At 35.2% G+C, this 125,516-nt stretch overlaps 5 protein-coding genes across 5 annotated transcripts; 2 read left to right on the top strand and 3 right to left on the bottom strand.

Moving 5' to 3' along the window:
* The first annotated feature begins 7,564 nt into the window (after window positions 1-7,564).
* LOC128546400 (uncharacterized) lies at window positions 7,565-9,223 on the top strand. Its single transcript, XM_053516883.1, has one exon. It carries the CDS (start codon window positions 7,565-7,567, stop codon window positions 9,221-9,223), a length of 1,659 nt encoding a protein of 552 aa, XP_053372858.1.
* Window positions 9,224-44,040: 34,817 nt separating this feature from the next.
* On the top strand, window positions 44,041-45,696 carry LOC128546401 (uncharacterized). The gene is made up of 2 exons (XM_053516884.1): window positions 44,041-45,078; window positions 45,184-45,696. Exons 1-2 carry the CDS (start codon window positions 44,041-44,043, stop codon window positions 45,694-45,696), a joined length of 1,551 nt encoding a protein of 516 aa, XP_053372859.1.
* Window positions 45,697-48,484: 2,788 nt separating this feature from the next.
* On the bottom strand, window positions 48,485-81,272 carry LOC123561866 (uncharacterized). The gene is made up of 10 exons (XM_045354533.2): window positions 81,140-81,272; window positions 75,860-75,991; window positions 68,683-69,552; window positions 65,251-65,397; window positions 62,482-63,205; window positions 62,030-62,166; window positions 56,810-56,927; window positions 55,772-55,838; window positions 54,029-54,152; window positions 48,485-51,204 (listed from the first exon to the last, which is right to left on the bottom strand). The coding sequence occupies exons 2-10, from the start codon at window positions 75,926-75,928 to the stop codon at window positions 51,055-51,057; spliced, it is 2,406 nt and encodes an 801-aa protein (XP_045210468.2). The 5' UTR covers window positions 75,929-75,991; window positions 81,140-81,272; the 3' UTR covers window positions 48,485-51,054.
* Window positions 81,273-97,397: 16,125 nt separating this feature from the next.
* Window positions 97,398-100,764, bottom strand: LOC128546402 (uncharacterized). Its single transcript, XM_053516885.1, has 3 exons — window positions 100,614-100,764; window positions 99,234-99,321; window positions 97,398-98,644 (listed from the first exon to the last, which is right to left on the bottom strand). Exons 1-3 carry the CDS (start codon window positions 100,762-100,764, stop codon window positions 97,978-97,980), a joined length of 906 nt encoding a protein of 301 aa, XP_053372860.1. The 3' UTR covers window positions 97,398-97,977.
* Window positions 100,765-100,925: 161 nt separating this feature from the next.
* LOC123561864 (uncharacterized) lies at window positions 100,926-115,555 on the bottom strand. Its single transcript, XM_053516734.1, has 8 exons — window positions 115,436-115,555; window positions 114,385-114,582; window positions 106,633-106,748; window positions 105,869-106,001; window positions 105,184-105,321; window positions 104,683-104,871; window positions 103,599-103,709; window positions 100,926-101,089 (listed from the first exon to the last, which is right to left on the bottom strand). Exons 1-8 carry the CDS (start codon window positions 115,485-115,487, stop codon window positions 100,986-100,988), a joined length of 1,041 nt encoding a protein of 346 aa, XP_053372709.1. The 5' UTR covers window positions 115,488-115,555; the 3' UTR covers window positions 100,926-100,985.
* Window positions 115,556-125,516: the final 9,961 nt, after the last annotated feature.

Here is a 125,516-nt window from a genome sequence, read left to right on the forward strand (position 1 = left end):
CCATTTTTTTACTTTTTTATTTCTTAATTTCAGACATATACTTTATACACATTAAAACTGGCATATTCCAAAGTAGCACTAGTGTTGCATAACTATGTCTTCAAATACATAAATTGATTTGAGGTTACAAACTTTTTCTCAGCATTTCATTTACACAATTTCATCTTGATCATGATCATGTTAATGATTTAACATATCAAATGAAAACATGCTTTGATTCAACCATTCTCATTTAAGATACAAAAGACATTATCAACTTCTTAAGTATGGAGACTCACTTTGTTATAAAACAATATATGACAAATGATCAATTTCATTATTATTATTATTATTATTATTATTATTATACCAGATTTATTTAGCGCCCTTTTCATGATCAATTTCACGTTCAAAGGCGCTTTACATAGTTAAAATGCAGCCACACAGGGCGCATAATTCATCCTCTACTAGTACAGACACAGAGCGATCTGACCAGAGGGACAGAGTGGGACAAAGCCCCCACGACAGAAAGATCAGAAATCAGATACAGGCTTGTCCGGCTAACTTAGCCTAGCTCGTTGCGAATAAACAGCCTGGTTCTTTAACGTGCCCAGTGTATAACACTGATACACGCAAGGATTGCCTGGGTTCCTGACCAGTACACCTCTAGTTGGGTGGGAAACACTGAAAAGCGTTTCTGAAAATTCCCGAGTAGCTGCTGGGGATCGAACCCCCGACCTCAGGATTGGAAGGCCAGTGTGCAAACCACTGAGCTATCCGTCCACATCAATAAAGAATTGTTCCCTAGTTACCTACCATAGCTGGACTTGCACAAAATAATGGTGAATGATTTTTGCCATTTCCGTCTGGCATGTTGGCGCATTTGCAGGGCACCGACAAGATAATAAGGTCACAATAAGGTAAATAGTTTTCCCTATATATTCTATATAAAACTGACCTTTTTTTAAAGAGCTACCAAACATAGCTAGACCCATTTCAGAGAACAAATCTTTACCTCATTTTAAAGAGTTATGATAAAACTGATATAAAATGAAGAGAAAAGTAGGGGCCATGTATCTTCTAAGAGAGATTTCTCTGGTCACATTTGCTTACTGTAAACTGACATCAAAATCACACTGCTGTGACCTGGAAGTACTACTCATATTAAATTGAGCTTGACTTCACCAAATACAACCTGCTCTCCCATTTTTCCTACCAAAATGTCAAAAATACATCCACAATGAAATTTAAACAGAAACTAGCTTCAATTAAGACCTCTGTTGCCATGCCAAGTGAAAAATTAGTGTTCAAATACCTTGTAGCCATTATGCGACTAGACCAGATGGCTCCCACGCTGGTTCCTTTAGTTTAGTTAGGCCATACGCGCACTGACAAAACAAGTAATTTTGTTTGTTTGTTTTGGGTTCAATCCCGTTTTTTTTCCAACAGTATTTCAGTTATGTATCGGCGGGCAGTTAATCTAACCAGTGCTCCTTGATTCTATACCAGTACAAATGTGTTCTCCGCAAGTAACTTTCCCAAATGCATCAGAGGTGGAGGAAGATTGATTTCAGACAAAAATTCAGTGTATTTTTTTTTAAATTTCGTCACAGAGAACAAAGGTATTGCCAGTGAATCGTACCCAAGACCCTGCGATTTGTAGATTTGCACTCCCCCTACTGAGCTAAAAAGGCAGGCTGATATCATAAGTGATATTTGCTGAAATAATCGTTATGCACTAAATCTTTCTCATACACACCCCAGTTACCTGTCATAGCTGTAGTCTTGCGGCTATGGCGACTGATTTCCGTCTTCTCTTTGTTTTATACTTATTGATGAAAAACAAACCAAGACATAAGCAACAAAAAAAATTACATTATTCACAGTGTGGAAAATATGTATTATATTTCACACATAAAACGTAGTATTTCATCAACTGGCATAAGATAAAATATAATAACGCTTGTTACTTTCAATTATGTCTATACTCAGTTAACAAGCAAAAGTCAAAACGTTTAGGTAGAGAGGGTGTTTAAAGAATTATAAAAAAAAAATAATTTTTGATTGCACTTAATAAATTTCTTTATTTCCCCTTACTGCAGGTTTGAATATTTTCGCATGTAAGATATGTGTAAGGGTCTGGCAGCTAAAACATACAAGTACTGAGTCTTGTTAACAACAAAACCGTAAACAATCCCTCAAGCACTTTCACATTATGTGAAGTATGTTAAAACATTTCTGTCCCCTAAACCTCTCCCTGCTTAAGATCAGATAAGGTAGAGTCCTTTGTTTCCCCAGCAGGCTCCACGGCCTCTCTAATTTTGGCCTCGAGGTAAAGGAGGTGATCAACCTTCTTTTCCAGCTGTCCCCAGGCTAAATATGGAACCTAAAAATAGACAGTTTTAGTTTTCGCTTTGTTTTTGTTAGGCCTAATACTGTGACATCATTTATCAAATTTCATGTTGATGAAAGTCTGTGGTTTGGAGCAATACGATCATTTCCTTAGGATATAAATTCGTGGATCTCAACTTTTGAACATAAAACTGAATAGGAATTTTACTTGTTTGTTCGAATTGTTTCCCATAGTTTGACTTATTTACAAAATTTAGTGCTCTGCAAAAATTACCAATTTTATAATATCCTTCACAGTAAAATGGAGGGATGAGAACGAAAGAAGTCTAAAGAAGTTCATATAGCTCAAAAAGCAGACAGTTTTTTTTTGTTTGTTTTTTTTTTTTTTTGTTGTTGTTTTTTTTTTTCATGTTTTTTCACATAAGCTAGTTCAAAGACGCAAACCATGACATGTCAAAGTCCTTTAAACACTCCAAAGAAAAGCTCAGTTATTTGATAATTTCTAAGTCAAACAAGGGCCACAACTTACAGTCTAGCAATCAAGCATTATTTTATCAAGTTATCTTACAAATAAAACTTTATTATGTCAATGAATAACTGCATACAAAATTTCAAACAAATTTTCTTTGTCAAATCCGGGCAATAATTTGTATTTATTTAAAGCTTTTATCTTACTTGGTAATGTAAGAAGGTGAGCGCTGAAAAACAATGGCGGTACTGTACACTAATAAATGTATTAGCAAATACAGACTAGATATGTAATGCAGTTGAAACAAACAATGGCTGTAACTAGATATCATAAAACTTACACATAAACTTTATACATTTTGTCAAATTAAACGTGATAGTAAGGGATGATTTTCTACATTTAAATCAATATTTAATGATAAAATATTTTAACGAAAGATATTCATATTACAGCTCTATTTGCTATTTTTTATAAACTGAATCAGATGATATTTGACGGAAACAGCATTATGAACCTTAGACCTTTTCAAATACATTACGAGACACAGACAAACAATTATGATATAAAGCATAGAGCAATATTTAATGGAAATGTTAAAACTGCATCATCTCAGAGAAGAAATTATGTCACTTATGATATAAATGTGTAAGTACATGTTCTTGTCTTTAGGCTACAAATGAATTGCCTAAGTGCATTTTCCAAGTGTCATGAAGATATCTGTGAAGGTTTAAGAGGCATTATTAAAGTTACGTTTTTTTTTCAGTTGAAAAGCTAAACTCAGGCCAAAAGCGTACGATTTGGACACTGCAGTCCATAACATTTGCCTACCATCTATGAGGATTATCAAGAAGATTTTGTCTTTGGATCAGTTGCTCGCGATGATAAATATGGTTGTGTATCACTCTTTTTTTTCTAGACACAATTTGTTGCCAAATAAATTTACTCCACGGTCAAATATACATCAACGGATTTGGAGCAGGCAAAAGCAATAATAGAACAAGTGTTTCGAGGTCACAAACTAGAATGACACAGACACACTTTCAGAAGTTGCAGACATGGGGAGGGGTAATTCACCTTTCCAATACTTATTTTTTTATCTATATATTATATATGAACGTCATCGGAATGATTTCATGGCAATAACATGACGCTACTTTTAGAAATGTGGTTTAAACATTCGACAAAACCGTAATATGGAAGGGTTTGAACTAAGATATAAAATTCCTTTCCGTTGATGTTTAAGTTTCGTATTGTGAATACAGAAATTGTTTTTCACGACAGTTTGGATACTTGAAGAAAGATATACGCTGAGTTAATTGTCATTTGGTTATACATCTTGATGTACACAACAATATCAACTAAGAATGTTTCTGAAGAGCACATATGCCCCCAACAAATGCAAGTCTTAGACAGGGAATAGTTTTAACAATGTGGTCAAATTAAACTGTGTGCCATTCTTTTGTATGGATTTTGTAAAACGCGATGTGATGCTTTAAAAGTAATGTTAACATCTCCTGTAACTTTAACATGACACATTAAGAAGGCATTCAGCCTGTGTTAACTAACTCACATTCATTCTGGAATGAATGACACACACATTACTGTGATGTTGAGGCGCCTTGACTGAACACAGAATGGACTCTTTAAACATTTCATACCCGAGTACGATATTGTCTTTTGAACTGAGGATAGGTTGATATTGAAAATTTAGTAATCTTATGATAATTATTTATGCTTTGCGTCATTTCTTAACCGCTTGATAGATGAATTACACTGAGAAATAATTTATGATTGGTCACCTCATGATTAACGATATATTTCAAAAGATTTGTAAGATATCAAAAGAAACTGGATGAACTTTGTAACATAAAAATGAAAATTACTTTTCTGGAGAGTTGACTTCATATCACGGGATGAAAATCTACCACCCCTTAAAACATCACAAATATAGTTACAGTTCCATAAGCGAATCTGATTATGCAATTATGGCATTCATATCCAACATATGTGTGTGCATCCCAGCAAAGTGAAAAAATAGAAATCCCCACTCGAACTGGTTCAAATTTTACGTCAAAAGTACTCAGGTGTGAGTATGTGCCGAAAGGACAGACGCTTCCAGTATCCTTAACAGAATCTTTTGTGAGTTAAATTTGCTAATGCATTATAAACACATTGAATATTTCAATTGCTTTAATAATTTTGATTACAAAGTAAATAAGTATTTGGCTAATTAACAGGGTACTTTCAGAAGAAAGCTATTGACCTGGAAAATGAAGACATATCATATGCAAATGAGATGGCAGCACTGATTGAAATTTTAGTGCTCATCATAATGTATTGTTTTCCCCGCTTCCGATCTCATTTTCCGCGCTTCTGGTGTCATTTTCCCTGCTTCTGGTCCCATTGTACCCATACATATTTAGCAATTATAACAGTTGAAAAAGGTTTAAAAACTATTGGAAAATGACAGCACAGGGTTAAAACAGTCGTCTAGAAAGTAGAGTTACATTGCAAAGCAGAAAAACACGTATAGGCACTTTATTCAATTGTTTGATAGACAATATATTCTCTTAGAGCTTTTCTTAATAGTTTTATACTAGAATAGCGTTAGTGCATGTTGATTTCGTTTCATAACATCTGCAGAATCTCTCTGGGATACGTTATTGGACTCCAATGTATAAAACGATTAAAGAAATCAATTTAGTTTAGCCCTAATTTTCTTAACGCTTAAGAAATTGCTTTCTTTGTAAATTTAAGACAATAATGTGTAAAACATTGTTTGTATATGGCTTTTATGATATTATATGATTTGGTCGTCAAATAGATAACATATAAACATAATATTTTTACATTTTGTTTACATTGCAAAGTGATAGCTACAACATATTATTATTATTATTATACCAGATTTATATAGCGCCCTTTTCATGATCAATTTCACGTTCAAAGGCGCTTAACATAGTTCAAATGCAGCCACACAGGGCGCATAATTCATCCTCTACTAGTACAGACACAGAGCCATCTGACCAGAGGGACAGAGTGAGACAAAGCCCCCACGACAGAGAGATCAGAAATCAGATACAGGCTTGTCCGGCTAACTTAGCCTAGCTCGTTGCGAATAGACAGCCTGGTTCTTTAACGTGCCCAGTGTATAGCACTGATACACGCAAGGATTGCCTGGGTTCCTGACCAGTACACCTCTAGTTGGGCGGGAAACACTGAAAAGCGTTTCTGAAAATTCCCGAGTAGCTGCCGGGGATCGAACCCCCGACCTCAGGATTGGAAGGCCAGTGTGCAAACCACTGAGCTATCCGTCCACCACGAACATATGTAAAATGTCACGAATACATTATAGACAGTCAAGAAAGCCAGTGGGGGTTAAAAGTTTCATTTAGTGTATAATATCCGCATGCATATGACATCACAAATAATGATCTTCAAACTGCGATCAGCGCGTGCATACATAGCGTGCGTTCGTGTGTGCGTGGGCATGTCAAAGATAGCCCGTGTGTGCCACTCCTCTACAAGACTGTTAATAACTCTCCGTAAGAGTCCGTAAGATAATGAAGATGCTTCAATGCCAGAAGCATCCCTAGTTCTTTAGTGTCCCATGTGTTAAAAAAGCTCAGGTACTCGTATGGGACCCTTACCTGAATGTTAAGTTCTTTTGCGCTGGAGGAGTGGGGGGATTGAACTCAAGAAGACCGGGCCGCTATGTTCGCTCTAACATAAATACACAGAATACTAGTACATGTAATTGTTAAACAATTTGAATTTCTTATTTATCAAACGTGCTACAAGTTTTATTTATTTAACAAAGTCATCCTTTATAAATGGAAATACAAACACGGTCAAATTGGTATATAAATGTCGTTAAAGAAGAGTCAGAATGTGGTCTTTATTTGCCGGTAACCTTTATTTGCGAGTTAAATGAATTGACTTTGTACATTTGTTTAAAATTAAATTCAGAGATAAAGGGTCTCTGTAGTTATATAATATTAACGCCTCTGGGTCACTTTGTCGAAAATAACAGAAAAAGAAAAAAAACATATGCATAGATCTGTTTACAAATGTTCTTCTATTACAGATGTAATGACTAGTATTACATACTCGTTTCTATTCCCCGTTAAGTTACACTGGTACTGGAAACGTCAATATTTTTCCATACACTGACGCCTGAATTTCATATCGGGTGCATGACGTAATTCAGTGTTTGTTGTTGCACTAGTTTTTCTATTTAGCTCAATATATTGACAATCCTATTCAAGCTATTGAACAAATTTATGATATTTACATTATATTTATACGTGTAGATGTGTATGTAATAAAAAGGTTGTTATCTTTGCATCGGGAAATATGCACTCGTTCTTTAGCGGAAGAATATATTTCCGCTGAAGAACTCGTGCATATTTCCCGACACAAAGCTAATAACCTATAAGTATACGCTTGAGCTATTCAAATATTACCTCTACCTTTGTATTTTCATGATCAATATCGTCAAGGAAGTAATATGTACTTATACAGAGGTATAGATAAAGTAGAATGCAGAAAGATATTGACATTTTGATTAAAGCGATAAATACGAGTATGTTTGATATACATTTTCGTTCTTGTAAATCATGGACTGATAAAAAGAGACCGCTTTACACATTATAAAACTTACGTAAGGTAAAACTTGACTATTTTGTGGAGTTGACTGTATATGAACAAAATAGACTTAGTTATTTTATACTGCACGGAGAATATAAATATTACCTAATAAACATGGCAACATCACGAAATTACAGTAAATCCGTAACAGCCGCATCGGACGAAATTAAGGATATTTATTGTGAGCCCTGTGTTGGTGATGGAAAACAGACAGAAGCGGAAGGATTCTGTGTGGACTGTTCAGAGTATCTGTGTGGACAATGTTATAACAGTCACGGGAGATTTAAAGCGTTCAAACACCATGTGCTCCAGGATAGGAAAAATATGCCTGTTGATGTAGCAAGAACCGGTGTATTTGATGTGTGCGTAGATAAGTGTTCTAAACATCCAACAAAGGTTACTGAATACTTTTGTCGGTCATGTGACACACTTGGATGTAATGCGTGCATCACTACAAATCATCGCCAATGCCAAAATGTCGACCACGTACCGGACATTGTTATAGATCTAGAAAACAACGAGAAATTCAAAGAGTTTGCTGAATATTTCGATAAAAGAATTACATTGCTAAAAGAAAGAAAGGACATAATTAATTCAAGAAAAACTGAAGCAGAGGAAATGAAAAAGCAGGCAAAAGCAGAGCTTAAAAAGCAGCGTAATAAGATGAACAAGTTTTTCGACCATCTTGAGGCTGAAATGGACAAAAAGATAACGGGCATTGACAAAAATAACAAGGATACACTAAAAGCAGCGTCAGAAAGATGTAATATCATAAATGATGAACTCAACAAAATGAAAACTGCCATAGAGACAAACAGGAAAAATGGACAAAAATGTGAACTATTCATAAAGATGAAAAGATCAAAACTGGAAATGGAAAAGCTTGACAGTCAGTTCGAAATGCTTTATGAAGAGAGCAAGGTACAAAGATATAAAATGGTGCAATCCGCTCAGACAGAGGAAATAATGAAAAACACAACTGAAATATGCAGAATGGTAACTGCAAAACTTGTTTCAGAGATTGATGTAAGCTCTCGCAAAGACAAGAAAAAAACATACATAAGTGGGATGTCAGTGGTACAGAGAGATTACCTTGTTGTTGCAGACAGTAACAACAAAACAGTAAAAATAATAGATACAAGAAATGGCAGAGTAACGTCTGAAATAACTTTGGATTGTGATTATGTTCGGACAGTCACAAATGTCAAGGGCGGTCAAATTGTAGTTTTACTGACATCTTATGAGCCTGAATGCCAGAGTAATTTTCTCACACTGACTGTATCAGCGTCTGGTGTGCTAAGTAAAGGTAACGTGATAACAACAAAAAGACCGGCTTGCGATGTTGTTGGCATTGCACAACATCTCTATGTGTTACATTGCAATGAAATGATAGTGCTCGATATGCATGGAAAAGTTCTGCAAACAATAGGTTGTGACTGCAGTTCCTTTCCTTCCATAGCTGCAAGTCCTGACAAGAAAACCATGTACTTAACAGACTATGTCAATAACAGTGTAACGAGTATGACCGTGGAAGGCAAGATCACAGCAACCTACAAGGATAAGGATCTAGATAACCCCTTTGGTATAACAGTAGACGACGAGGGCTTTGTTTATGTAAGAAGTAAGGGAGGGATTCATCAGTTGACAAAGGACTGTACTAAGGTTCAAATTATCTTAGACGACGTGCTTGGTAGAGGCATAACCCATTCTGATGCAGATAATAGACTCTATGTGGCTGAACTTGAGAAAGTGAAAGTGTATGAACTGAAGTAGTACGTTATAATATAATCAAAGTTCAAAAATGTACATATTAGACCCTCTGCAGGATGCTTCAGATATGTATACTACTGACTTAATAAAGAAGATTTCTGAATTACAGGACATGTCAATATATAACACTTTTAAGTTAAACAAGAGCTCGTCGAACACAAAATGCCACCTCAAAATCAATCCTAGGCCCAAACATTCTCAAGTTATCGTCTGGAAACGGTTTAACTGTTTCGGGTCACTGTGACCTTTGACCTACTTACCTCAAAATCAATAGGGGTCATCTGCTAGTTATGAACAAGCTTCCTTTAAACTTTCATGATACTAGGCCCCAGGGTTCTCAAGTCATCGTCCGGAAACGGTTTAATTGTTTCAGGTCACTGTGACCTTTAAGTTTTACCTACTGACCTCAAAATCGATAGGGGTCATCTGCCGGTCATGAACAAGCTCCCTATCAACTTTCATGATCCTAGGGCCCAGGGTTCTCAAGTTATCATCCGAAAACGGTTTAATTGTTTCAGGTCACTGTGACCTTGACCTTTGACCTACTGACTTGAAAATCAATAGGGGTCATCTGCTAGTTATGACCAACCTCCTTATCAACTTTCATGATCCTACGCCCAAGCATTCTTGAGTTATCATCCGGAAACCGTTATACTGTTCCGGGTCACTGTGACCTTGACCTTAGATCTACTGATCTCAAAATCAAAAGGGGTCATCTGCTGGTTATGTCCAACCTCCATATCAACTTTCATGATCCTAGGCCGAAGCATTCTTGAGTTATCATCCGGAAACTGAATGGTCTACGGACCGACAGACCGAAATCTGCAAAACAATATACCCCACCTTTTTCGAAGTGGGGCATAAATACTATGAACGTCTTGAAATAGTAAATATTTGATAATTTCCCATATCTGTTAATCTTCTGTCGATAATGAAAATGAAACTTGCTGTTGGGATATTTTAAACAAGTAAAATTACCATAAGTTACCGTAATGTGAACCAAAAATTGACGTGTTTTGACTAAACTTGTATATTCTAAACTTATACTCAACTCGCTCTAGCGTTAATTTTGAAGTAATTTTGTTGTTGCTGTGATTTTCCTGCCTTATAACGAAATCCGTTTGCTTGTCATTATTGACTAATTGTGCACTGGCTTATTTAATTCTCTGAAGAATCATTCACGTGCTATGTCGCCGTATAATTATATACATTTAAACGTGACGTATCCCTTTTTCCCTGCGGAGTGCTCTTTGAATGTGGCTTTTCTCTCTTTACAACCATCACATGGCACTTAAAGACTTGTTTTTGTGATCGTCAATAGAATTTTTAAGATTAACCTTTGGAAGCATATAACACAACCAAACAAAATGATTGCGGACTTGTTTTGATTAGGTCTGTTTATCTATTATAGGTAATAAATGTGAAACTGCCCTCATTGTTCTGTTATAATAGTAAAACTGAATGGATTGATTAAAATCCGAATCTAAATTCATGATGAATTGTCTCAAAGATATGAACTCGACACAATTTGAGGCAGCAGCGTTACAAGAATCACATTCTGCATGTCTTGATTAAGATGTGGCTTCCGATATTTTCACTTTAATGTTACTTTCTATAGCATGTTTGCTCTCTTGTTGTTTAGCTGTTGTGAATAATGTGTTGCTTTATTACCTATTATTTATGAAATGGAAAGCAAGTGACAAAAGAAGATCACGGCTATCAAAGTCACTAATGACATTTGATTACACTTTGATTCTGAAGCAATTTGTATCATTTCATTATAAATGCTCTCAATTTTCTTGCTACAGTTTGGAATTTTGACAAAGAGAGGTGATGCATAGTTTCTCTTAAGTGTTTCTCTTAATGTTCCAGTATATCCAGGAATATTCCACCATATAGTAAAAATTAGTTTTCAAATATTAAAAAATATTTTGAATATTCTGTCATCCTTGTAAATATTTCAAAATAAATACAATAGTCTTCTTCATTTCATATCTATCTAGTTAACTATATGCCTTGTATCTTGGTTTGCTATCACTAAAAGATAACAGTTTTGACAATCTTGTTCTCACTTTAAATACCTGCATATTTTATTTTGTTTGTTAGTCTTGGTTTACCACCGCTTTGCAACAAAAATTCAGTCATGTAATGTTGTGCAGTTAACCCAACTAGTGTTCCTGGACTCTGTGGCAGAACTAATATGTTCTGTGCTAAGTCCTTCGTATTAAACAGGTGGCAGTCGAATGACTTCAGACACAATATCTTTATTGAATCGTCATTCATCCAGATATCTGACTCGAGACCCTATGATTCATAGATATGTGTTCTTCCTATTGAGCTAACTGGTTTGGTTTTGTGTATCTCCTCATAAACTATTATTTCTGAAAATCAAAGTTTTTTTTGTTTTTTTTTATAAAACTCGATTTTGATTTTTACTCACATGAATGACTGCTCATGATCATATGAATGCACAGATTGATAATATTGTGTGTTTTATTGAAATTCCATCTAAAATAGCAGTTAATGGATGGTGTAATATATTTTTAGGTAATTTAGGAGTTAACAGAAGAAAAATATCTTAAAATTTACCCATTGCAGTTTAAATAAATCAGTATTTGATAATTATGACTTCAATTTCTTCTTAAATATCTTTAAACAAGAGGACCATGATGGTCCTGAATCGCTCACCTGTCCCCACATGACCCAGTTTTGAACTGAGTATGACGTCGTTTTTTTCATTTATTTGACACAGTGACCTAGTTTTTGAGCTCATGTGACCCAGTTTTGAACCTGACTTAGATATCATCAAGATCAAAAATTCTGACCAATTTTCATGAAGATCCATTGAAAAATATGGCCTCTAGAGAGGTCACAAGGTTTTTTATTATTTGACCTACTGGCCTAGTTATTGACGACACGTGACCCAGTTTCAAACTTGACCTAGATATCATCCAGGTGAACATTCTAATTTTCATGAAGATCCATTCAAAAGTATGGTCTCTAGAGGGGTCACAAGGTTTTTCTATTTTTAGACCTACTGACCTAGTTTTTGACCACAGTTAACCCAGTTTCGAACTTGACCTAGATATCATCAAGTTGAACATTCAGACCAACTTTCATACAGATCCCAGAAAAATATGGCCTCTAGAGAGGTCACAAGGTTTTTGTATTATCTGACCTACTGACCTAGTTATTGATGGCATGTGACCCAGTTTTAAACTTGACCTAGATATCATCAAGGTGAACATTCTGACCAATTTTCATGAAGATCTATTCAATAGTATGGCTTCTAGAGAGGTCACAATGTTTTTCTATTTTTAGACCTACTGACCTAGTTTTTGACCACAGTTAACCCAGTTTCGAACCTGGCCTAGATATCATCAAGATAAACATTCAGACCAACTTTCATATAGATCCCATGAAAAATATGGTCTCTAGAGAGGTCACAAGGTTTTTTTATTATCTGACCTACTGACCTAGTTTTTGATGACACATAACCCAGTTTCAAACTTGACCTAGATATCATCAAGATGAAAATTCTAACTAACTTTCATGAAGATCTGTTGAAAAGTATGGCTTCTAGAGAGGTCACAAGGTTTTTCTATCTTTAGACCTACTGACCTAGTTTTGGACCGCACGTAACCCAGTTTCGAACTTGACCTAGATATCATCAAGATGTACATTCTGACCAACTTTCATAAAGATCCCATGGAAAATGTGATCTCTAGAATGGTAACAAGCAAAAGTTTACGCACAGACGGACGACAGATGCTGCGCGATCACAAAAGCTCACTTTGTCACAAAGTGACATGTGAGCTAAAAAAACAATGGCAGTGGTAATGTTTTTAAAGTGTGTTACGGAAAATAATCTGACTGTCTGACAAGTAAAGAAGAATATCCTTATAGAACAAAATAACTAATATTAATTATGTTTCTAGAATATTTTCTAAATAACTGATGCAATAAAACAGGGTTGTTGAAATGGTAACGTAACATGTGTAATGTAGCTCCGATACGGAAGCAAGTTTCTTTTCGGAAACTACGCTCTATTGACGTAAGTTCTTTCAAACAAGACATCTCAGCGTCCCTTGCACTAAATACGCTTCCAGAAGGCGCAGACGTGGATCAGCTAGTAAATGCATATTCAAAAGGATTATCCTTACTGATAGATAAACACGCTCCTTTACGCACAAAAACTATCGTTCTTCGACCTAGCTGTCCGTGGTTTACAGACGAACTTCATGAGGCTAAACACTTAAAACGCAAGCTTGAGCGGAAGTGGCGTAAATCCAAACTAACAATCGACCATCAACTTTATAGGGACCAATGTGCTACCATGAATAAACTCCTAATTCAGGCCCGAACCGACTACTTCTCTGATAAGGTGAAGTCGTGTGGCACTAACCACAAAAGTTTGGCCAAGATAACCAAAAATCTACTAGGAGACAGCCAAGATGCTTCCCGTCCCTCTAACACATCACCAAAGGAACTTGCGCAGAAGTTTAGTGACTTTTTCATCGAGAAAATTGAGAACATTAGGAATGATATTATTTCGCATAGCCAAACTGATCGTGATTCAGTAGACTTGCATTGTCCAGAACACCAAGAAGTAGCAAACTGTCTTATTGATTTGGCTCCTACAACGATAGAAGAGGTAGAACAAATTATACAAAAATCTCCAAACAAATCCTGCGAACTTGACCCTTTACCAACATGGCTTCTGAAGAAATGTCTCGATGAGCTCTTGCCGCTGATAACAAACATCATAAATACATCAATGGAATTAGGTTATGTACCAAAAGAGTTTAAAAGTGCTAGGATAAGACCCCTGCTTAAGAAACCAGGTCTTGAACCAAACATCTCAAAAACTACAGGCCTGTATCTAACCTCCCTTTCATTTCAAAAATCTTAGAAAAGGTAGTAGATGCGCGTCTTGAGCGGCACTTGAGTGAAAATGAGCTACATGAGGGACTGCAGTCTGCTTACAGAAAGTTTCATTCAACTGAGTCGGCTTTGATAAAGGTACAGAATGACATCCTCACATCTCTCGATCAAAATTCTGTAACAGTCCTCGTGCTACTCGATCTTTCTGCGGCTTTCGACACGATTGATCACCAAACACTGTTACAACCGGCTCGAACATCATTTTGGAGTCACACACAAAGCACTTGCATGGATGTCATCATATCTTAGTGACCGCTATCAAACTGTATGCGTTGATGGTGAGTTGTCGACGCCTACGTTGATGAAATACAGTGTGCCCCAGGGATCAGTGCTTGGTCCAAAGAACTATATCATGTACACTAAACCCGTGGGTGCCATATGCAGACGTCATGGACTTCTTCATCATTTCTACGCTGATGACTCTCAATTATACCTATCTTTTAAGCCGATAGAGGCTGTGGCCAGAAGTGAAGCTTTGCGCCGCATTGAGAGCTGTCTGACTGAAATTGTCTCGTGGATGAATTCCAACATGCTGAAGCTCAATGCTGACAAAACTGAGGTAATGCTATTGACATCAAAGCGTAACTCCAAGTACATTGATGACGTTTCTGTGAAGGTCGGTGATTCTGTGATAAAATCCACGAAATGTGTTAGGAATCTTGGAGCAGTATTTGACAGCGGTATGGATATGGAACAACAAGTCAACTCGGTGTGCCGGCTGGATATGCACAACTTCGCAGAATAGGTCACATCAGACGGTATCTTACCAGTGATGCCACAAAAACCCTTATAAACAGCCTGGTTACTTCACGGTTAGACTACTGTAATGCCTTGTTAAGTGGTATACCAAACAGCACACTTAACAAGTTGCAACATGTCCAGAACACTGCAGCTCGCGTAATCACTAAGACGCCCCGTCGCAATCATATAACACCGGTTCTGAAGGAGCTTCACTGGTTGCCAGTGAAATACAGGGTGCAGTACAAGGTTCTGACCCACACCTTTAAGGCGTTACACAATCAGTCCCCTGCCTATATTAGGGATATGCTAGAAGTGTATAAACCGGTCAGGACCCTAAGATCGCAAGACACGCTGTCACTGGTTATGCCAAAATCTAATACCATGATGTATGGCAATCGCAGCTTTTCGTGCACTGCTCCAAAGCTTTGGAACTCTCTTCCTGTCAAAATCAGGGAAGCTGACACGCTAGCTGCTTTCAAAAGCCTGCTCAAAACCCACTTTTTTGTACAATATTTTGTTAACTGACCGATACATTTATTTTTTTTTATCTTGTTTTTTTTTAAATTATACTTGTTTTCATTCATGATTTTTGTTAATGTGGAATGCATTATCTTTGTATACGTATTTGTTTGTATTTTTGCAATTTATTCTGTAAAGCACTTTTGAACGTGTACAAGTGCATGAAAAGAGTGCTATATAAATGTGGTATAATAATAATAATAATAATAATAATATGTTACATTATAATTCCTCCTCCAATGAAGCACTTACTCTATGTCTGCGAACAATATACATCAAATAAAATTGTTATTTCATTGATAACAATTAATTGTATCATTTAATTCAGTTTTAGTGGTCTCAGTTTTTAGCTCACATGTCACAAAGTGACAAGGTGAGCTTTTGTGATCGCGCAGCGTCCGTCGTCCGTCCGTCCGTGCGTCCGTCCGTCAGTCCGTGCGTAAACTTTTGCTTGTGAACACTCTAGAGGTCACATTTTTCACGGGATCTTTATGAAAGTTGATCAGAATGTTCATCTTGATGATATCTAGGTCAAGTTCGAAACTGGGTCACGTGTGGTCTTAAACTAGGTCAGTAGGTCTAAAAATAGAAAAACATTGTGACCTCTCTAGAGGCCATACTTCTCAATGGAACTTCATGAAAGTTGGTCAGAATGTTAACCTTGATGATATCTAGGTCAAGTTTGAAACTGGGTTACATGCCATCAAAAACTAGGTCAGTAGGTCAAATAATAAAAAAACCTTGTGACCTCTCTAGAGGCAATATTTTTCATGGGATCTGTATGAAGGTTGGTCTGAATGTTCATCTTAATGATATCTAGGGCAAGTTCGAAACTGGGTCAACTGCGGTCAAAAACTAGGTCAGTAGGTCTAAAAATAGAAAAACCTTGTGACCTCTCTAGAGGCCATACTTTTCAATGGATCTTCATGAAAATTGGTCAGAATGTTCAACTTGATGATGTCTAGGTTTAGTTCGAAACTGGGTCACGTGACATCAAAAACTAGGTCAATAGGTCAAATAATAAAAAAACTTCGTGACCTCTCTAGAGGCCATATTTTTCATGGGATCTGTATGAAAGTTGGTCTGAATGTTCATCTTGATGATATCTAGGTCAAGTTCGAAACTGGGTCAACTGTGATCACAAACTAGGTCAGTAGGTCTTAAAATAGAAAAACCTTGTGACCTCTTTTAGAGGCCATACTTTTCAATGGATCTTCATGAAAATTGGTCAGAATGTTCAACTTGATGATGTCAAGGTCAAGTTTAAAACTGGGTCATGTGACATCAAAAACTAGGTCAGTAGGTCAAATAATATAAAAACCTTGTGACCTCTCTAGAGGCCAAATTATTCATGGGATCTGTATGAAGGTTGGTCTGAATGTTCATCTTGATGATATCTAGGTCAAATTCGAAACTGGGTCAACTGCGGTCAAAAACTAGGTCCGTAGATCTAAAAATAGAAAAACCTTTTGACCTCTCTAGTGGCCATATTTTTCAATGGATCTTCATGAAAATTGGTCTGAATGTTCCACTTGATGATATCTAGGCAAAGTTCGAAACTGGGTCATGTGCGGTCAAAAAACTAGGTCATTAGGTCAGATAAGAGAAAAATCTTGTGACCTCTCTAGAGGCCATATTTTTCATGAGATCTTCATGAAAATTGATCAGAATATCTAGGTCAAATTCAAAAGTGGGTCACATGAGCTCAAAAACTAGGTCACTAAGTCAAATAATAGAAAAAACGACATCATACTCAGTTGAAAACTGGGTCACATGGGGACAGGTGAGCGATTCAGGACCATCATGGTCCTCTTGTTTTATTTGCTGTTTGTGTTTCAACCAGTAGGGGACTAATAACCAAAACTATAGAAGTTATGTAATACACAAGATAAAAACTTCAATATGTGTTATCATTTTATTCTCATGAACATTCTAAATTTATTCATCAATCACAAAAAAAATATACAACAATAGATTTTCTACATGCACAAACACTATTTCATTGTCAATATATCATCTTTTGAGCATTTCTATACAGCCAAATAAAATCAAATAGAAAAGTATTAAAGCTACTATCAACAAAATGTCACTTTCTCTTCCTTTTCTTAGAAAAGAGAGAAAAAATACTTTCAACATAAAACCTGTTGTGGATTGTTAAAGGTCCATTACTAAAACCCGAACGAGTATTATATGAAAACCAGAGTTTGTAGCTGAGACTTCCTATTTACTGAAAATATGGCCCACTGCATCGGTTCTGACCAAATAGTCATGAATATGTTCAAGAATAACTAACAAATAAACAAAAACTGTTGCCTATGTCAAACCGAAAGTATGCTTTCTGACTGCTTACGAACCCGTCGAGCATCTTCGGACTTTTTCGGAAGAATCCTCCGAAACGAGGCTATAGTTTATAAATAGATGCAAAATATATCATATGCCCAAACGATAACGTGATTTTTACAAACTTAGCACATGGAATTCAACAATTTTGTAACTCACAAAAACTTCATGAAAATCATTCTTATAATACAGGTAATATACAGCTATACTACAAGTTTTCATAAGGACAATTCAGGCCCTTCCCGAATAAAAGTGTTTTTACAACTTCGTCTGTAAACTTTTTCTAATAATCTCTTTTCAGTATAATTTTAAGAATATAAATGAGTAACTGTCTTACACTGCAGAAACAAAGTATGATTGCAATTTACCTAAATACATTTATTTATGTACACATGGCTACATTAATTTAATAAGATTTTAGACATTAAACACATTGTCTTGGCCTAATATATGTCACTGTTAATTTTAAATTTAAATTTTGTACATCTCATATTTTTCGTGCAAGTCGTGCATAATTACCATCATGGAAATACAGTTGTTTTGCTGCGCGTCTTAAATGGATATTCGTTTGAAACAATTTTAAAATCACGTGATCCCGAAGAATTTCCGACCGATTACGGAAAAGCGATAAACACGAAAGTAGGACAAAATGACCCCCCATGTCAGTCTAAGAAACTAAGAAAATACAGAAACAATCATTTGTTTCTCTGTACATGTGTTGATTTCAAGGGAATATTGCACGGCTATCGTAATGTCTAGTACTATATTTCAAAATGTGTAGTCTTTTTTTAAGATTTATGTCTATTCATTTGTCTTTATTTTGCACCTTTAATTACCTGCATATAATACATACAAGATGAGCCACACCATGAGAAAATCAACATAGTGGCTTTGCGACCAGCATGGATCCAGACCAACCTGCGCATCCGCGCAGCTGGTCAGGATCCATGCTGTTTGCTTTCAAAGCCTATTGCAATTAGAGAACCTGTTAGCGAACAGCATGGATCCTGACCAGACTGCGCGGATGCGCAAGCTGGTCTGGATCCATGCTGATCACAAACCCACTATGTTGGTTTTCTCATGGCACGGCTCAGATATTGATTTCAAAGTAAGACCGAAATAGTTTTCACCAAGTGAACAAACAGATGCAATATTTTCAAAATTGTACGTAGTGAATGATCTTGTGTTGGATATCTTGGTTTTACATGTAAAACCAATAGTTTTTATAATCATTTCATTTCTTATCATATTTTTAAGTTTTGACTATATTTTACCTATACTGTAGATCGATACCAACAAAAGGTATTCTCGATATTTTTCACTATGAAACTATCATATACATTTCAGCCTACTATTTCAAAATTACACTTCATTACTAACACCTGAAAGGCATTTCACGAGTTAAGTTGAAACCCCAGTTCTTTGCATTTTAAAGCAACTTGTTCAAAGTCTAGAGACACAGTTTAGAGAAGTAATGAAAACCTGGTAAGAAGATGTCTAGAGAAGATATGTAGTCCTGATAAGAAGAAGTAAAATTTAGTGTCCTTTATTTTAATCATATTACACTGTGCATTTTTCCTAATTACCCCAATACAATTTCAGACACAGTAAGTAATACATCTAAGGTTCTTTTTCATACAACAAACAATATAGGTTTTTACAAATAATTACCATTTTTTACTTTTTGATTTCTTAATTTCAGACATATATTTTTACACACATTAAAAAATGGCATAGTCCAAAGTAGCAATAGTGTTGCATAACTATATCTTCAATTCTAACATGGCTCGAATTGATTTCCAGTTAAACAAAGAAGAAAATCAAACGCAATATATCCTGCGATAAACAACGGTTGACGGTTGACCGGTAAGAGAGCATTATGACGTCAATTTTGACGTCATGTAGCTGCCTGACGTCCAATACATTACTCCTCGCTTAAATGAATTCCAGCGTTATATTTATTGAAATATATCAACGTGCATGTCTGAATGAAAACAATCAAGGCCTTCTTGTGATTTATCGTCTAATTTACCACGGTTCATCGTTCAGATGCTTCAGTATTTTACCACTTGGGCTAACACCCTCGTGGTTCAATTCCTACGCATCTGAACTCTGAACCGTGGTAAATTAGACGATAAACAACGCGAAGGCCTTGATTATTTGTTAAATACATAAATTAATTTGTGGTTACAAACTTTTTCTCAGCATTTCATTTAGTAATACACAACTTCATCTTGATCATGTTAATGATTTAACATATCAAATAAAAACATGCTTTGATTCAACCATTTTCTTTTAACATACAAACAACATTATCAACTTCTTAAGTATGGAAGCTCACTTTGTTATGAAACAATATCTGACAAACGATAAATTTCATTGCACATCAGAAGATATTTGCTGAAATAATCGCCATACACTGAATCTTTTCCCCTACACAACTCAGTTACATATCATAGCTGGACTTGCACAAAATTATGATGAATGATTTCTGCCATTTCGTTCTGGCATGTTGGTGTTTTGGGTTCAATGCTGGTTTTTTTTTCAACAGTATTTCAGTTATGTATCAGCGGGTAGTTAATCTAACTAGTGTTCCTTGATTCTATACCAGTAGAAATGTGTTCTCCGCAAGTAACTGACAACTTTCCAAATGCATCAGAGGTGGAGGAAGATTGATTTCAGATGCAATGTCTTTTACCAAATCGTCACAGAGAACAAAGGTACTGCCCAGAAATCGAACTCAAGACCCTGCGATATGTAAATCCGAGCTAAAAGGGCAGGCTGATATCAGAAGTGATATTTGCTGAAAAAATCGTCATGCACTGAAAACTCAGTAACCTATGGTGACTGATTTCCGTCTGACGTGTTGTGGTGTTGGAGCATTTGCAGGGCTGTAACAAGACAAATAAATGCACTGATAAAACAAATATATTACTTGTCATATTAGCATGCTTATTTGATGTTCTGGCATGTTGGAGCGTTTGAAGAGATTGAGATATTCCATATTTATAAACAAATAAACTATCTTCTCTTTGTTTTTTATGATGAAAAACAAGCAAAGAAATAGTGTGTGATATGTATTATATTTCATACATAAAATGCAGTATTTCATCACCTGGCATAAAATAAAATCTAATAATGCTTGTTACTTTCAATTATGTCTATACTTATTCCTAGTAGACAAAAGGTAAAAGTGTAAAGGTAGAGAGGGTGTTTTAAGAATTAAAAAAAAATAATTTCACTTTTAAAAATAAAATTTCTTGATCTCTTTACAGCAGGCTGGAATTTAAGAGCTATGGGAGGGACTGGCAGCAAAACATACCAGTACTGAATTTTGCAAATTTTCTTCCTTGAGGCAGTTCTTTCATCATGAGCATCAAACAACTACCAACTTCAAACACCCTCCATAATGTGACAATCTACGTGTCTTCTTGGGTATGCTACAAAGAATAACCAACTTCCACTGAACACTGCCACTGAACATATAAAGAAATTTCCATTCTTGTTAACAACAAACTGAAACAAAATCTCTAAAGCACATTCACATTCTTTCGAGTCAGTTTATGGAAACGATCATTAAAATATCACACTGTCTAGGTACGACACTCCTCTCCCAGCGGTAGATCAGACGAGGCTGAGTCCTTCGTTTCCGCAGCAGGCTCCACAGCCTCTCTGATTTTGGCCTCTAGGTAAAGGAGGTGATCTACCTTCTTTTCCAGCTGTCCCCAGTCTAAATATGGAACCTGGAAATAGACAATTTTAATTTTTTGGCTTTGTTTTCGTTAGGCCTAATACTGTGACATCATTTATCAAATATTTAGTGGTTTTGGTCAATAGATTATTTCCTGGGGATATGTATTCGTAGATTTCAACTTTCTAACATAACAAGAGCTGTCGGAGGACAGCAACGCTCGACAATTCAACAGCCTTGTCAATTGAATGAATACAAAAGTTGAAAAAGGGGCATAATTTTGTAAAATGCAAAGTAGAGGTATTGAACCTCTGTACTGCATGTCATATCATGACAGTGAACAAGTGTGTGAAGTTTCAATCCTTTCCAATTTGTGGATACTGAGATACCAGCTTACATACAAAAACTTAACCAAAAAGTCGAAAAAGGGGCATAATTTTGAAAAAAAGAGTAGAGTTGTGGGACTTGCTTAGTGCATGTCAGATCATGACAGTGAACAAGTATGTGAAGTTTCAAACCATTCCCATTAGTAAGTACTGAGATACCAGCTTACATACAAAACCTTAACCAAAAATTTCTAAGTTGAAAAAGGGATATAATTTTGTAAAAAAGCAAAATAGAGTTATGGAACTGTGCAATGTAAGTCAGTTTATCACAGTGAATAAGTGTGTGAAGTTTCAATCCATTCCCACAAGTGGTTACTGAGATACCAGCTTACATACAAAACCTTAACCAAAAATTTCTAAGTTGAAAAAGGGACATAATTTTGTAAAAAAGCAAAATAGAGTTATGGAACCTGTGCAGTGTAAGTCAGTTTATCAAAGTGAATAAGTGTGTGAAGTTTCAATCCATTCCTACAAGTGGTTACTGAGATACCAGCTTACATACAAAACCTTAACCTGATCGGGACGCGGACGCCGACGCATGGGCGAGTCCAATAGTTCTACTATTCTATGAATAGTCGAGCTAAAAATGAATAGGAATTTCACTCGTTTGTTGGGATTTTATTCCATGATCTGACTTAAGCACAAAAGTAAAGTACTCTACAAAAATCAATAATTTCCTTCACAGTGAAATGGTTGGGTGAGAACAAAAGAAGTCTGAAGTGCATATAAATAAAGAAGTAGACGGAATTCTTTTTCTTCCAATCTTCAAAGTGACCGAGTGGTTAAGGTACTGACTTTGAATCATGTGCCCTTCACAAATGTGGGTTCGAGCCTCACTCAGGACATTGAATTCTTCATTTGAGGAAGCCATCCAGCTGGCTTACTGAAGTTTGGTGGTGAGATAATGCACAAAGGGGTCTTCCATCACTATCAAAGCTGGAACGTTGCCATATGACCTAAATTGTGTCGGGGTGACTTTAATCTCAACAATTCAATCTTCAAAACACAAAACTGATGACATCAGAGAGATCAAAGATCCTAACCTTGACATAATGAAGTCCTCGAAACTCTTCAAACAAGAGCTCAACCAAGTGTTAATTTATCACATTTTATTACAAACAAAAATTGTATTATGGCAATGAAAAACTGCATGCACTTCAACCAAAATTTATAATCTGGGCCATAATTTGTATTGATTTCAAGCAAGAGTTACCTAACTTGATTAGTTCAGTAGGTTTGATAACTGGTGGTATAAAACAGCTGTTACAGAGAGACAGCTTGATTTGCAAAACTTCACCAAAGTTTCTATTGTAAAGTAAAATCACTGCCATAATCTGAAATACTTTAAACCAAGAGTTATCTTACTTAGTAATGTCAGAAGCAAGAATGCATTATGTAAGAATGACTTGAGTGAATTTTAACAGAAAGGACCACAATTCATACCAAATTCACCCAAAAGTTATATCACTTGGTTATTTCAACAGATCTGGTGACTAATAAGCCTTGTGTGAAGGCTACACCCAATACATGTAACAGTTACTAAGATATGACATTAAATGCAAAACTTCAAGCTTGTATGTAACTAAAGCCCAGGCAAGTATAATAACTCTCACTATTTTTCAAATGAACTTGTTTACTTGTAAGCATCTGTATCTGCAAGTATCTAACAACTTTTCCACATGAACAGAAAGGGTAATACAGCCTAGTGAGAGGTAACTTTAGGCTTATTTGTACAGGATATATTCTGACCTTTTATATTTTATTTCCACATTTCTACACTCTTTACAGTGCTAATATGTGTGAAAAGTTCAGAAAGTAATTACTATTATCAGTTGTTCTTGATTATTTTACGTTTTTATGTTCAAAATAAAGAATCTTACATAAACGATAGCAGCCTCCTGTTCTGACTTCAGATGCCTTAACATCATTGCTGTATCTCCGTAGTGCTCTGGCTCTTGACCACCCTGTATAAAATCACTGTAGTCTAACATTTTTATCCAAACTCTGAAATTATCAAATTAATCCCTTTTTATTACAATTTAACCAATTTCTATACTGGAATTCATTTGGAATGGAAAGGTACCCCAGGCAACAGCTTATTGGATATATATTTCTCTAATAATCCGGTTTGCCAGAGCGTGTAATGAAGTTGAGGATTTCAATGGTCGTAATGAATTTATTACAAATAAGCTTCATCGCCAAGGCTATCGTTACTACAAATTACATAATTGCTTTGCCAAATTTTACTATCGTAATTCAGTTCTGGTTTTAAAATTTAATAGTAATTTAAAGACACTTTTGCGAGAAGGTATATCAAAACTCATTTTTGTGTGGGTGTGTTGTACAAACTTCGTAGGATTTTGGGTCATGGCAATTTCCAAACTGTATTTAGTAAAATTAGAAAACGTTTTCTTAAAAGAGGTTATGATCAAACTGTTTGGAGACACACCGCATTTTCAGCGTTCAATCTTTCTATAGTCGGACGCTACGCTTTCCTCTTTGATTGTGTCTGACGGAACAGGAGGCGCTCTCTATGATAGGTTGTTCCTAAAATCCAACTTTTCTGGGGAGAACCAGTACTTGCCTCATAACTGGCTGGGAGACATTTTAAGTGCACCTCAGAAATGTCTAGTGCCTAAACTGGGATTCGAACCCGGGACCCTCTGGCTTGACAGTCAAGTTTGTTACCATTAGACCACTGGACCACCCAAAAAAGGAAGTTCATTGACATTTCTAATCTATTATACATCAAAGCATTAAGTAAATAGTTCCATCTCGAAATAAATCACGTTCATTGTTTTAATTAATTTTCACCGTTGTATATGACCATAAGCAAATGAAATCACATAAGAAGAGTTTGTAGTTTAAATGAGGACGTGCGCATTAGTAGATAAGTAAATCACTTTAACCCTTACCCTGCTAAATTTCTAAAATGGATTGGTCCATCATTCAATTTGGGCAGTACCACGTATTACTCAAAGGGGTGTTCACTGAAAATGTATTGACTGAATAGCGAACAGTGCAGACCATGATCAGCCTGTAATGTCTTGAGATCTTGGTCTGCACTGATCGCAAAGGCTGAATCACTTTATAATTTAAGACAAATTCAAGATATAATAGACTATACACATCTTTTAGAAATAGATGGTGCATTAGTTTTTCTGGATATTCGAAAAGCTTTCAATACTGTTGAGATAAAAAAAAATATTTGAAACATTACGTCATTTTGGTTTTAAGAATGATTTTATTACATGTATAAAAACTCTTTATAACAATTCTAAAACTTTTATTTTAAACAATGGCTAAATGTCAGAACCTTTCAATCCTGAACGTGGCTTACGTCAAGGCTGTCCTTTATCAGCTTTACTATTTATCCTAGTTGCTAAAATCATGGCACTTAACCTTCGTAACGCAAATAACATTAATGGTATTAAAGTGAAAACCGAACAAGGTTATAAAGATATACGAATCTCACAACTTGCAGATGATACTACTTTATTTCTTTCGTCCAGAAATGATATAATTGAAGCTATAAAATTAATTGAAAGTTTTGGACAATTTTCCGGCCTTAAGCTTAACAAAAAGAAAACGGAACCCATGTGGATTGGAAAACTGAAGAATTTTAGAGAAAAGGTTATGGAATTGCACTGGCCCTTTAAACCAATAAAAGCACTTGGACTATACTTTGGACACGATAAAAAAGAATGTGTAACTAAAATAGAAAAATGCAAAACAATTATTAATGACTGGTCAAAGAGAAAATTAACTTTTTATGGAAAAATTCAAGTAATAAAAGCACTTGTCATTCCAAAATTCACTTATGCAATACACTCACTTGTTGTGCCTAAAAATATTATACAAGAAATAAATAAACTTATATTTTCTTTCCTCTGGGATAGTAGAAATGAAAAAAATCAAACGAAGTACACTCATGGGTAATAAAATTGATGGTGGCATTGAAATGATAGATCTCGAATCCTACATTACATCAATGAAAGTAAAATGGGTTAAAACGTTAACAGATAACACTAAAGTAAACTGGTAAGAAATTCCAAATTACCTTTTCTCTTCGTTTGGTAAAATGTTTTTGATCTTTAATATGAACATTGATAGTATTAAATCTTTAAATGTATTGAACTTACCGGCGTTTTATAAAAATATTCTTGAATTATGGATTTCAGTTAAAAATACAAATAAAGGCACAGCTGTTCCTGAATCTTACATAGATATAAGAAAAGAAATTATTTAGGGGAATAAGTTGATAAAACACAATGGCAAAACTCTAATTTTCAAAAACTGGATAGAGTCAAACATCTTATTTGTAAACGATTTAATGAGCAGTGAAGGCTTCTTGAATACCGACATTATTTATAATAAATTGATCAATAAAACAAACTGGATTTCGGAACTGTCACTTGTTTTTGTAACTTGTCCTACAGTTACAGAATGCTGGGACTTTTTATCGAATTGTTTAAGCAAGATTGGTATATTAAAAAATCTTAGATCTTTACATACAATTGTTTTAGGATAAAAATAGTCTATCCAGATAACTTTTATCTTAACACAATATTGTCAATTTTTTGGATATTGTATTTATAAAACGTACTTTATAAGTGATAGCAGGTCATCATCAGTCAATATTATAAACTTGTTTAAGACAGAGGTATCAACACTTATTCAATACCTAGAATTCAAAGATAAATCAGTAGCTTTTATAAAAAAAATTGCTTCAACCTATAGTTGAAAACGAATTGTAATATAATTTTGAATTACTTTTTTTTTGTTGCTACATGAATGTATATTTGTACATATTTATACTTGCTTGTATGACATGTCATGTTGTTTTGTTATATAAATAAACGGGTATCCAAATGGTTACTCAAAAGCTATGTATCGTCTTAAACTTTTTAAACAGTTAGCTTCCTAATTATTTTTTCCGGCCCCAGGCCGGTATTGATTTCATATTTTCTTCATGTTTATATCTTGGTTGAAGATCATTGAACAGCAGATTCAAAAACTGTACATTTTGATTGGTGGATGAACAATTCCACAGGTTTCCGAATGGAATAAATAATGTTTTCTTAAGGGGTGTGCAGGTACTCTGAGCTGTATATAGTTAGACAGGATAATCCGTTACAAGGCTCCTGTTGAAATAGCTTGTAAAACGTCATAAACCTGAATCCCCTGCGGCAGAGTTCGACTCTGCCACTCTGATACGAAGTGACCCTCCGTAAACGATTTACAGTCAACTCGTCTCCTAGTCAACTCTTTACACCCCCCCCCCCCCACCCTCACCTCACCCCCACCACAGTCAACTCGTCCCAATTTTGGTCATTTCGTATCCCTTGACGATTTCAAAAATGGTCATTTCGCCCTTTCGCCTCACCCCCCTCCCTCCCACACACACACTTTTTGGCCCCTCCTTTTTAGTTTTTTGTCAAAGTTTCCTAGATAATGATATATATAATTATCATGTAAAATATGTGTACTACATAAAAACTACGTTAAAAACTACATTTTGTTTTGCTTTATAAATACCCGATCGTATGTAAAAGTGAAGAGTGCATGCACGTTTCGTAGCTTAAAGTGTGCATTGACTAATGCGACCGTGTATCTTTTTTAAAGATACTTCTTGTTTTTCTTTGTTTGTTTGTATGTATGTTTTTGTTGGGTTTAACGTCACGCCGTATTGGTCATATAGCTTTTGATGGTGGAGGAAGACCCCAAGTGTACCCCGGGTATTAATTCATCACGGGCGGGCACCTGGATAGAAGCGCACCGATCTGAATAGCTTCCTCACATGAATAATGCTACGCCCCAAGCGAAGCTCGAACCCACATTGGTGAGGGGCAAGTAATTCTAAGTCAGCGACCTTAATCACTCGGCCACGGAGGCCCCTAGTTTCCTGTTTGAAATTATTGTATATGTACATGTATATAAGCAAATTAGATATCTCATTAAAAGTATGTAATGCATCTTTAGTGAATCAATAATGCCTCTGAAACAAATGTGAAGTTTTCAGGTTTTATGTGATAAGATGACTTGATGCTTAATTTAGAAGTTTCAACGCCATTTGTATTGGAAATGGGATGCAGACAGGATACGGGAAAGATACAAAAACGAATAGTTCATAGAAATTTATTTAATCATTAATGCATTTGTTTCGGTGTTGGCCGTTTTAGCTGTAAATTATTACAATCATGATATATTTAAATAAATGAGATATTTTCCTAATCCTATTTTCTCGAAAAACACTTTTATTTATTAAAGACGCACCACAAAGTAATTGCATTCTTTTGTATTTCCGTGATGGTATACATGGTTTGCATGAAAAAAACTGAGAAATGACAAGTATCTACTTACAATCTGACAGTGTCGTATATAAGGCCAAGGCAATGTGTTTATTTTCTCAATATATTGTTAAATTAATGTAATAGTATGCACAGTACTAGATGTATTAATGTGAGTTTAGATCACATCTTGTATCTACTGATTAAAGTTTTCACAGATTGTTCATGAAGAAAGATATTTGCATTAAATTTTAAGAATTTTGTTAGATTTTTCAGACTGAAGAAATTGTTAGGGAATTTCTAAAAAAATAACGATCGTTTTGAGGTCAAAAATTGTAAATGTAAGCCACGTCCATTCCTTAACATAACTGCCAAGTTGAATTGCAAGGATTGGCTTTGTATAAATGGAAGTAAATGATAAACTCTCATTTACAGCAGGGCTATTTTGTCCAGCGGGTTTTTTTTTTTTTGTCCAGCGGGTGTTAGGTTTGATAATGCAGACGTTCTTTAGTATAAATAAAATGGTTGTGTTAGTTAAAAAGGAATGACAATCACCTTTCTTTAGCTTATCCACCAAAACAACGAAGCCGATGTCTCTGTCAAAAGTTCCCGTATTTACTGCACGGTTCTATGTTGAAATATTGCTAGTGTTAGATAAGCGATATGCACTTCGGTTTTGCACTTGATTTGTTGTTGTTGTCGTTGAATACGTAGCCTTAGGTACCATCTCTATTTATACCCTATATTTCATTATAATATATTATTATTTCATTTTCCACTCTCAGTTTAAATAAGTATCCAGTTCCTCTTTCAATGACATTTGTTAACGATACTATGTTGACACACGTCGCCTTAATATGCATCTAGAAATAGCGCTTTCACATTTGTTCAAATATTTTACTTAATAGTATGTTTTAAACGAAATGTCACATAGCACAACTGTCTTGATTAATTTACACACACACTGAGTTTGTTATCCACTTTGCAGAATAATTCGTCATCGTTTGCGCCATAATGGAACTTTTCCGCAGAATGTATTACCACGGCGTGACTACCTACCATTTGGCGCCGTACATGCGCGAATGAATAGTTCTATCATATTTGATCTAAACTTTACAATAAAAGACATATTAGAATCGACATAATTTATAGCAAAACCGTGTATGAACATTATTTATACAATTAGGCGGTTATACGTCATACGAAATAATCTCACTCGCGCTTCGCCCTCGTGCAATAATACCCAGTGTTGATATTTCACAAAACAAGGTGGAATGCAGTTTTCAGCAATTGTTTATTTTGATTTCTTTACTAATGGCATTCATTTTTAAAGAGAAACAACTTTTTCAGAAAAGTTCAAATATCCATCGTACGGGACAGTACGGCAGAGCATGTAATGGTCAGATAGATTATTGGTAAAGATGTTGATCGTTATTCAAATATATCGGTGTTTTGATGATATACTCTTAAATCTTAATAAAACTATGATATACACCGACAATCGTTATCATATATTACTTTCTATAATACAGATGAATTTGATAACCTGGTTTGATGCCGTGTTGGCATATACAAGTCAAGTCAAAAAAGTCAAGTCAAAAACCTTTTATTTCACTCATTTCATGAATACATGAATAAATGAAGTACGATTTTTTAACAATATATTGGAGGCTCATAAGAAAATAATAGTACAATTCAATTCTAACAAAATATGATGAGTTTTCATAATAACGCCTTTCATAGCTAGAAATCATATGTCAGTATTACAATATAATAAATAAATAAATGATGCCCCCATTCGGGCATCGGAGAGTCATAACATGTACGGAGATGAAAATACAAAATATCATTTATCTTAGCTGTGACAATATAATTTTAACAAATTTGCATAATTTTAAAATCTGTTTTTTATTTCCAGTATTTATAAGTTGTTCCAATTTAAATTAAATACATTCGGATTTCTGAAGAAATATGGTTTTATAATATTTTTTCGTTCATTTGAAAACAGGTTACACTCGAAAAGATAATGAAACTCGACTCCTAACTTATTTTCACAGTTGTTGCATGTTCTTTGGTTGTCTAATTTCCTGTTTCTACAGGTAACCTATAGTTTCTCGTGCGAATTTTATGAAAGAATGCAATAGAGACTTTGGGGTATTGGACAGATATTTTTTTTGACCAAATGAAGTTTTGAATAATCTATAGAATGTGCTATTGCTAGAATTTTTAACTAACGAGTACCATGTGTTTATAAATAAATCCTTTAGTTTGAATTTAACTGCCATTTTAAGCCATTTGCTATTTGTGAATGTTTGTTGATCCCATATCTTATTAAAACCGCACTTAATTAAAATAGATTGAACGGCATACAGTCCCGGACATTTTTCTTAAAAGATTCATGGTTATAATTTCTGCTAATAGCATACATATTTTCATAGATAATGGAGGAGAGTTTGCTTTGAAAATTATCATTTTCATATTTTCATTGTTGACTTTTCTTGTCCAGAAAGATATATTTTTTTTCTTCTATATCGATATTTATAGGCATGCAACCTGTCTCGCCATATACCATGTAACCCGGTGTTGACCTTTTAAGTTTTAGAACGTACTTTAGAAATTAATAATCAAATCTTAAGGCCTCATTAACAAAGAAAATAAGAAGTGTGCTAAAGTACAGACCTACGTTTTCCCATTTTAGGCATTATAAAATATCGCGAGTAAACTTGCATTTTATTCGCTATTTAAATATAGCTATGACTTTTCTGACTACATTGTAATTTCATCGTTCCACTTGTATATATACAAAGACTTGTCCATGAAAATAGCTGCTGCATTATCTCCAAATGTATAAGCGTCTAATATGTGCGAAATCGTAACTCGAAAATTTCCACCACCTACTTAATCCCGAAATTAAAGCGAAAAGGATACACTTACATTCATAAACAGTACTATATTTTATGATAGCCTCAACGTTAACGATCGTAATTTTACCGTTAATGATAGTTTCCCGGCTTATAGGTCACAGGGCGGCTGATCACGTGACTTTTGTTTATGATCACATTGTGTCCACCTTAATGGCTGCCCCCATGTACTAGAAGGTTTTTTGTATTTTTCTGCAATTTCTCATTACATTTGAATATATTTTACCGACCATGTTCCAGCCAACAACTTTCCGGTTCCAACGATGTATCATGTTGCTATGTGAGTGTTGCCGTTTTTCTATTTACCTTGCAGAGATTTTCGAAGCGGTGATTTTTCTCTTGAAAAAGTGTGGTCACATTGAGACCCAAATTCCAAAATATACATTTGATGCTTTTTAACGGGTTTGTTGTTGGTAGGAATCGACTGAAAATGCATCGCAATCATGTAGTTTGCTTCACATGCGACTTGTAAATGTTTATGCGTGTTTTCTACAATGTTCTAGGGATTCATGTCTGAATGGTCTCATTGTGTCATGGTCACATTGTGTCCAATAAATTTTGTAAATGGTATATATAGCAAGTAATTCCAATCGTCTACATAATAGTGAGTCTTTTCAAGTGTTTTAGTGTTGCAATTCATTAAAGGAATAAACGTACTAAATAGGTAATTCAGAAGCACTTTCGAGCTTGTCACATGATGGCTAAAAGAAATAGTCATTTTTTCCCAAGATAAAGTGTCATTTTCAATTTTCTATAGCTAATTTCTGTTTTTACATCATTCTGGACCTATACTTGACACATTGTAGCATTTTCAGGGAGTCTTTTTATAGACATGTAAACTTATTCCACAAAAGAGTGTAAAATGTTCTTATTTTGTGTTGCTCAACAATCTTGACTAAACTTGTACATTGTTACTTGTACATTGTGTATGAATCTTTTGGTATTATTTTTTAAACTGTCTTAATGCATGACTTACCAAAATTAATAATAAAGAATGCAGTGCATTACATAATTATCAATCTAATAAGCATAATTGTGCTGAAAATAGTGAAATCACTGTGCCATCAATTGTAAAGTTTTACAAGTAATTCTTATTTTTCAGTCACTGCAATACTTAATTGTGATATTTTTAACTAACTTAACTTTTTAAGACTTGAGTGATGGTTAAAATACACCTCATTTATTGATATATACTGTTTTATTCTATACCTATTTTATCTATCCAATCGCGAACGTTCATTTGCAGCACGTGACCGTACAATATATTACGGTATTTGGATGCACGTGCGTACAAAAATCCTGTATTTTCTGTATTTGGACGCACGCGCGTACAAAAAATCCTTTATTTTCTGTATTTGGACGGTTCAACAGTCCCATGTTAAACATACGATAAAGCCCGAAACGCGTGAAAATGTTCCGAATGTAAATCGGATGAAGTAGGCGCTCTGTGTACAGAGTTTGATTATGCGTCTTGAAATCTGGATTTAATTTGAGGTTTTTTTTGTTTACAACACACAAAAACGATTCAAGGGATAACAATGCTATCTGATTTAGATATTAAAACGTTCGTTAATAATCAAAAACTTAAAAATACAGTTAAAAGGATCATCAGATGTTGGAATATTTGAAAAGTCGCTAAAAGAAGCCGTTCCTGACGAAACCTAGAAATTGGTATCAGCCCTGACTATCTGAATAGCTACCTCAGCATTTTTTGTTTAACGGTTAAGAAACAAAATGGAGAAGATTATGAATGGCAGCGGTCGGGCGGTCAGCATCCAAAACATGTCTGCTCTATAATTCAGTTTTCATCGGCTCTTCAGCAAACTTGCTGAGAATGTTTGTGGGCATTACATCTCGGCCAATTTCGATAACCAGCCAAATTGTACCAGGCACTCTTTGATTATAGTCCTTGAATTACTCGAAAAACTGGGAATTTAGCCTTGTCCGCTCTTTTAAGTCGAACAGTTTTCATCCGATCTTCACCAAACTTGCTGACAATGTTTGTGGGCATAATATCTCAGCCAAGTATTATTACCACCCAAATCGCCAAATGACTGTTGTAGGGAGGTTGCACCATATACTTTTAATGATGATACGCAGAAAAAAAAAAACATTCAATGAATTACATATATTACGTATGAAGTGAAATAAATGTAGAATAAAAAGGTTATTTAAGGTCTAACATTGTTCTGTATAATATATATTTGCACTCATACCAAGCTGGGAAAAACTAGAAAAGGCAGGAATACAATATTCAGTGAAACATTTTTAATTTAAACTATTATTATAGTAAGATAAAATAGATATAGAATAAAAAGGTTATTTAACATTATACTGTACAATACGAGATATATTTGGACGAGTACCCAGCTGAGAAAACCATATTGAACTCGCCTAGCGGCTCGTCCAATATGGTTTTCTCAGCTGGGTACTCGTCCAAATATATCACCGTATTGTACAGAACAATGTTAAATAACCTAATATTGTTGTCCGTGCATTCAAATATGTATTGTCGCCAAAGCATTAATCATATACGTTACCTTCATTTGTTAAATTACTAGGTAGTGAAACAAACGTAAAATCTTATCTTTATAAGACATTGTAAAGATATTTAAGTCTATTGAAGTTTGAAAATAAAGTATTACTTTGGCCAATAACAAACAGCATTTATGATAAGATTTTAAATTTTGATAAACCGTATCTTGATAACAAATCCATACACACTACTGAATGATGCCTGAATGGTTTCACAGTCAGCAATCGATTTTTTTATTTTCCCTTACAGAAACTGGAGAAATGCCCATACGCATTTCACTAACATGAAATTCTTAAGTAAACGAAATGGCAAAGGAAGAAGACTTTAGACATTGAAACCAGATACGTTACCGATATTTTAAATTCGGAATGTGTTCTGTGCTTGCGAAAGTGATGGAATTACTATCAGATATTCACTGAATAGATGCAATAAATGCCAGAAATGTGAAGTTTACACGAAAACGACATTTCTTAGTTGTACAGGCAATTTGATAAATATAAATGCATCATTGGTCAAAATCTTACAACAACTATCACTTTTATAATCTTTCAATTTGGTGAAAAAAAAATTTCTAGTTCAATACAACTTGTAGTATTGAAAGTACAAAAACTGTATGAGGTTAAAGCCTACACAGGCACACTATGCTAGTTGAAAATACATTTTACAGCGTATTCATTTAATGGTATTGAAAATTCCAAAGCTACATACGTTATTATCAAGCTCTTTTTATAATAGGGCATTGATTTGAGTTTCATCTATAAATGAAATAAAACATTTTATTTGCTATATTTAGATTCCTTAAACTAAACTATGGATGCATGCTTTACCTTTTCATTTCTAGCTAAGCTTATGTTTACAAAGTTCTTGTGTTACAGGAAGAAATAAAACTGGAGCCTACATCAAGTTAGATAAGTTTGACAGCCTGGCATTTAGTATAGTAACGTAAATTCTGGATCCTAAACACAAGTAGTAGCTTAAACATCATTATATAGTATTATCAATATCACAGTTCAAATTCAGTCATACATGATGTGAATATGTGCACTACGAACGCACGCATCAATACCTGAGGTATTTTGAAACGTATCTGACACTATTTTAAACAGATTTACTTACTGCATTAAAGTGTTAATAATTAAAAACAAACGCTTCAAGACCGCTAAAGATAAAAATCAATTGCCACAACGATTGATTTATACAAAGCTTTGGTTACAGATTTCGATATAAAATCCAATGTAAACGTATCTGTTTATTTTAAGAACATTATAAATGGTGTCAATTTGTGCATTTACAGCCATACACGATGTCTAAGATCTCTCAGTTGGTATATAGGCTGATCAGCATCTGTGATTACACTATGTTTTACGGAGGTCTCAGTACTCAGATTGTAACAATTTGTTTGAGTTGTACTCCTCGTTTCTGAAACATTTATTACATACCTTTTGTGATTATATGATATTAATTCTATCACTTATGCATTTCCAAAACGCAGAATCATGTGACATTCTGAATTTAAAATCTTTGTAACGTATCTATTCATCACGTATCTGGTTTCACCCATCTAAATTCTTCTTCCTTTTCAATTCCAAGTACGTAAAGATACAGCATTTCATGTAAATGATCAGTGTTCTTCTGCTCACGTAAGGGAAAATAGGGGAAAAAATTGATTGATTGCTGAATGCGAAATCATGCATCAATCATTCAATAATGTATGTGGCTTTTGATATAGTAACATACTGTTTATCAAACTTCAAAATCATATCATAAATGTTGTCTGTAATGGATGGACATTACAAATAAAGATAAGATTTTCACATTTGTTTCATTTCATAGTGATTTAACAAATGAAGGTAACGTATCTAATTTATGCTTTGGCGACAATATATATTTGAATGCACAGACAATGAAAATTATATGCCAGTGATCATGAATTTTGGTAAGTCATGAATGAAAACAGTTTGATTCCAAAAGATTCTAAATACAACGTACAATAGGTTTAGGACACAAAATTAGGCAATTTTAAAACTCTTACGCGGAATCAGTGTAGTAAGGCTCATTTATTTTTCTATAAATGCAAAAAGTCTCCTTGAAAATGGTATGAAATGTTAAGTATAGGTCAAGAATGACGTAAAAGCAGGAACTAGCTATAGAAAATTGAAAATGACACTTTATCTTGGGGAAAAAAGACTTTATTTCGTTTAGCCATCATGCGACAAGCTCGAAAGTGCTTCTGGATTACCTATATTAAGGTGGAGTGCGACCTTTAATTTTTTTTTAAATACATCTATGAAAAATTAACGGAGGAAAATTGAGGATATTTCTGATTTATTCCCGTTTTCCGTTTGGCTCTTATTTAAGCCACATTTGTTTGATGCGCTGTCAAACTTGGCCACTAACGGCACTTTTTGGACGTCATTTCTTGGCGTCATTTTCATTGTTTCTGTAAGGTTTTTAGCATATCCCTATTTCAGTTGAAAGCGGACACGAATGAAATTTATATATTTTTAAAAGATTTAAAATTCCCTTTCCAGTGATATAACTTTCGTGAATGATCTATGACGTACCTTAAGATTATGTCGCATTAAAGCGTCAGACTTACACAAAATGTAACGTAGAGTTTAGCTGGAAAATTGTCCGTTTTTCGAGTATAACATTTTTTTTGGTCGAGGAATTTTGTGTAAATTTCAATCATAAATGTGCAAGTATATTTACTTGCGTTTGATTAACGAAAAATTGTATGTCACCGAATTCGTTTTTCAGTACGACCGATTTTGTTTCCCCACCCCCGAGCTAAAATGCGACGTTATATGGTGGTATTTTTAAAGTTACTCTAAAGTTTCGGACGATTTCGGAAAATTTGTACTATGGAACAAGTTGTCGGCATTTTATCGTAAAAATATACGTTCAATGAAAGCATATACTGAAATATAAAAAAATATCACATATACAGTAAATCGAATTATAATAGAAAAATGAAGTAAACGCGATGTTACTTGGTGGTCTTTTTAAAGTTACGCCGATAGTTTCGGACGATTTCGGAAATTTTGTACTATGGAGCTTATTGTCGACAAGATTTCGTTAATTTATACGTTTAATGTTAGCATAATATACTGAAATATAAGAAAAAAACACATAGGCCTATAATTCGAATTATAATAGAAAAATTAAGTCCCGGCTAGTCTTGAGCTGTGAATTTTCGGATTTTTTTTCAATTATGATTAACTTAGTTAGCATTCGAGTTTAATGTGTGATTATGATCGAATTCTTACGCATAAGAACGAAAAACTCGGGTTATTCTACGATAATGTCGCTGACTTCAAATCACTTGCCAAATGGAAGTTTTATAACAGAATGGCATAATGTTCAAGGCTAATTTCTGTAGAACAAGCATCATTAACTTTGTATTACATAAGGCATTAACTTTAAAATACATTAATTATCAATGAACAGAATGGTCATGTTCCAAAAATTATTTCAAAATTGGATGCCAAAACTTTGAAAAAAAAAAACATTTAATTATAGCTTTAACTAATTTGTCTGGTGTCAAAGATCACAGAACACGACAGTATGAATTTTCACTTGAGTTAAAATATTTCAAACCAAAACCAGGAACTATTTTTATCAGAAGGCGAATTATCGTTGAACGTGGGCGGGCCTTTTTGACTGTTCTGTTATAGGATGACGGAAGGATATCTTGACATTTGTTTTGATTTTCTGATACTTCTAGAAAGCAAATCAGTTATTTTTGTAGCAAGGTATCGTAAAATGTAAATATAAGAATTGAATGCTATATTTTTTTTGTGCGTTCATATGGTTATGAACCACACTGGAAGGCCAAGTATCGCTTGTGTGATTCATGAATTTGCAGGAAGTCCCAATGTACTTTATACCCGTATAAACGCACAGAAATTATTATTCAATTCTTAAATAAAGTATACATGTGTTCATACCTGTTACAACAGAATATATGCAAAGAACATTGAAGTAAACAGTCTAGAATGCCTATGAACTGATCAGACTGCTGAGGGCAAACTTTGACTTATGCACAATTTAAAAACAGACAAAGTGATGAAGCTATTTCAACAGGATCTCAACTTTTGAGCATAAAACTGAATAGGAATTTTACTTGTTTGTTCGGATTTTTTCCATAGTTTGACTTAATTACAAAATTAAGCCCTCTGCAAAAATTACGAATTTCATTGTATCCTTCACAGTAAAATGTAGGGATGAGAACGAAAGAAATCTAAAATTCATATAGCCCAAGAAGCAGACAGTTTCTTTGCCTTTAATCGTCAAAATGCAAAAATTATCACATAAGCGAGTTCAAAGACGCAAACCATGACATGTCAAAGTCCTTAAACCACTCCAAAGAAGAGCGCAGTTATTTAATAATTTCTAAGTCAAACAAGGGCCACAACTTACAGTCTAGCAACCAAGCGTTATTTTATCAAATTTTCTTACAAACAAAAATTTATTATGTTAATGAATAAATTTCAAACAAAAGTTTTATGTCAAATCTGGGCAATAATTTCTATTGATTTAAAGCTATTATCTAACTTGGTATTGTAAGATGGTGAGCACTGAAAAAAACAATGACTGTCACTACTGCACACTAATACATTAATTTGTAAATACAGACTAGATATGTAATGCCGTTGAAACAAACAATGGCTGTCACTAGATATCACAAAACTTACACATAGACTTTAAACATTTTGTCAAATTAAACGTGTTAGTAAGGGATGATTTTCTACATTTAAATCAATATTTAATGATAAAATATTTTAACGAAATATATTCATATTACAGCTCTAATTGCTATATTGTTTTTAAATTTGCATTATACAGAAAGTTACCGATTAAATTGATAATATTTGACGGAAACAGCAATATGAACCTTAAACCTTTTCAAATACATTAAGAGACACAGACACAAAACTATGATAAAAAGCATAGAGCAATATTTAATGGAAATGTTTAAACTACTTCATCTCAGAAAAGAAATTATGTCACTTTTTATATAAATTTGTAACTACATGTTCTTGTCTTTAGGCTACAAATACATTGCCTAACTGTATTTTTTCTAAATGTCATGAAGATATCTCTATGAAGGTTTAAGAGGCATTATTAAAGTTACGTTTTTTCGATTTGGACACTGCAGTCCATAACATTTTGCTTACCATCTATGAGGATTATCATTGATTCCCTTCGAGATAAGGAAGCAGGTGCAGCTTGATAAAAAGGCTCACCATCTTACTCTAGTTGTTTTTATCACACACTATTTCAAACAAATGATAATTAGTCTAGTAGAAGATTTTGTCTTTGGATCAGTTACTGGCGATGATAAAAATAAACAATATGCCAGGAAAATTACCAGTTTTGTGACTGTGTATCACTCTTTTTTCTAGACACAGTTTGTTGCCAAATAAATTTACTCCACGGTCAAATATACATCGACGGATTTGGAGCAGGCAACAGCAATTAGGAACAAGTGTTTCGGGGGCACAAACTAGAATGACACTTTTGGAAATGTGGTTTAAACATTCGAGAAAACCGTAATATAAAAGGGTTTGAACTAAGACATAAACGCCCTTCTCGATGATGTTGAAGTTTCGTATTGAGAATACAGAAATTGTTTTTCATGACAGTTTGGATACTTGAAGAAAGATATACGTTGAATTAATTGTCATTTGGATATACTTGATGTGCACAACAATATCAACTAAGAATGTTTCTGAAGAGCACACATGTCCCAACAAATGCATGTCTTACACAGGGAATACAAATGTAGTTTCAACAATGTGGTCAAATTAAACGTGGTGCCATTCTTTTGTATGGATTTTGTAAAACACGACGTATTGCTTTAAAAGTAATGTTAACATCTCCTGTAACTTTAACATGACACCTTAAGAAGGCATTCAGCCTGTGTTAAGTAACTCACATTCAGTCTGGAATGAATGACACACACATTACTGTGATGTTGAGGCGCCTTGACTGAACACAGAATGGACTCTTTAAACATTTCGTATCCGAGTACGATATTGACTTTTGAACTGAGGATAGGTGATGATGAAAATTTAGTAATCTTATGATAATTATTTATGCTTTGCGTCATTTCTTAACCGCTTGATAAATGAATTACACTGAGAAAAAATTTATGATTGGTCACCTCATGATTAACGATATATTTCAAAAGATTTGTAAGATATCAAAAGAAACTTGATGGCCTTTGTAACATAAAAATGAAAATTACTTCTCCTGGAGAGTTGACTTCATATCACGGGATGAAAATCTACCACCCCTTAAAACATCACAAATATAGTTACAGTTCCATAAGCGGATCTTATTATGCAATTATGGCATTCATATCCAACATGTGTGTGCATCCCAGCAAAGTGAAGAAAGTATAAATCCCCACTCGAACTGGTTCAAATTTTACATCAAAAGTACTCAGGTGTGAGTATGTGCCGAAAGGACAGACGCTTCCAGTGTCCTTAACAGAATCTTTTGCGAGTTAAATTTGCTAATACATTACTAACACATTGAATATATCAACTGCTTTAATAGTTTTGATTACAAAGTAAATAAGTATTTGATGGCTAATTAACAGAGTACTTTCAGAAGAAAGCTATTGTCCTGGAAAATGAAGACATATCATATGCAGAATGAGATGGCAGCACTGATTGAAATTTTAGTGCACATCATAATGTATTGTTTTCCCCGCTTCCGATCTCATTATCCGCGCTTCTGGTGTCATTTTCCCTGCTTCTGGTCCCATTGTACCCATACATATTTAGCAATTATAACAGTTGAAAAAGGTTTAAAAACTATTGGAAAATGACAGCACAGGGTTAAAACAGTCGTCTAGAAAGTAGAGTTACATTGCACAGCAGAAAAACACATATAGACACTTTATTCAATTGATTTTTTCTTGCAAAGTATTCACTTGCGAGAACAGAAATTTTCATGATATTTAACAAAAGGCGAAAAATGAATCTAGGAGAAAATGTATTCACATTTTTACGTTCAATAAACATTTTCTTCTGTAACAGTAAATGCAAACTGAAACAGTCGACGGAGAGATTTGATGATTTTGACTTTATCTATGTATAACAAATTTTGTCTCTAGTTTTTAAATATCAAAATGCATTATTAACTGCTTCAGTGACGCAGAAGAGAAATGATGTAAAATAAAAGAAAAACAGATAGCTGAGCTTAATAGTTATTAATAAAATATCATTATCGATTACTGAGTATTTTATGTTTTATAGACTTGTCTCAATGTTATAAAATTTTGTGCCTCCGTGGCTGGCATATAGAACTCTTATAGCCCGTCCTTGGGCCATCCGATATAACTACACGAAACAAAAGATACAATCAGCCAGTACAACTCTGCAGATATTTATTTTATATCATGCATTCTTCATACTTTTCTAACATTAGTGTGTTTTCTTTTCTTTAGTTTATACTTATTTGTTTATACTTATTTGTTTTAGCTCGATTGTGATGAAAGTTTCAAGCTTATTGGAACCACTCTCGAGTCCGCTTCCTGGAAAAACCAGTACTGGTTTCATATGAGAAGTCATGGTCGTGACCCCAGTGGGACTTGAGCCCACGACCCCTGGATTGAGCGGCCGACATCTTATCCACTAGACCACCGCTCCCCTTCTTTCTTTTCTTTAATTTAAGACTTCAAAATTATCACTTGCAGGCTTCAATTCAGTGAAAACATTAATTTATGTTTCGAAAATAAATGCATTGAAAGTAAGTACTTTTGTAAAATGTGGAATTATTATTTCTCAGTATTTCACCAGATCTTTCCGCGGAGTGAAGACATAAGCCGTTTAAGTATATAAAATAGATTTCCCACTAATTTTTACTTTCAAATTATTGTTTTAAATATATAAGAAAAAAAACTAATGGCAGTTTCTAAAGACAAGGGCATAATGAAGTTAGAAAGCCGAGCACAAAAACATTTTAAAAATATTGATTCGCAACCTTGTCATCGTTACTGTACAGACGTGCATTAAAACACAGCAAAATAGTTAAAATTAATATAATGAGAGACAACCAAACTTTATCCTTTCATAAACCTCAATTCCAAGTTTGTAATAGTAATTTGTATCTGAAAAACTAGTTGTTATCTATAGCGCATTTCTTGCTATACCGAATATAATACCATATGAAACAAAATGTGATTAAGGTTCTCCTCACCAAAGCAAAAGTATTAACAGTGATACTAGTAAACGTGTGTCAACATAGAGATGATTCAAGCGCTCATGCGCTGTTACCTCACATTTTTACATTTTACTCACCCTTTATGTGTGTTCCATGACAGAGCGTAAACGTATAATAACGTATGATAGTTCCAATGGAAATGACGACAACGTCATAAAACAGCACATTGAAAAGAACACTTAATAATGACATTGATAGGCAATATATTCTTTTTAGAGCTTTTAATACTTTTATACTAGAATAGCGTTAGCGCGCATGTTGATTTCGTTTCATAACATCTAAAACATGCGTTATCCCTACAATAAAACTGGACATAACGTCGCCGGCGATAAGATGACAGTTGGAGCAAGAATAACAATTGCCATCGGATTGAGGAAATGAATGTCGGAAGTGCTATTTTCTTCGGAAAGTTGTCAAAAAAATGTTCTCGTATTTGTTCGTGCAATAACTGTTTTGTCCCGATACCTACGACAACGAAATAAAAACCAGAAGAAAGTTAAAATATCTAGAAAGAGGTCATCGAATAAGTTATACGAATAAAAACTCACTGACTGCGTAATGTAGGCCCCTATATCCTATTTTCGATTTCGAAAATTAAATGCCCTCCATTTTTTTAAGTTATAATGCAATTCCTCACCACTTAGGTAAGCACACATGTAAGCAGATGTACGCCCTGGTATTAAAAATAAACTGATGTGAAAATTTATATTGCCAAAGTATATATTTATGGAATCTCCTCCATATGTCCTATACGTATATGACAATACCAGTGTAAAATGTAAAACCTGTAATCAGTTCATCTTGTTTGTTCTATAATATTCAATTTTGAAATTCCCATTCGAATAAAATATGATCTAAGACCCTTTGGTAGTACAGAATGCAATTGTACAGATAAAAGCATACTTGACTCCAATGTATAAAACGATTAAAGAAGTCAATTTAGTTTAGCCCTAATTTTCTTAACGCTTAAGAAATTGCTTTCTTTGTAAATTTAAGACAATAATGTGTAAAACATTGTTTGTATATGACTTTTAATATCAAATAGATAACATAGTATTTTTACATTTTGCTTACATTTCAACGTTATAGCTACAACATATGTTTTTAAATGTGTGAAAAATGTCACGAATACACTATAGACAGTCAAGAAAGCCAGTGGGCGTTAAAAGTTTCATTAAGTGTATAATATCCGCATGTATATGACATCACAAATAATGATCTTCAAACTGCGATCAGCGCGTGCATACATAGCGTGCGTTCGTGTGTGCGTGGGTGCGTACATGTCAACGATAGCCCGTGTTAGCGACTCCTCTACAAGACTGTTAATAACTCTTCGTAAAGAGTCCGTAAGATAATGAAGATGCTCCAATGCCAGAAGCATCCCTAGTTCTTTAGTGTCCCATGTGTTAAAAAAGCTCATGTACGGGACCCTTACCTGAATGTTAAGTTCTTTTGCGCTGGAGGAGTGGGGGGATTGAACTCAAGAAGACCGGGCCGCTATGTTCGCTCTAACATAAATACACAAAATACTAGTATATGTAATTGTTAAACATCTTGAATTTCTTATTTATCAAACGTGCTACAAGTTTTATTTATTTAACAAAGTCATCCTTTATAAATGGAATTACAAACACGGCCAAATTGGTATATAAATGTCGTTTAAGAAGAGTCAGAATGTGGTCTTTATTTGCCGGTAACCTTTATTTGCGAGTTAAATTAATTGACTTTGTACATTTGTTTAAAATTGAATTCAGAGATAAATGGTCTCCCTAAATGGTTATATAATATTTGCATTTTAATGCCTTTGGGTCACTTTGTCGAAAATAACAGAAAAAGAAAGAAACCATATGCATAGATCTGTTTTCAAATGTTCTCCTCTTACAGATGTAATGACTAGTATTACGCTTGAAATATTACGTCTACCTTTGTTCATGAAATCAATATCGTCAAGGAAGTAAAATATAGTTATACAGATGTGTGGATAAAGTGGAATGCAAAAAGATATTGATATTTTTGATTAAAGCGATAAATACGAGTACATTTGATATACATTTTCGTTCTTGTAAACCATGAACTGATAAAAAGAGATCGCTTTACACATTATAAAATTTACGTAAGGTAAAACTTGACTATTTCGCGGAGTTGATTGTATATAAACAAAATAGACTTAGTTATTTTATACTGCACGCAAAATATAAATATTACTTTATAAACATGGCATCATCACGAAATTACAGTAAATCCGTAACAGCCGCATCGGACGAGATTAAGGATATATATTGTGAACCCTGTGTTGATGATGGAAAACAAATAGAAGCAGAAGGATTCTGTGTGGACTGTTCAGAATATCTGTGTGGACAATGTTATAACAGTCACGGAAGATTTAAAGCGTTCAAACACCATGTCCTCCAGGATAAGAAAAATATGCCTGTTGATGTTAGAAGAACAAGTGTACTTGATGTGTGCGTAGAAAAGTGTTCTAAACATCCAACAAAGGTTACTGAATACTTTTGTCGGTCATGTGACACACTTGGATGTAGTGCGTGTATCACGACAAACCATCGCCAATGCCAAAATGTCGACCACGTACCGGACATTGTTATAGATCTAGAAAACAACGAGGAATTCAAAAAATTTGCTGAATATTTCGATGAAAAACTTACGTTGCTGAAAGAAAAAAAGAACAAAATTAATTCTAGAAAAACTGAAGTAGAGGAAATGAAAAAGCAAGCAAAGGTAGCACTTAAAGAGCAGCGTGATGAGATAAACAAGTTTTTCGACCATCTTGAGAATGAAATGGACAAGAAGATAACGGACATTGACAAAAATAACAAGGATACATTGAAAGCAGCGTCAGACAGATGTAATATCATAAATGATGAATTAAACAAAATGAAAACTGATGTCGAGACAAACAGAAAAAACGGCCAAAAATGTGAACTGTTCATAAAAATGAAAAGATTGAAAGGTGAAATCGAAAAGCTTGATAGTCAGTTTGATATGTTATATGAAGAGAGCAAGGTACAGAGATATAAACTGGTACAATCCACACAGATAGAGGAAATAATGAAAAACACAACTGAAATATGCAGAATATTAACTGCAAAACTTGTTTCAGAGATTGATATAAGCTCTTGCAAAGACAAGGAAAAACCATGTATAAGTGGAATGTCAGTGGTGCAGAGGCACTACATAGCTGTTGCGGACGAGCGCAATAAAGTAGTGAAGATAATTGATACTAGAAATGGCAGAGTAACATCTGAAATAAGTTTGGACTGTTATTCCATATGAAGTATCACAAATGTCAAGGGCGATCAAATTATAGTTTCACTGACATCATTTAAACCTACATTCCAGAATAATCTTATCTCTCTGACTGTATCAGCGTCTGGTGTGCTAAGTAAAGACGTGATACCAACTATAAGACCAGCTTCCGATGTTGTTGCCATTGCACAACTCCTCTATGTGTTACATTCCAATGAAATCAAAGTACTTGATACCCATGGAAATGTTCTGGACACAATAGGATGTGACTGCCCTTCCCTTCCTTCTATAGCTGCAAGTCCTGACAAGAAAACCATTTACTTAACAAACTATATCAATAACAGTGTAGTGAGTATGACCGTGGAAGGCAAGATCACAGCAACCTACAAGGATAAGGATCTAGAAAAACCCTGGGGTATAACAGTAGACAACGAGGGCTTTGTTTATGTAAGAAGTAACGGGGGCATTCATCAGTTGACAAATGACTGTACTAAGGTTCAAATTATCTCAGACGACTTGTTTGGTAGAAGCATAACCCATTCTGATGCAGATAATAGACTCTACGTGGGAGAAGTTAAGAAAGTGAAAGTGTATGAACTGAAGTAGTACGTTATAATCAAAGTTCGAAAATGTAAATATTAGACACTCTGCAGGATGCTTCAGACATGTAAACTATCGACTTAATAAAGAAGATCTCTGAATTACAGGACATGTCAATCTATAACACTTTCAAGTTAAAATACTATGAAATTCTTAAAATAGTGAAAGCACTATCTTATTATTGAAACTAAATATTTGATAATTCCCCATATCTGTTAATCGTCTGTCGATAAGGAAAATGAAATTCGCTGTTTGAATATTTTAAACAAGTAAAATTACCATAAGTTACCGTAAGGTGAACCAAAAATTGACGTGTTTTGACAAAACTTGTACTGTATATTCTAAATTTAAACTCAACTCTTTCTAGCGTTAATTTTGAAGTCATTTTGTTGTTGCCGCGATTTTCATGAATTATAACGAAATCCGTTCGCTTGTTATTATGGACTAATTGTGCATTGTTGTTTAAAATTAGTCTTATTTAATTATCTGAGGACTCCAAAATATAGAGGTTCAACTAAAAATCATTCACGTGCTACGTCGCCGTGTACTTTTATACATTTTAACGGGACGTATCCCTATTTCCCTGTGGGAAGCTCTTTCAATGTGACTTTTCTCTCTTTATAACCATCACATGGCACTTAAAGACTTGTTTTTGTGATAGTCAATAGAATTTTTAAGATTAACCTTTGGAAGCACAGAACACAACCAAACAAAATGATAGCGGACTTGTTTTGATTGCCTGTTTATTTATTATAGGTAATAAATGTGAAACTGTCCTCATATCCCTTCCACTGGCTTAAACAGTGTTCTATTATAGTAAAACTGAATTGGTTGGTTAAAATCCGAATCTTAATTCATGACGAACTGTCTCAAAAATATGAACTTGACACATTTTGAGGCAGCAGTGTTACAAGAATCACACTTTGCATGTCTTGATTACAGTGTGGCTTCTAATATTTTCAATTTAATTTTACAGTCTGATCTCTTGTTGGTTAGCTGTTGTGAATAATGTGTTGCTTTATTACCTATTATTTTAAAATGGAAAGCAAATGACAAAAGATCATCGGCTATCCAAAAGACACTTTATTTTTTATGAATGACATTTGAATACACTGATTCTGAAACAGTTTGTATCATTTCATTATAAATGCTCTCAAATTTCTTGCTACAGTTTGGAATTTTGACAAAGAAAGGCCCTGCCTTAAAAATAGCCTTTGATACGTAATTTAATTGATATTCAAACTTTATTTGTTATGTCTGATGCATAGTTTCTCTTAGTATTTTTCTTAATGTTCCAGTATATCCAGGAATATTCCACCATAAAGTAAAATTCAGTTTTTGTCTGTACAAATTCAAATATTAAAAAATATTTTGTACATTCCGTCATCCTTGTAAATATTTCAAAATGAATACAATAGTCTTCTTCATTTCATATCTATCTAGGTAAATATATTTCCTGTATCTTGGTTTGTTATCAGTAAAAGATAAGTTTTGACAACCTTGTAAAAGGTTTAAATCTAAAGTTCTTACTTTAAATACCTGCATATTTTCTTGGTTTGGGACCGCTTTGCATTAAAAATTCAGTCATGTAACGTAGTGCGGTTAAGCTAACTAGTGTTCCTGGATTCTGTGGCAGAACTAATCTGTTCTGTGCTAAGTTCTCTGTATTAAACCGGTGGAAGTCGAATGACTTCAGATACAACATCTTTATCGAATCGTCATAGAGAACAAAGGCCTCATCCAGATAGCCGACTCAAGACCCTATGATTCATAGATATGTGTTCTTCCCATTGAGCTAACTGGTTTGGTTTTGTCTATTTCCTCATACCGGTAACCTATTACTTCTGAAATTCAAAAAGTACTCTTTATAAAACTTGATTTTTACTCACAGGAATGACTGCTCATATCCGCTTTATGATCATATGAATGCCCAATTGATAATATTGTGTTTTATTGAAATTCCATCTAAAATAGTAGTAACATGGATGGATGGATGGTGTAATATGTATTTTAGGTGATTTAGAAGTTAACAGAAGAAAAATATCTTAAAATTTACCCTTTACAGTTTAAATAAATCAGTATTTGATAATTACGACTTAAAATATCTTTAAAAAAACAAAAACAATGGCAGTTGTGATATTTTTTAAAGTTTGTTACGGAAAAAATCTCACTGACAAGACGATTTGTTTGTTTTGGGTTTAATGCCTTTTTTCAACAGTATTTCAGTCATGTAACGGCGGGCAGTTAACCTAACCAGTGTTCCTGGATTCTGTACCAGTACAAACCTGTTCTCAGCAAGTAACTGCCAACTTCCCCACATGAATTATCAGAGGTGGAGGACGAATGATTTCAGACACTGTCTTTTATCAAATCGTCACGGAGAACATACGCCCCGCCCGGGGATCGAACTCGCGACCCTACGATCCGTAGACCAACGCTCTCCCTACTGAGTTAAGCGGGCGGACAGTCTAGTGTATTCTTATAGTAATAAATAACTAATAAATTATGTTTCTAGAATATTTTCTAAATAACTGATGCAATAAATCAGAGTTGTTGAAACGGTAACGTAACCTGTAATGTATGTTACATTATAATTCCTCATCCAATTAAGTGTTAACTCTATGTCTGCGAACAATATAGATCAAATAAAATTATTTCATTGATAACAATTAATTATATCATTTAATTCAGTTTTAGTGGTCTCAGTTTTTTATTTGCTGTTTGTGTTTCAACCAGTAGGGTACTAATAACCAAAACTATAGATGTTATGTAATATAAAAGATAAAAACTGCAATATGTGTTATCGTTTAATTCTCATAAACATTCTAAATTTATTCATCAATCACAAAAAAAATATACAACAATAGATTTTCTACATGCACAAACACTATTTCATTGTCAATATATCAACTTTTGAGCATTTCTGTACAGCCAAATAAAATCAAATAGAAAAGTATTAAAGCTACTATCAGCAAAATGTTACGTTTTCTTCCTTTTTTTAGAAAAGAGAGAAAAAATACTTTCAACAAAAGACCTGTTGTTGATTGTTAATTACCTGCATAGAATACAAACAAGATGAGCCACGCCATGAGAAAATCAACATAGTGGGTTTGCTTTCAAAGCCTATTGCAATTAGAGAACCTGTTAGCGAACAGCATGGATCCTGACCAGACTGCGGGGATGCGCAGGCTGGTCTGGATCCATGCTGGTCGCAAACCCACTACGTTGGTTTTCTCATGGCACGGCTCAGATATTGATTTCAAAGTAAGATCGAAATATTTTTCACCAAGTGAACAAACAGATGCAATACTTCCAAAATTGTAAGTAGTGAATGATCCTGTGTTGGATATCTTGGTTTTACATGTAAAACCAATAGTTTTTATATTCATTTCATTTCTTATCAATAGTTTTAAGTTTTGACTATATTTTACCTATACTGTAGATCGATACCAACAAAAGGTATTCTCGATATTTTTCACTATGAAACTATCATATACATTTCAGCCTACTATTTCAAAATTACACTTGATTACGAACACCTGAAAGGCATTTCACGAGTTAAGTTGAAACCCCAGTTCTTGCATTTTAAAGCAACTTGTTCAAAGTCTAGAGACATAGTTTAGAGAAGTAATGAAAACCTGGTAAGAAGATGTCTAGAGAAGATATGTAGTCCTGATAAGAAGAAGTAAAATTTAGTGCCCTTTATTTTAATCATATTACACTGTGCATTTTTACCTAATTACCCCAATACAATTTCAGACGCAGTAAGTAATACATCTAAGGTTCTTTTTCACACAACAAACAAAATAGGTTTTTACAAATAATTACCATTTTTTACTTTTTGATTTCTTAATTTCAGACATATATTTTATACATATTAAAAATGGCATATTCCAAAGTAGCACTAGTGTTGCATAACTATATCTTCAAATACATAAATTAATCTGAGGTTACAAACTTTTTCTCAGCATTTCATTTACACAATTTCATCTTGATCATGTTAATGATTTAACATATCAAATAAAAACATGCTTTGATTCAACCATTCTCTTTTAACATACAAACAACATTATCAACTTCTTAAGTACTGAAGCTCACTTTGTTATGAAACAATATGCGACAAACGATCAATTTCATTGCACATCAAAAAAGATATTTGCTGAAATAACCACAATGCACTGAATCATTCCCCTACACGACTCGGTTACATATCATAGCTGGACTTGCACAAAATTATGATGATTTCTGCCATTTCGTTCTGGCGTGTTGGGTGTTTTGGGTTCAATGCTGTTTTTTTTTCAACAGTATTTCAGTTATGTATCAGCGGGTAGTTAATCTAACCAGTGTTCCTTGATTCTATACCAGTACAAATGTGTTCTCCGCAAGTAACCGACAACTTCCCAAATGCATCAGAGGTGGAGGAAGATTGATTTCAGATACAATGTCTTTTACCAGATCGTCACAGAGAACAAAGGTACTGCCCAGAAATCGAACTCGAGACCCTGCGATATGTAGATCTGAGCTAAAAGGGCGGGCTGATATCAAAAGTGATATTTGCTAAAAAAAATCGTCATGCACTGAAAACTCAGTTACCTATCACAGCTGTAGTCTGGCACAAAACTATGGCGACTGATTTCTGTCTGACGTGTTGTGGTGTTGGAGCATTTGCAGGGCTCTAACAAGACAAATAAATGCACTGATAAAACAAATATATTACTTGTCATATTAGCATGCTTATTTGATGTTCTGGCACATTGGAACGTTTAAAGAGATTGAGACATTCCATATTTATAAAACAAACAATCTTCTCTTTGTTTTTTTATGATGAAAAACAAGCAAAGAAATAGTGTGTGATATGTATTATATTTCATACATAAAATGCAGTATTTCATCACCTGGCATAAAATAAAATCTTATAATGCTTGTTATTTTCAATTATGTCTATACTTATTCCTAGTAGACAAAAGGGAAAAATTAAAGGTAGAGAGGGTGTTTTAAGAATTGAAAAAAAAAAATTCACTTTTATAAATAAAATTTCTTGATCTCTTTACAGCAGGTTGGAATTTAAGAGACATAGGAGGGACTGGCAGCAAAAATTACCAGTACTGAAATTTTTTTCCTTAAGGCAGTTATTTCATCATGGACATCGAACAACTACCAACTTCAATATATAATTCTGTAATGTGACAATCTACTTGTCTTCTTGTGTATGCTACAAAGATCAACCAACGTTACTGAACACTGCCACTGAACATATAAAGAAATTTCCATTCTTGTTAACAACAAACTGAAACAAAATCTCTAAAATACATTCACATCCTTTCAAGTCTGTTTATGAAAACGATCATTAAAATATCACACTGTCTAGGTATGTAATTCCTCTCCCTGCTGTAGATCAGATGAGGCCGAGTCCTTCGTTTCCACAGCAGGCTCCACAGCCTCTTTGATTTTGGCCTCAAGGTAAAGGAGGTGATCTACCTTCTTTTCCAGCTGTCCCCAGTCTAAATAAGGAACCTGGAAATAGACAACTTAAATTTTTTGCTTTGTTTTCGTTAGGCCTAATACTATGACATCATTTATTAAATTTCATGGTTATGAAATTTAGCCGTTTTGGTCAATATTATTATTTCCTGGGGATATGAATTCGTAGATTTTAACTTTTGAACATGAAAATGAATAGGAATTTTACTTGTTTATTGGAAATTTACTCCATGGTTTGACTTAATCACAAAAGCACTCTAGACTACAGAAACAAGAGCTCGTCGAACACGAAATGCCCCCCTTGATTCATTTAGTAATTGCACAAGGAACAGAAATTATATGCACACTGTAAATAAGTATATGTAAACCATGTGACCCACAGGGCGGAGCCATATTTGACCCTAGGGGAATAATTTGAATAATCTTAGTAGAGGATCACTAGATGATGTCATATACAAAATATTAAAGCCCTAGGCCCTGTGGTTTTGGACAAGAGGTTTTTCAAAGTTTTTTCCTATGTAAGTCTATATAAACCATGTGACCCTAGGGGTGGGGCCATATTTGACCCCAGGGAAATAATCTGAACAATCTTGGTAGAGGACCACTAGATTTTGCTACATACCAAATATCAAAGCCCTAGGCCCTATGGTTTTGGACAAGAAGATCAGAAACCATTTAACTGTTCCTGGCCAATGTCCTAATGACCTCAAAATCAATAGGGGTCACCTGCTGGTAATGACCAACCTCCCTATCAACTTTCGTGACCCTAGGCCTAAGCGTTCTTGAGTTATCATCCGGAAACTTTTACTGTTCAGGGTCACTGTGACCTTGACCTTTAACATACTGACCTCAAAATCAATAGGGGTCATCTGCTGGTCATGGCCAACCTAACTATCAATTTTCCTGACACTAGGCCCAAGCGTTCTTGAGTTATTGCCTGGAAACCATTTTACTGTTCCTGGTCACTGTGACCTTGACCTTTGACATACTGACCTCAAAATCAATAGGGGTCACCTGCTGGTCATGACCAACCTCCCTATCAACTTTCGTGATCCTAGGCCTAAGCGTTCTTGAGTTATCATCCGGAAACTGTTTTACTGTTCAGGGTCACTGTGACCTTGACCTTTAACATACTGACCTCAAAATCAATAGGGATCATCTGCTGGTCATTACCAACCTCCCTATCAACTTTCATGATCCTAGGCCCAAGTGTTCTTGAGTTATCATCCAGAAACCATTTTACTATTCAGGGTCACTGTGACCTTGACCTTTGACATACAGACCTCAAAATCAATAGGGGTCATCTACTGGTGATGACCAACCTCCCTATCAACTTTCATGATCCTAGGCCCAAGCGTTCTTGAGTTATCATCCGGAAACGGATAGGTCTATATTCCGACCGACCGACCGACCGACATCTGCAAAACAATATACCCCTCCTTTTTCAAAGGGGGGCATAATTAATAATTTCCTTCACAGTGAAATGGAGAGGTGAGAACGAAAGAAGTCTGAGGTGCATATAAATAAAGAAGTAGACAGACTTCTTTTGCTTTCAATCTTCAAAGTGGCCGAGTGGTTAAGGTACTGACTTCGAATCATGTGCCCTTCACAAATGTGGGTTTCTAGCCTCACTTAGAGCATTGAATTCTTCATTTGAGGAAGCTATCCAGCTGGCTTACTGTAGGTCGGCTGTGAAATAATGCACCCTCTAGAGGGGCACCTTGGGTCTTCCATCACCATCAAAGCTGACAAAGTCACCATACGACCTAAATTGTGTTGGTGCAATGCTAATCCCAACAAATTCAATCTTCAAAACACAAAACTGATGACATCAGAGAGATCAAGGATCCTAACCGTGACATGACGAAGTGTTTGAAACTCTCCAAACAAGAGCTCAACCAAGTGTTTATTTATCACATTTTATTACAAACGAAAATTGTATTATGGCAATGAAAAACTGCATGCACTTCAACCAAATTTATAATCTGGGCCATAATTTGTATCGATTTCAAGCAAGAGTTATCTTACTTGGTAATGTAAGGTTTGTTGACCTCAATATCTTGTGCAAAGTTTTAATCCAGTAAATAGGTAGTTGTTACTGAGATTGAAACTTAACAGATAGTTGCACACAAAAATTTAACTATCTTTTTTTTCAAAAAAGGGCCATTAATTCAGACTAAATTCAATGAAGAGTTATCTATCTTGGTTATTTCAGTAGGTTTGATAACTGGGGGTATAAAACAGCTGTTACTGAGATACAGGTTCTTGCTTGTTTCATTTGGTTTTGATGCTTGTTCTTATCAGTATTTCAGTTACATTTCCTGCAGCTGGTTCCTAGATTTCAATTTCATTCAAGTACTAACTTAGTGTCTGTACCTGCAAGTATCACAACAGGAAGGGGAATACAGTTTAGTGCCAGGTAACTTTAGGCTTATTTGTATAGGATATATTCTGACCTTTTATATTTTATCTGTACATTTCTACCCTTTACAGTGCTAATCTGTGTGCCAATTTACAGTAGCCTACTAATCTGTGCAACGAGTTAAGAAAGTTTTTATACAGGAATTTCTATTATCAGTTGTTCCAAGCTTCTTTCTTTTTTTCTATGTTAAAAAAAAACAAGAGCTGTCACTAATGGTGACAAATGCCCCCGCAGCGCCTTCACCTTTGACCTGGTGACCCCAAAGTCAGTAGGGGTCGTGTACTCAATAAGTACTATCAGCATGTGAAGTTTGAAGGTCCTGGGTGCAGTGGTTCGCGAGTAAAGTGCCTTCATGCAAAAAGTTAACGTTGTGACGAACGGACTGACAGTTGAAAACTAATATGCCTCCCTTTGGGGGCATAAAAAGAATCTTACATAAACAATAGCAGCCTCTTGTTCTGACTTCAGATGCCTTAACATCATTGCTGTATCTCCGGAGTACTCTGGCTCTTGACCACCCTGTATAAAACCACTGTAGTCTAACATCTTTATCCAAACTCTGAAATTATCAAAATTTCCTCTTTTTTATTACAATTTAACCCTTACCCTGCTGAATTTCTATAATGAACTTGTCCATCTTTCAATTTGGACAGTACCATTAGCTATTAAAAGGGGTGTTTACCAAAAAGATAGACTGAATGGCGAACAGTGCAGATCATAATCAGACTGCACGGATGTGCAAGCAGATCGTGATCTACATTTTGTACACTGGTCGCAAAGGCTGAATCCATTGTGACTGATGAAAGGTCTAGGAATAAACCATGCAACCTTGAGGTCTTTGATACAAACATAAATAGAATTATGCTTTAATTTCTTCATAATCACAAGGTCCCAGGATTTAGTCAAGAGAAAGTTTTGAAAAAATACGTTTTCAAAATGTCTTCATAATAAAGCTAACACAAAAGAAGTTCTTTTGCCCAATGTCTTTAATCTCAAAGAAATATCTGCTTAGTACTCTTCAAAAGTATTGCATAATCCCCATTTTTGTCATATTTTTGGACTACTTGCTGCTACAGCAACAAAAAAATATACAGTCGAACTTCGATGGCTCGAATTCGAGGGTCCCGTGGAAATAAGTTCGAGTTTTCCGTTGTTCGAGCCATCCAAATGGCGGCCATTTTGAATTAAGGAATTCGAGGGCATGGTGTGTTACAAACCTTACATCGTAATATATTGTCATATTGTACCTAAATATGTGTATGATACGATGATAAATAAAAAACGAACGCTGAAATATGATTTAATTATTTATCTTCAAACATGACATAGATACGAAAAAAACACACAGATAAAACACTGATATGATTATAAGAATTTGGTGAAGACAACATCAAATGAATAGTAAACCTTTATGAATCATAGTCCAGTACAAATATTATCAAACATATTGCTGTCCAGTAGCCGACTTAGATATTCACCCGTTTCCGGGTCCTTTACTAAGTTGTTCAGCCATCCTAAAGCAGTATGAAAGTTGACATCGGATCTCCCGTTCTTATGCAGAAAAAATAAAGACAGTCATTGCTCAATTATTTTAAATATTTCTATTCGTATAAATCAAAGCCAATTGAAGCATTGCAGTGAACGAAAGTCACTTTATTTAATTTGTTTGTCGTATACCGACGCTAATTACATAAGCGTGTGAAAATTACGCACGCGCCGGTTAAAGGGGAAGCTTGGCAAATGTCAGGCAGAGGTGTGAACAACTTTGTAAACAAATTGTCTGTTCGACTGAATAGGTGTAATTACCACTGTAATTAAGCCGAGTGGACCACCAAATGAGTTCGAGGGTTCGAATTTTCGAAGTTCGACCGATCCGAGGTAGAACTATATAGAATAAAGAAGGAATAAATTCGGGACCGGGCGAAGAGTTCGAGCGATCCCGGGTGTTCGAAAGATCCGAGTTCGAGCCATCGAAGTTCGACTGTAATGTGAATACTCTCTAAATTGCCATCTTTGCATGTACCAAGTTTCATGTAAAAAATCCTATACTTGTTAAGTTTAGTTATTGCAGGATCACAATTTGTGTGACTAACTGAAAGACAAATGGCAGGCAAACAGTAAGATGGGTAAAGACACAGGTAAGCGGACTTAAATACAATAAGAAAATAGCACTCTTACTTCTGCATTCCTTCAGAACTGTCTAGCCTAACTGCCTTCAGTTTTTTATCCACAAATATTTCAAAGTCTGAAAGATAAAGAAAATGTATGAACATAAATATATAGCGGTTGATAAATTTCTTACTTGCATTCATAAGAGAATTCTCATCCATCAGAGGTTCACCATGGTACTGAAGATGAGCTGGGGAACCACATCAGACCTCTGGTTACAAGAATAAATTTATTATCAAATGAAAAAAAAAATTTTGATATGGAATTTTCCATTGTAAATTTTTGCTATTTTGAAAACCAAAAGGTTCAAAAATTCAATTTTGTCTTTATTTGTTGACAGGTTGTTCATCAAATACAGTCATGATATCTTAGATGACATCAAATCAACATTTCTATGTAAAAATTCTGTAATATTTCATTTTTTTCCCAAAAGGTTTCATGGGACAGAAATTTACATAGGGAAAAAAACACATTTTTGGCCATGAAGTTGACCTTATCAAAGACATCTGAAAACTTCAGATAGATCCTACTACCATCTCTGGATATCTTTAGAATGTCGAAAAAGGTAAACCTACATGTACATCTCACAAAAAAAGCCACAATTTGTTAACCCTTACCCTGCTAAATTTCTATAATGAACTAGTCCATCTTTCAATTTGGACAGTACCATTAACTGTTAAAAGGGGTGCTTACCAAAAACATACTTAACTGAATGGCGAACAGTGCAGACCATGATCAGGATGTGCAGGTTGATCTTGGTCTGCACTGGCTGCATAGAGTAGACAGAAGCACTTGCCGCCAGCAGGCTAAAGGTTAAAAACCCTGTTCAAATTTAGTGGCTCCTGGGTGCCTAGATATATTTTGACCAGAGTGAGTTTATACAGTTTGTTATTAGGAAATTCACACTGAATGAAGGCGTGGTCAACCTGTGTTGCACATGTTTTACAAAAATTACAAAATGACAACAGAAACAATGCTCAAGTTCTGAGAAAAAATAATAATAAACTCATTGACAATTTTGCAAAAATAAACACTGTTGAAACAAACCTATAGTATATCCATACTTGGTCACAACATTGGTGTTTGTGTATTTCTCAAGTGGTGCAATGTCAGTCAGGACTTCACTCACAACTTTAGCAAGACCGTATAATGGTACAGACTTGGTCTAAAAATAGAAGTTGGATTGAAAAATTCAAGAAAAGATTGTCATAGCAATATTTACATGTCACTTGTTTTGTAAGTCACCTTTCGCAGAGGTTTTCCTCCTTTTCATGTCACTCTGCTTAATATTCAGGAGTATAGATTTATTTATTCAGGATTATAATTTAAGCTCGCATACTTGCAAAATGCAAGTACATTTTGAACAAGAGGGCCATGATGACCCTATATCGCTCACCTGAGTTAAATTGCTTGCTTGAACAAATTTCTTCGCTAAAGCTTAAAAAACAAGAAAGAAGGTCAGTAGGTCATATTCATGGTCACTGAAAGTCAGTTTTAAGATTGGTGTGCAAAACTGTACATGTCGTCCAAATTTCAAGGCTGTATCTTAAAACACAAGAAAGTAGGTCAGTAGGTCAAGGTCAGAGTCGGGTGACACCTTATCACTTGGGGTCATCCTGTAAATATAATTAAACAGTCTAGGAAATATGATCTGATAATTTTTGAAGGATTTTTCCTATATAACTCATACATCAAGTGACGCCTGGGGCGGGCTCTTTTCACCCCAGGGGCATAATTCGAACAATCTTGTTAGAGATCAACTACGCAATGATAGATACAAAATATCAAAGGCATAGGCCTTGAACTTTCCAACAAGAAGATTTTTGAAGTTTTTCCTATATAAGTCTATGTAAAACTTGGGACCCCAGGGCAGGGCCTCTTCCACACCAGGGGCATAATTTGAACAATTTTGGTAGTAGACCACTAGTCAATGCAACATACCAAATATCAAATGCATAGGCCTTGCAGTTTCAGGCAAGAAGATTTTTAAAGTTTTTCATATGTAAGTCTATATAAACCATGTGACCCCCATGGGCGGGGCCATATTTCACCCTAGGGGGATCATTTGAACAATCTTGGTAGAGGCCCACTATATGATGCTACATACCAAATATCAAAGCCCTAGGCCCTTTTGTTTTTAACAAAAAGTTTTTCCCTATATATGTCTATAGAAACAATGTGACCCCCAGGGCGGGGCCATATTATATTCTAGTGGGATAATTTGAACAATATTGGTAGAGGCCCACTAGATGATGCTACATAATAAATATCAAAGCCCTTAACCTTATGGTTTTGGACAAGGAGATTTTCAAAGTTTTTCCCTATGTAAGTCTATATAAACCATGTGACCCCCAGGGTGGGGCCATATTTGATCCTAGGGGAATAATTTGAACAATCTTGGTAGAGGCCCACTAGATGATGCTACATAACAAATATCGAAGCCCTAGGCCTTGTGGTTTTAGAAGATTTTTGAAGTTTTTCCTTTCGGTTGCCATGGCAACCAGAGTTCTGTATGGAATTCAATTCTTTGAATAATTTTTAAAGAAGACCATCCAAGTATCATCCCTGTGAAGTTTCATCAAAATTGGCTTGGTGGTTTAGTAGATGTATTTTAAAGGAAAGTGTGGACGGACGGACGCCGGACGCTGAGCGATCACAATAGCTCACCCTGAGCCTTTGGCTCAGGTGAGCTAAAACTGCAAGTGACTTCTGCCCAAGCTCGCAAAACTTTGAAAGCGCAAAAATTTGAACTAGACATTATGACGGTTTTAATTCCTTTAACTTCTAGTTTTGACCTGCTGTAAATACATATTTAAAGATGATATTTCACACAGTAAACACCGACTGATGATGTTTTTACACAGTCCTTAGACTGTTTGCAGATTTTAATTACGTAATACGGTAACTATTGGTATGTGCGCGAACAATATTTGATGGAAAAACCGTGTTTTGTACTACACACGCTTACTGGTAGTGTTACTGGGGAAGGAGCTTTGGTGCCCCTCCCTGCATTATTTCGTCACGAGCGGGCACCTGGGTAGAAGCACTGACCTCAGGAGTATTTAATATTCATAAGTTTTTCGAATAACCAATTTGCAAGTCACTCTGCTTAATAATTAAGAAATAATTTATAGCAAAACAAGAGGCTCATTGACCCTAAAGCACTCACTTGTGTACAAGGCTTCAAGTGTGTATAAGTACAGAGTTAGGTTTCTTCTATGTTAGCCTATATTATATACATGTCACACACACTTTTGAACCTAGGGCAATAATTTGAACAATTATGGTAAACATTACAAATATGATATCACATGCCAAATATCAAGGCTCTAGCTATTATTGATTCAGAAAAGAAAAGTGACCTCGCCCCCAGGCAGCCATGTTTTTTGACGAATCAGAATAATTTGAACAATCTTAGTAGAGGGTCACACAAGGACTATTTGTGTAAAATCATTTTGAAACCAGGCCAGCAGTTTCACACAAAAAGGATTTCTAAAGTTTCCACTATATACATATAGGGAAAAGTGACCACGTCCTCTGGCGGCCATGTTTTTTGACGAATCAGAATAATGTGAACAATCTTGGTAGAGGGTCACACAAGGACCATTTGTGTAAAATTATTCTAAAATCGGGCAAGCACTTTCCCATAAGAAGATTTTTAAAGTTTCAACTATATACATATAGGGAAAAGTGACCACGCCCTCTGGCGGCCATGTTTTTTGTCAAATCAAAATAATTTGAACAATCTTGGTAGAGGGTCACACAAGGACCATTTCTGTAAAATTATTCTAAAATCGGACAAGCAGTTTCACACAAGAAGATTTTTAAAGTTTCCACTTTATACATATAGGGAAAAGTGACCACGCCCTCTGGTGGCCATGTTTTTTGACGAATCAATATAATTTGAACAATCTTGGTAGACGGTCACACAAAGACCATTTGTGTAAAATTATTCTAAAATCGGGCAAGCAGTTTCATACAAGAAGATTTTTAAATTTTCCACTATATACATATAGGAAAAGGTGACCATGCTCTCTAGCTGCCATGTTTTTTGACGAAACAGTACAATTTGAACAATCTTTATAGAGGGTGACATAAGGACCATTTGTGTGAAATTATTTCAAAATCGGACCATCGGTTTAGGAGATGTTGTTTGAAGTTTTTTCTATTTTTAGCTCTGGCAGGCCCTATGTGCAACCAAGTGGAACCATTTGAACAACATTGGTAGAGAACCACCCAAGGAACATCAAGACCAAGTTTCATCAAAATCCATTCAGTGGTTTTGGAGGAGATGTCGTTTAAACACAAATGTTGACAACGAACGACTGGACGCACGCACGGACGATGGACACAACGTGATCACAATACCTCACCATAAGAACTTTGTGCTCAGGTGAGCTAAAAAGTGTTTTAACACTTACTTATGCATGATGGGCGGTCATACGTTGGCGTAATAATTTCACGAGGGTGTAGCCCGAGTGAAATTATTTGTACGAAGTATTACCACCCGAGTGTATAAATAGTGTTTAAATATGGTTTTGGTATAAATTATTTTGATTCTAACATGCCCTTAATCTAAAACAATAGATAATAGTAGCGCTCTTTCTTGGTCGCAACAAAAACATTGTCGTCACCGCACGTTAACGTGATGTCATTCTAGCATATGAGTGTTTTAACAGAGAAAAGCATATTAGAATAATCAATTTGCAAGTCAGTCTGCTTAATATTCAAGAGTGATTAATATTCAATACTGTTTTGAATTTGCAAGTCACTCTTATTGCAAATACCTATAAAACAAGTGAATGAGTCCCCCTATAGAAAGGCAACTTATTTTATCAACAGATGCATAGCCTAATGATCTGATATCTATCAATACTGTGCTATGTATACAAGAAAAGTTTTTGAGAAACCTGCTTACATACAGAACTTTGCAAAATAAAACCTGGAAATATGTATTGTGCCATGTGAGGTCATCTCAGGATGCCAAATAAAACTGTAACATGGACGCCAACACGAACATTGACGTAAGGGTGACTTACAGTTGACATTTGACTGTAAGGGGTCAGAGAGTTAAGCATGACACATCTCTCCTCATAATGGAAATAACTTTTGAGCCAAGCCATACTATAATCACTTATTACATGAGTACCTATAAATAATATCAATTTTGTGCTGAAAATTCTCCAGTTATCGTATTGCTTCATGCATTATCATAATAAGCCCCATGGCCTTTTGTCAATAATGGCCCTGACAGAGCGGAAAGTTTAATTCCGTGAACAGAAATTACGTCATGAGGTTTCATAGAGGCACAACAGCGAATAGTTCAGTTTTAGATTTATTATCTGAAGCTTATCTTTTTTTTTTTTTTTTGGATTTAAAGTCACACCGACACATGATAGGTCATTTGGCGACTTTCCAGCTTTAATGGTGGAGGAAGACCCCAGGTGCCCCTCCGTGCATTATTTCATTACGAGCGGGCACCTGGGTAGAACCATTGACCTTCCGTAAGCCAGCTGGATGGCTTCCTCACAAGAAGAATTCAACGCCCCGAGTGAGGCTCGAACCCACATCGATGAGGGGCAAGTGATTTGAAGTCAGCGACCTTAACCACTCGGCCATGGAGGCCCCTTATCTGGAGCTTAAGTCATGTGTATAAAATACCTATTTTTAATTCAAAGCTGTACTATAACCAACAAAGTTCTGCTATAAATGCATTCAAATTTTAAGCAGTTGCATGTAAAAAAGTAAAACACTAATCTGCCAGTCTATATAAAGGCTGAAAACAATTTAATATGTCAGTAGATTTCAGTGTCCCTAGAAATGGCAAACTAAATTTTTAAAACTTTTCCTTTCTGTATTATTGGTAAACATGTAATAAACAGGTAAATACATGGAAGAGCGGTGCCTTTGAGTGATAATGGCCCTGTAAGAAGATAACTAGCCCTTGGACTAAAGCCGTCTGGATATTATCACCTTGACAGGGCCATGTATTAATCTATACTTAATGGCTGACATTTATGAGCAAGACACGAAACAATCCTGTTAATTCTATTTTTCATTTCTTGATTTGTTTAACGACAAGATGTTTTCATGTAAATTAAGACTTACTAGAAAATTTTACAAGTATAAATTGCTCCTCATGCAAGTTTCCACAATGATCACTTTTCGCATACTTTTCAAATCACCATATCCATTTTACCCCCTATCAGTTTTACTGGGTTTTTTTCACTGTTCTAACCTAAATAAGTTATTAAAATCAACAGTTACCTTTTCTTGTAACTGATCCCTCCACTCCTTTGCTTGACTGTCTATGTCTGGGACAGTTTTATGGTGGTCTTCTTTGAGGTATCCATACAAATTTAACAATTTTCTTTTAAAATTGTCCTGTAAAAAGGCAGGCTGATCTGAAAGAGCAAGCAAATTCAGTGAATTTGTATCCCCCACCAAATGAGATAAACATTTTTTCTATAAAAAAGCATTCTCTGCCAAAAAGCAATTAAATGCAATTGAGTTTCAGTCTGTTTGAAAGCTATTTATTCTAAATTATTGATTAAAAACCATTTTTCTACATTTAGTAACAATACTTTTGACCAACACTACCAAAAATAAAACAAAAAATTTTGTTTCTATGAAAGCTACCTTATTTACCAGGTTTGGTTTGCTTACCTCATTCCTAACTGAATACAGTACACAAAATATAATAAAAGCGATAATCTAACCTTTCAAGCTATCCAACAATGGCTGATAAAAGGCAGGCTGCAGTAATTCTAGAACACTTCCATTGTCTGCCTTCTGTATACATGCCAAGGAATGATGCATATTCAACAAGTTGCCTTGTCGGACTCCTTTACTGACTAAATGTTCTGAAATTTTAAGCCCTAAATCACTGTGTTCGATTAAATTTAAATGACCTATTGACGTGACTAAAGAGTAAAGCTTGTTATTAGGATGATTTAAACAGCTGTCTATGTCTTCACTCAATTTCTTCATTATTTTGTTGGTCAAACTTTTATAATTCCATCTGATTACTGAGCAGGACAGTAAAACTGACAAACTAATGTCGCTATCTATGAAGTGGCCCTCATTTTTCAAAAAATCGAGCATGTTGACTGACATTTCACGTAAGAGGTTTTGATCATTTATTCTCAGCACTCCACAAGCAAAGAATAAATTTTTTAACTTGATCATATCTAGATTAATCGGTCGCGAACCAAGCTGTTTCGAAGCCCTTCCAACTAGGGACTTGTTCTTGGAGAAATTTAACCCTAGCAAATATATCAGTTTGTACGTCTGCACAGAGTCCATTGACTGAAGCATAATGGATGCCTCTTCTTCTAATCGCACCTGTGCTTCCTTATTCCCCGTCAGAAGATACATGGCCATTAGCAGCTCCTGAGGACTCGAAACATTTCCAATAATTTCTAATAGTCTCTGTTTACCCATCTGCAATTTAAGATTAAATTAAATAATTTGAGCCGTGCCATGAGAAAACCAACATAGTGGGTTTGCGACCAGCATGGATCCAGACCAGCCTGCGCATCCGCACAGTCTGGTCAGGATCCATGCTGTTAGCTAACAGTTTCTCTAATTGCAATAGGATCTGAAAGCAAACAGCATGGATCCTGACCAGACTGCACGGATGCGCAGGCTGGTCTGGATCCATGCTGGTCGCAAACCCACTATGTTGGTTTTCTCATGGCGCGGCTCAATTCACAAGTTCAGTAATATGAACTATATGCTGTAATATATTTGTACAGATATTTTTAAGTTCGTTTAGAACTCAAATGATATATGCAAGAGGAGTGGTGGTCAAGTGGTTAAGGTGTTGGCTGCTTAGGCCGGATGTCACGATTCCACAAGTATAGCTTTTAGCACCTACTCAGCAGCAGGAATGACAGATTGTTTTCTTTACAGACATTGGCTGTACTATGTATGTGTATCAGCCATCAGAAAAAAATGGTTTACAATCACATTATAAGTAAGAATAATGTCTATGACATGAAATTAACTCTTTCAAGAGTTTTATATATACAAGTAATTCAAAGACATAGCTACAAACACTAGAATTATCAATAGAACGATATTCTAAATTTGGTTTGTCAAATTGACCTCAGGTCTCCTGAATTTCCAAATTAGAAAATAAACAAGAGCCCGTAGAACACGAAATGCCCCCCTTGCATCCAGTAACTGCACAAGGCACAGAAACTATTTGGTCATTGTACACAAAAGTTCTACTATTTCTGGGTCAATGTGACCTTGACCCTTGACCTACTGACCTCAAAATCAACAAGGCAGTCTGAAAGACAGCTAAATCCCCCGCCACTGGTATGGATAGTTAAAGGGTAAACCTTTGACCTTGAGATGTGACCTTGACCTTGAACCGACATGGCTGACCCATGAATTCTGCACATCATCTAGACGAGGTGATCATTTGACCCAAGTTTCATGAAAATCCTAAAAGGGGTTTAGGAGATGCAGAGCTCAAACCTTTGACCTTGAGTTGTGACAATGACCTTGAGTTGACATAGCTGACTCATGAGTTCTTGATGAGGTGATCATTTGACCCAAATTTAATGTAAATCCTTCAAGGTGTTTAGGAGATACAGAATGAACACAAAATGGAAGGCTCAAACCTTTGACTCTAAGTTGTGACCTTGACCTTGAGGCGACATGGCTGACTCATCAATTCTGCGCATCGTCTTGATGAGGTGATCATTTGACCCAAGTTTGATGAAAATCCTTCAAGGGGTTTAAGAGATACAGCGGACACAAAATGGAAGGCTCAAACCTTTGACCTTGAGTTGTGACCTTGAACTTTAGCCGAAATGGCTGACTCATGAGTTCTGCACATCGTCTTGATGAGGTGATCCTTCAAGAGGTTTAAGAGATACAGAGCAGACACGAAATGGTAGCCTCAAACCTTTGACCCTGAGTTGTGACCTTGACCTTGAACGGACATGGCTGACTCATGGGTTCTGCACATCATCTTGATGAGGTGATCATTTGATTCAAGTTTCATGATTATCCAATAAGGGTCATCTGCTGCTCATGACCAACCTCCCTATCAAAATACATGATCCTAGACTCAGGCGTTCTTGAGTTATCATCTGGAAACCAATTGGTCTACATACCAACAGACCGACCGACCGACATCTGCAAAACAATATACCGCTCCTTCTTCGAAGGGGGCATAAAAATAGTGTCCTACCACCCCATTTTTTCCAAAATATGTCTGCCACCTTTTTTTGCCATTGGCGAATAGCAGAAACCCTGGTTTTGTGCAGAGTACTTGATGTATTAAGTTGCGTTTAGACCACATTTTGTTTCTACAGTGTAAAATATTGATTATTCTATGTTTATAAAACTATACTGGAAAGAGAATGACTGAGAAGTTGTGAAACTGACAAACTGATGAACACAGGTGACTCTCAAAATTGGACTCATTTAACTCTTTTTGGGGAGTATAATCAAGAATACAGTTTAATTACCTCATAAACTTCCCTCCTCTTGTCAGTCGACTGTCTGGGTTTGACAGTCTCCAGAATCATCAATGTTGGCTTTAACGGGGTCTTTCTTAGCCTCCAACACAGCTCATGTAACAGCGCAAATGCTACATCATTATCTTCTGGACTTCCCTTTAAAATTTATGAAAAACTTAGGTAAGAGTTAAGACAAACTATTCATACTAAGGAAAGAAACCTGTTAAGAAGAATAAATGTAATTTTTTGAGTTCTAGAAATATCTGAAGTTAGCAACGCTCTATTATTCAAATGTTCATCACAATAAAAAGTTACATGAGTGAATACAGTGATATTACAAGAACAAAAGCGGCAACAACTGTGCTTTAATGAAAGCAAGAATCAGCAAACTTCCCCTCTTAATAATGTTAAATGAGATATCAGCTTACATACAAAACAATTAAGGGCTGTCAAATGACTTCCAAATAATACTAGCTAACATGTACAAAAACTTTACCAAATCTGAAACAAAAGCACCACAATGCTGAGCAATATACGCCCAAAGGTATGACCTTTGACCTTGAAGTGTGACCTTGACCTTGAAGCCAGCCATCTGAAACATGTGCTCTGCATGTCGTCTCGATGTGGTGAATATTTGTGCCAGGTTTCTTTAAAATCCTTCAAGCAGTTCAAGAGTTACACGAGCAGACATGAAACACAGTCATATGACCTTTGACCCCTAAGTGTGACCTTGACCTTAAAGCAAGCCATCCAAAACATGAGCTCAGCACATCGTCACAATGTGTTGAACATTTGTGTCAAGTTTCATCGAAATCCTTCAAGGGGTTCAAGAGTTACAGAACAGACACGAAATTGCTAACGGACGGACAGACGGATGGACGACACCGGCATCATAACATAATATGCCCCCTTCTGACATATAAAAAGGGGCATAATTTTGTAAAACTAAGTTGGAGTTAAGAGACCTGGCTAAGAGTAGTCACTTCATGATATCAAAAACATACAAAGACTCTGAAAGCATTTAGTAGAAAGTTTTTGAGAAACCTACTTTAATTAGAGACCGTACCATAGCTCTTCGCATACTTTGATTTTTCAAACTAAAGTGATTTTTACAAATGCACCGGTTATGATAAAAAAATGTAAACAAAAGACTCCGTCTATAATCTTTGAAATGTATGAATGACGCTCGATCTAAGTCATAATACTAATTGACAGTGAATGCTAATGACTCCATGTGTTGCAGAAAGGTATTTAGTTTGTAACTGTAATTTCCTTTCAATTGAAATCCTCTCAAACCTGGTAAAAAAAATTACTTATATTTGGACAAAGCTCACGGTCTTTTCCGTTCGACAGCTGCTAAAAGGGCAAATATAAAAGGTTCAGAGTAAGTTATATTTCACTGGTACTACCAGTTAGTAAGTTCATACTCTGAACAACACGTCAGAGAAATTCGGGCAGATTTGACGGATTATGACGTTGGCAGCATTAGATTATATTTTTTCTTTACACGAAAATTGCCGTTAAGTAACAAAGCGAATACGCCGATAATCCGGAGTCACCGATTATTGTTCCAGTTCACGCAATGAATCCAGGCAATTAAACTGCATGGCTATTAGCGGCTGCTGTTATAGGGAAGTGGTAGAGTGTCTGCCTTAGGTGTGAGAGGTCCTGGGTTCGAGTCTCAGTTAGAGCTTCACTATTTGCATTCTGCTAAAGCATAGTTTTGCTGTTAATAGACTGTTCCAGATGTTCTAATTTTTTAGCACACAGTATCATGGATCATTATTTAGCAATCCAGATAAAAGTTGAATGTTAAACCAAATGCGCCCAATTAGTAAATATTCACTATATTATGTCCCTTTGATGTTTATGCTCTCCATGTTTGAGAAGAGTTACATTTCCTTGATCACAAAATTTTCTTAAACATGAAAATATTAAATGCTCATAACTCCACACTTCTGGTTAAAATATTGTCTATATTTCTGTTTTGGAGAAATATATGGACATTTGTCTTCATTTCAAAGCTTTTTAACTTCAAACCTATGATTTGAAAAACTTAGGTTCTATCTCTACTTTAATACATGCAAACCTAAGTTAACCAGACGTGTATCCCCAGTATGGCAATGGAATGGTGTCCCCACGTTCAGTCCCTCTAGTCATATGTTACATTTTGTACTTGCTGACAATGCATGACTCAAGCAAACTTTCGTATTACCTTGGGGTGGGGGTAGGGGAGTATGGATACTACAAAACATCACCAAGAACCACAAGAAAAACATAAGAAAAGAAACTGAAAGTGTCTATAAGACACTGGTGCCCAAACTTCCTGTCACTGTCCAAACACCAAATAAAACGCCAGGTGCACAACTTCAAACACTGAACAACATTTCTACAGTTTCGTGACTCAAATACTCAAATACTTTTAACATAGGTTAACTAAACGCCCTTCCATACCTAATCCTCGATTAAGTCAATGGCCATGTGTTTGGTCTGGTTAAGTGAAATCCCAAACAAAACCCCAGCTGCACAACATTAGACAGTAAACAATTCTAGGAAGTTTGGATTCACTGTTGTATTTTCTGGCCCTTTGTGATCAAGGTGGCATTCGAAGTTTATGGATTATACAGTCTGACTTAAGCTCGTGCATGTGGGTGTAAGGGGTGTCGCTTCTGATATTATTTTTACTTGGTTGTGTTCTTTGCTTCCAAAGGATCTTCATTTACATTTTAAGTTATCAATCACTTTTTCAAGGTAAGTGTAACACAAACTTTTAGACCCTTATGCAAATTTTTCACTTTAGAAGTCAAGGACCGTAACCAAGATGTTTGATAACTCCAAGTCAAATACTTTTTGAGAAATACACAACAAAAAGAGATCTATGGACAAAGCAAATCTATCTGACTCCCCCCCCCACACAACATCCAAATCTTCAGTGAAACAACTAGAATTGTGATGCTCCAACATACTGTGCCATCCTCTGTATAACAAAAACTATCAAAGGGTCATAACTGCAGTAAAAATATTCACAGAAAAAAAAATTCCTTTATGGTCATCTGCACATCAAGCTTGTTCATCGGTAAATGTTTGAAGCAAATCAGGCTAACAGTGTGGCAAGGTGTTGGACATACAAAATTTCAAGACGTACCGATGGACGTACGGACAGCAGCAATACTATATGCCACCACAACATAAATGTGTGGAGGCACAAAAATTGGGACATAATAATGACAAAATATAAGCTTGTTTTGTGTTACTTGTCCTGTGATGTAATCTCCTGACACTGAAGATACATGTAAAGTTTGAAAGAGTTTGGCTTTAGACGTAGTTTCTAAGACACCTAGTTACATGCAAACTTCTGTAAAAATGATGCCAACACCAGTGAAAAGGACAACAAAAGCTCTACTAACCAAGATATTTCAAAAAAGCTATGTAAACCCTTACCTTCATGAAGAAATCCAAGATGTTCAAAAGGTGAGCTGTGATAAATTTTGTTATTTGTGATTTATAGTCCAGATGATTTTGCAAAGCCTTAACAGTTTCTTCACCAAGGTCAAACACATTTAGCCTTTCTAAATTCTTCAACACACAAACTATCAGTGCATTCTTACTGGATACACTTAAGTTTTTATGAAAATAAAAATCTAGCATATCTAAAAGTTTGCTATGATCGTGGATAGAATTAATCAGTGTTATTTCTTTTCTAACAAATATTTCTTCTTTCAGTGAATGTTTAGATCTACTGCCTAATTCTGGTTTCTCAACATCTTCAACCTCATCAAGTACTTCAACGGTTTTACTACTTTTGCCATCTTCGATTTTTGCATTGTCACACTGTTCTTGATCTAAAGTTAATATATTTGGTTTCTCTTCAATTTTAACTTCTTGTTGATCCTTAGCATCATCTAACTCCATTTCTTGTGCACCTTCCTGCAAGACCTCTTTATTCGCCTTCTGTTCTGAATCATCTTTAGTAATCTGCTTTTCAATACCTACTGTAACACTTCCTTTCTTTTCAGGTTTATCATCTAGAGTGGAAAGTTTTTTAACATCTTGTGCCTCTTTCTGCAAGACTTCTTTATTCGCCTTCGGTTCTGAATCACCTTTAGCAACCTGCTTTTCTTTATCTCCTGTTACACTTCCTTCCTCTTCAAGTATATCATCTAGAGAGAAAAGTTTCTTTGGAGAAGATTTTCTGGTGGAAGGATTCTCATCTTTGCCGTCATATTCTTCACGACGACTCAATACCTTTACAGAGTCTGACAGCTGTCTCCTTGAAAATTTCGGACATTTCAAAGCACTGCATCTAACAACCTTAAATATCGAACAGAAAAATTTCATTATCACTTGTTAAAAACTCCAGCATTTTTCTAAATAAGAACTCATTAATCTAGAGGGTCATTGACCCTCAAGCGCTAACCTGTGTACAAGGCTTCAAGTGTGTTTGTGTAACGTACAAGTACAAAGTTAGGTTTCTTCTATGTTAGCCTATATTATACATGTCACACACAATTATGATAGAGAGCCACACCCTGAAATAAATATCACATGCCAAATATCAAAACTCTAGAGAAAAAGATTTTTAAAGTATGATAGCTGAAAACCTATTTCTAACCAAAAAGACTGTATGTTCAATGAACCGGAACCATTTGAACAACTTTAAAAGACGGCTACACTGAGAACATTTGTGTAAAGTTTCATCAAAATCCATTCAGTGGTTTTGGAGATGTTGTTTAAAGAAACTGTTGATGAAAAGTGACCATGCCCTCTGGCTGCCATATTTTTTAATGAATAAAAAAATTTAACAATATTTGTGGGTCACACAAGGACAATATGTGTGAAATTATTTTAAAATTGGGCTAACAGTTATATACATATAGGGATAAGTGACCACGCCCCTTGGCAGCCATGTTTTTGATGAGCCACAATAATATTAACACTCTTGGTAAAGGGTCACACAAGGACCATTTGTGTAAAATTATTTTAAAATCGGACCAGTTCCACACAAAAAGATTTTTAATGTTTCCACTATATATACATATAGGGAAAAGTAACCATGCCCTCTGGCAGCCATGTTTTTTGACGAATCAAAATGATCTGAACATTGTTGGCAGAGGGTCATGCAAAGACCATTTGTGTAAAATTATTTTAAAATCAAGCAAGGAGTTTCACACAAAAAGATAATTTGAGCCGCGCCATGAGAAAACCAACACAGTGGCTTTGCGACCAGCATGGATCCAGACCAGCCTGCGCATCCATGCAGTCTGGTCAGGATCCATGCTGTTCGCTTTCAAAGCCTATTGGATGCTGGTCTGGATCTATGTTGGTCACAATGCCACTATGTTGGTTTTCTCATGGCGCGGCTCAGTTATTTAGAATTTCAGCTATATACATATAGGGAAAAGTGACCACGCCCCCTCGCAGCCATGTTTTTTGATGAATCAAAATAATTTGAACAATCTTGGTAAAGGGTCACACATGGACCATTTGTTTAAAATTATTTTAAAATAGGGCAAACAGTTTCACGCAAGGTTTTTCAATTTTCCCCTATATACATATAGGGAAAAGTGACCAAGCCCTCTGGCGGCAATGTTTTTTGGTGAATCAAAATAATTTGAATAATCATGGCAGAGGGTCACACAAGGACCTTTTGTGTAAAATTATTTTAAAATCGGGCCAGCAGTTCCACACAGAAAGATTTTCTAAAATTTCCACTATATACATATAAGGAAAAGTGACCACGCCCCCTGGCGACCATGTTTTATGACGAATCAGAATAAGTTGAACAATCTTGGTAGAGGGTCAAACAAAGACCATTTTTATTAAATTATTTTAAAATAGGGGCAGCTGTTTCATACTAGGAAGATTTTTAAAGTTTCCACTATATACATATAGGGAAGGAGATGTCATCTGAAGTTCTTCTATTTTTAGTTTCGGCAGCTCCTACGTGCAACCAAGCAGAACCATTTGAAGAACTTCAGTAGTGGACCACCCAAGAAATATCAAGGCCAAGTTTCATCAAATTGCATTCAGTGGTTTTGGAGGAGATGTCATTTAAACACAATTGTTGACGACGGACGGACGACTTGACGGACGGACAACAGACACAGCATGATCACAATAGCTCACCATGGGCACTTTGTGCTCAGGTGAGCAAAAAATAAAGCTGTTTTAAACACTGACAAAACTTAAATCTCTGTTTAAACAATTGAGCCGTGCCATGAGAAAACCAACATAATGGGTCTGCAACCAGCATGGATCCAGACCAGCCTGCGCATCCGCGCAATCTGATCAGGATCCATGCTGTTCGCTTTCAAAGCCTAATGGAATTAGAGAAACTAATAGCGAACAGCATGGATGCACAGGCTGGTCTGGATCCATGCTGGTCGCAAACCCACTATGTTGGTTTTCTCATGGCGCGGCTCAATTATACTTTCTTTTGATTTGACTTCTTTTAATATTTACTGTGTACTTGTTGATACTATAGATCTGGTCATTTTCATCGCACTTCTATTTTGAGAATTTCTAGACAACAGCAACATACTTATTGGCTTTAAAAAAGTAAGAATTCAAACATTCTTGAAATAATTCTCCTTTGGATATAGAGCACCTCTGAACCTGTTTTATCATGATGGTAAGGACTACATCAAATTGATATAACATATACATACATGCAATGAAAAATAAAACACTCCCCCTTGGGACCATTTTTTTTTTAATGAGTTATTTGGAACTTTTTTGTTTGAGCATTACAAAAGAAACATTTCTATGAAATTATTTCAAAATTGGACCAGCAGTTTACAGGTTTAGGAGATATTGCCTTGAAGCTTTTTCTATTTTTTGCTGCAGCTGCCGTATGAGCAACCAAACAGAACAATCTGAACTGGACCTTTGGAAGATGACCAATCAAGGAACATCTAGACAAACTTTAAACCAATTTCCAACTAAACATTCCTGAAGAGATATCATTTAAAACAAGAGCTGTCTGATGATAGCGCACTTGACTATTCAAAAGGCTTGTCAAAAAAAATGGATTTTATAATAGTACTATTACAACTATGTCACAGTAAGTGTCAAAATTATAAAACCTGCTGTAATTCACAAGTACTTAAAATGGCAGAAATTTGTATGCAATATTTACACACTTAGTAAGTACAAAAGGGGCATAGTTCTGTAAAATACAAGTCAAGATATCCGGCCTTATACATTGATCCTTAACACAGCTCTGACCGTATGCATGCAATGACCCCAAGACATGTATGAAGTTTCAATACAATAGCCCCCCCACCACCCCCCCGCCCCTAAGTACTTACAGAGGCAGAAAAGTGTACTCTGTATGTACAAATGAATTTTCTGAGTATAAAAAGGCACACAATTTTGTTAAAATACAAGTTAGACTTCTAGGACCTGGACCTGTTACTATATTTACTGACCCTAATAAGTAAAGACATGTGTGAAGTTTGAATCCAGTGCATCAATGCATTGCAGAGATAGTTATCATTATCAAATTTCTAAGATAAAAGGGGCATAACTCTAAAAATATTGCTGACAGAGTAATGTCCCTTGTCATAAACGTGCTAAATTTTGTAATTACTCCCCTTTAATATGAAAGTATATAAAAAGCTGGGTATTTCTTTTTATTTCGATACAATGTCTAGTTTTACATTTGCATTTGATAGACATATCAACTGTTGAACAATCTGAACCAAAATGCAAGTTTAAAAGCTGTGTGTAGCTTCTGAATTCATTTATTTCCAATCTATCTTGGTTGCGCAACCAAGATAGGCAAAGGGAGGTAATAATAATTTTTCAAACTTGCGTTTCTAATGAATTCCATCTAAATACATAATTTTTAATGCAAATATTTTACAAATATATTACAATATGTCTAATATTTATACATTTCCTTAGGCAAAGTATGTTTATCAAATTTATACTTATGATAAAATAACTCTATCTTGGTTGGGCAACCAGGATAGGAAAATGAAATTTTAAAAATACCTCCAGTGAAAATCTAACTTGTATTAAGTGTTAAGTGAACATAAATGAGTGTAAATGATCAGATGCTAAAGTTTCGAACAAATCCGTTACATGGCCAAAATCTGATTATCCACCTTTAAGTTAAACTAGAATGTGTCTGTAGGACACAGGGTGTGCCCCCCACAGGTACATTAGTCACAAATAAGGGGCAATAATTCAAATGTTTGCAGTCTTAATGGGGTATAGCCTCAACAAACATTTTATGAAAAGGGTTCATTATTCTAGGCCCTATACTTTTTGAGCTATGAGCATCACAAACAAAAAATCCACTATTCTGGCTATTTCAAGGGCCATAACTCTGTAATAAGAGTAAGATTCTCAAGAAGAATGCCAAGAGTGCAAGGCCACATCATGATAAAGACTCCTGCAAGGTTTCCTGAATTTACATCTAATACTTTTTGAGCTAGGCACATAATTAGGTGAAAAAGTGCATTTTTTTACTATTTCAGGGGCCATAACTTTAAAAATAGGGGTGGAACCTGCCAAAACATTACAGGTGTGCAAGTTTATATCATGATAAAGACTTATGCAAGTTTTCAACCATTTATATTAAATACTTTTTGAGCTAGGCCGCGTCACAAGGTGAAAATGTGCATTTTTGACTATTTCAGGGGCCATAACTCTAAAAATAGGGGGCATAGCCAGACGAAAAATAGGAGGTACGCAAGTTCATATCTTGATATAGACTCATGCAAGGTTTCATCAATTTATATGAAATACTTTTTTAGCTAGGGGTGTCACAAGGTGAAAATGTGCATTTTTGACTATTTCAGGGGCCATAACTCTAAAAATAGGGGCAGACCCAAAGAAAAACAGGAAGTGCGCAAGTTCTTATCATGATTTATACACATGCAAGGTTTCATGAATCTATATCAAATACTTTTTCAGCCAGGCGCATCACAAGGTGAAAATGTGCATTTTTGACTATTTCAGGGGCCATAACTCAAAAAATAGGGGGCGGAGCCAAAATAAAAATAGGAGGTGCGCAAGTTCATATCATGATAAAGAATCATGCAAGGTTTCATCAATTTATATGAAATACTTTTTGAGCTAGGCGTGTCACAAGGTGAAAATGTGCATTTTTGACTATTTCAGGGGCCATAACTCTGAAAATAGGAGGCGGACCCAAATGAAAAATAGGAGGTGCGCAAGTTCATATCATGATTAATAAACATGCAAGGTTTCATGAATCTATATCAAATAGTTTTTGAGCTAGGCGTGTCACAAGGTGAAAATATGCATTTTTGACTATTTCAGGGGCCATAACTCTAAAAATAGTGGGCGGAGCCAGATGAAAAATAGGAGGTGCGCAAGTTCATATCATGATAAAGACTCATGCAAGGTTTCATCAATTTATATGAAATACTTTTTGAGCTAGGAGTGTCACAAGGTGAAAATGTGCATTTTTGACTATTTCAGGGGCCATAACTCTGAAAATAGGGGGCAGACCCAAATGAAAAATAGGAGGTGCGCAAGTTCATATCATGATTAATACACATGCAAGGTTTCATGAATCTATATCAAATAGTTTTTGAGCTAGGCGTGTCACAAGGTGAAAATATGCATTTTTGACTATTTCAGGGGCCATAACTCTAACAATAGTGGGCGGAGCCAGATGAAAAATAGGAGGTGCGCAAGTTCATATCATGATAAAGACTCATGCAAGGTTTCATCAATTTATATGAAATACTTTTTGAGCTAGGAGTGTCACAAGGTGAAAATGTGCATTTTTTGACTATTTCAGGGGCCATAACTCTGAAAATAGGGGGCAGACCCAAATGAAAAATAGGAGGTGCGCAAGTTCATATCATGATTAATACACATGCAAGGTTTCATGAATCTATATCAAATAGTTTTTGAGCTAGGCGCGTCACAAGGTGATAACGTGCATTTTTGACTATTTCAGGGGCCATAACTCTAAAAATAGGGGGCGGAGCCAGACGAAAAATAGGAGGTGCGCAAGTTCATATCATGATAAAGACTCATGCAAGGTTTCATGAATTTATATCAAATACTTTTTGAGCTAGGTGTGTCACGAACTTCGGACGGACGGACGGACGGACGGACGCACGGATGCACGGACAAGACCAAATCTATATGCCCCCACCACTCATGGGGGGGCACAAAAAGGGCATAACAGGCTGACATAGTAAATAAATAAATAATAAATTAAATGTCTCTTGTCATACATGTGCACACTGTCACTATATGCAAGTATTCCAAGTCTCAGTTTAATATCTTTGATAGACTATAGTGTTCAAGATATTTGACATTATAAAAAAAACTTTAATGCTGACACTGGGATGAGTAGTATAGCTCTCCATATTCTTTGAATAGTTGAGCTAAAAAATGCTGAAATTAATAAAGTACTAAATTCACTATGTTTGAATTTGGAAAATGAATACTACTGAAAATATCTGATGTAAACGGCCAAAATATGCTTTACAAGTTACCCAAGTATCTCAAATATTATACCTCATAACAACTATGAATACAGGGAACTTTAAGTTGAGCGAAAAAAATATATAATTTTACAGTACTGTTTACTTATTCCCACCACTGAAATAATTTACAGCATCACCTGTCTCTGTACTGTCAAAAGTTTCCTCCTTTCCCTGAAGAGTACTAGAAGATTCCGGCTCCGATACATTGTAGATGTTGCCACTAAATGTCAAAAGACATGCTGTTATTGCATCCACATCATTGCTTGTGCCTATAAGACAACAAGAAATAACATAAGTACATGGTATAAACAAAAACAAGTATCAAGAGGTGTTCATCTTGTGTTGATATATTAACCTTTAGCCTGCTGGCGGAAAGTGGTTTTGCTTTGCGACCAGCAGACCAAGATCAGCCAGCAAATTAGCCTTACTTGTTTGGATATTATAGCTGCCATCCCTCTAAGCCTTACCACTATCTGCCAGGGTCAGACAAAGTTTGAATCCCAGTAGGATAAGGTCCACATACCAAACACAGGTTGAACTGGGAAGATAGAATCATTCTGCCTCCCGGGATACTGTAAGGTCATATACATGTACCCATTCAGTCCATCAGGGTAAGGTCCACATACTGAACACAGGTTGAACTCGAGAGATAGAGTCATTCTGCCTTACGGGATCGGCTGGTGCGAGGTCATATATCTATTTGGCCTTGACCGGTGTGTCCTACCGGTCATAAAAGCACTTGCTTGACCCTTGGCGGTGCAACAGCAACAACTAGACAAGCTTACTGTCGCTGAGTGGCTGCTTTTTAATTTCTGACTTTTGCAGCCACCGCGACAAGCCAAAGTATGTCAAAAACCTGGGATCTGCTGCGAGTAATATTTGCTCACATCTCAAATACATGAATGGAAATTGTTAAACACTACGAAATATAAAACATGTCCACGAGGAAAGACCCTTTTTCTCGCGATCTGCACCAATGATATTCTTGAAATACACAGCATTACTTTATACCGGCCATGAATCCACAGCTATCCCGCAATACTGACCTTGTTTTCAGCCATGATATTTTGTGATGCATTGTTTTGATCATTATCGACCAATCAGAAAACGCGCACCTTACAGCATTTACATTTCAAGTATTGGAGAATCTGTGGAAACCTGTACGCTGAATTCTCGTATTTTACGCCATTATGAATTTAAAAGAAATGAACATGAAATATGATGTATACTGTGTTGTTTATTATTTAAAGCGTATGAACAACATACAGAAAAAAATATATATACATAAACACAGCCTAGAGAATATAAAAAGTCACTTTGTCTACGTGTGCAAACCTCACGGTGTGTATTTAAAGTTACTGTACATATTTTTTCCAGAATGGCCCTCTCAAACAATTTTCAGATCCCGTGATTGTTTTCATGTCACTGTCTGACAGTAAAATATTTTACTAAACTTCTTGCGTAGGCAAATATTAAGACCAGTTAAGTAGGGATGACATGTGCATATTTATTGAAACGCTCAAAACCGTAGGAGCTTACAGTTGTGTCGTCCTGGGAAGAAGTAACATGGTTTCAGACTTGAGAAGGGATCACACGTTTCACCGTATTACACCTTTATTTTTTTTAACTAAGTTAGTTTTGAATTTTTGAGAGAATTCAATAAAATACTTTCATAAATAATTTACTTACGAGATGAATATAAAAAAAACGTTCGCACAAAAATATTTTATACGAGATTGAAATTCGGCAAGCGCGCGGGAAATTTCATTAGATCTGCCGTATTTCCTTTGATAACTTGAAAGTGTTATCAATGTATGTCTCTAATCAACTTGATTTTATATTGTTGACTGTATAATGTATGATGGTGACACATGTTACTAATGTACTAACTAACAGACCTTAAAAAACGAGCTCCTTTCTGTTGTACATGGGCACAGTAATACTTATGCATATTTTAGTTTTTTTCTTCAGATAACAAAATCAAATAACTATGCGTGGTTATATTTCTTATAAATATAATGACTTACAAATTATAATTATATTTCGCGTAATATGCGTATCTTTTGTAAATCGGCATAGTGACTATATTTAAAGAAAACTTGCGACATTCAGTCTTTCGCCAACAATGCGTTGTTAGAAGTCGTTGTTTCATTATTAATTTAAAAAAATTATTATTTTGTTGTCCGAAGAATCGAAGGGCATTTACTGAAGTAAAACTTATTGCAAACGAGATGTCAATTCATTTGCAAACAAATTCAGCTTAAAAAGACTTACTATATCAATTTGCACCCCTGTTGCAATTATTGGTAATCTATTTGATTGTGACAGACGATTAATTACAATTACCTAATATTCAAAACGTAACAAAAATTATTTAGAATAAATAAAAAAATCTATGCTTCCAACTTTCCAAAGAATTTGCCGATTTGGAATCGGTCTTGTAACCGGTATCAATACATTATTTAACTAAAAAAGCATGTGACGGGTATTAAAAAATCTTTCAAAGTAAACCCGAGTAGTCAAGATGATAAACGGAAATAAACATTTATTTCTTGGAGATATCTACTCTTATGTCGCAAACACCATTTCCGTAAATCTCGTATACAGAAATAACTTTTAATAAACTTCTCTCAGTTATTTTTTTCTGATTGAACAGGGTTATAGATCTTCAAAAAAATAATTAAAACAGTTGTTTATAAAAGAGAAGTTTAGGTAATTTGAGTTCATATTTCCCTTAGGCTCGCCGATTTTCAATGTGTTATAAAAAACGTTTTGTGTGCATATATTTCATTTTTCTTTTGTATTTCAATTATTCATGTTATATACGAATGAATTTTGTCATAAAGCAAACAAAAATACCACTTACTTAAAAAAAAACTGGTGCATTATGGTTATGGAAAATTCCTGGCGCTCACTGAATTTCAATCTCGCATAAGACCATTTTGCGCGAACGTACTTTATTTTCGTTTCAAAAATAAATTATTTTTATTATACGTTTGTATGTGGTTAAATTCAGTCATAAACCCTGCAAATAAAACATTTATTAAAGAAAAACAAAACAAAACAAAACATAATGTCAAATTTAATGCATGGATCCTTTGACTTTTCTTTTACATTTTGTTGTTTGGAACGATAATACATTTGTGAATTTAGAAGAATTCTATTAATTTCACTGTAACAGACAAAACTAGAGCTATCACTAAAGGTGATGAATGTACCCCCCGCATGCACTGACACAGTACATTGCAATTTGACGCACACAAGATTGCATAATTATGTGGACTGTATGTATATAGACTGTATGTATACAGTATAGTAACAAAAAACAAAGTCCCATAACTATGCAGAATATTTATCTAAAAGAATGTAACATGCACCATGCACAACTAGGGTTGGTACTGATCACTTGTGTGAAGTTTCATTAAATTGTGTGTAAGGTTTGGTAGATTAGGCACGCACAAGTCGAAGATTGCATATGCAGACTGTATGTACATAGTATGTTAACAAGAAACAAAGTCCCATAACTCTGCAATTTTTGTCGCTGAAAGAACCTAACATGCCCCATGCATAACTACTGTTGTTACTGATCACTTGTGTGAAGTTTCATTAAATTGTGTCAAGGGGATGAGGAGAGATGGTGCGCACAAGATTGTGTCTATGTATATAGTATAGTAACAAAAAAACAAAGTCCCATAACTCTGCAAATTTTTTTCTAAAAGAACCTAACATGCCCCATGCACAACTACTGTTGGTACTGATCACTTGTGTGAAGTTTCATTAAATTGTGTCAAGGGGATGAGGAGAGATGGTGCGCACAAGATTGTGTCTATGTTTATAGTATAGTAACAAAAAAACAAAGTCCCATAACTCTGCAAATTTTTTTTCTAAAAGAACCTAACATGCCCCATGCACAACTACTGTTGGTACTGATCACTTGTGTGAAGTTTCATTAAATTCTGTCAAGGGGATAAGGAGAGATGGTGCACACAAGATTGCGTCTACGGACAGACGGACAGACAGACAGACAGACAACCTGAAACCAGTATACCCCCCCTTACAACTTTGTTGTCGGGGGGTACAAAAACATGGAGAACAAGAGCTGTCTCCATAGGATGACACATGCCCCCGATGGCACTTTGAATGAATATATAGTTATGGCCGATGTTAGAGTTTAGGACCTTTGACCTACGGAACTGGGTCTTGCGCGCGACACGTCGTCTTACTGTGTCACACATTCATGCGTAGATATTTTAAAATCCATGCATGAATGACAAAGATATGGACCGGACACGTCTATCAATGCACTATCATGAAAAATGACCTTTAACGTCTAAGTGTGACCTTGACCTTTGAGCTACGGACCTGGGTCTTGCGCGCGACATGTCGTCTTACTGTGGTACACATTCATGCCAAGTTATTTGAAAATCCATCCATCGATGACAAAGATATGGACCGGACACGCCCATCAATGCACTATCCTTTAACGTCTAAGTGTGACCTTGACCTTTGAGCTACGGACCTGGGTCTTGCGCGAGACACGTCGTCTTACTGTGGTACACATTCATGCCAAGTTATTTGAAAATCCATCCATCGATGACAAAGATATGGACCGGACACACCCATCAATGCACTATCCTTTTATGTCTAAGTGTGACCTTGACCTTTGAGCTACGGACCTGGGTCTTGCGCGCGACACGTCGTCTTACTGTGGTACACATTCATGCCAAGTTATTTGAAAATCCATCCATCGATGACAAAGATATGGACCGGACACGAAAATTGCGGACAGATTGACAGACAGACCGACAGACGGTTCAAAAACTATATGCCTCCCTTCGGGGGCATAAAAAATGATTTTACAATACTCACTAACGTTCAACAAATTCAAAACATGTAAGAGGCGCATTACAAAAAAAAAACGGGAGACGAAATTGACCGGTTCACCGGTAGGGCGATACATATTTCACCACAGTTGGGCGGTTGTTTACATAGGATTTCAGCTAACGTGTTTCGTTTTGAAACTAACATATTTTTTACCGATTTACTTATAGAAACAAGCAAGATTATCAGGTATTCGTCTGTATTTATTATGTATAACAAGTAGAGTGCAGAAAAATGTGAAAATTTGGTGTTAAATGCAAACTTCATAAAACTCAATTTCCACTCGGTTTTTGGCATATTTTGGTCCGACGTTACATTCTGACTGTCACAATATAAAACAAACTGTATACGTCGGATTAGTTCGACTACAGCAACAACCATACCCAAAACGGTTACAATACCAAGGGGACATGTGCCCCCAACATTTCTGATCCTCAGCAGAACCCTGGGAGTACCGGAACTGTATCGTAGACTTAATTGTCCGAATAGTAAGACATGTCCGAAGTGTAATACACAATTCAAACTATAATACACACGTTATATAACAGATGACAACTTGCAACTTCCAATGTTAAGCATCGTATTCTTCTGTTGGTTTAGAAATATTATTTTAATAATTAATACGCTATTTTTTATCAGAAACATAAAATACTTAGGCTTAAAGTATCGCCACACGTTTCCGCAAGGTCACAGGGCGAAATCTACCGTATCACCGTTTAATACTAGGTTAGAGAACACTAATTGTTTTCCAATAGACTTCCATGTTATAACATTATATTGTGTACGGCCTTCCATAAATCGAAACATGCATATCTAATCATTTGCCAGACATAATCAGTCCAGCTGTAAATAGGTATCAGCCAAACTACAGAATGTGGTTTTAGTTTTTCCTTTATTGGGAACGCCCAGAAGCTCTGCAGATCTATGTTCATTGTTTTACCTTTACTTTTGCCAACATGACAAAGATGGAAAAGAATATCGATAGGCCTGCTATAATTTATTTGAATTTTGTTACTATGTATGCATGCCTGCTTACTTCTTTGCATAAATTTAATTTTATGATTACTTTGTCGGCGCAGCCGTATTAATTAGCTCGCTATTTGTTACCTTGTTACCTGCGGCCTGAAGGCCACAGGTATATTGGAATGCAACAAGTAGTATAGCACATGGGGACTGGGTGATTTCACGTGACATTTTACCGATATGCGATTGGCTTATCGCATTTATGGAACGCCGTTTTTGCAATATAGCTAGCACTCTACATGATATATAGAGAAATGATTGTAACCTGAATTCCTCATTCATTATTTCATATAATTTATTCAAACTTTCAGCAATGATCAATATTGATACCTTGTTGTGCATAAGGGTTTTTATGTTAATTGCTCTTCAATTTCCTAGATTAGGCCAAAGAAATATAAAAAAATTTTATAGCTCTTTGATTAGGCCTAAAAAAATCTTTGTTTCCGGTAACATGCTAAAACAAATTAGGGTAGGTAGGTCGGAATTTTTTTTTTTTTTGAATTTCTTTGTATTAAGGGAGACTTTTCGGAAATTATTTTTGTGTCAAAAAATGACTACAAATAAGGGGGTTATGCCTTTAGAGCATCAGTAAGTTGATTTCTAACATCACTCACCATGTTTAAAGCATAAAAAGTGCAGTTTTGCAACTTTTTGTTAAAAAGTTGAAAAAAAAATTCTCCAAGGCCATAAAAACATTTAGGGTCGGGCCAAAAATTTAGGGTAGGTCGGGATACTGGAAACGAACAATTTTTTTTACGTCTTATGGTCCCGTGTTGTCAAGCAAGTCCAGGTGAAGGCATGAATCACATTTGTGAAAGCTCTAGTAAAGTATTTCAATAGTCAAGGAATGCGACCAGTTGAGCTAAAAGTTATGTTATACATGAAAGGGAAATACAGTTATTTTTGCTCAAAAAATAACTTTCAGAATTAAGAAATACATAGTTCATATATCTACTTGTAAATCATGTAGAATGGAGTAACATTTCTTACATTAAAGCGTAATGGCATAATAAAAAACAAAACAAGTACGTTATTCACCCATAAGTTACTATCAACAATTTCTGGTCTGTATAACTTCTGGCCGCAGGAAACCTTTCGACTTGTTACTTTTGTTACCTTCATCTGTTACGGAGCGCCTGAGCCAGATATGTCCCTTAAGCGCCTCCAATCTGGTTTTTCTGTAGGAGTCCGAATAAAAGTATCTATGGGGGCCCCGAATGAAAGTCTCTTTTACCCAGGAGTGGACAAACTGTCGGCAGCCAATAAAATGTTGTTGTTGTTTTTTAGACTGGGAAACTAACTTTGCATATTAAGTAGTTTTGTTACCCAAAAACTAAAACGATTTATACTAATTTTAAAGTCTTTAGTGATTTAACATTGCAAGGGAAATCGAAAGTAAATTTCTTCCCCCGTTGCGTACCTCGCTTACAGCTGGCAAGACATTTCGACCCCAAGACCCCTTGGACATTCTGACCCCATTCTATGATATGCATAGTAGGTTAAAAGAAATTAATTTATTTGAAAAGTTGTGTATTTATTTATCACTTTTAGAGATAATTATTAAAGATACCATGTATAACATGCAATAGAATGACGAACACGGGATTGTGTCGATCTTTTCTTTTTAAATGTGGTATAGGTTTGGAAAAATTTTAATATTAGGATAATTGAGTAAATCAAAGAGCTATAAATATGTATTTTATACTTCTTTGAGTAAATTAAAACTGCTTAGTTACCAAGTGTGCCTTTGCCTCTGCTTAATTACCAATTAAATGTGCCTTTTAGATAATATTAATGCCTAATATTGTATTTGTGTTGTAGGATTAGATCTCATGAATTCCACTGAGTATATAACCGATTATTATGACAGGAAATAATAAGGACCCAATAATAAGACGTTGTCAATTTCTATTTTATACACTGAATAGATAAAGTATTTGTCCGTCTGTCTGTCTATTTATCTGTATATACTCGGAAATTAGATAAAGGTTAATCAGAAAGAATTTACCAAAGAGAAATAATACATTGAAATGGTATAACATGATTAAGTACCGTCGAAATATTAAATCTTTTTCAGGTATGCACATTACTTCTATATATAGTAGTGCGTTACTTATAGAAATTATTTCAGAATCAGCACAAAAGGTCAAATCATCATTTTGACCTTCCATAACTTAAAGAATACATATTGCTCATTTAAATTTGCAGCTTAGTTGAAATATTTGCAAATGAATCATGTGTTCAAAGATGCATATCCAAATCTTTTCTGTCTTTACATCTTGTTTAATTATGATTTTTTTCATGCGTCACACATTACTACCTCTACGCCGTATGTCTTTTTTTATAGACATTTCATGATTACGTAAACAAGATATTAACTTCGTAACAATTGTTTCTGACTCAAAGCTGATATCGTCTGTGTGTTGAGGAAGTACGCCTTTCCTATCGATGAAAAACTGTTACTTTTTCTAGTAACACTGCACACCATCAATAAATTTAGTGTACATTCTGCACATGGCACTTCTGTATTGGTTGGAATATTATTTTCTTCATGTTCAAAATAAAATTTTTAAAAAAATAATAGAATAAACATATTGTTGAAAAGTAAAGTTTATTATGTATTGAAATATAATTCGGCAAATTAAAAACTTAAGTTTCTTTGGAACAATTTGTTGTGCCAGTGAAATAGTACAACGGCTGCTCTCTCTCTCTATATATATATATTACCTGGCAGTGTCGAATATGCATTTTTAATATAGGGTACTTGGTTGATTAGTTTGAGCTCCATATAAATTTCAGTGCACCTCGAAAAATTCAAATAGGGTTTGATATACATGGAGTTTTGAAAACGTGTTTAATGATAAACGTAACTGATATTCAAGTTTAGTTTTATAGGTAAGTAATTTAAGTTGTTCAAGTTGCACACAATTAATAATATGATTTTTACAATGGAAGTATACATTGTTAGTTGTAAACCCTCTCTGTGGCTATTTGTCATACGTATTAATGTCGTAACTTCCCCTCATTAGCTTATTTTCAGGTCATTTAGACTTTATGTCTTGTATATTTCTGTTAAGCTCCATGTGTTAAGTAAGTCATTACGGTCCATCCGCCCATTCCGACACAACGAATCACATAAATGTACGTCACGTTAAGTACAGGCCGATATTTCTGTTAAAGGTTTAATAAAGTTTATAAATATGCTAATGTATAAGTAATTTACAGGTGTTTTGTTTTACTTCTTGTTATTGTTATTTTTCTCGGTAAATAGTTTTTGCAGCTTACATTTATTGATTAAAAATCGACCGTAATAAAGATTCTTGTATCTTGTAGAGGGGCATGCAAGAGAAGCCACATGAACCTGTAGTAATAACTTATACAATGTTAGCTTTTTGTAAAAGCTAGCAGCGGCCCGTTTGTTATGTTAATGTTTAACATAACTGAGACTGAACGGTTTAACATCGGTATAACATCGACCAGTCACGCAAAAAAAGGAAGGAACTTTCATTTAGAAAGAATTTCTTTGTTCTTTGAGTTGATAGATTGCAATAGCTGGTCCAGCTTGTCAATACATTTCCAATTGCTCGCACAGAAAGTAAGGTAAAATAAGCCTCCATAACCATAGGATTCGAAAGCTTCTGACTCTTTCGTTGTTTTCAAACAAAAAGTCTATTGTAATACCGACCCGTCCGGACGGGTCGAAATAAATTGCTTTTCACAATTATTGTCAACCAGAAAAGGAAAAATGTGTACTTAATAAATAAATAAACTTTGCAGAGAGCTGTGTATGTAAAAACCGAAAGACACCAAAAAACAAAAACCACTATAAAACAAGTTCTAGCTTTGGCTGTAGGCGCCCCACCAGACATGATCACAAGGTTGAGGCATCGATTTTCTATAAGCCGACAGGGTGGCTTCTCTACATAGAAAAAAATTCTGCAACCTATGTGATGCTTCGAAGCCACAGTGGTGAAGGGTAAGTGATTAGAAGTCTGTGAAAAGCAAAATCGCCAAAAATTAAAACTGAATCGATCAAAATCTTGGAGCCAACTCCTCTACCCCATCCCATCGGAACATGATATGAATAAAATTGTTTCAACTAGACGAATTGTGTTTGATAGACTGCAATGACATGTATTACAAAAGAAATTACAAATGTTATTGTTTTATCAGTTCTCTTATGCATAAACATAACAATATACACGGATTTGCCTAATTTTCATTTTATTTAAAGTTGCCATTTTTGTCAGTAGTTAATGATTTTTAAAGGTCACAAGTTATTTGTTAAAGTAAGATCGACGGTTTATCAGAGATTTTTTAAATGATTTAAGGCCATTTAACCCTCTCATATTGTCGTGTTTTAACTTCTTTATCTACCCGCCCGCTTAGCTCAGTAGGTAAGAGAGTTGGTCTACGGATCGCGGGGTCGTGAGTCCTAACCTCGGGCGGGGCGTATGTTCTCCGTGACTATTTGATAAACGACATTGTGTCTGAAAGTCCTCCACCTCTGATTCGTGTGGGGAAGTTGGCAGTTACTTGCGGAGAACAGGTTTGTACTGGTACAGAATCCAGGAACACTAGTTAGGTTAACTGTCCGCCGTTACATGACTGAAATACTGTTGAAAAACGGCGTTAAACACAAAACAAACAAACAAACATCTTTATCTGGTTTTATGATTATTGAACGTTATGTTTTTACTTAAAAATGTTCTTTGTTGACAATAATTACTTACGGGCTGCTGCATTACATTTTATAGAAATACAATATAGCGATATAAAATGTATAGTAACGAAACTTGTAAATGCAAGATCAAAGACCACCAGCTAATTCATTCGTCGTGTCGTCACTGTAAGCAGGATAAGACAGCTCTGGCGTTCTATACAATCCGACGTTAAATATCATTATTATGTGACTTGTTTAGACCGATGGAAGGTACTATAAATACATATTTAATGATTATTGAAAGACAATATTAGACTTTTTTACTATGATAATAGATTTCGTAATTATTTCAGTCAAAACTGCAATACTGTGCAATTATGTATTTTTTTTATGCGCAAAGCGATAAATCTTACAGGGGGTAGATCTATGAACTTTGCTTGAAAGCGCTTATACTGTAGACCTGGTCACCAACTAACAAAAACACTATAGGTAAATAAATACGAAAAATGTATTCTCTGAAATAAATATTTGCGAGTTAAATTATAATTAGATCTAGTAAGGAGTTGCTTTTCAAGCATCATCCGTTGCAGGATATCAACAGCACAACCAGCTTGTTGAAACCGTTGGAAAATGTAGATCATAATGCATATAAGCATGTCAGCAGCAATCAGTTAAAATCATTAGAAAATATAGACTTTATTATGAAATCATTAGATATGTCAGCAACACAAGTAATCTGTTAAATCATTAGAATCTAATATGTCAGCAACACAAGTAATCAGTTAAAATCATTAGAAACTAGAGATGCTTTTGAGAAAAGCGCATGTCTCCCACAACTGCCCCTATGAAAAATGTCTAGTTACTCTAGATGGTTTAGACGAGTGGATCCGATGAGTGGATCCAATCAGTAATTCAAGGGCCATAATTTAAAAGTGCCTGAGCGGTTTTGGCTAGTTATCGAACTTGCCTGAGGTCTTAAGGTCAAACACATTTTGTTCAAGTTTGGTGAAGATCGGATGAGAAATGTTCGACTTAGAGAGCGGACTAGAGTAAAAGGGCTGATTTTTTCGGTAATTCAAGGACCGTAACTCCAAAATGCTTAAACCGATTTGGCTAGTTATCGAACTTGGTCAAGGTCTCATGGTCAAACACATTTGTTCAAGTTTGGTGAAGATCGGATGAGAAATGTTTGACTTAGAGTGCGGACAAGAGTAAAAAGGCCGATTTTTCGGTAATTAAAGGGCTTTAACTCCAAAATCCCTTGACCGATTTGGCTAGTTATCGAACTTGGCCAAGGTCTCATGGTCAAACACATTTTATTCAAGTTTGGTGAAGATCAGATGAGGAATGTTCAACTTAGAGTGCGGACAAGAGTAAAAAGGCCGATTTTTGGTAATTCAAGGGCCATAACTCCAACATGCCTGGACTGGTTTGGCTAGATATCGAACTTGGCCGAGGTCTCATGGTCAAACACATTTTGTTTAAGTTTGGTAAAAATCGGATGAGAAATGTTCGACTTAGAGTGCAGACAAGCTTTGTGACACACACACACGCACACACACACACACACACACACACGGACTGGAGTAAATCAATATGTCTCCCACACCACTGTGTTGTGGGAGACATAAATATAGACTCTACTATGAAATCATAATATGAAATAAGGCACTGCCTCAATCGGGAATCGATCCCACTTCAACTCATTGCATAACATTCGAAAACAACTGTCTAATAACAGCACGGAAGAACATATTTTTTAATTCGATAGTAAATATCTAATTCGGTATATCGCATGTCATCACACAGAGATCGATCCCGACTTCCGTCGTTACGCGTAGGATCGATTCCCTATCAATTTAAAGGTAGATTTTGGAATAAAAACAACACTGCCCATAGTATTACAGGTAATTTTCGCCTCTTGGATAGGTGCACCCTCCGGAGAGGTATATTTATTTATATGAACTGTGCTCACTAGGTGCTTTTATCGTGCCGGAAGTACACATTTTTTAATTCGATAGTATATATCTCATTCGGTATATCGCATGTTACCGTAGAGGGATCGATCCCCTATAATTTCATGGGCATAACTTTTTGTGGCTTCGTTAAAATTTGTTTTACTTATGTTCAACACTAAAAAAAAATAGAATTTTTGTATGTTCTTTGGCATTAGATTTTTAGATTTCTTGGAATAATGCAACAAAGAAATCCTCGAATCTCTCCCGTTGGACAATATTGACCATAACCTCCATAAAGATGCCAGAAGCAAAGCTTACTGGTTAAAAGCACTGGACAATATAGACCGTCACCAAATAAGGATGTTGGAAGTACAGCTAACTGGTTAAAATCACACTGGAAAATATAAACCACAAACAACATCTGATACCTGTCTAATATCTACTTCCCATACAAAGATACGAGAAGGCGAGATAACAACTTTTGGTTAATTTTTTTCATATATTTCATAATTTGTCTCCGAGCATGTTAGAACAAAATACATGTAGCCATAAGGTCTTCTTGAGGTTTTTCTGTTGGTATACCAACGTGCATCGATCAGATGACTTACTATTGTTCTGATGAGCATATCAAACATTATTTGAATAGATCAAACCGAGCCCCGGTACGTTATTATTTCGCTTGGATGAGTTTTAGGCTTCCAGAAGGGCATCATACATACACTTCGCGAATGTTTTGCCGGTCAGTCGTCAGAACTATTGCTTCAAGTTCGGAGGACAGAGGGTCAATAGTTTTGTCGACTGGCCGGTAATTACATGACATCAGAAAGTAACTTTCAAACTTTTATTTAATAGCGTTGAATATAAACCAGACACAGCACATTATGGACCGACTCTCTATATAAAGAGTCACGTAACAATGCATTTTATTTGCTAATCTTATAATATCCTTTCGACTACCGCTATCGTACACCGACGCACTACCCGAGACGCCAAATGCAGACTATATTTTTGGGGTTCTCCATTACCGCTACTGTTTTGCAGGCGGGCTACCGCAGACGACTAAAACGTACCAGAAAAATGGGGGTGCTCATTTCCATAGCGCATAATGCAGTATTTGGGTAAAAATTGTATTTTTTCGCAATTGAAAATAGAAGGAATTAACAAAAATATACTACATTTTTATGCTGCGGTAATTTTTATGTAAAACGGTTGCTACACTATGGTAGTTATGTCCATTGTGTGGTTATTGGTATAACTACACTGTGGCACAACTTATAGTTTCTTGTTTCCTGCAATAGTCTACTATGGTATTTATATGCAGATAAAACAAACAGTTAATGTTATTTATTAAAAGTCACATATTTAAACGGCCACTGCATCACTGTGGCAGTACATGCTATTTTGTGTGAATATGTATTAATACGCTGCGGCACTCTCTTTGGTTTCGCATGCCCTGCATTAAACTACTGTGGTAATCGGGGGAATAAATAATGCCTATAGGATAAGTTTTGATTACTAGTATAATCCTTTCGCAGGGTAACTTTCTCAGCACTGTGGAAGTGCACTTAATTTCATTTAATATGTATAACTACACTATGGCACTGCCTTAAAATTTAAGTTTCTCACAAAAGTCTACTATAGTTCTTAGTAACAGGACGAGTAAAACTACACTGCGGTACTATATTGAAATTCGTTCTTCCTGCAAACGTCTACTTGGTAATTATTTGCAGAGTGGTTTGGTTGCTGTACCACTTCCTCCCTATGTCAGCCCCTCCCCCTCCCCAATCCCGTCTAACAAGACATATGCATCCCCACTCCTATACCTAGATCCTCACTCCCTGTAATTACTATAAGTACTCCCTTTTCCAGGCACCATAGAATTCCCTTCCAGTACAACTTGTGCAAGCCCCAACCCTGAACCAGTTTAGGCAGGGTGTAACCAAACTTGCACACATGATAGACCTGTTTCTTTAAACTGCTTTTATCTGTAAATCCTTCTTGTTTTTAACACTATCAACTGTATTCGTGTTTGCAATACACATCGTGTATTACTTTTATTCTCCTGTCCATTCTACTTTTAAAATTCTTGTACAGGCGCGCAGCTGCACGTAATACTCGTAAAGAGGAGTGATGCAGTATAAAAAGATAAATAGATAAACATTTAGTTAACAGTATGTATCTTTAGAAGTTTAAAGTTTATATTAGAGGAAAACAAATAAGTAGAACTAACGATGAAGGTTGTTGAACATCTGGTTGAACCGTATAGTGTTTCTAGACACATCCCTCTGGCACAGGCGTTCCTTGCCAGCTCAACCCATCTTTGTGGGTCTTTTAATAAGGGCGAAAATTCTTGCCATATGATTTGAAACCACAGAAATTAGTCCGACAGAAGGATGTTTCGGCAGGAATAATGTAATACATGTAATACATTATAATTCCTGGTTTCGGTTAGTACAATGAACAAAGGACAGCATATGACACGTCAAATTAAAGATGGAAACATGGTAGCTAGAGTATGGAAGGTAACCGTTCAGGAATTAGGAAACCCAAACAAACGCAGGTAGTTGATACCATTGACCCAGAGTTTGCAGACTCACATAAAATTATCTCAATGTCAGGGCGGACAAATGCTTGTCAGTTTTGCAGTATGAAGAAACTAAAGACCGCCGGTGGTCTCCGAACACGAACGTCATCATTTGGTTGTAAGCAGTGTAAAGACAATTTACACAGGTATAACAATACTCTTCTTATTAAAAAGTTATATTGATCTAATGAGTAGTTTTAAAGATTTCATGGTATTATTGAGTCATTGCTATGTTACGTGAACTTACTTTCTTTTACTCCATGTATATAAATTGGGTCTGAGTCAACAAGTCGCTCAAATCCAAAAATGTACTCAAATTATCGCTCTGGGCCAAATTTCTCGAAATATTTAAGCATGTCAGAAGAGGAAAAGTCTGTTATTGCATTATATATTCGACTGCTCTTAACAGGTTAATCTTCTTAGTACAGGATAAAATGTTTCGAGAAATCCAGCCCTTAAGTACAAAAGCCAGTTCCAGAGAAGTTGTGCAATAATTGTAGTTGAAAATCAAAATGTCTTGCTTACATAAAAATATTTTATATATATATATTTTCAGGGTTAATCCCCGTGATCTTTTAAATAATACTTTCAGGGAATGCTTTCTTTCGTATCATGCGTCCAGAACTGGGATTGGCTAACTAAAGGACAAGTCCATACAGACCTCCAATCCGAAAACGTCCGTAAAACTTATGGCAAGAAGAGCAAAATTGGACACTCCAGAAAATCGATTTTAGTATATATAACCATTGCAAATCACTAAATGTTATAATTTGATACGTTTTAGTATTGCTCATTATTACTACATTTTAATAAGAAATCCCTTCCTTCAATTTAGCTACATAACGGTTGCAAAAACTCACCCAGGAAGGTACGGTACATATTAAAATAGAAACACCCCGTAAAATGCCAACAAAATTATCTTGGAAATCGACGAAGAAGAAATGACTGTCTGACTAGCGGACATTAAGCACAAACTGGAGAAAGAAACAGACAGTGTCTAAAATTAGTGACAACATTACATATATGTACACATTTTTACTATGTGTCGTGTATATGTACGTTATGTTTTTAGTACGAATGAGAAAGTTTGATTGATTCATCTTTTGATAATTAATTTTCACATGTAATATACTTTTCTAATATGAGCTGTCTCAAGGGAAAAGGTGATTAGAGTTTTGAAATTCAAGAAAAACATGTTTCATAAAGTTTGGCTTCTTGTGAATTTTGATACATTGTAATATGGTATAGAAATAATAATCATACAACCGGGCATATTAAATATAGACACATAACTAACTTATTAAACAGTTCTACCGATGACATGTTTATCACAGTGAATTTTGGACATTTTATCTTTCTATGCGTCATTAACAATGCTAATTACCTTACCCCCACCCCCTTGCCTTTAGACGGCTATTCAAAAAATACATGTATATATAGATTAACGGTTATTGTCGTAAGTTGTTGACAAAATTGTTTCATTCTTACTCAGTTTAAACGGACTACAGTACAAATTCAACAAAAAACAGGAAACATTTCATGACTCTTAGTGAACTTTGTGTAACATTACATATGCTCTATGTTACCCTTTGCGATGATTTGTAAGTAATGAATGATCCTCATCTGTTATAGCTTTTACAACTTGCTTTCGTTTAAATATTTTTTTTTTCTGTCAAATGTTTTTGTTTGCTTTTAATGTTTTACTTTTAGTCTCCTACCCGTTTATCCGGATCGGACTATAGGTAGACTGCCTATCATGAACTTTAGTCCAAAATACGTTGTTCAGGTTGTGTAGCATTTGATATATCATTCTTCTTACTCATACCCGTTCATAGGAGATTGCCTGTACTGTAGTGTTTTCATTCAGTTGTTAATTTTATTGTTTTATTTTATTATTTTCTGTTATAAAAATGTTTTTGTTGTATTTTACTTTTAGTCACCTACCAGTTATGTCAGCGGATCGGACCATGTAAACGCGTCAACTATACGTTATTTAGGTTCATTTAAATTTATTCATATTCATAATCTGTTTTGTGGTACGATGCAAGTGCCAAAACAAAACTCAAAAATGTCGAATGACACTTCGCGGTAAAACTTATAATAGTAGCTAAAAGTGTCTTTCTCTTAGTTTGTTATGCTATATTGACTTCCAAACAGATTTTAAAATAACTGAATTTATTAATTGCATTATATCTAAATTAGAGCGTATCCCAGTTGCGAGCTGTATTCCGTTGATACTTTTCTTTAAAGTCACAATTAGGGTATCAATTGTTTAATCATATAATGAAGAATTATAAGATCTCATTTCACTGAAAGCACATTCATGTACGGTTTTGGAAACAGATCATTTTAGAGTCTGTTTTTGTTTGAATTTACGGCCATTTTCAACATTATTCCAGTTATATCAGTCAGCCAGTTCAACTAACCATCGTTCCTGGGAAAGACAAGTACTAGACGCCAAAGTCCGTAAGCAACTGCCTACTTTCTCACATAAAAATCCTAGTCGGTAGCACAGCTCGAACCTGCGACCCTCCGTGAGTGAGAGGATACAGAGATTACAAGTGCACGAATGTATCTCCTACATTACGCACCCGGACTATAAATTAATATAATGAGTATACAAAGGCACATGTGAAATACTGAATACTGTACCATTTATATAGCATTCCAGAGTATCCATGCATTATAATGCACAATGCATGGAGCTCAAAGTCAAAATTACCAATGTACTTTTGGATAATTTAAATGCATTCTTACCTAAAGTTTGAGTTTTAAATTTGAAAAGTACAATACTTCAATAGTGGATAAATTTACACACGTCTAGTATGCAAATGGAAGAAGCGATACGTGCATATGTATTACCGTTGCGGCGTAAAAACGATGAAGCGTTCTGTAGAGAATTACCACCGTGTATATATGTATGTTCCATGTGCAATAACAATTTAAAATATTACTGCCGTAGTGTATAAATGTACACTATTTCTGATTACCACAGTGAAATTTTGTATTTCATGGAAAAAAGTTCAGAACTACCGTAGTGCCAGTGTGAAAGTAACTGGTGAAAAGTCTGCAAAACGCATCAGTGGCAGACCCATGGTTTTCAGACTTCTAGAATACCGGAGCCGCATAATGCAGACGTAGTAAAATAGCTTTAAATACCGTAGCGTAGAAATGAGTAATTAATTAAGTTTTAAAAACTGAGTTTAGTAATTACCGCGACGAGCAACCATCAAAACTAATGGGTATTTTTGGAGAGTAATGATCCCTTAATTGTCTAAAAAGGATTTTCTTATCAACAAATTGCGATAACAATGATTTTAGAACATTATTGCGCACGAGACGTTTGGTTTTGTTTTTAAATTTTATGGAGACCTGTAATTTGTTGCGTAATATTATTTAGTATGTCTTATGAATGATTTAACTTATTAGTTTAACTGATTTTATACCGTTTTGTTAATAACATAAATGAAAGTTTACACTTCAGATCAAATTCTGCAATAAATAAAAAGCATTCCAATTCCCCCAAGATACCAAAAAAAATTAAAAAATTCCGGTAGTCCTACGCTGTACGATGTCGGTAATCTGGACCCTCGTTTTGATGGTACGTTTTAGGCGTCTGCGGTAGTCAGTCGGTGTATGATAGCGGTAATAGCGACCCCCGTTTTTATGGTACGTATTTGTCTGCTATGGTAGCCGAAAGGATATATATCTTACTCTATAATGTATAAACAGTAAAAAAGTTGCACAGCTCAGGATCCTGTACTCCGTGCCAAGATATTGAAGCAGGCACGATAACCGTTTACTGGCCCTCGTGCACAGTAACATTGAGGTAGATTTAGCAACTCATTTAATTATTTAAATGACTGTATGTGGGCTCGACTGTGTCGCCCGGTATATCAATTTCGCCCTGTTTGTACTCGTTTCAGTCGGGCTTGTGGCGCGCGCATCAACATTGTACACATGCGGGGCATGCCGAATAGCCTGATCGAAACATCACGGCTCATTTCGGGGTACCAAATGCTCGATCATGTGATCGGGATAGCCCGGTGCTATAGGAATCGAGCCCACCTAATGTCGTGCGTTAAGTGGAAACCTATACTGACACGTCCTGTCACTGTAGTTTTAGTCGTGCTTAAGGGACGCCATCCATTGCTATACAATTAGAGCATAATAAACATTTTTCGTAACCAGTCAGTATGAACAATGTGTGATGATTAATGCAAACATAAACGGAATTTTCAAAAGGATTAATAAGTTTGCTATATGCTAATTTAAAACTATTGTTTGCATATACGAAGCGGTTATCGGCACGGCACATTCAGTCATAATACAAAACGCTTTTAGCATGACTAGCGCACACTCTTTCTAAGTATATGTACACTATACACGATCTATCATAAAACAGTATTCCCAAATAAACTCAGGCAAATTACATAATATGGGAAAAGCTCGTCGAGAAGAGGCTTATTTGGAAGATTTGGTGTGCGTATAATGTCACCTGAAAACATCATTACTTTGCAGTACGTAAACGAACGCTTTGAAACGCAGACGGTAGACGTGAATAATAAATGCACGAGTTTCCATGTTTGATAAATATATATTTTCAGAAAGTGTTTTACAACATTCAATAAAAGTTTACTTATCATTCGCGTTCAAAGATTAATTTTCCGTTATAAAGCATTAACAATAGATCGCATTCTTAGATTTCATATGCAACTTATTCATGAAATCATAGATTTTAAGTACAGCCAAAACAACCGGCGAAAGTGATGACATAATGTTGCTGTTAAACATAGATGACTGCTTAATACAAGTGGAAATATCACAAAATGTCTGGATAGTTTGCTAACTAACTGGAAAATGTCGATATTTTGTCTATAGAATGTACCTTAATACGGATGGCAGGTTTTGGCTAATATTGTACCTTATTAGAAATAATTAGTATAAACAAAAAAGCAAATCTTCAAATACCACACCTCATAGAATATTGCACTCATTTACACAACTTCAATTACATTTAACATCGAAAAAAATGTACAGCGTTATATACAAACAAAATGTTGTTTTATATCTTTCATTGGATATTTCATTTACAGTTTTGCTTTCTCTTTCTTCCTCATTATTTAGATTGGTTAAATCTCTCATAGTTGTACTGAAAATGGAAAGCTCTTTTGTTCAATGGTGTGTACTATACAAGAGGGCCATGAAGGCCCTGTATCGTTCACCTGACCTATTGACCTAAAGATCATAAAGATTAACATTCTGACCAAGTTTCATTAAGATATGGTCATAAATGTGGCCTCTAAAGTGTTAACTAGCTTTTCCTTTGTTTTGGCCCGGTGACCTAGTTTTTGACACCACATGACCCAGATTCGAAATTGACCTTAAGATCATCAAGATTAACGTTCTGACTAAGTTTCATGAAGATACATTATAAATGTGGCCTCTAGAGTGTTAACAAGCTTTTCCTTTTATTTGACCTAGTGACCCAGATTTTCAACCCACCTGACCCGGATTTTAATCTGACCTAAAAATCATCAAGATTAACATTCTGACCAAGTTTCATTAAGATATGGTCATAAATGTGGCCTCTGGAGTGTTAACTAGCTTTTCCTTTGATTTGACCTGGTGACCTAGTTTTTGATCCTACATGACCAAGATTCAAATTGGACCTTAAGATCATCAAGATTAACACTCTGGCGAAGTTTCATGAAGATACGGTCATAAATGTGGCCTCTAGAGTGTTAACTAGCTTTTCCTTTGATTTGACCTGGTGACCTAGTTTTTGACCCTACATAACCCAGATTCAAACTGGACCTTGAAATCATCAAGATTAACAATCTGACCATGTTTCATGAAGATACAGTCTTAAATGTGGCCTATACAGTGTTAACAAGCTTTTCCATCGATTTGACCTGGTGACCTAGTTTTTGACCCCGGATGACCCAATATCAAATTCGTCCAAAATTTTATTGAGGGTAACATTCTGACCAAGTTTCATTAAGATTTGGCCCAAATTGTGACCTCTAGAGTGTTAACAAGCTTTTCCTTTGATTTGAACTAGTGACCTAGATTTTGATCCCAGATGACCAAATATCAAACTCGTCCAAGATTTTATTAAGGGTAACATTCTGACCAAGTTTCATTAAGATTGGGCCAAAATTGTGACCTCTAGAATGTTAACAAGCTTTTCCTTTGATTTGACCTGGTGACCTAGTTTTTGACCCCAGATGACCCAATATCAAACTCGTCCAAGATTTTATTGAGAGTAACATTCTGACCAAGTTTTATTAAGATTGGGCCAAAATTGTGACCTCTAGAGTGTTAAAAGTCAAATTGTTGACGACGACGACGGACGGACGACGGACACAGGGCGATCACAAAAGCTCACCTATGAGCACTTCGTGCTCAGGTGAGCTAATGAAAAACATATCAGTCGAACTTTTTAAAATATATTCCTATGAAAGTCTGATCTGAATGATCAAGCATTTTGATGTCACAATTCACGCTACTACGGGCAATGTTCGAAATGCACATATCTCATGTGGCGACATGGCACATGTACACAAACGTAGCCAGTAGAGAGCTGTGGCCGTTTGAAAGGTCCATTACTAGGTCCAGGCGATTCATGAAAATTGGAGCGGAATATAGCTACATTGAAGGGAACGCATCTGGACTGTTGATACTATACAATGATTCAATAGTCAAGACTTCTTCCCCGAGGGCTGGGTTGGCTCCGATTGTTTACATACATCACGTTGTCATAAAAATTTGGGCATTTTATCGAAAATGGCATATTGAAAGCATACTTTATGATGCGAAATTAATACTTTTAACATTCCAATAGCCGTCGTTATCTGACGATTTTGATTGGATTGATCAATTTAAAAGTAAGCAATATTTGATCAGTTGAATTAGTACGAAAGAAAGAGAAAACAAATTATGTAAACACAAGGATACAGTTACATCTGGATAAAACATAAATTGGGCATTTTAAAGGATGCATGAATGTCTTCGGTTCTACTTCAAACATCACCATGTATTTTCATATCCAAGTGGCTACTTCAAAGCCAGTTTCAAATCTCAGGTATAGTACAGTGTAAATAATATCATCTTTCATAGAAACAAAATGATTTCTGTTCATAATTAGAACCGAGACAATCCATCATACAATTTATCTCTGTCAGGAACGGTCATCGGTTTCGAAGTTGTATTGTACGATTCACCGTCAAGTTTCACCCTGTCATAGTTTGGGTCTAGACCATTAACGTTTTTGTCTTTCTTTTCGTCACCAAGTTTGTCATACATTTGTCCATCGCTGTCTATCTTAGGTGCTGACACTTTACGGACTTTATTTATTCTAGCATACTCGTTGTCCGCCTTATCGGCATCATGAGCCGTGACATCTGCTTGAGGCGCAGGTTTGCCGTCATCTACAACTTTCTTTGTAGACGTTTCTCCGTCTTTGTCCATAAGCTGCTTCGTTGAATCACTGTCAAACGCTGAAGACTTTTTGTTATCAGTTTTAAAAGTGTCATTGGCGAATGTGTCGATATCAGCTAAAACATTATCTAGGGATACCGTAGCATTCAGATTGTTAGAAAAATTTGGATTTGCATTTCTCTTAAATGGCTTCTGTTTCGTAGTTGGACGATCTTTCTTATTGGCTGGGTTATTATCTTCTGCCGTAATATCGTACATTCCAACATTCTCATGACACAGATGAGATCCTTCCGTCAATGAATTCTTTCTCTTTTTGTTCATTTTGCCTTGTGATGTTTTCATTGACCACTTTGATTTCAGCTCTCTGTTCCTGAAATAGTTGTAATCAAAATAAAGAAGTCACTTATTGGTATCAAACGGAAAGAGATGCTATTTACATTCTGAGTTAAAGCAATAATATGATTTTTTTTTCTTTTCAAAGGAGTTCCATAGATTCTAATGGTTAGGTATCGCAGACAATTGGTAAATTTGATATGGACTGAGAAATCAATTACTTAGCTTTTGCCATGCTTTTTTCTGAATATGAACATTTAAGGTACTGTGTCCATTAAATTATCTTGATGATTTATGACCGACGTCCAGATCTGTTTCGAAATAATTGATCTTTTGATCTAACCCTTAAAGGCAGTTCTACACGTTTGAATCAAGTTTTGTTTTTGCTATCATAATCATGTAGAAATTGATTTGACCCCGATGTTTCTTAAGCATCTCATGATGTATTAATTAAGAAGGTATAATCCATAATAAAGATGCGGTATGTGAGCTGGGTTTTTGTTGGGCTGATTTGAAAAATCTTGTATCGTTATTAAGTTTTCACAATGGGAAGGTACGGGAAATTACATTTTCTAGTATAGAAAAACCGTGCAGAGCTACCTTAGATATTTTTTAATAAACTTTACCTTTTCTTCCTTCTCATTCTGATGATAAGCAGAACTAATACAATGGCTATCACAATAACGGCTATAGGAATAATGATGTACAGCGGCACTGAAATATATCATATATGGCTATCACAATAACGGCTATAGGAATAATGATGTACAGCGGCACTGAAATATATCATATATGGCTATCACAATAACAGCTATAGGAATAATGATGTACAGCGGTACTGAAATATATCATATATGGCTATCACAATAACAGCTATAGGAATAATGATGTACAGCGGTACTGAAATATATCATATATGGCTATCACAATAACAGCTATAGGAATAATGATGTACAGCGGTACTGAAATATATCATATATGGCTATCACAATAACAGCTATAGGAATAATGATGTACAGCGGCACTGAAATATATCATAAGTGCGAATTGAAGGAGGCTTAAGAGTGAGCTAGAAAATGCAAGTGCACCTCTTAATTAAAAATATTATTTAACAGACAATTGTTAAAATATAATAATCTGCAGCTACATGTAGAAAAAGTAACAGAAATCATTAAAGATCACGATCCTTAAACGCTTAAATTAGTGGCCTTAAAAGGGAGATTAACATTTAACGACAACGGGGACGGTGTGTGTTGAGGTGAAGTGGGGTGACAAAGCAAAGACTTCTATGTTATTCTGATGATGGCGATGACAATATTTACGACCACCACAATAATGTCAATGCCGCCATTAACGACGGTTATGGCGAAAACTGTTGTAACAGTAACAAATGAAATTTGGATGCTGATAAAAACGAGCTGGGAAAAGAAATTGACGAAATTGATATCATAGATTTAAATAACGTTACTGATGATGAATATAATAGAGAGAAAGATTGTGGAGCTTGGGAAATCGATATTGCAAATCGTAGGAGATGGTATGTTGACACGATGGCTATGGCGATGTAGGAGAGAACAAGGCTATGACGACTGTTATATATAATGTTAAACAGTATCTATCATCCTGATATTTATGATCGGCACCTCCCGTAGATGTGATAAGCGGAGATAGCCGAAGCATATCGGTCTGCACCACTCGCTAAAATATCCGATATTGATCGGGATTGAGTTAGACGGTGGAAGGGAGACAACTATGTAAAGCATTGATCTTAATAAACAAGGGAAGATAATAGAATTTCTATTCTTATCCAATTCTTTAGTATGATTAATAATCAAAATGCGGAAAATGATAATATTTATAATGAAATTGATATGAGCAGACGTTACAATGGTCATACAAGTTCGTTTTGAAGAAATAAATGATGTTGGGACTATCCTAAAATAATAATGATAGCGGTGAAATGCAAATGTGACTGACAAAGTAACGTGTAACATTTGAATATTTACGTAAATTGCCAGGGCCTCCTTCAGCTACTGGCTCCGGCTCTGGTTCAGCAGTGACTGTCACATCTGGGTTAACTGTAAATTGTTTATGATATTTTTGTTCAAATAGTCTGTTGTAATTTAGTAATTCCTCAACGCCTATCCAATCCCTCATCCTACGGAGAACTCAAACACCCTAATTCTAATTAGAAACCTTTAAATTCTAAATAGAAGAATAAAGTCAAATCCGGTTTACACCAGTTAAGAATATTACATTTTTACATACAGAAAAATTAAAAAAGTCACAAAGATATAGTTCCTTGGTGCTGATTTCGAAAGCAGTGCTTCTCTTATATAACGAAACTTTCAGTATTTTTTTCTTTATTACAGAAATATTTATATCGTTGCTGCAATGGTTAGGTTGTTGTTATAAAAACTACAATGGCTCTTACCAGTAACTGTGTGGACGTCTGGTTGGGCGGAAACTGTTGTTGTTGAACCTGGAAGTGAACATTCGAATGAAGAACAGTTAAAATCTGTTACAATTGCACAGACAGATTTTCGAAAAAATTATCTGTAACTCAGTTGTGGCAACCTGACACATAGTTTTGTGTGTAAATTCTGTGTGTATTTATCATTTTCTTTATTTGTAATTATAATTACATTGCTTCCTTTGACAACATAAATAAACATGGACATGATATACACACAATTTGTGTTATTATTTTTAAGGCGTATTTACATACCTATAATAAAAGAACGAAACATAATCTACTGAATGATTATTTGTTATAGTCTCAAAAATTTCTTTACAGGATACTCCTACGAAATATAAAAAGGTCTTTATTGGAATGTAGTCTACAAAAGCAGGTAAACATGCATTACAAGACCATTCGTGGTAACCAGTGCATATATTATACTGTTACTGCATTTCTGAGAGAGTGATATAAATCAAAGCACTGAGAGGACTGATGTGGGCAGCGGTTGACAGCTTCTGGTAATGGGCATGAACAGTTAGCTTAAGTTCGGTGATTCTAGTTAAACTACTTTTGATTAATAAGCATTTTCAACCTTTCTTTTACCAAATCAAGGGGTAAAACTCTGCTTTTACTCTGTCAAAGGGGATAAAATAATATAGGAGCAAAGCTAATGTGCTTATTGAAAATTTTGTGGGGTCTGGTTAATTTTGCTCAAAATCTTTTTTGAATTATAAGCATTTTTTTTTTCAACAAATCAATGGGAAACGCCCTGCTTTTACTGGAACAAGGGAATAATAGCAAAGGTCATGGACTAATTGATAATTATGTGTTGTTTGGAGATTCTAGTTATAACAAGAGCTTGTAGAACACTTGCATGAATTAACTGACAAGGAACTATTTGGTCACTGCCTACTGGACATTTAACGTATTGATCTTAAATCAATAATCATGGGTCATTAACCAGTCTTAAATGACCTCCGTATAAAATGTGATCTTAGACCAAAGCATAATCTAGTTTTCTGGCAAAAAAGTCGTATTATGTAAGTGTCGTATCTTTCTCTATGAAAAATAAATAGGATAACACCTCTTCTGTTGATTTCATGCAATATATCATTCTATAAACCCATTTCTATGCTACAAAGTTCAACGGATACACGGGTGCAATTTTATCCGAAATAGAACGCACGCCATGCTAGTTAGATTTTGGTGTTGTTATAATATTCTAGCATAAAACTGCTATTGTTGTCACTTTTCGGGGGTGTTTTAACAGGAGAGAAAACGTGTGTTAACAGAGAGATTCTCGCGCTCGCGTGCTGTTATAACATCTTTTATATATGCGCGTTCCGTGGCAAAGCGTAAACGTCATTCAGCCCCAAAACGGATAATTCAAAACGAAATGACGTCAACATAAAAAACAAATCAGACATTCCCGCGCATTTCGTGGAAAATTAATGACGTTGAGAGACATTGTATCCATTTATCAGTTTTTACGCATTTTATGCTAGAATAGCGTTAGCGCATGTTCATTTCGTGTTATAACATTTGCAGAATCCCTCAGGATACGTTGGTACCCTCGCCCTAATGGGCTCGGGTACCAACCAATCCCTCGGGATTCTGCAGATGTTATAACACGAAAAAACATGCGTTTCCCTACAATAAAATTTCGATAAACTTTTCTAGCAGGAACTGAGTTTTAATTTAAAACGTTTACAAAAGACGCAACTTCGTTTTAATACCGATTATAGATCTACGCGGATGGTGCTGAAGTTCTATAGTATTTTTGTACGTTATTTACAGTTTATTTTGGTCACGTGATGAAGAATTGTTTTGGTCATGTGATCAAAGCAAGCATGCTCATTTTCATACGCGTTGTTTTTGTTACAAAATATAGATTACGACAAATTTGTACTTTAGCAGTGCATTTTTTTGATAAAGTTGAATCTCAGAAGCTTTCTGAAAGTTAAACAGACTTGAATCACGTAAAATTTATGGAGGGCATGGAACTACTTGTTCTTCGGTTTCGGATAAGAATTCTGACCGTAAATTTGTGGTATGGTAAATCTGTGGTCACGCTTCGCTGCCCACAAAAATTTTCTCCAGATATATGAATATCGACCGAGGCGTCATGCGTTATGTAAAAAAATGAAGTGTTATTGCATCTGTGATTCATTTGATTCTTCTTCTTTGTAATTCTTGGAGAATTGTAATGTGTATGTCATTTTCTTTGTTGAACGATATGTTTCTGCACTATAGTCACCGTTCGTTTCACTGCATGTTCGCATTTCAATTTACAGAACTTTGATATTTGAACTTTAGATTTAATGTACCTATTTACATTTCCATATCATCACAGATTTTGAACGCTTTTAGCCTTTAGGGGATTCGCGGCACTCATTCATACTTTACAGAAACACTACAATCAATCAATAATTAGTACGTTCAAACCGACTGGTACATCTGTGAAACACAATTTGTTGATATTAGTCTTTCGAGAAATACTAAGAATGGAAATCTTTAAATGCCGACTCACCTTCTTGACAAATGAACCTTTTAACATCTGTACGTGCACGAGTTGAAAAATGCAGTTTGTATTTCCCATTTTCCACCCTAATGTACCCGACAATCTGCGGATTACTGGCTCCTGAAGAGGGGTATAAATTAACTGATCTGTAGTGATACACAGTGTGAATTTCATTTTCTGCCTAATATACTGTATCAAATTCATTTTTTTTGTCTAATAAATAGTATAAATTTGAATTTAATGTTTCTGATGTTTCATTTGAAACAAAAGAGCCTGACAAAACAGAATTTCAGTTTACATATGTGTAGGTGACAACTGAAAATCGTTAGGTTCCCCCTTATAATATTTCATTGACTAAAATCTTCAAAGGCTTCTATATTCTCTATCACATCAAAATCATACGGATCGTGCATGTAATGTCATCATATGGTAAGTTATTTATAAACTTTGCAAGCTTTTTTTTTACTGGAAATCTAAAATTGTGAAGACTTCTATAAAATGTATTTGTAAAGTTTGTAGCATTTTCTTCTTTGTAACGTTATGCATTTTACAATCGTCGGATACCGACGTTTGACTTCTTGAACGTTTCACTGCATCAGTCGGGTGTGGAGAGTAACATAGGTGTATGCTTTGGCTTACATTATTTTCATACTGGTTAATTGACCTTAATTTGCAATTTTCTTCTACTTTCGCACATGGAACAATAGTGTAGCTTTTGAGATACTTTATGACTATTGTAAATCAATCAAACTCCAACTGTTCAAGCTTTGGACATACCTGGGCGATTGCTGATCTTCCGAGATTTTGACACACCTTAGTGATTCGTGCTAATCTTTCGAGCATTTTACATACCTTTGGCGATTCTTGCTAATATTTCCGGCATTTGATATACCTTTACGTTTCTTGATCCGGGGTTTCTACATACCTTGACGATCATAGTCTTGCTCAACTTCCGAACATTTTTACATACCTTGAAAATTGTTGCAAATCTTTCGAGTAATTGATTATATACCTTGGCAATTCTTGCTAACATTTCGAGATTTTGACATACCCCGACAATTTTTGCTAGTTATCTTTTGAGCAGTTGACGTACCTTCAAGATTCTTGCTAATCATTCTGGCTTTTACCATCCCGGTCCACACTTGGAAAAAGTTTGCGTCACTATCTTCATCTTCTAAGGCGCCCTTGTATGCATAAGGGAAGTGCTTTACACTAAAGCAGAACCGGGTCATTTCCAGCCATGTCACAGTTCTTGACCCAATATCAAACGAATCTCCGTGCACTATGGTAAATAATGGATATATTGATAACGTCTTTAGTGCGTTAGTAACGTCGTAAAACTGTGATGTACATACATAATTAAATTTGGTCGTACTTAATAGAAATTATGACAGTTTGGCGTTAATCTGGAGTTGAGTAATTTTTAAAAAAAAATATACATTGTATGGAATCGTGCCAAAAAGGTGACACCAAAGTTCTCTTAATTGCAACTTTACCATTGAAAATTGCCCATACCTACTCTATACCTTAAACATAGCCGAATACAAAACTTATTTCGCTCAAACACAAACTTTGAATTTTACGAAAGACTTACTACTTTGGCAACCAATTCTATAGGACATCGTGCATTTTGCTGAGTGAAATACTTTTGAATTTCTGTCGTACATGACGCAGCTTCCTCTATGCATTGGGATAGGAAAGTCTACAACATCTGATGCCGACATTCCATCAGCTGAAATATAAAATTACTGTCTGATCCACCTGATCCGTAACAACGTTTTCGTGAATTGCAACTTTATTTTACAAGATCCAGATATAAATAATTAAATATATAGAATCTACCTCATTCTCAATATCTCCGTGGCTTAAAATAGGGCCTTTCTGAATCTTTGAAACAGCTTAATAGATCTACCTGAATAATGTCAATTTTATGGCCTTGATGTAATTTCCTGGAAATTTCACAATGTGGAAAATTGACAAAAAATAACAAAGATTTAAGCATTCGAGCCATGAGTTTCCTCAGTTCATCGCTTGTCTAAACAGGGCCTTGCTTAACTATCAGGCAATGAAAATCTAAGTTACTCGCGAGTCCAGTATTTCATTGAATCCACATTAGATTGTCAAATTCAAAGTTCATGACTGTGCTTGCAAAAGATATCTTTAATGTGGTATTTTAAGTATCGCTGAAGGACAGTATCAAAATGATTATAATATATGCATGAGTATAGATGCAAAGTGACAATGTGACTTACGTGTATAGATGTAAAATGACAGTATACCTTGTTTGTATAGAGATATCACGTTCGTTCCTCCACATGCCGCCTCGTCACCTAACCTTGAGCATGTCTGTTGACATGTCGTCCTAAATGTGTCCTCAGTCGGCAATGTTTGGAAACAGAAACAGTTTGTGTTCTGAAAAAAAATACAAACAACTAACCAAATTTTACAGAACTTTGACTCTTCACCATAAAGATATGAATGCATTACCAGTATGCTCACTCGTTGTGATGACATGACATGCAAAGCACAGGGCCCATAACCTTGTTTTGCTTTTTCACAAAGATATGCCCCTTTTTCCACTTAAGCAATTTTGTTGTAATCTGTTATCCCACTAAGCATCATAAAAGTGGATTGTTTTACGATTCATAATTGTGACTAAATTGGTACTTGTACAATGTTTTTACCATTCTAACTTTTAATAACAAAGCTTTTGAAAAGTCAAGCGTTTCTGTCCTTCGACAGGTCTTGTTTCTTCCAAGCCTTAATTATATTAAGTTCTGATGACATCTTTCATTTTTTATTTCTTGCAGGAATGCGAATGCAAATGAACTATCTGAGTGGCTACCACTCGTAAATAGAAGAATAAATAATAACTACTTGCATTCTAAAATAAAATTTACGAAATAGTCCCAACATTCAGTACACAGACCTTCCTATGAATAAGTCGCATTACATTGTAATTGATATCGCATCTAAATAACCAGTTTTTATGATTTCTGTTAAATTTTTGTTATATGTTTTCAGCATTTAGCAAGCATCATACCATTAAACCAATGTATCCTTTTCCACGACATGCCGAAAAGCAAACACCAGGGTCAGCACCTGTGTCATAGAATGTCGCAAGTCTTGGCTCTTTCTTTACATCATATGGCATGCATCCTGAAACGAACCACGTTCAGTTTGTACTCAACTCCATCATCTTATATTAGGAAATCTGTACATAGTTTTGACATATATTATATGTCATGTAATGAAATTGAGACGTAACGAAAAATGTGCCGTTAAGGTAAAATGCGTCACTCACTATTTTTCAATGGACTGTTATGAAATTTTCACGATATTTCCAATGGACTGGAACCTCAGTATTCAGTATTATTTTAAGTATTTCGATGCTGTTACTCCATATCAGCAGAGCGCAAAAAGAACGTACTCAGCAAGTTGTTTAAGCACGTTTTTATATAAAACTAAGTCAGGGCAAAAAAAATATTTACAAGTTTTTCCTAAAATTCTGTCTGCAATGATACATAATTTACCCCTTTTTTCGACGTCATATCGGAGGCAAACCATTCTAAGACAAAAAACTTAAAAACTGATGGGGTTTTCACTCCAAATTTCACGGGGGAAGAGTCGCATTTTTTTGCTGGCGGGTTATTTGTTAAATAATTAGGTTTGAACAAGGGCATATTTTTGAAAAGAGAAATAGGTGTTTTCCTTTTAATTTCGCCTATTTCCCGGGTGGGCGTTGGGGGACCCACTGGCTACCCCTGTTAAAAAATAGACTCAGTTGAGCGCCCAACCGACCTGAAACATGTTATACGAGGTAAAGGTGAGGTATTTATTAATTACCTATATAAATTCTGTAAAAAAATCGGCTTGTATTTCACAATTAAATATGAACAGTACAGACAAAAAGTTCCGATTGATAACCTTTTAAAATTCCGTATTGTACCTTCCGTATTGAGCTGCCGGACTATGTTCATAATATGCTTTGACCCGCCCACATTTCTTATAACTAGCGCACATAAAAACTTCAGTAAGTTCATTTAATATCGATAAAACATTGGGATTTCGTTCCAAGAACAAAACAAGAATAAAAATAGTAAGGGTATTAAATAAAAGGGTCAAATAACTGTGGGGCTAGATCTTGGGACTTTGTATTCGGCTCTCGTGGATTTTGCCAGGTCGATCACACTGGGGGGCGATTGCGCGCCTCGTGAGATCCGATCTAGCAAAATCCACTCGAGCCGAATACTGCATCCCAGATCAAGCTACTGTTATAATAACCCTATTATATCCAGGATACAGTTTTAAATCTGGAGTAGCTCTAGAGGCTATGGGGTAGGTCATACATTGATGTATGGTAGTATATATTCAAGTCCCTACATGTTGGGTACAATATATTGATGTGTAGATAGATGATTCTACTTCGAAGAGTCAAAAGTCGTCCATTACATTTCTGGCCTTTGACAGACGGACAGACGTTCAAATTTTGCGGATAAAAGTGCAAGATACGAAGTCGAAATTTCGTGTTATTAACTCGAAATTTCGAGTTACTTAACTCGAAAGTTCGACTTAGTATCTCGAACTTTCGAGTTAATAAATGAAACGCACCTGGCACTAATGCTCTTCCGTAACACACCGGGTTTACACTTCTTCTTTTACTTGCAGTACAAGATGTCAATTTATTTAAATAAAGGACATTATTACCCGTGTTGTTTCATATTATTACTATTCGTCGGACAGTTATTCAAAATGAAATGAGCCCACCCGTGAAAATCTGAAGCACTGTGATACATTTAATAAAAATACAACTAAAATCTTTCGGAGATAGCGTCGATATTTGTTCTCCAGTAAGTAAATAAAACTTTGATTGATTCAGCAAACGGCTTATTTATTAAATGATGGCATAATTGTTTTGTATTTGCCTATCAATTATGTACGGAAGCAAATTTCTATTGTACTATTTTCGACTGCTTTTACGACACATGTGAATCTCGATGAAATGGTACTTATTTTTAAAGAGTTTGAAATTGACCTGTTTTTAGTTTTCTATATTTATCCAACAATATATTCTCAATCATTCATTCATTCATTTATCTAATGTTATCTTTTTGTTTCCTTTAGAATATTGTTAAGGTACAAAAATAAACGGACTTGTGTCTAACAAGTTTTCGTAAACTATAGATAACTGTAAATAACAATACTATAGTTACGTGTTTCTTTTCAGATTTTATCAATATCTGTGCAATCATTTTATTTTTAATTACCGCAGACTTTCTGTATTACAATATTATTATTTATTATTATTAAAATGAACAATATTTTGAGCTTTGTTGGACTTTTACTGTGTGTCGTTACTACGATTTTTAGCACGTGCGCTTTGCTGATAAACCTTTGGCAGGTATATGAAAACTCAAACACGAAAATAAAAACTGGCTTGTTCGAAGTTTGTGTTGAAACAACGGATGCCTCGGAGACATGCAGGACATTAGATGACTTTGGTAAGTGACGCCGTGTCAATTTTTCGTTGTTGTTACCATTAATATAATTATAGTTGTATGCAAGAATTTGTATTTTAGCAATACCGAAATATTATTCATCATTGTTGAATCAGGCCCAGGAGCCTTAGATGGCATTTTTTGGTGACAAATATATATTTTCCTTGTTAAATGCTATATGGTTAGAAAAGCACATGAACTTACACAGTTAGAATCTTAAAGGGAGGTAATCAAAAAGAACGAGTTCGGTAATATTTCTTGCAATGAAAGGCAAATATTCAAGCCTATGACAAATTTATAAGAAAACAGTTGCATCCTGAAGTCCCCTTCTAAGAATGGATTTATGCAACATATGTTTTCGGAGGCTTTAGCTTAAATTGTCAATATGTGTGTCCTCAATTGCATGTTTTGATATCAGTATTGCTTTCTTTGCTTCGACTACACTGCATAGCTCCACATAGACATTGTAAGTCCAGATCTTTATATAACTTTGAAAACTAAACAAAACCCGGGTAAATTAATGTTTTGTATTTTGTTAACCACCCTAGTGTGTTCATTTTTTGGTATTATTGTTGACTAAGTTATCCCGTAAAATGCCCACAAAACTGTTTTGCATGTCTCATGTCTCAGACCTCCTAGCACCCGGTGTATATACAATTATTATTAATCTACACACTAAGATCATTGAGTCCCCTGGAAAAAAAGCCTATCATTTAAATGAGCCGCACCATGAGAAAACCATCATAGTGGCTTTGCGACCAGCATGGATCCTGGTCTGGATCCATGCTGGTCGCTTTCAAAGCCTACACAGTATTGCAATTAGAGAAACCGTTACCGAACAGCATGGATCCTGACCAGACTGCGCGGATGCGCAGGCTGGTCTGGATCAATGCTGGTTGCAAACGCACTATGTTGGTTTTCTCATGGCGCGGCTCAAATGAATTCTAAAGGATTTTCGTGAAGCAGTGCAACATATTTCACCTTAGTTCTAAATTAAGTAGATTTCGTTTCGTGAAACATAGCCCTGCTTGTTCAACAGCAGCAATACTGGATGCCATTTTGGTAGCTTCATTTAAACTTGTTTATTTTAGTACATTTTAACCATACCGTACTTCCTGTTAAAAGTTGGTCACCAACCCATTAAATAGCACTTCAACAAAATAAGTTAGCCACCCTACATGTTTTTTCCTTCTATCTAAGACATTTGATGGTTTCTCTATTATCTATTTAAGTTACTGATGAGAAGAAAAGAAATCTTAAGGTAGTAAGGTGTACAATCTATACTGCCATGGGTTTTCTCATAAGTTCAGTTATTTGTGCTCTACTAAACGTCACCACGATGAGGAAAAGGAAAAACGTCGGCTACATGGCTAGTGGGTTTGCTTTCGTAGCAGGTAAGGAAACCAGTTTTACAGTCCTGTATCAGTTTAAGAGTACATCTACTCATTACTTCCCGCTTCTAGACGCATGAAGCGGTTTGTCGCAAGAAAAAATGTTAACATACAATACTGAAGTTTCGGAAAACTTATTTGCGCATGACCATGCGCCTCTTGCCACTTGAAGATAATTATGACGTAATACGATATAGTGGTAGTAAAATGACTTTTTAAGTCAAGTTGGGAGATATAATAAAATTGTTAAACTGCTGGTATGCTCTTAAAACTGTTTTTTAAAGTGGTCACACTTCTTGCCACTTTGCCCACTTAACATAATTTGAGTTTGACATAAGAAAAAAGTTTGATGTTTGGGCCATTTTTATGACTTTCTGGCAAACGACTCGGGATTTTAATGGTAGGGTGACCACTGTGTTCTGTCATAAAGTAAAATTCGACGTGGCTTTAGATTGTGACATAATTTGTCATTTTGCTTTTGGTCGCCAATAATTTTGGAGATGTCACATTTAGGTTCATTTGCGGTAACGTTAAGAGATATATACGTGCAAACTATTCTAATCTTAAATCGGTATATATCCATTACATTCTAGCTTTCAGACAATCATTCTTATTTTCGATCTAATTCCACGTTCAAAGGGATTCAAAATAGAGAGCTCTGTCCAAAAACTCCGATTCTATATCTGAAACACTTTAAATGGCCTTTAAATCCATTTTTTCATCATAACACATGAAGACAGCTTCTTTAAATTGCGTATGTGGAGACTGATAAAAAAGACCAATTTTCAAATCCACCCCACTCCCTGCGAGCCCCGATACTCTCAAGACTTTGGTTTAAACAATATTTTATTCAACAAACAGCATGTGATTACAATATATGTTGCAAAAGCAAGGGATCGAGTAGTAAGCTAATAAGCTTTTTTAGAAATTCTCTTGACTTCTCTGTCATTCAACGTAGGTGGTGACATTAAAACTGTCTTAAAGCGTTTATATATATTTAACTTCAGCTTATAAAAACATAATAGTATCATGAATGTCTTGCAGGTTAAATTTTTGCATAATTATCTTTTATTACAATCATCACATCCCGTTACCGCAATAACTTTACATCCGTAATGAATCAGTATTTGTTGAAAATGACTAAATTGGCCTAAATATGGAAATACCGGTGTAAAATACGGATATTTTACAAAGCGCGTTCTACCCGTACAATATTTTCTCTCAGCGTGTTTTAGACCACGGAACGGAAGTGATGATGGCAACGCCTAGCACTAAAGTAACTCTGAGGCTTGGTTCTGGGTTCGATTCTCGTATTTTCCGGTTCCGGACTCATGAACTAAAGGATATCGTTTTTATCTAAGTAGAAAAGTATATATCATTTTGATTTTAATTTCAGGTGTGTTCCTTCTCATAGCATTTGCTTACTATGCCGTGACACTTGAAGAGAGCGAGTATGACTATCACGTGACATTTGCATTCACAGTGATTGGTTGGATTTTCTCCTGGGCTGCTGGTGTATTATTTTTTAGTGAAAAATACATTACGAAGGATTAATTATACCTCGCCGCTTGAACATTTTCTGTCCAGATGTAGAATTTTGAACTTTAAACATAAGTGTTGGCAAATATTATTCCAAATAATTAGACTTAGAAGTCAGTTTGATGACTTTCATACTGGTTTAATACCAACATCCTCTTTGGAGGGATGTCAACTAGATAACATTAGATCAATAAAAATGTGCCGATTTCGACTTTGTATCGTTTCATTTATAGAGCTGAGAAACCCTTGTTAGGCGTGTTTCAGTGCTTGGCATATATTTTGCAACTTGATATTTTCACACGGCTTCAACTCTTCCGAGCGTACATGTATATGTTACATCATGAAATTACGCCGAGCGCTAGTTACGTCACTCGAGTATAACTTACAGTAACATCTATCGTATCTATAGCAACAAATTTTCACTGAAATAATTCGAAAGAAATGTTTATCTTCAATTCAAAGCCTTTCAACACCTTTTAAGTCTTCCACGTAAAATGTTGATTTCATAGGATAATGTAGAAATTCTCGTATACGCTTTCCTTATAAGCAAATTTAATATTCAAATATTCTGGTGCAGAACTTTATTAACTTAGGTGTTGGCGTCTTTAAATGTAACCACTTTTTACCGTATAGTATACAACTGAATACGGTTTTAAAATCTGTTAACCTTCTATTAGACTAACTAAAAGTTACGCTGAGTAATGGGAATAACCTTCCCGACTCTCAATTTTGAAACAAAAACCCGATTATCATTCAAAATCGCCAATTTGAAGAAATTACAATGTTATGTATACATCACACCTCGGGCAAGGTATAAACTTGTGTAAAAAGTTTCATTCCCTGTCGTTACAATACCCCTAATTAACAAAATCAGTGTCAAGATAAGAAGATCAACAAAAGTCGATACTAGCGTTAAGATGGTTTAAAGGGAAACAATCAAATTTAAACAATTTGGCTTAATAATCATGGGACAATACTCTTCAAAACATGGTCTCATTTCTGGACATGTATGAATAACAAAAATATATGTTTAGAGATAAACATACTTAGGAATGCAATCAACGCAACATTTGCATAATCGTAAAGCTTTCGGGCCATACTGATATTTTTTCGTAATTCACTCGTGACATTTGTTTGTAATCTTGCATAAAAGTATGTGCCCTTGGGGACTGTAAGTTAGGAGTAAGTTTATATTGAAAACAGCTAGAATCTTCATTTAGTTGTTGACAAAAAATCTGCTGTCATACCTCACTTTGAAAAGATAAACCAAGATTCAATTTGGCTTCCTTTAAACTGGAATTTACCAATGAGTTTGATACCGGTCCAGAGTGGTTTTGATCCGTCATGATGTGGAGTTGCTAAAAGCTCGTTCTACGAGACAGAGATGTTGCGTGTACAACCCATTCGGAGCAGACGATCAAACACGATATGAAGACATGGACTGTTTGTAAAACATAGATTGCCCACCATGATGGCCTGTCGATGGTAAATGGGTTTGCAATTTTCAGTTATTGAATGGAAACTGTTTTAAGTCTTAAGATCACTGCAACTTTGACCGTTGACCTACTAGACTGATCCTCCAAAATAACACGATTCACATACTGAAAAAAGGCAATCGCCCTGTGTGGGCCAAGGGTGTTTCAGACATTGATCGACAACCCTTTTCAGTTTCAAGCTCACTGAAACCTTGATATTATACATTCTGAGTTCCCTTTCAATAAGCATCGTCGACTGACTTTCCGCGGTTATTCCAAGAAGTTTATAGGTTGTAGAATCAGTCGATCGGATCATGAGTCTCGAGGTCAAAGCGACCTTGACCTTTAATAATTAAAGGTGTCATCTGTTGATCAACGGCAGTCACACTAAGAAGGCAGTAAACCTAATAGGTGTTTTTGATTATTGGCTGGAAATCGTTTTCATTCTCCATGTTACTTTGACCTTGACCTGTCGATTCCAAAATCGTTACCTGTCATTTAGTGATTTACTAAGTAAACTGTTTTTCGTCTCTTTGAAATTTGATCTGCTGACCTTCCCAAAAGACAATATCGGATGTCAACTAGCAACCATTTCACGAAATGAGATGACAGCAGGCCATGGCGTTAATAACTGACTGGAAACAACATTTCCTACTGACGGATGAACGGACGGATGAACCGTCGACCGGCTGATAAATAGACAGAAAATGAGCAAAATTACATACATCCTCTTCTTTGAAGGATCGGTGGGGTCAGGTTTAAGAATGCTAAGAGGATAGAAAAGGAAATTACTTATTAGGTACTCTGAATGGGCTTACTATATAGAAAGATATGGCGCCTTTTGTATATCCATATCCGCTCTGTGAAACAAAAATAATAATAATTTCTTTACCCGCCGATTGCAACACTACGGAATCTAAGATATATCCGAGCCACGCCTCTTCTCCTTCTTTCATGCTGATAGGTTCATCTCCAAACCGGACATGTATCTCACCTTCGGTGAAGTTGAATCTGGGCGTGGCTAATTTGCACGCTGCGGACGCGTATACCCATGATGCATTTCCGCTGCCAAACTCGTAGATAATCTGACCTGCAAATGCATGCAATGTTTTTCGTCAAAGGGTTTTACGGAAAAGAAACGAAAGAAAACGTAGACTATACAATTTCTTAACATTTCAAAAAATAGTAATACATGTTACAGTCCCTGTAAGGGAGAAACTGCTAAGTTTTCCGTGAAATATTTTAACTTAGAGCTGGGGAACACATTAAAACTAAAGAAAAAGTTATAAAAAAAAAAGTCATCTGGAAAAAAAATATATTCACTAGAGTAGTACAAAGAGGATATTTTTGTTTCAGTGTAAGAATGAAATATCTTGCAGAAGTGAACACCAGATGCAATATTTTCACGAGTGAAAATGTAAGATATGGTGTTCTTGAATGAAAAATACCTCGGGTTTACATGTAAAACAAACAAAATTTATTTTTTATTTCATTTTTGTTTGACTAAATGTACCCATACGGTTTCTTACCAGTGAAAAATATATTGATTTTTTTTCACTGTGAAAACACCATGAATATTTCACTCTAATATTTCAAGCGATAATTCACTGAAAAACATGTATTAAAGATACTTTATTACTTAACAGACTATGTTTCGTTAAATTTTCAGACCAACGGGTTTGTATAAGAAAGTACAAAAAATGGGAAGTTTTAGTAATTTAACGGTAAATGATCGTTAAATATTTTAACGAACGTTCAGAACAAACGGTCCGAGTGATAACAATAATGTAGATAATAATTTTATCTATCAAATTACTTGAATTCCGTTTGACACGTGCCTGATACAGAACTTACCAGAAATGAAATAAAGTTCCACATAAGCTGAGAAAAAGGTGATAATCAACTATTTCAAATAACAAATAAATAAACATAATTAAGCTTACCTTTTAGGCGATTGAATTGGAGAAAAGAGAACACTAAAACAAAGAAATGCATACTAATCTGTTTTAAAACAATACAATCAGATTTTTATATTTCTTCTCTTTTTTTTCTAATTTCTCTTTATCCAAACAAACCTCATAACATGATGATCCAAATAAAGAAAATTCAAAAATAAAGTTAAGATTCATTTGAATAATATTTTGATCATAACCTGAGGTTATGACGAATATATTACGGGATGGGGAAAACAATATATTGTCATCATCACCAACTTATACAAACACATTAAAAATCTGATTTTTATCATCGGTGATTTTAAGTCAGTCGATCAAAACGAATTCATTAACTATGACCCGTAGCTTAAATGATGATATTGAAAAAGGGTAAAAAACTTTTATTCATAACAAGAATTTCATATTAACCGCCCGTTAGATATTATATATCATATATTAATTTTGCATTTAAAAACGGCTAAAATTGCATTTTAGCCATTCTGTCCAAAATGTCTGAGTTATGTTCTGTTAGCTGGTAAGAGTTTCTGTCTTGCTTGAAGTATTCCGTAGTATAGAGGCAAAGATGTTAGAATTATCATAGCTGGAATACAATTGTATAGCTTAAGTTTTTTGACTAATTGTTTTAAAACAAAAGATAAAATATTGCCTTTATCGCATTTTGCGTTACATATCGTTTGTTTTATGTAAAAAAAAAACTGGTGTCAAATATTACTGTGTATTGCGGTCAATGTCAAAGCCACGTGTCATTGTTACGGTAAAAATGTAAATTGTCGCAACCACGTGTCATAGAAATATGCGGTCTTAGAATGTAGCAGACCGTTACATGTGAAATGTCAAAAATCACAGTTTATAGCATCCGCGCTACACTGTGACTGACAGAATATATCGGTTGCATTTTTGTAAAAGTGAAATAAATGAGATACGAGTGCCTGCGAAATAAAAATAGTATAACGTTTGAGATTCAGTATAGAAATTATAAACAAAATCAGAATTCTTATCGGCTTTTACAGTGTTTTCGCTTCCATAGTTAAGTTATCAGAATCGGATCAATGCATAACAGATAATAAATCACAGCTATATGAACATACAACTGTATTGTTTTTACTGTTATTATATGTATTACAAGATTGCTATACGGTATAACTAGATAAATTTAGCACTACTGAAAGTATATACAATATACAACTGACACTAATTTTAATTATCGTACAGTCGTAGTTGTCAAAACTATTCTAAGTCTAAATGTGAACAGTGGACTGATGTGATATATCTTTCGGTTATTTACGTTTCGAAAGAAAATGTAATCAATCGGGTAGATGTTGGTATCTGTAAACCATTTAGATCCAAGTTTAAGGTGAATACTGATGAAGTCTTGTTATTTCATTTTCAACAAAATCTGAAATGTAAATAACCCTAAATCTCTAGAAAAAGGAGGCCCGTACCCCTAGAAAACCCCTAATAAGCTTGTCTAGAGGTACGGATCCGTACCCCTAGACACTATCGGATACGATAGGAAGTGTCTAGGGGTACGGATCCGTACCTCTAGAATTTGATTGTAGAGGTACGGATCCGTACCTCTACACAAGCCTGTTAGGGGTTTTCTAGGAGTACGGACCTCTTTTTTTCTAGAGATTTAGGATTATTTACATCTTAAATTTTGTTGAAAATAAAATAACAAATAAGACTTAACCAGTGTTCACTTAAAACTTGGGTCTAAATGGTTTACAGATACCAGCGTTCACCCGATTGTTTACCTTTTCTTTCAAAACCTAAATAACCGAGGAACTCCAAATGAATACACTGTTCCGTGCCGATTAGTTTATTGTAAAATAAACTGTTGATTACAGATTAATGAGTGAATCTAACCCTTGCATGGATTATATTCAAAATTCAGCAAAAAGTAGGCATAATAATATGCACCTATTTATTTTGTTATGTAACAAGATATAATGATAATCGACACGGAACTGATTGTTTAATAATCAGTTAGCCGACATTAAGTAAAAGAAAGTGTTTGAGAAAACGTCCCTTGTATCTAGATCTTGTAACGGCTACCAAATGTGTAGAAAACATAAATGGAAGTGTCTAGGGGTACGGATCCGTACCTCTAGAATCTGATTCTAGAGGTACGGATCCGTACCTCTAGACAAGCCTGCTAGGAGTTTTCTAGGGGTACGGACCTCCTTTTTCTAGATATGTAGGGTTATATATATCTTAAATTTTGTTGAAAATGAAATAAAAAATAAGACTTAACCAGTGTTCACTTAAAACTTGGATCTAAATGGTTTACAGATACCAGCGTTCACCCGATGTTTACCTTCTCTTTCAAAACCTAAATAACCGAGGAACTCCAAATGAATACACTGGTTTGTTGTAAAATAAACTGTTGATAACAGATAAATGAGTGCTTGTAACCCTTTAATGAATTCTATTTGATATTCAGCAGAAAAAAATAAATTAAGCATAATAATATGCACCTATTTATTTTGTTATTTAACAAGATAAAATGATAATCGGCACGGAACTGATTGTTAAATAATCAATTAACCGACATTAAGTAAAAGAATTAAACTGTTTGTGAAAACGTCCACGGCTATCAAATGTGTGGAAAACATAAATACCCTAGGGGTTAATTATCATAAAAATAGTTTTTTCCCAAGATATTTAACTTTTTTCTTTTTGTTTAATCTTTATATATATATATATTTTTTTTTTGCCAGTTCGAATCATCATCATGATTTATTCGGTGTTCCTCGGTTATTTACGTTTCGAAAGAAAATGTAACAAATCGTGTGAACGCAAACCATTTAGATCCAAGTTTAAGGTGAATTCTGATGAATTCTTATTTGTTATTTCATTTTTAACAAAATTTGAAATGTAAATGACCCTTAATCTCTAGTAAATTGGAGGTCCGTACCCCTAGAAAACTCCTAACAGGCTTGTCTAGAGGTACGGATCCGTACCTCTAGAATCTGATTCTAGAGGTACGGATCCGTACCCCTAGACACTTCCAACATAAATACCCTTAGGGTTAATTATTATTAAAAAAAAATAGTGTGTTTTTTCACAACATAATTTAACATTATTTTGTTTAATCTTTTTTTCTGCCAGTTCGAATCCTCGTGATTTATTTGGTGTTCCTCGGTTATTTACGTTTCGAAAGAAAATGTAATCAATCGGGTAGATGTTGGTATCTGTAAACCATTTAGATCCAAGTTTAAGGTGAATACTGATGAAGTCTTGTTATTTCATTTTCAACAAAATCTGAAATGTAAATAACCCTAAATCTCTAGAAAAAGGAGGTCCGTACCCCTAGAAAACCCCTAATAGGCTTGTCTAGAGGTACGGATCTAGGTACGGATCCGTACCCCAAGAATCAAATTCTAGAGGTACGGATCCGTACCCCTAGACACTATCGAAAGCGGTTGTCATTACAAGCTGGCCGGTCAAACTCCGCGACCTTAGAAATAACCTCTCACGTTAAAACTATTCTTTCCTAATTGAGGCGACTCTCTGACTGAACGCGTTCATGGATTACATATAAATATTATCTTCAAATGCATGGTTAATATGTGAAAACAAACCCCATTGCGACCCTCTAATTATGTGCAACAAATTCACGCATCGAATCATAACGGATTGACCGGGCCAATGTCTTATTGCCGTATTTACTCAACAGATTTAATTTGTTGTTGGATTAACAATTTATGTTAAATAATAACTAGCGTAAATACCTACTTGACATTTTTTGGCAGTATACAACAGACATTGCAACCAACATTTTACAAGATGATCATTATATATTTATATAGATGTGCCCTAGAAGGAACTTTTGCTATGCTTTAACTTGTACTTTATTACATACTCGTTTCTGTTCCCCGTTAAGTTACACTGGTACCGGAAACGTCAATATTTTTCCATATACTGACGCCTGAATTTCATATCGGGTGCGTGACGTAATTCAGTGTTTGATGTTGCACTATTTTTTTCTATTTAGTTCAGTATTGTCAATCCTATTCAGGCTATTGAACAAATTTATGATATTAACATTATATTTATACGTATAGATGTGTATGTAATAAAAAGGTTATTATCTTTGCATCGGGAAATATGCACTCGTTCTTCAGCGGAAGAATATTGCGCTCCTAAAGTCGCGCAATATTTCCACTGAAGAACTCATGCATATTTCCCGACACAAAGCTAATAACCTATAATAATTAACTAAGCAAATGCAAATGAGATAGCGGTCAGATAAGCCTAAAATTTTAGTACTTATAATTTAAATTGCCATTTCTTTCTGTACTGTTACATATTGTAAATACATGCGTTTTTAATTGCTGCAAGTAAAAGTTTCCACAATGTCAGACTGCCTTAGTCCATTTCATAGCTTGTACTCAAAAATGAACTTTCATTTAATAACTGGGTATCTCCGCATCGAAAGAAAGCCTAGAAGCAAAATATTATTTTAACATTAAATGTTACAAATCGAGTTTTAAAAGCTGTTGATGAATCAAAATTATCATATCTGGATATCTTTAATTCACAATTTGAATGTTTTCAATTAAAATTTCAATCAGATATCACTGCTGAAAATGATTTCTATGATTTTAATTTATATGACTATATTTACATCATAGCTATGTTTTCATGAGGTTGGTTATTGATTCTGTTCATATTTGAGGTGATCATGAAAATATTTTATCCAAAAAAAATCTTGCATTAGATATACGGACTCCCATTTCGTCCTTCCTATTCTTTTATAGATGATAATGACAACACTGTTTATTGGTGACCATTCTCGCGTACCAGAGCTCTACCATGGTTCCCCGGTTCATCTCGGGTACCATATCGAACATCTGATGAATTAGAATGATTGGTGATAAGATACGTTATCAATGGTTATGTTACCTTCCGGGTAGATAAGGGGAGAAACTCGCATATCTAATTTGTCTTATCAACGGTAAATACAAGGTATTGTCCCTTGATGAAAGAAGACTTTAGTTTGACATGCATTACTTATAGCATTTTGCTCGTGTTTTGCAGGTGCTTGGAAAAACTCGTCTTACATCCCAGGGTGTTAGATGACCCGTTTTGTAATTAATGAATGAATGCGTAAATTCATAAGCTACTATAATAAATAGTGCTTCTTTTTATTTCATTTCTTCTTTTAATCCAAGAATTCGGTAAGCAAGCAAAAGCGCCTATCACTAGTTGAAATATCACTATTGAAATATCTAACTGTCGGATAATAATTTTGTGGTAACTCGACACCTTCAACCAATGAAAGATTCTTATATTCTCAAACACCATAGCTAGAATGGCTTAGTAGAACATCACTTTTTCCTACACCTGTTTTTCATGAAATTTTATCTTAAGTTAACGAAAAAATGAAAGCAAATAAGGGGTTGAATAGCTCCTGTTGAAATGTCAGTCAGTGGTGGTCTGCTACCCTAAAAAGCAGGCCTATTATACAATTAGTGCAATTATTCAATGTCAAATTTTCAAGATACAAAATGTATAAAGAATACAAAGTGTCAGTTTTCTAGGTACCCAAAGTGGTCTAATGGTTTAGTCACTCACTTAGTACTTTCAAACAGATGAGAGCGTGGATTTTCCAATCCTTCTCCTAACTCTCGTACTGAGCTATGCAGCGTACCATTCAGCTTTTTGTGTGCGTATGCCTAAAACAGCCTCTATAACTTTACAAATTCATTATAAGCACAATTATTTCACCATTTTGTAGTATTTATTGAAATTCTTTGCATTAGGAGAAGACTAAACAGATAGCCATGCTGTATTAAATGACAGATAACAGCTTCGTAAATTCCATCAACATCATTGTCTGGTTTCCAAGCCCTGTATTTGCTTTCGTATTACAAACAGAGAAAATCAGTAGGTTTGCGGACTGAAATACTGTGAATTACGAGATACTTATGACTCGAAACAAAGTGCTTGTTCGCCTGTCGGCTGAGGCAGGCAACTGAAGCATTTTTATATTATTAAAAATTTAATGACTTAAACTTTCGCCACATCAGCGGACCATAGGACTATTACCGTATAGTTCCTTGACCTCTCGGAAATGGCTAGATTTGTACAGACCGCTTTTGCTTCACTCTTGTGACGGATCATTTCTTTATGGCTTCAAGTTAAATGTACGTATCACCTACCAGGTGTTCTCTAATTTACATAGCCAATAGCATTCAATGAACAGCAGCCTTCATGAAATATGCCCTTCTCAAATGAAATAGCCGGTCGCCTTTTATTCCGTTCTTTTGCATTTTAAATTAAAGCGAGTAACAGCCCAATGGGGCAAAAAGTATAATTTACTTTGGGTAAAGAAGCCAAACAGTTGAAACGGAAAAAAAAATTCCCCCAAAATAACTGCGACCAAGTTCGGGTTCGAACCGGGCAGATTGAGGATAAACTTGGAAACTTGGCGCAGTATTCAGTAAAATACTGATGAAAGTCGGTTGTACATTATTGGATGCAATCACTTATGATGATAGAAAATGCTACAATATTATATCTATTTGAAATGTGATACTTTTATTTAAATCTAAAGGTATTCTGTAACAGTATTTTTCCTTGATTTACCTCTCCCTCACCGCCTTGGAGCAGCATATAGTAACTGTCGCATCCGTCCGTCTGTCCGTCTGGATTTCATGTCCGGCATGTAGCTTATTCATTCATGGATGGATTTTTAAAAACTTGGCATAATATTCTGGTTTCGAAGGTTTTTAGGGGTTCTGGTTTGAAGACGTTTTCAGGGGTTCTGACTTAGAGACGTTTTCAGAGGTTCTGGTTTGGAGGGGGTTTTCAGGGGTTCTGGCTTGGGGTGTTCTCGGTGTAACTGAATCTATATGTTACGCGGTACTTTAATGATTGAACCAATGTAACAAAGTACCCCCGTTCAAATGAAAGTTAATGTTTATAATAAAATGATTAAACAAATTGCTTTTAAAGTGTAACTACACAACCAAATAATCACCATCGCTTCTGTCATCCTTGTAAACATCATTGGACCAAGCGCAAATTTTGCCCGTAGAATACACCTATTGAAAAAATAAACATTTACACCAACTAAGACTTGCTCCTTTCGTTAAACAAGACCATCGTCAGACCACAAAATGGTAATTTGACAGTTTTTACCCGAAATTTGTCAGTAAAACTTCAGCGACAACAATGATTTATGGATGAAGCTGAATCTTCTTTTGAAATGTAGTTTGGTTGACTGTTTTTAATGACTTAAAATTTGAACCCGGCTACCGTTCCTTCTGTAGACTTCGCAGAAAAGGTATAAAGGTGTTTCAAAAAAAAAAAAAAAAATAAGGAAAGTTTATATAAAGCATCAATAAACAACAACAACAACAAACCGCAGAATTCTTTTACACAAATATAAACCTTAATGGACTTTATAGAAAAATTTCAAATAGGGAGACAGTTTACTGACACCTAAAGAATGTTGATGTGAAAGTTAATAAAATCTTTGGAAAAGTAGATCGCAACTAAGCAAAATACATTAAATTGTTTTAGCAAACTGGCTTGGTGAAAGGCACTGGCATCGGAATAAATTGTTTAGAGATTTAGTATAATATGCGTTTCAGACAAGCACGAATATCGGACATATGATGAAAAAAATAGAGCGATATAACATCAGATCTCCTCCAATAAAAACTAAAATTCTCAGGCAGGAATATCGGACTTGTACACAGGAAAATAAGATTAAATTTAAAATGTTTTAGGTAAGTTATTTTAGTAAAGTAATAGCTTAGATATTACATGTGTCACATTGTATGGTGGTCTTCTATCAAGTTTACTCAAATCATGCCCCTGGAGTCAAAATTGGTCCAGACTTGAGGTTTATAACATTGTTTCAGCTTTGGATGTAAGAGGTAAATATTCACGTTTTTCATCGTCTGCTAACTATTTTTGTCTCCAGTTCCCGGTAGTTATTTTACCCCGTTTTCTGCTTGCAATTCACGATTTTCTCATGTTTTCAGTGCACTATATAAGTGATTGTTGACTGATATTCTTCACTCGAGGTTGAATATTTGACAGCATAACAAGTAGTTTGATTATTTGTTTATTCCCTCCCACCCACCCTTACAGACACTTCAAGTTTCTTAGCAGTTATTGCTGATGGCTTGTAGCAGTATTCGAATATTAAAGGCAGATTTGACTTTTTGACTGTGATTTAAACAAGATCAATCATTTAGTTCTTGAGAGATTCCTCAGACCAGACATTACGTCTCCTTTATGTTCTGATAGAAAATAAGGCCCACAGTTACGTACCTTATATTTCAAGGGACTTTAGACATGAACAGTTCCTTGATAATTCATGTATTACTAGAACTTTAAAGGCAGAAATACATTTAACATTATATGAAAACATTTGAATTCTTCATGCCAGACTCGGTATCTATATTTAGAAAAGTGACATTCACAAGTATACGCATTTAATTCTATATCAATATATCTTATGCTGTTTTCCCCCATGCAATATTATTCTTTCGTTATCAAATGGAAATTGCTGTTATCCTCTTTTGAGCTAGTTTTCATTTTATTTTTGATTTTACCTTGAAAGAATGTTATGTTTTACACACTGCACATTTTTTCTTATTTTGTGGCCAGAATGGCCATCTTATATGCTGTTTAACTATTCCAGATTAGATGAGTTCAAGTTTTTACATTTGGTTCATTCGGGACCCAATAGAAAACACGATTTTACTGTTTAGATTTTCATGTACATCTGATTATATGTTTGCCTTAATTTTTGATAGTATGTTTTCATGCTGAGTGGTGTATAAAGATAAAGAAACCCCATTTACCCCACTTCTACTGGTCGATCATCACCACATCACACAACATCGTACCATCTGACATTTGCAAGACAGATATATTCGTATTTTTTGTACATTGGAATGCTGTCAAATACTAAGACCTGTATCCTATATTTTTGTTTGTTGTTTTTGTAGTTAGGAACATGAAATTAGTGAATAATTGATTTACTCACAACATAGAGTGAGTAAATAGTATTACTTAAGAATGATCTTTAGAACTACAAACTAAACAGTAAAGATTAAACGCTCCTGTTTATATTTCCTTGGTTTACATATTTGTTGACTTCCTGATGAAAACAAAACAAATTGTCGAAACGTTGTGAAAAAAGAAGAAGAAGAAGTTTGCCTTGTAGTTTTCAGTTGTGATAGTCAGCGACGTCACGACCTTGAAAGTCCTACATTGAATTACTGTGGGTGTCATTCAGGTAAACATACATGATCGTGTCTTGTAAATATTGAAAAAAAATACAATATACTAAAAAAAAATACAACAGCCTTACTTTAGCAGGATTAAACTGCATAATTATTGATGAACATTCTGTAAATATTTGTTACAAAGTATAAATCAGACAATTGTCTTCAAGAAATAACGCGGCAATTCAGGCTTCAGAGAAGTAAGGACACTGCCGCTGTGCACTTTGTAGAATTATTCATTCTGAAATGGTCATACAGAATACAAACCCAGCCATTATAAAATTGCTAGCCTAAACCGGAAGTTTTATAAGGACAGTCTGTGTAAATTAGCAAAACTTTATTGATTTTTGTCAGTCACAAATTGAAAGATATCCAATGCATTTCAATGGCCATCTTTCAATAAAATATTTAATCTCGTTCAAATGTATAAAATCCTGATCAAATGTATTCAACTTTACTAAATATATAAATTAAGTTTCCTTTTAGAGCTGCATTCATAATTATCAAATGTTATGCAGTAATAGCTGGCCAGTTCTTTTAGTATATTGTGTTTTATCTATTCATGTATACAACGTGTACTATTTCAAACTATTTAAGTAAGCGACAAGTTAAGTCGTGTGGCAATTGGTCTGCTGATGCGTCAATGTGGGTGTGCGGGTGTGTTGTGTGCTTGTAAACCTTTCCGCTTTCAGCCTCCCCGCTGGCTACCCTTTCTGGTAAAAAAGGAGCCGATGCGTAAGTCTTCCCTGCCAGTACATAGCCTCTCTGCAGACAAGCCCCTTTTCCCAGTGCCTCCGATTTGGCGCCACAGGGTA

The sequence above is a fragment of the Mercenaria mercenaria genome, chromosome 10 (genome assembly GCF_021730395.1).
Source record: "Mercenaria mercenaria strain notata chromosome 10, MADL_Memer_1, whole genome shotgun sequence".
Classification (NCBI taxonomy): Eukaryota; Metazoa; Mollusca; class Bivalvia; order Venerida; family Veneridae; genus Mercenaria; species Mercenaria mercenaria.

Coding starts and splice junctions, on each gene's coding strand:
- LOC128546400 (XM_053516883.1), top strand. CDS start 7,565: ATGGCAACATCACGAAATTACAGTAAATCCGTAACAGCCGCATCGGAC.
- LOC128546401 (XM_053516884.1), top strand. CDS start 44,041: ATGGCATCATCACGAAATTACAGTAAATCCGTAACAGCCGCATCGGAC. Junction 45,079..45,183: donor TTGATACTAGAAATGGCAGA/GTAACATCTGAA, acceptor CCTACATTCCAG/AATAATCTTATCTCTCTGAC.
- LOC128546402 (XM_053516885.1), bottom strand. CDS start 100,764: ATGAGGGATTGGATAGGCGTTGAGGAATTACTAAATTACAACAGACTA. Junction 99,322..100,613: donor AGGAGGCCCTGGCAATTTAC/GTAAATATTCAA, acceptor GATATATTTCAG/TGCCGCTGTACATCATTATT. Junction 98,645..99,233: donor AGAATGAGAAGGAAGAAAAG/GTAAAGTTTATT, acceptor CAACTATTTCAG/GAACAGAGAGCTGAAATCAA.
- LOC123561864 (XM_053516734.1), bottom strand. CDS start 115,487: ATGCATTTCTTTGTTTTAGTGTTCTCTTTTCTCCAATTCAATCGCCTA. Junction 114,583..115,435: donor CCAATTCAATCGCCTAAAAG/GTAAGCTTAATT, acceptor ATGCATTTGCAG/GTCAGATTATCTACGAGTTT. Junction 106,002..106,632: donor AAGGATACATTGGTTTAATG/GTATGATGCTTG, acceptor ATTTTTTTTCAG/AACACAAACTGTTTCTGTTT.
- LOC123561866 (XM_045354533.2), bottom strand. CDS start 75,928: ATGTATCGGAGCCGGAATCTTCTAGTACTCTTCAGGGAAAGGAGGAAA. Junction 62,167..62,481: donor ATTGTTGGATAGCTTGAAAG/GTTAGATTATCG, acceptor TTGCTCTTTCAG/ATCAGCCTGCCTTTTTACAG. Junction 54,153..55,771: donor AGTTCTGAAGGAATGCAGAA/GTAAGAGTGCTA, acceptor TGATAATTTCAG/AGTTTGGATAAAGATGTTAG.